This window comes from Bicyclus anynana, chromosome 10, assembly GCF_947172395.1.
Source record: "Bicyclus anynana chromosome 10, ilBicAnyn1.1, whole genome shotgun sequence".
NCBI classification, from domain to species: Eukaryota; Metazoa; Arthropoda; class Insecta; order Lepidoptera; family Nymphalidae; genus Bicyclus; species Bicyclus anynana.
This window is the reverse complement of record NC_069092.1, coordinates 12017551-12161729: the sequence shown is the minus strand read 5'-3', so window position 1 is coordinate 12161729 and position 144179 is coordinate 12017551. Positions and strand designations below refer to the sequence as shown.

At 37.6% G+C, this 144179-nt stretch overlaps 6 protein-coding genes and 1 long non-coding RNA gene across 7 annotated transcripts in view; 2 read left to right on the top strand and 5 right to left on the bottom strand.

The window, feature by feature from the left end:
• Positions 1-25901: 25901 nt before the first annotated feature.
• Positions 25902-27839, bottom strand: LOC112046658 (inducible metalloproteinase inhibitor protein-like). Its single transcript, XM_024083368.2, has 3 exons — positions 27706-27839; positions 26513-26698; positions 25902-26079 (listed from the first exon to the last, which is right to left on the bottom strand). Exons 1-3 carry the CDS (start codon positions 27818-27820, stop codon positions 26057-26059), a joined length of 324 nt encoding a protein of 107 aa, XP_023939136.1. The 5' UTR covers positions 27821-27839; the 3' UTR covers positions 25902-26056.
• Positions 27840-32769: 4930 nt separating this feature from the next.
• LOC112046655 (inducible metalloproteinase inhibitor protein) lies at positions 32770-34338 on the bottom strand. Its single transcript, XM_024083366.2, has 3 exons — positions 34189-34338; positions 33506-33688; positions 32770-33001 (listed from the first exon to the last, which is right to left on the bottom strand). The coding sequence occupies exons 1-3, from the start codon at positions 34301-34303 to the stop codon at positions 32976-32978; spliced, it is 324 nt and encodes a 107-aa protein (XP_023939134.1). The 5' UTR covers positions 34304-34338; the 3' UTR covers positions 32770-32975.
• A 2114-nt stretch (positions 34339-36452) lies between these two features.
• LOC112046657 (chymotrypsin/elastase isoinhibitor 1) lies at positions 36453-38399 on the bottom strand. The gene is made up of 3 exons (XM_024083367.2): positions 38241-38399; positions 37559-37741; positions 36453-36579 (listed from the first exon to the last, which is right to left on the bottom strand). Exons 1-3 carry the CDS (start codon positions 38320-38322, stop codon positions 36548-36550), a joined length of 297 nt encoding a protein of 98 aa, XP_023939135.1. The 5' UTR covers positions 38323-38399; the 3' UTR covers positions 36453-36547.
• Positions 38400-42260: 3861 nt separating this feature from the next.
• Positions 42261-44276, top strand: LOC112046644 (uncharacterized). The gene has a single exon (XM_024083352.2). It carries the CDS (start codon positions 42261-42263, stop codon positions 44274-44276), a length of 2016 nt encoding a protein of 671 aa, XP_023939120.2.
• Positions 44277-49838: 5562 nt separating this feature from the next.
• On the top strand, positions 49839-51247 carry LOC128198406 (uncharacterized). Its single transcript, XR_008251124.1, has 2 exons — positions 49839-49962; positions 50130-51247. It is a non-coding gene; the product is annotated as an uncharacterized LOC128198406 (long non-coding RNA).
• An 8798-nt stretch (positions 51248-60045) lies between these two features.
• LOC112046643 (zonadhesin) lies at positions 60046-134550 on the bottom strand. Its single transcript, XM_052884015.1, has 60 exons — positions 134487-134550; positions 134152-134220; positions 133547-133699; positions 132167-132226; positions 128123-128263; positions 127131-127325; positions 126223-126369; positions 125125-125307; positions 123707-123904; positions 122409-122600; positions 121970-122128; positions 121391-121513; positions 117422-117610; positions 116052-116222; positions 115408-115602; positions 114214-114408; positions 112793-112951; positions 111787-111975; positions 111130-111300; positions 110046-110240; positions 108863-109051; positions 108194-108349; positions 107357-107479; positions 106205-106393; positions 105079-105249; positions 104167-104361; positions 103346-103540; positions 102073-102234; positions 101186-101302; positions 100255-100389; positions 98885-99010; positions 97829-98017; positions 96657-96827; positions 95968-96084; positions 95015-95158; positions 83784-83912; positions 82919-83122; positions 82325-82465; positions 81118-81312; positions 79919-80059; positions 77735-77920; positions 77105-77302; positions 76360-76554; positions 75084-75242; positions 74444-74566; positions 73699-73884; positions 72753-72869; positions 71197-71367; positions 70554-70676; positions 69799-69957; positions 68796-68984; positions 67168-67338; positions 66513-66635; positions 65646-65771; positions 64422-64580; positions 63418-63606; positions 62772-62942; positions 62170-62364; positions 61404-61601; positions 60046-60238 (listed from the first exon to the last, which is right to left on the bottom strand). The coding sequence occupies exons 1-60, from the start codon at positions 134548-134550 to the stop codon at positions 60216-60218; spliced, it is 9498 nt and encodes a 3165-aa protein (XP_052739975.1). The 3' UTR covers positions 60046-60215.
• A 2227-nt stretch (positions 134551-136777) lies between these two features.
• Positions 136778-144179, bottom strand: part of LOC112046652 (zonadhesin-like) — a 13160-nt gene continuing 5758 nt past the window's right edge. Inside the window, exons 8-20 of the mRNA XM_024083362.2 lie at positions 143796-143954; positions 143254-143376; positions 142040-142237; positions 141525-141725; positions 141035-141193; positions 140556-140678; positions 140064-140261; positions 139564-139764; positions 139063-139221; positions 138531-138653; positions 138062-138259; positions 137292-137480; positions 136778-136919 (exon numbers count right to left, since the gene is read on the bottom strand). Of these exons, the coding sequence (XP_023939130.2) occupies positions 136903-136919; positions 137292-137480; positions 138062-138259; positions 138531-138653; positions 139063-139221; positions 139564-139764; positions 140064-140261; positions 140556-140678; positions 141035-141193; positions 141525-141725; positions 142040-142237; positions 143254-143376; positions 143796-143954 (2048 nt within the window). The 3' untranslated portion in view covers positions 136778-136902. The remainder of the gene's footprint in view (positions 136920-137291; positions 137481-138061; positions 138260-138530; positions 138654-139062; positions 139222-139563; positions 139765-140063; positions 140262-140555; positions 140679-141034; positions 141194-141524; positions 141726-142039; positions 142238-143253; positions 143377-143795; positions 143955-144179) is intronic.

The following is a 144179-nucleotide window of genomic DNA, read 5'->3' as shown; positions in this document are numbered from 1 at the left end:
AGCATAGGCTGCATCATCGCTTACCATCAGGCGTGATTGCAACTAAGCGCTTGCTTATAAAAAATAAAAAAATAAATAAAAAAAGCTTATACTTTCTTTCCATTCAGCTTTTTTAAAATGGGATATGTCTGGCAGTCACTAGCTCTTGGTCCATACTGTTTGATCGTGTTAGCTCTTTGTTCAGTAGAAAGCTGTATTTGAACTTGTATTTTTGGTTTTATATCGATACTCGTGGAACAATGGACGTGTATTTACGAAGTCTGGACTGGACTGGAAATAATCCGACATCGCCGATACTATTTCCCCTTTCCCGTGGCGCTTTGTTACAAACTAAAAATACATAGAAGCACATGCAAGAGGTTGAAACTAAAACTAGACAATTGAGATAAAAAAAAGTTGCGTTGCTTAGACCTGCCACATTTTATAAAAAATTCAAGTTGGTCATCAGCTATGGTAGATTGGTAGGTAGTATGTCCTGCCAATCTGTCCTCAATTGCCAATCTTATAACTTCATTGCAGCCATTCGAAATTAAAGATCAAACTTGATGAGTCTCCAGCAAAGGGTTGCAACGAAACAAGTGCCAACTGAGGAAAAAAAAAACTTTTAAGCTTTATGGGTGTGGACCCTTGAACGTGTGTATACAATCGTGTGTGAAAATGTTTTCGTATATACAATCAAAATGGATCATCCACTTTAACGCAATCTGCTATACCTTGGCAATGACTTCATCGCCTTCGGAAATATCGGACGTGTCCATAGTTGTTCAACTTGATTCTTAATAATTTGTTTAGTTGATTTTTCAGTTTAATAATTATGATTAAACTATTTATTGTGTTGCCCAGAGTTTGTCTCTCTTTTTCATTTTTCCTTTTGCTTTTTAATATCTTTACCTCAAAGTCATAGATGCGCTAAAAACATAGCTAAGCTTGTGTACTCACAAGAAACAACAAATTAATTCGTATCCCAGAGGGTTTGTGCTGAAAACTAAACAACAAAGTTATGTAATGTGCAAAATTAATCAAAAATTAATTAAAACTTCCACAAATGAACACATTATGAGTCTGTAAACTGTTTTGTGGTACGTTGTGTATCTGAATCTATTTTCTCTTACCGCATTATTGAAGTTTTTGTTTTGTTGGTACATTGTAGATCACAGTTATAATATAAGTAAGTTAGTTTTTTTTATATTCTTTACAAGTTAGCCCTTGACTACAATCTCACCTGATGGTAAGTGATGATGTAGTCTAAGATGGAAGCGGGCTAACTTGTTAGGAGGAGGATGAAAATCCACACCCCTTTCGGTTTCTACACGGCATCGTACCGGAACGCTAAATCGCTTGGCGGTACGTCTTTGCCGGTAGTGGGAACTAGCCACGGCCGAAGCCTCCCACCAGCCAGACCTGGACAAATTAAGAAAATCTCAATCTGCCCAGCTGGGGATCGAACCCAGGACCTCCGTCTTGTAAATCCAACGCGCATACCACTGCGCCACGGAGGCCGTCAAAGTTAAAATACAGTTATAATAATAATTTAACTAACAATATGCTCGATATAATTTACTAATGTATCACATTAACAACCCATATTCGGATCACTGTTAATCACAAATCTCAGAATGAGAGGGGGTTAGTCCACCACCGCAGCCAAGAAGATTTGCGACACTGGGCGGCTGTTGGTTGGAGTTCCGTCGGTGTCCGTGCACTTGAGCAACGCCCCTTGCGCTGCTTTAGATGCATAAGCATGGGGCACACGAGCCCCGTTTGCACCTCAAAAAAGGACCGGAGCAGACTGTGCTTCCGGTACGGTGGAGAAGGATACAAGGCGACGGGGTGCGTGGGCACCATGCGTTGCGAAGTCTGTGCTGATGCGGGCTTGTCGTGGGGGGACATAATGGGGAGCAACAGCTGTTGCCCTCCTTCTGTTAAAGGAGTAAACGCCCCCCAGCCGCAGATCAAGGGAAGAGTCCAGCGCAGGAGGATACTAATATGTCGTCATGAACCAGACACACCATATTAGCGTCCTCCAAACGAAACTTAATCACTGTGCGAGGGAATAGCAGTCCATCACACAGTGATTTTTGGACGGTCTCCGTGAGGAGGAAAGGGAGGTTCGATTCCCAGCTGAACTGATTGAGGTTTTTTAATTGGTTCAGGTCTGGCTGGTGGGAGGCTTCGGCCGTGGCTAGTTACCACCCTACCGGCAAAGACGTACCGCCAAGCGATTAAGCATTCCGGAACGATGCCGTGTAGAAACCGAAAGGAGTGTGGATTTTCATCCTCCTCCTAACAAGTTAGCCCGCTTCCATCTTAGATTGCTTCATCACTTACCATCAGGTGTGTTGTAGTCAAGAAATGACTTGTAAATAATAAAAAAAAGAAAAACGTGGTGGATTTATCCGGCTGTGGCATGCGAGCCATACTTTGTTCCGTCGCAGGTACATTGGATCGCGGAAAAGAAGAATGGGTGGTAGAAGGCGTCGTTATGCGCATCTCCTCTCACCCTCGTAGACACCTCCGAGTGAAGCGAAGAGCGCGTCGGGTTGTAAAAGTGCATGCACTCGTAATCCTTTTACAACCCAATATGACGCAGATGGCTGGGTCCTAGCTGACGCCGCGTAGCTTTAACCACGTGGTTCCGGTTCCCGCAGGAATACGAGGATAATATTTAGCATACAGCCTCGATAAATGGGCTGTCTAACACTGAAAGAATTTTTCAAATCGGACCAGTATTTCCTGAGATTAGCGCGTTCAATCAAACAAACAAACTCTTCAGCTTTAGTATAGTCTGGTGTTCAGTAAGTCCCACATACCCGGCCGTAGACTGCACAGCACAGCACTGTGGAGTCTCAGAGCGGGATGCGTAAACGCATTTCCCAGCCACAAAAAAAAATATAAAAGGCTAATAAAGACTACCACGCTCGACATGCACTAATTGGTACATAACATGTGAATTGGTAATTTAATAGACCCCACAAATCCAGAGTGGTATGGTACTGATGTATACTTAACGTATATTTGCAAAGTTTCATAAAGATCCCTTTAGCAAGTTTCGCGTAAAATTTTCCTCAATATGTGTACACCAACTTTTGCGTTTATAGTATCAGAGGATCTGCTAGTGGTCATAAAGCGAATTTTATTGCCGCGATGATCAATTTCCTAACACTATTTCTCCTCCCAACGTTCGAATCTAAATTTATGTCCAGCGAGAAACCGTTGTTGAAAGAGAGATTTTTATTAAAAAAGTTTCGCGTCCTTGGCATAAGGCCATAAAACAAATTACCTCAATTATACAAGTTTAGACCCCACGCCTTGGAACAATCTTTTTGAGTTTGCGATTTGTTTGAAAAATGGAAGTAAGTATGACAATTGCAAACCTTTTATGATTTTTATGGAGGGCGCACAATGGTTTTAATGTAACTTTTATTGTTTTAAAGATCAGGATAAAGATGATTTCATCTCACTATGTTTTAGTTGAGAAGTACCTACTACTTCACGGAGGACTATTTGTAATAAATAAAAAATTGAAATGAATTTATTATTTTACGCCCACGCATCAAGAATGTACTGTAGGGTAACTAGACACGACCGAAGCATATTGGGGGGATTATTTAGATAATATAAATTTATATTATCTAAATAATATTTTTATAATAATAAAAATTGGGAATTTGAACCGAAAACCTCGCTTTTGTTTAAACCAGACCATCAAAATATAACTGTGTAATTGCGACTGGGATGTAAGGTGGAAGCGGGCTAACTTGTTCGGAGGAGGATGAAAATCCACACACCTTTCGGTTTCTACACGGCATCGTACCGGAACGCTAAATCACTTGGCGGTACGTCTTTCTCAGTAAATAACTAGCCACGGCTGAAACCTCCCGCCAGCCAGACCTGGACCAATTAAGAAAACCTCAATCGGTCCAGCCGGTGATCGAACCCAGGACCTCCCTCTTGTAAATACACCGCGCATACCACTGCGCCACGGAGGCCGTCAAAATTCTTTAATGGTTCTTTAATTCATCATCGATAGTAACAATTAAAACTAATCAACCAACTGTGTTTTCTAATTATAAACAAAATTATTGCTACTGTTTAAAAATATAACAACAAACGAAAATTAAATTATTTCACCAAAAACAAAAAGGTCGAACGTTTATTAAAAACCGTTCATGAATTTTTATAGCTGGAAAATTATAATATAAATGAAAAGCAAAACAAAATATAATTAACGGAAACCTTAAATAAGAGCCTCCATTTTTTCGGCGCCAAGGGTCCGATAAATTACTAAATCCAAAGGCCTCTCCAAGATTATGGGATGACATTTTACAGCATTCCCTGAGTAATAGAATTTTTAATATCGTAATTTTTTTTGATATTGTTATAACTTTCCATATTGCGCCCGGTTTTTAGGGTTTTATTATCAAGTTAAGAATGCTTATAAAACTTGACTATTAAATTATCATCATGTCTTTCTTTTGTCTTATCATCATTATCACCATCTTATTGTTATTGTTTATTATAGGACTAAATCACTTTCCTTTTAGTATAACAAAATATGGAGCTTCGACCTACCACGCTGCTCTAAAGCTGTTTTTTTTAATTATTTTATTTATTATTCTACAAAATACATATTTAAATTAAATCTGACCATGATGCAACACAAACCACAATTGATTTTACTGTCCACTGGTTATTATTATTTAAACAATATTAAAAAAAATAACAAACAAAAAGAGAAAAAGAAAACTACAATCATTAGCGGGTAGTAAAATAAACAACATATTTTGTGTTTGTGTGTGTATGCTATACAGGCTGTCCCAAAAAGTTCGTTCGTTTTCAACCCATATTCGGCTCACTGCTGAGCTTGAGTATCATCTCAGAATGAGAGGAATTAGGCTAGTAGTCCACCACGCTGGCCCAATGCGGATTGGCAGACTTCACACACGCAGAGAATTAGGAAAATTCTCTGGTTTGCAGGTTTCCTCACGATGTTTTCATTCACCGTTTGAGACACGTGATATTTAATTTCTTAAAATGCACACCACTGAAAAGTTGGAGGTGCATGCCCCTTACCCTTACCTATGGTAGAGTTTGACGACCTCCGTGGCGCAGTGGTATGCGCGGTGGATTTACAAGACGGAGGTCCTGTGTTCGATTCCCGGCTGGGCCGATTGAGGTCGTGTAGAAACCGATAGGGGTGTGGATTTTCATCTCCTCCTAACAAGTTAGCTGGCTTCCATCTTAGATTGCATCATCACTTACCATCAGGTGAGATTGTAGTCAAGGGCTAACGTAAAGAATAAAAAAAGAAGAATACGATGACTATCTTCTAGCCTGCCTAAAATGAAGTATGTCTGGCTATCGGAAGCTCTCGGTCAAGCTCACTGTATTCTACAATATAAAATACATTGTAGGTACTATGATTTTTAGGAACAGAAACCACAGCCCGTTCTACCAGCGTAATATAAAAAAAAATATATAAAAAATTAATGTACATAAAAATTTTAATCCTCATCTGGACCAGGCGAAAGCTTAAAAAACTTTTATCGCCTTCCCGCTAAGGCAATTTTATTATTTTAGCACTTCGTTTAAAACTTTAACTCTATTATTTAACGCGCATGCAGTCTACGAGGACTTTTATAACGGGGAGTAGATTAAAATATCAGAACGAGGTGCCACGTTATCATTTATATCAATGAATCGGGATCATGGAAGGTTGCTGCCGACAGCGTGGAAACCGCTATTTCTTTCATTGTCACATACAACAAACTTGGAACAAGATAGCGATAGTTCGGTTTGCTTACAAGAAGACGAATCTAATGAAGATGACATTAATGAACCGTCGGAGAGTGTAACGGAACCTTTATTTCCCACCACTCAACCCATCTCCCAGCGCGCGATGCGAGCAGTTGCGCGTCGCGCAACCGCTTCGCAGTTTGGATCGTGTCGCGTTGCGAGAACCAGCTCATGACTAGGGACCCCGTATGGGTTCCAAACTAGTCGGGCATTCTCCGACCTAATATCACGTGAGTTTTTGCACTGTTTCATAAGCAATTAACATGAATAACACTCACGATAGTTTATTCTAAAATATATCAATGAAGTAGAGCTCTTTTTATAGAAAGTCATACAAGTGCGTCCACTGATCCGTATCGTACGATGACTATCTTCCAACCTACCTAAAATTAAGTATGTCTGGCTCTACCATAAAATTAAATATTCGTTTAATAAAATGCGTTCAATACTTACGTACCTACGGTGCGAATATGTGGACGCCTACCATATACGTACATCTACGAGTACGCTGTGGATATGTGGACGTCTATCATATACCTACGTCGATAACAAGGGAGTTTTATACATAATATGATAGGCGTCCACATATCCGCAGCGTACTCGTAGATGCACGTATTATGGTAGGCGTCCACATAAGTCCACGTATTATTTTTTATTTTTATTTGACTCAAGATGGGAATTCATAGAATGTATGGTAATCGGTCTTAAAACGGAATATGTGGGAGTACCCATAGGTATGGTTCATTCTAATGTAGGTGGGTACCTACTTTGATTTTTAATGCACGACGTAAAAATGAGAGATGTTATTGTTTTATGTTAATTTGCTTTGTGCCTCTTTACTAGCGATTAAAAGAATGGACTTATTATGATGCGGTTTTCTTCGATTGAAAGCTAACTTTGAACTTAGCAATATTAGATGAACATCCGATAAGCCAATTCGAAGATATTGCTGTTTTTCTAGATGGAAATAATGTCTTACATAAAAGTAATTTCATGATTAACTTAACTTGTGTCTATGTTTTATGTTCTCTTTTTGTATAGAAGTTAATTCAGCCACCTTGAAATTAATAGAGTAGCATATTTTACTTATAAAGTAATTTATCTTCGAAAGACTATTAAGATATTAATCAAGTTGCTCGCCAAGGGGATTTTGTTAGAGGTTTACTCTATTATTTATGGAGCAGACATCATTATTGCTTCCTAAATATAATTAAAATGAAGGCAATATTTCAAATTTAAGAAATAATACTTTTAAATTAAATTGACGATAGATAGCTTATCCACATTTAATTTCAGTTTCAGGAAATACTCAGGAGCTGACTATGGTGCTTAGTTTTTTCGATAGCTTTATATTCGTTATCTACCACTTTAACGAAATTTTGACCATTGTACCTAACCATTTAACGTATTTTCTTAACAACGCAATGTAAAAATTTAGAAACCCTAAAACAAGCCATTTTTATATTTAGCTTTTATTTTAATTTTTCTGCAATAAACCTGCTTAGATACAAAGATTCTCATCCCATTGCCTGTTCTTAAAGATACTTTTATAAAATTAGTTTTTTCAGTAATCTTTAATTTAAAACCAAATTTAATGATTATTATTTCTTGATTATTGATTATTTAATTCTCATATTTTTTAGAAACCCTGAAATGAGCCATTTTTACATTTAGCTTTTATTTTCATTTTCTGCAATCAATCAATATTTCAAATTTAAGAAATAATACTTTTAAATTAAATTGACGATAGATAGCTTATCCACATTTAATTTCAGTTTCAGGAAATACTCAGGAGCTGACTATGGTGCTTAGTTTTTTCGATAGCTTTATATTCGTTATCTACCACTTTAACGAAATTTTGACCATTGTACCTAACCATTTAACGTATTTTCTTAACAACGCAATGTAAAAATTTAGAAACCCTAAAACAAGCCATTTTTATATTTAGCTTTTATTTTAATTTTTCTGCAATAAACCTGCTTAGATACAAAGATTCTCATCCCATTGCCTGTTCTTAAAGATACTTATATAAAATTAGTTTTTTCAGTAAGCTTTAATTTAAAACCAGATTTAATGATTATTATTTGATTTGATTATTGATTATATAATTCTTATAATTTTTTATACTTACGACTAGCTTTATACAAACAGAGATTATCCCTACAACCTCACAACCTCACAAACTTTACCCCTTTGTAATATAATAATGCAGACTATTTGTAGTCCAAACTCTAAAACACATAACCATTTTGGTACTAGTATCAGAAGTTAATTAAGACTTGGTATTAACAACGTTAATCTGCTATAAACTACACTAACCTCGCAGGTTGGTCGGAAACACGAACGTACCCTTAACATCTTCGAACAATAGACAATAGGAAATCACCTTTAGTAGGACTTTGGTATGCAAATTACTAGACATTATTTAGCAGTTACTTACAATGAAAAGCCTACAAGTTTATGTTTAACTATCTATTTATATTTAAAGAGAACACGGGATCTTACGTTCCAGGTCAGAGTCGGGATATGAAAATGTTAGGTAAATAACCTAATTTTATGTAATTCGAAGGAATTCTCAGTATTAGAATAGAGTTGAAAAGCTGGCATATTAGGTACTAATGTACTTAATATGCCAATCATCTCACGGTTGATTTTTAACTGACTTCAAAAAAAGAGGCGGTTATCAATTCGTCGGAATCTTTTTTTTTATGTATGTTCACCGATTACTCGAACACGCCTGAACGGATTTGAAAAATTCTTCTTAATATGCTTTCCAGTTGGTCCCATAGTAATCATGGCAGGATCTGATAATGGGATTCTGGAGAAATCGAGGGGAATTTTCAAAGCGAGTTCGCGTTCCGGCACGATGTCGCGTAGAAACCGAAAGGGGTGTGGATTTCATCCTACTTCTAACAAGATAGCCCGCTACTATCTTAGATTGCATCATATCTTGCCATTAAGTAAGATTGTACAAGGGCTAACTAGGAAAAAAAAACCATACAATTAAAAATGAAGTATTTCGATATAAGAACAAAACTATTAAACTAATTAAAAAACCGGTCACAACTATTTAAAAAATGCTAAATAAACCTCCTTAGGTACTGTTTTATCTTCAAAGTTCCTCTAAACTTTACCAAGATACGAAATATTGACTTAAACTTCCCAGCAACAGAGGATTTACGAGTAAATAATTGAAAAGGTCATGACGTCAGCCAGCGTGCCAGCAAAAGCCAGCCAAACCCGCCGTATTAATTATTGCCGCTGCCCAAAGCCGTGCCACGATCATGGCTTAACAGGGTCAATATGCCAGCCATTTTATTTGAATGTAATTAAAAATGTATAGCGTGGTGCTACTGAGTTTATTTATCTTGCATTTCTTTTAATATATTTTTCTACTTTCTTATCAAATTATACCACTGAATAGCTGACAGACCAAAGAATTATTTACGAATTTATAATGATAGTGAGTCTTCATCCGTTTATTAGGACTGTCTCTCGATAGAACACCACGTGGCCAAGACTAGAAGTGCCGGGAATGTAAAGTAATAAATGCGGGTAAATCTACGAAAAAAACATCAGCATTGTCTACCAATTTAACAGTCTACTACAGGACCGGCCCTCTCTCCAGGGCCGTAGCTGTATCAGCCGTATTGATGATACGGGGCCCCTGCGTGGGGCCCCTTACGTATGCAAGCAATAATTAGTAAAATGTAATCCACAATCTCACTAAATCTGGTGCTTCCCGATAAAACACATAAAAAACTGCTTATAGAGTCTCAAATGACAAAAATCTTTTATTCCTGTCAAGCTTGCTTTTTAAAAAAAAATCAAAAAAGCAATTTTTTTTATTCCTGAGTTACTGCGTGCGCCCAAAAGTTGGAAACATCCTTTTTTTTTAACGTATGAAAATCCTCATGGATACCTTCTCACCACGGGGAGGCAAGAAGGTTATGTCAGACTTCAACCGACTAAAATCCCACGGTGTTCCGACTCGCCGCCTGATGACTGAGCCACGGGAACATTTCATAAACTACCGCAACCCAGCCAGCGGCACTCGTAATCAAGCTATCCTGTTGTGTTATTGAAATTGCTTCGGGAACACTAAAAACGTCAACAACTCGAGGTTTTACATTCTACATCTTACAGGTTAAGTCACTTTTTATATATTTATTTTAAGCAAGTAGTTTTGTTTTATTTGTGCGAATTTTTATCCGACTTCAAAAAGGAGGAGGTTTTTTACCATTTATTAAGGCCCCTCAACTAATTTTGATACGGGGCCCCTGCAAGGCACACTACGCCACTGCCCCTCTCCATATATGAGCGGAAATTGGAGCCTACACCCACCACGCTATTCCAATGCGCGTTACTAAACTCCTTGGCGTCCTTGGCCAACAGTGGCGTGCGCTTCATAGGTGCAAAAAGCAGTGCCTACCCGGTGCAGTCCTTACAAAACTGTATCGGAGAAGAAATTTTTCATTTTGTGTAATTACGTATAATGCTTACCCTAGTAAAAACCCTTGTGTATGCCACTGATTATTAAAAATCACTATCAGATGTTAATCTAAAGAAAATTCTAGAAAAAATCTTTTCTAGAAAAAAATTTAGAAAAAAGATCAGTATTTAATAGCCCGGCTCAAGACATCGTGACAGACAGATAGGAGGACAAAGTGATACGAAAAGTATTCCATTTTATTTTATTTTTAAGCTACGGAACCCTAATTAACATATTTATAGAGCAATGCTCAACAACTGGGTACCCAGTACGAGAAAGTGTCTCCGAGCGAAACTACGACAAACTTCGCTGCACGTCTTGCTAATGTTTATGAATGCACATATTGTTTTCTTCATAACAATGGATGAGTTCGGAAACAGTCTGCCATTGTTGTTCATTATTCAAGAAACACGATCAATATTCAATGAATAATTTGCTTCTTAATAATTAAAATATCATCAATTATTTTTTTATTCTTTACAAGTTAGCCCTGACTACAATATCACCTGATTTTATGTGATGATGCAATCTAAGATGGAAGCGGGCTAACTTGTTAGGAGGAGGATTACAATCTACACCAATTTCGGACTTCGGTTTCTACACGACATTGTACCGGAACGCTAAATCGCTTGGCGATACATCTTTGTCGATAGGGTGGTAACTAGCCACGGCCAAAGCCTCCCATCAGCCAGACCTGGACCAATTAAGAAAACCTCAATCGGTCCAGCCAGGGATCGAACCCAAGACCTTCGTCTTGTAAGTCCACTGCGCCACGGAGGCCGTCAACATTATCATCAGATGGACGTCCATTGCTGGACGTAGTTCTCTTGTAAGGACATCCACCGAGCTGCCAGCATCCACGGCGCACCACAACCGCATGTATCCATCATCGCCCCACAACCGCAAGTGGAGGGGGTCGATCAACACTGCGCTGTCCAGTGCGGGGTCGCCACTCCATCTTCCTGCATATTCGAACGTCCTATGCTTCGTCCATTTACTTTTCTTTGGATAGAATACGACAATTCCCTTCTAAAATAAATAAAAAAAAAAAATCGAGAGTTTTTTTGTTTTATTCTTTACAAGTTAGCCCTTGACTACAATCTCGCCTGATGGTAAGTGATGATGCAATATAAGATGGAAGCGGGCTAACTTGTTAGGAGGATGAAAATTCACACCCCTTTTGGCTTGTACACGACATCGTACCGGAACGCTAAATCGCTTGGCGGTACGTCTTTGTCGTCTTTGTAAAGAAAATAATTTAGATATTTCTTTTGATTAATATCTACAAGTGTTCTAAATTAAAAAGGTATGGAACAAGAAACGTGATAGCAATCCGCTTTCATACGAGGGAAGGGTGCAAAAACTTTTTTAATAAAGCCCTTTTGTTAACCCTTCCTTTCAGCACATAAATTTTGGCAGGTACATACCTCATACTTGAATTTATGTGTTGAATCCGAAGACGGAGACATTGCCAATTTCTCAACTGTGCCGTAAAGGACAAAGTGAAAAAGCTCTTTTCGGGGCCATAAATTCATTGAAGGTCACAGTTAGAAATTATAATAATGGATAGGTAATATGTAATTCTGAACTATGTCGATCGTACTTGTATAAATCATTTACGTAATTTACGGGTTGTACATAATAACATCACCGTAAGCCCACTAATTAGTGATAGCCCAGTGGATATGACCTCTGCCTCCGATTCCGGAGGGTGTGGGTTCGAATCCGGTCCGGGGCATGCACTTTCAACTTTTCAGTTGTGTGCATTTTAAGAAATTAAATATCACGTGTCTCAATCGGTGAAGGAAAACATCGTAAGGAAACCTGCATACCAGAGAATTATCTTAATTCTCTGCGTATGAAGTCCCGGTGAGCTTAAGTTTCATATCTCCCTCATCAGAGTAAACTTCCTCGTTGGTTGCCTACTTGGTTGGTGGTTAGCCTAAGTGGTTTCGGATCTTGAGGTCCTCGGTTTGTATCCTGGGTCGGGCTATATGAGATACTCGGTTTTTTTTTTCAAGAAATTTTCCGGAGTTGAGAAGTTGGTGGTGTTACCCCCGTGCCTCGGAGAGCACGTGCCGCCGTACAGTATGCAATTCAATAGAGAAGTTACAATTAAGAAAATTCTCTGGTATGTAGGTTTCCTCACGATGTTTCCTTCACCGTTTGAGACACGTGATATTTAATTTCTTAAAATGCACACAACTGAAAAGTTGGAGGTGCATGCCCCGGACCGGATTCGAACACCCACGAACATTGGGCTATCACGGCCTGCACAGTCAAGGGCTAACTCGGAAATAATAAAAAAAGGGTTATTGTAGTCGCTTTTAGGTAATTTTTACCTTGTAAAGTATTAATACGCTTTGTAAGCCACGCAAGATTGCTCCAGCATCTCATTAAAATGAAGCACATGCTAAATTGTAAAACGATTGAAGCTGCCGGAAATTCCATCTCGTCTACTTATAAGGTTCTTGAATACTTCAAAAGGCTGTCAAAACTTAACTGAACCTTCATTCTATACGAGTATATTACCCATAAACAATCAAGGGATCCACTAAGGATATGTTCCTCTTAAAGAAATTCTTTTTCTCAGAAATATTCTTAAGTTTACCTAGATAATTCAAAAAAAATCAAAATTATTTTTTTTTTAATTAGGCTTAGTTTACAAGCACTTTTGAAAAGTCAAGATTATGTCAATTTAATTTAATCTAATGGTGGTAATAATAGTCGAAAACTTAAAATTAAAGTTACGAGGGTTCCAAACACGCTTTGGTCCGAGAAGAGCCCACACCTGATTTTTGTTTACCTGATATTATACAAATCTGCGATTAAGCGAAAAAAATAGACAGAATGTCGTCCAATGGCGTTGGAGTTGTCCCAGTCTTATCTTTGTCATCCCAACGCAATGAAAGAGATAGCAGTATTTCCGGTTGCACCGCCATTGGTTGAAATTTGTCTATTTATCTTCACAAGATTATCTCGTTGGTGGCCACTGGTTACTATCTCACAAAGGTATCAAATACAATGAGATAGTGACACAAAACAATAAATCTTCAGTAGTAACTCTCATCTAAACTAATATTATAAAAGTGAGATTTGTAATTTTCGTTTGTTTATTTGTTACATATAGGCTCTAAAACTACTGGACAAGATAGGCTATATTTTATTTACATTTTTCTACTGGAAAGAAAACTATGCTTGTGAATGATCTACTAGTGCATAACATAAAATGACTGTAATGCTATAGGGTGTACTTAAACAACATAATCTCTATTACTATTATACCTACGCCTGGACGACCTTTCTGGTGCAGTTGGCAGCTGTTTAATTCTTGTCTGCTGGTAGGATTCGGCCGTGGCTAGTTACTAACCTACGGGCAAAGACGTACCGCCAAGCGTTTTAGCGTTTCAGAATGATGCAGCGTAGAAACCGCCTGATTCCGTCTACTGCATCGTCACTTAATACAATCACTTAATACAACAATCAGTTGCGATTGCAGTCAAGTGTTAATTGTTTAAAAAAGAAAAAAACCCGTACAAAAATAAATAAAAAAAAAAAAACTAAAACGAGCAGTTCTATTTCAAACTGCACACCTCAACAACGTATCTAAATCTTTAAACAATGGTATATAACTGGGTCCCACTCCTTTACACCTTTGCTATGCAAATTGGGTCGAACCGCACGTATAACAAAAGGCCTACCACGTTCCACCGTTCCGCTGTTTGATCGTATTTGGCTGCAACAAACGGCTTTTTGTTACACTGGCAAGTGATATTTGAACTTGTGCCTTTCGTTTCACGTGAAGTTTTTTAATAAAATAATAAAACCGACGCCCTGCGTTTCTGTGTGAATTATCCCTAATTTATAGCCTACGATACTCACAAATAACGCAATTTAATTAGATAAAAGAATTTTCAAAATAAAGAAGAAAAAAGACGATGCCTCAACCACCTGAGCAAGGCAAAACCAAAACTCAAGTAGCAGCAGTATCACCACACTGTCATGTTTGGCACAACCTCGAAAAACGTACCAGCTCAGCATTTTGTTGCATCATCCAAGCAATTGCTGGAGCATACAGCACTAATTTTCAGCTGATACACTCATCCAGGTTAAAAATCGGTATAGTAGATTCAAATATTACCCCTACACCTACAGTCCCACCAACTTTACCTCTTTATAATATTAGTATAGACAGAGGCAGCACTTTATCAATGTAACAGAGATATAAACCTCAATAGCTCTACGGTTAAACGGCTCAACTCTGCTTTAAAAGAACGTAAGTTCAAGCTCTGCTCATTAAAATTTGTGATAATATTGTCGTACCCACTCCTAACACAATATTTATCACGAACTGGAGGGTAAATTCATGTCATAAGTATTTCATAATTCATAAGAAATTTTTGTCATAAGTAATTAAAAAAAAAGATTCACCAAATATTATTTTTAAAATAATGAAACGAGAATGTTAAGACCACACGATTTAAATAAAATTTCTTTAGCTCTTTCAACGACCGTTCGTTTTGCCCGATTACACTTTTTGTAACGTACTCACCAGCTTATATAAGTACTCCCCAAGTCAAGTAAGTGTGAAGAAGTTTTACTTCAGAAACTATTTCATACTCCTGTATTCAATGCTCATGCATTCAAATTTAACTTTTTTCTATCACCGAGAGAGACAGACAGAGTTTTAAACGAAAGTTTTAAAATGACTATGGGAATAAGTTTCCTTGAATGCTAATTGTCGGTCCGTCTTTTAGCGCTATTATCTATTGAAAGAGTTTCCGATATTTTCGTCAACGGGTTTCGACGGCACATGCCTCCCATTTTATCACTCTAAAGAATTTAAAAATGCTTTTCCGTTGCGTTGACGCTTTTATAGTTTACACACAAAAACACTTGAAATTTCACCTTACTACATTCAAGTACACAGTTTACCTGAAATACAAGAATTGCTTTAAATATTTTATATGAACGTACACATGGTTGTGCAGTAAACAATTCTAAATAAATAATTTGTCCCCATATTTTGCCACTCAGCCCCCGGCTCACTTCTGTTCCAACTGTAGCAAAATCTCGCTTGTATTTTATTTTGTAAGTTCGTAGAAATGGCACTTTTGCCAGAATAAAATAGGTTTTTGGAAGTCTTTGCTTAACGTTTTACGCGACGAAATATGCATACGAAATAAAGGCGAGCAGGTCACAGCACCTCCCTTCTCTATTCATGAAGCAATTTAAATAGCTAGTTTGTAACACAGTGATTACGATTACTGCTTACGCACTATGAGACGGTGAAGTTAAACTTAAATTGTACGCGAATTACCGTTATACCTCCACTCGCTTGTAAATATTGCAATATCAAAAAAGGTAGTAACAGCAATGTTCTTTCTAATCTGGGGGGCTATTCTGTAACGATGTATATTGTTAGTCTCACAAGTGCGAGTTTCGAATTCACCTCTGTCTCTCTCTGTCTAACACAATACTGTACAAAAAGAAAGATAGAGTTGAATTCGAAACTCGCACTTGCGAGTTATACAAATCATCGTTACATAATAGCTCTACTGTAAACACAATCTGTTTTGATACAGTCGGACAATTTCCAAAAGATACGTTTTTAAAAATCATCATCATCATTATCAGCCGATGGACGTCCACTGCTGGACGTAGGCCTCTTGCGTGGACTTCCAAACACAACGGTCTCGAGTCGCCAAAATCCAGCGGCTACCTGCAATTCGTTTGATGTCCTCGGTCTTATATTATATACCCTCATCTGTTATTTTATAAATATGCAATATGCGGAATCGTAACCTGCATGATTTTCTGTTCAAAGTTCAAAAATGTTAACAGAATGCGGTCCTCGATCTATGTAAACTCAGTATCTCACAGCGCCTGGTCTATTTACAGAGTTTACAAATACCTAGTCTAACTTTACGTTGCATGTAAACTAACATATTATAATTATATGAAAACAGAAAGTTGTTTCCAGTATAAAAATAAATAATAACCATACAATCCACTTTAGAAAATTAGATTAACCTATTAACCAATATGTTAAATTGGACTACTTAAACTATTGTAATACTATTATGGATTATAAGAACGGTAGATATATTTTAATCCTCTTTGATACGTATTGTAAATTGGATTACCTTCGGACGCAATGAAGGCCAATGACAGTTTCGACGTAAGCATTAACTAATTCAATTGTATTTTAACTGTGAAATCCGCAAAATCGCTTACAAAACGCGACACTGCGATGGCATTTTCGACAGCTATGGACTGAAATTAAGCAGACATTTCATTTTAATCAAATAAACCGATAGATAGTGCTTTCTGTTGTTATAATGGGAGCACTTATTTAATAATGAATTAATAAATGATTCTAACTACGTGATTTTTTTTCGGAAAACTATGTACAATTTCCAGCTCAGTAGCGCTACTATGTACGATGTTTTTATAACTCGACAGTGTGAGTTTCGATTTACCTCTACCGCACTCTATCTATAGTATCTCGTTAGAAAGAGAGACATAGAGACTATTTTAAAACTCGCGCTGTCGAGTTGTAAAAACATCTTTATCAATATAATTTCACCTCTTCCAACGTCCGATACTATCTTAGATAATTGCTGCTTATATTTCAATCAAAGGCAACTAGGCTACTGCGCGAACGACACTTAAACATCTATACTGATATTATAAATGCGAAAGTAAGTCTGTCTGTCTGTTACCTTTTCACGACTAAACGGCTGAACCGATCAAGATTAATTATTGTATAATAGTAATTGGGACCTTGGAGCAAAACATAGGGTACTTTTAACCCTCAAATAAAAATAGAAAAGGGTGATATTGATATGAAAGGGGTTAAAAGTCTGTATGGAAAGTCGTCCATTTTTAAAGTTACAGTTTGAGAAATTCTTCATAAATCACAAAAAAAATACGAAATATAATGTAATTCAAGAATTTTTAAAATTAATCCCTAAAGTGGTGAAATAGGGTTTCAAAATTTACATTGATTTTCATGCGGACGACGTCGCGGGCGTCCGCTAGTAGCTATTTTATTAATCTCTTAAATTAATGAGCTTCTCCTAAACATTAAATTCCTTTACTCAATCATGACTTAAACATCAAATTTAAGCGTCTCTATAAATTAATCGCGCCCAAAAATAAGCGAATAACTTGTCTGTGAATAAATAAATCAATTAAATTTTTATATATAGTACATATTTTAATACAAAACGTGAAAATAATAATTGCCCGCCTAACCGTAACTGCAGTGTGGTGGATATTAGCTCTAAATTCCCTACAGGAGAGCTTTTGTTTCGGATTGTATACTCTATTGAAGCAATAAATAGCATCCAAGCAGAGTATGAACGAGACAATTACTGTGTTAATATTTCACATCGTAGAACATCTTCGGCATAGACGTAATAAAAAGTCCAGACACATTCTTTAAATTACCCGCACCCCAATAGTTTGGATATAATACTTACATGCCGAAACGCACAAAGATGCACATGTGATGACGTACCGCCATTATTTTCTTATATCTGGCAATACACTTCAGACTCAAATAGATACTCAACGCCATTATGGTGCTCTAGTTGTTTGAGGTACCGTCTTCCTATTTTTAAGTCTATGGTATTCGGTACGCTATTGCTTTCAATATTAATAAAACATCGTCTTCCGGCCATAAATAAACATGTAAATGCTGCAACATGCCAGTATGAAACACATTAATTTACAATATGTAATGAAATATTTGTACGAACGATATACGAATAACTTTTTACAAAGCATCTTGTATTTCAATTGTTTGTCAAGTCGAGCGTTTATGTCAAACAGTTTCATAAATTGCAGCTTTGCTAGAGCGTTTGTCAAAAATTACTTGGTGAAAAATTCAAGTTTGATAAATAAGCCAGTTTGTCAAACAAGTTCGTTCGATCGTTTTTAGTGACGTAAACGAACATCCAACAAACCAACCGTCGCTTAAATGCCACTACTAATCAATATCCAGGCTATTCTGTTACGAAATTTTTCGAATTCACCTTTACCTCTCTCGGTTTCTCTGCGTGATTGAATCAGAAATGAGGAGATCTGCAGAAGAACCAAAGTCACATAGCTCAGCGAGTCGCGAAGCTGAAGTGGCAATGGGCAGGCCAGATAGTTCGAAGAGCCGATGGACGTTGGGGTCCCAAGGTGATGGAATGGCGACCCCGCACCGGAAAGCGTAGTTAGTCGGAAAGCGGGTTGTAGGAAGCGGCTGGATGCTCGCGGTTCGAGAACATTTTGTTTGAAAGTCCATGCAAAAGGCATATGTCCAGGACGTCCATCGGCTGTTAATGATGATGATGATGGATGATGATGATTTCTCTGTTTAACACAATAATATAGAATGAGAAAGATAGCGGTGAATTCGATACGATATACAAAACATCGTTAAAGAATAGCCGTGATGTTCTTAAAATTACCTCACTTTATAAAACTAAAAAATAAACTATTTTCTACAATGAATGTCATTTAAATGTTAGTATAACTATAAACCCCTTATATAGGGACTTTTAAAGCAGATTTAAGATTTATACTAGTGACTCTCGGCAACCTGTTTAATGTTGCCAGTAGGTATCTAGCAGGACGATCGATCATCGATGTGTTTTTCGATGGGGGGTCTAACTCCTTGGAACTTGAAATTGCAGACTTTGCAACATCGTCGCAATGTAGCTTGTCTGTCGGTTTTTTACCGGATATACTTTGGTGCGTGTGCTCTGTAACTTCACCATCTAGTTCCTCCTTCCCCTTTCTACCACAGAACAGCAAGACGTCGCAAACGGTGGCATCCATATATTGTGGATGTCTAGGCAACTCGTACGAAACGATTTGCATCCACATTTCTAATTCGTACAGTAAAAATTTGGAATGCCCTTCGGGCGTTTGTGTTTCCTGCAACTTATAATTTGAACACCTTCAAAGCAAGAGTGAATAGGTATCTTCTAGGTAAGCGCACTCCAACTTAGACCGCATTAATGCTTACCATCAAGCTTAATTGTAGTCAAGTCAAAAAAACCCCGATATCTGTCGATTTTTCAAACAAAGTGCCTGTTTGCGGTCTTCCGTCGTTCGTCTTAATGTCATTAATGACAATCAATGCTTGGATGCAATTGGATTTAATCTTTACTTATAAAATCTTTGTCCGTCCTTCCACATTACAGTTACTAGACCTTACCCTGAATGGGAGCAAATCAAGGCATACAAAGCGGCAATGTACACTTTTCTTCATCTCCTACATAAACACACAACTTTATCTTACAAACTAAAACACATTGCTTTAAAATTTCAAACTAAAACACCCTTGTTGCAAAGTCAAAAATCAAATACCAATTCTAGCGTGCGCGCTATATGAGTTTTTGATTCATTATTAAATTCCAGTCTATTTTTCATGCAGTTTGGCTTCGCGCGATAAATTACGACCCTACGATGATGAATGCTTTAAGCGGATGAACAGTTTTCAAAACAAAAGAGTTAATTTATTACGATTTAAAATCACAATAGCTTTAAAAATCTCTATACAATGTTGTCGTATTTTGTTTTTGTGTTCAAAAGTGTATTGTTTGTGGCAAGTGAAGTGAGAACCAACGTTGATAAAGATGAGTACCAAAATACAAAGAGTTGAATAATTGCTATTATTATTTCAGTTGTTTGTGATGAAAAAATTTAAAAAGCAATAATTGTTCAAAATTTTAGGGAAATATAACATCAAACATATATAGATGCAATAACGCACATTTCTGCAGCCATTTTATAATAATTAAATGCAGTTTACATACTTATTAATAAAGCCGCCACAACCACAGAAAATGCTTTAACTGGCTCTTCGGTCAGTCGGTTAACTAGACAAACGCACTGTGGGTTAAGGTAGTTTGTATGGATGTTTGTATGTTTGGATGTTTGTTATCTTTAACGGCGCAACTATTGAACCGATTTGGCTGAAATTTGGAATGAAAATAAATTTTACTCTGCATTAACACATAGGCTACTTTTTATTCCAGAAAAATCCACGGTTCCCGAGGGATTTGTGAAAAACCTTTACTTACAATACAATTTCATACTGTAATCTTCGTGACCATAGGTGTAAGATTATGTATTCTAATAATCATGTATTGTAAGTAACGTTATTGATTACAAATAAATGAATAAAGGCTTATACCTCGCACAGCTCCTTATGAAGATCATATTCATACTCAGATGTTTCATCATTCCTTATTTACACTGCAAAGGTATGGAATACATTTTCAGCTTCCGTTCTCCCTAACGCCTATAATATTTACAAGTTAGGGTTCATTTACACGAGCGGCAACTCTACCGACGACCGCAGTCGACTGCAGTCGGCAAAGTCTCGGCAGCACGGGACGGGGTCGCCGACTGCTGTCGACCGCCGCCGAGACTTCGCCGACTGAAGTAGACTGCGGTCGTCTCGTCGCTGACTGCAGTCGGCTGCAGTCGTCGGTATCAGCTGCCGCTAGTGTAAATGAACACTTAGGAGTGTATATGCATCTTCTAGGCAAGCACATATAATTGAAGGTAGCAAAATCGCGTACCATCTGGCGTGATTGCAATCAAGTTTTTGCCTTAAAAATTCAATAGCTGATAGCAGTGGCCTTCACACCATAGATGCAAAAATGTCCTGCCTACCCTGAGAACTCATTACGAAGTCTTGCGATTGTAATTTTTCATTTTGTACCTTTAGTGCATACCTTAGTTCAAACCCTGTGCACGTCATTGGCTGATAGCAGTCATTATTAATGTTTTCGTAGTTTCAAGGCAGTTTTCCAAATTAGTGATGTAATAATTCAAGCAGTTTAAATAATAAAGGTTCAGGATTTTCAAACAACTCTTTCAGAAACGGCTTTAATTAACACAGTACTAACTTGGTACCGCCTTCAAACTGATCAGAAGGTAGCACATACGATGTTGTATTTCGCTTTTCAGTTTAGTAGATTATTTTTGTTATTTGAAGGCGGTTGTATTTTTTTATTAAAATTTTGTAGTCTTTTAATTTGAATATACCTGAAATTGCACAAAATTAATAATAATATTATTATGACTATAAACTTCGTCATCAACCCATATTCGGCTCACTGCTGAGCTCGAGTCTCCTCTCAGAATGAGAGGGGTTAGGCCAATAGTCCACCACGCTGGCCCAATGCGGATTGGCAGACTTCACATACGCAGAGAATGAAGATAATTCTCTGGTATGCAGGTTTCCTCACGATGTTTTCCTTCACCGATTGAGACACGTGATATTTAATTTCTTAAAATGCACACAACTGAAAAGTTGGAGGTGCATGCCCCGAACCGGATTCGAACCCACACCCTCCGGAATCGGAGTCAGAGGTCATATCCACTGGGCTATCACTGCTCTCTATATATACTATAAACTTAGCAATGAAAATTATTAAAGTAGTTTCATCGGTCTCAAACAGCAGGTAGGCAAGCCGTAAAAGAGCCATTTGACGTTTAATATCATGAATTCAGTCTGATATAGTATAAGAGATTAGGATAGCAAGATGTTCTGGTTTTATCTCCTTTACTTTATGTGCCAATAATAAAATAACGTTAGGTATAAGTAATAAAGCGGACGGAAAACGGCACAATAATGTCCGAATTGTAGGTATTACTTAGCAATTCTTGATACAAATCCATTACTGTTATGACGAGTCTTGTGATATAGTATCGATGGAAGAGTCTACAAGCATATTTTTACAAAGTCAAAGTCAAAATTCATTTATTTGAAATAGGCTTAGTTTACAAGCTCTTTCGAAACGTCAAGTAATAATATTAAACTTAAGATAATGGTGATAATAATTATTCGAAAACTTAAAATTAAAGTTACGGATTCCAAATGCGCCTTGGTCCGAGAAGAACCCACAACAAACTCAGCCAGGCTTATGCTTTTTTAGTTTATCACTGCAGCCTGTCATGCAATACATTTCATTTCCAAGCAATTTTTTTTTACAAATACCCAAACGGAAGCCTTTGTGGTAAGACTTGACCTTTCACCTAGTTGCTAATTGATTATAATTCAAAAATTTTTCAAAATAAAGAACATTAAGCTTCGGCATATTACTACAACCAACCAGGAGGACTGATGATGTTAAGGGAGTTGCAGGCGGCGACTGACCATGCCAAGGGATTCGCTGGGTGTAGGCGGCTTAGGATCGTGATGTTTGAAAGTCTCTACAAAAGTCCTATGTTCTGCAGTGGACGCCCTGATATGATGATCATTATATGATATTAATGCGAAGTATCGACTCTCAGATCAGACGGTAATAAATAACTTAAAGAATTTCAAAAATTGTTTTAAGTGCAGATTTTCCCATAAACCATTTTCAATTAAAATTTTCAAGAGTTTTGTATTTTTTAACCCATGAAGCAAAAAAGTGTTTATAAAACACATCTATTTGTTTTAAGTTGGTTGTTTGGTGGGTATACATAATCCTAATTCTGTCTATCTGAGTTACTTGAATTAACGAATGTTCACTAAAATTCAACCACAAAGGTAAAGAATTTGCTTTGAAACTCAGAATCCTTTTGTTAATCCTGACTTTAAAGAGTACGTCGTACCATTATCACGTTAAGAAACTACTTCTACTTACATATACGTAAGTAATGAAGCATCTTACAATAATTGGATGTGAGAGTAACTACAAGAGACATCCTGAGGTCTGGCAAGAAAATCCCATCCTCAATTTTAAAATCATTTACAGTTCACGATATTAATGGAACTTGAATTTACTCTGAGATAAGCAAGTCTATACGATACGATACGATCAAGACGTCTGTCTATCGGTTGATAGACGTCCGCTGATGGTTTTAAGATTTTTTTGTCTGAAGAAAAGAGAACTTGTTTATTCGTTCACTTACTCAAAATTGATCGTTGTTAGAACTCCCTCTTACAACGATCGGAAGAACGTTGGTTGCAAGCGTAACAAAAATAGAGCCAATAAAATTGACTTGACATAAAAATGTTCAAAATCATTTATTAATAATGAATTTCTTCAAAAATACACTGTAATCTTCACTAAAAGTAAGAAGCAAGTTAGAAGCTGTCAAATGGTAATGCAATGCGAGAAGCTAAGTTATTATCTAGATAAAGGGTATATGTATTTTGTATTTATTTGTGACTAGCTGATGCCGCGTGGTTTCATCCGCGTGGTTCCCGTTCCCGTAGGAATATGGGGATAATAATAGCCCATAGCCTTCCTCGATAAATGGGCTATCTAACACTGAAAGAATTTTTCAAATGCGATCAATACTTTCTGAGATTAGCGCGTCCAATCCAACAAACAAACAAACTCTTCAGCTTTGTAATATTAGTATAGATAATCGATAAAAAAATTATGAAGATTTTTTTTTTATTCTTTACAAGTTAGCCCTCGACTACAATCTCACCTGATGGTAAGTGATGATGCAATCTAAGATGGAAGCGGCCTAACTTGTTAGGAGGAGGATGAAAATCCACACCCCTTTCGGTTTCTGCACGACATCGTGACGGAACGCTAAATCGCTTGGTGGTACGTCTTTGCCGGTAGGGTGGTAACTAGCTACGGCCGAAGCCTCCCACCAGCCAGAAGAAAATTGAAGCGAACATATAGATATACATGTCACATCGACAGACGTAAATGAAATGCCTATTCCAGCATTTCCACGCCCATTCTAAGCACGCGGTGGTCACATTAAAAGGAATATCATTTCGCTAATGGACCATTTATAGGTACATGTGACTGTACCTACGGCCCGCAAAATGCGAAAAAACGTCCACCGTACCCCAGGGCGGCCCTTTGTTGTCGCCTAGAGGTGCTGACGGCGATAAATGGACGCATAAATATTATTCGCGACGGAAAAATTGCTCTGTTTAAATGAGATGCGGAATAGTTCCCACTGATATATTATACGGGAGAACGCTGAACGGCCGCGTTTGGACAGTTGTGGGGAAAATACAATTGAAATCTAAAACATTGGCATGTTATTATTAAACTGGAATTAAATTGGCATTTTATTATAAAAGTTTTTGTTGCTAACCATGGGTCTAATGAGAAGGCTCATAGTCACTTAGCGGGTGATTGAGGAGTTTTGCTGAGTATTTCTCTGTGTAATTGAATCAGACACGAAAAGATATGCAGAAGATCCAAATTCATTGACGTAGCCCGACGCAATTTTTTAAACGACAATGGGAGAGACACTCACAGTTCGAAGAGCCAATGGACGTCGGAGTTTCAAGGTGTTCTATTGGAGCCTAGGTGCCGAAAAAACGCGCTAAAAAGCTAGTCAAAACTTGATAAATGGAAGTCCCATAAAATAAAATGAAAAATATAAAAGATCTTTAGCCATATAATTATTTTATTGCAGTGCTAAAAAATTTCACAGAATCATTTCACCGCTAGTTGCCTCGACTGGTGGAAGATGGGCTGGGCCATTTTTTTGCGCAAAGGATCAGCCTGGCTGAACAGTGTCCAGCGCGGAAATGCAGCCAGTATGCTTGCCACCACGTGGCCATGATTTGTATAATAGTTAGGATAAGTTAGCTTAAGTTCCTTATTGTATTATTTCTCAATAAAAAAATTAAATAATAAAACTCCAGTATATTCATCCATCGCTATTAATCATTATACTTATGAGGTAATTGGTACATTTTCACTTTGAAATTAATATCAAAGATTGCTAATGACGCACTCACGACGAGTTTCACATAGTTGCTGAAATATTACTTGAAAACTATTGAAACTATGATTTATAGCGTAATAATTCAAATACCACAACTCGCATGTAAGACAAGAAATTCCAAATGGTATAGCATTGTAATAAGTTACACAAACTTCAATTCAGAGATGAGAACAAAAACATTATTCAAATTTACAAAACATTTACTCAAATAATGGGCGAGATTCAACAGAATTCGAGATATAGACGAAATATAATAATTATGATAATGGACCTTTTGTAACTGTTGAATTTCTCGGAGGTTATGAGATTGATTAATGTGGCGTTGGAAAGCGAATAATAAACAGGGGCCAATGGCTCATTGTAGGTATAGATAGGTACGTATTTGACGGCCTCCCTGGCGCAGTGGTGTACGCGGTGGATTAACAAGACAGAGGTCCTGGGTTCGACCCCCGGTTGGGTTGATTGAGATTTTCTTAATTGGTCCAGGTCTGGCTTGTGGGAGGCTTCGGCCGTGGCTAGTTACCACCTTACCGACGAAGACGTACCGATGTCGTGTAGAAACCGAATGGAGTGTGGATTTCACATTTTAAATTACATCATCACTTCCACACCATCAGGTGAGATTTTAGTCAAGGGCTAACTTGTAAAGAATAAAAAAGAAAAGTGTGGTGACGAAGCTCACTACTATCACTGCCCGTATAATTAAGCCCGTATAATTAAGAAAATTAAACTGATTTTAATTTAAGGAAATAACCATTGCAATGAATGATTTAATAAGATTGTACAGAGTCTGTGCTCAGTTATGACCTACAGATCGAGATTTGATCGCTAACTATGGGCCTTATTATTAGATGACTAGATCAATATAGGACTAATTTAGGTTATAATAAAAACTGACAGCATTTTAATTTTAATTATAATTGCGCCTTGGTCCTAAGTTAATAAAATATAATAATATCGATGTATACGAGTTATTCTTGGTTGATTTTAACAGAGTTGACGATACGATAATTAAACTGTTGTCCTTTATGTTACATCTCCCGTCCCATAGATTTATAATGGGATAAGCTGTTTCGCTGAAAATAAAAATACATCGTGAAATTTACTGTGATATTTGTTTAGTATTGTGTTTACCGATAGCATCTAAAAACTCTCACAACTTGAGTAAATGCTGAGGCAATATTTTACCCCTGCCTCCGAACCCGGAGGGTGTAGGTTCGAAAACGATCTGGGGCATGCACCTCCAACTTTTCAGTTGTGTGCATTTTAAGAAATTAAACATCACGTGTCTCAAACGATGAAGGAAAAATATCATGAAATAACTTGCATAACACAGATTTTTTTTAATTCTCTGCGTGTGTGAAGTCTGCCAATCCGCATTGGGCCAGCGTGTTTGACTATTAGCCTAATCCCTCTCATTCTGAGAGAAAACTTGAGCTCAGCAGTGAGCCGAATATAGATTGATAACGAGACCGATAATTATTTCTTTTAACAATTCGATTTACTTACGGCATTCATATTCAGGTATGCATTTGCCCTCTCCATCGCGTAAATAATTGTCAATACATTCACAAACGGGCTCATAGCAGTTCTCTGCTTGTTGTTGGGGACAGGGTGGAGGGTTAAGGAGGTGATCACATGTCGTCCAGCAGAAGTGCGGGCTGCATTTGTAATATTTTTCATTTTCGGGACAATCTGAAATAATATTTGGATCGGCTACGGATAATGTATTCGAATGAATCAGGCACCAGAAAGGGCGAATTTGCCGCGATTCTCTCGCGCGTATTACGCGCGACCGTTGCGTCCACAAGGCGCGTACCAACGCGCGAGCATTTGGGGAGGAATTCAGTACGAAACATGGAGTTGAACGTGCACTCGCTCTAGAGTTCGCGCGTTAACTGGACACAACAAGGCGATACGATTCGCGACGAATTTGCTTCTTCTGGACAAGGTCTAACGCAAAGTCTGAGCGTAATGCGCGCGAGAGAATCGCGGCGAATTCGCTCTTTCTGGACTGAGCCATAGAGTCACACTGCCAAAAAGATTTCTTCGAATGATATCACCTTGGCTAGTTGCTTCGACTGGTGAGAGAATGCATAGCTTATTTTTTGCGCAGAGAAATGCAGCCAGTATTCTTGCCACCATTCCACGTGGGCTTGATTTAGAGGTCATTCATCACGACATCATTTTTTGACGACCTCCGTGGCGCAGTGGTATGCGTGGTGGATTTACAAGGCGGAAGTCCTGGGTTCGATCCCCGGCTGGGCCAATTGAGGCTTTCTTAATTTGTCCAGGTCTGGCTGGTGGGAGGCTTAGCCGTGGCTAGTTACCACCCCACCGACAAAGACGTATCGTACGTGTAGAAACCAAAAGGGGTGTGGATTTTCATCTTCCTTCTAACAAGTTAGCCCGCTTCCACCTTATATTGCATCAGCACTTACAATTCGGTGAGATTGTAGTCAAGGGCTAACTTGTAAAATAAAAAATTAAAAAATAATGAAAAAAATCTTGAAAGATGCTTGACGTATAAAGACGAAATTTGGCAAGGAGGTAGCTTAAGTTGGTGTCCGCTTATTACGAATTTTGCGATAGAACCGGATTAAGGAGCGGTCAAAGAACGGACGACGTCGCGGGAGTCCACTAGTTTAGTAGAAGTTAGCTTAAGTTCCTTATTTTATTATTTCCCAAGAATAACCACTTACCAAAAGGTTTTTGCTCATCAACCGGTGGCGGTAGAGCGTAGGCAACAGACGCTAAGAATGCGAGAACACCGAGAAGAACAACCTTGGCAAACATATTTATGCAATGCTTCACCATCTAATGAAGTAAGAAGCTCGCTCATTGTTTATATATAAGAAGAAGCTTATTAAATTCAGTTTGTTTAGCAGTCATAATGGTTCCGTACTATTTTATCCTTATCGTTATCAACCCATAAACTCACTCACTGCTGAGTTCGAGTTTCCTCTTAGAATGAGATGGGTTACGCCAATAGTCCACCACGCTGGCCCAATACGGATTGGCAGACGTCACACACGCAGAGAATTAAGAAAAAACTCTGGTATGCAGGTTTCCTCACGATGTTTTCCTTCACTGTTTGATACACTTGATATTTAATTTCATAAAATACATACAACTGAAAAGTTGGAAGTGCATTCCCCGACCCGAACGTAGCGAGGAAACCTGCATACCAGATAATTTCCTTATTCTCTGCGAGTGTGCGAGTGCGAGTTTGCCAATCCGCATTGGGCCAGCGTGGTGGACTATTTAGCCTAACCCCCTCTGATTCTGAGAGGAGACTCGACTCGAGCCGAATATGGGTTGATAACAACAACAACAATGTCGTTATCGACTTTGCTTACAAATGAAATGAACACAAAATCTAAGGTGCCAAACTCTATAGACTATCTATAGAACTTAGAATACACTAAAGCTCAAGATTTGAATTGGCTAGTTTTTGCCAGGAAACCTTTAAAACAGTACGTGCATAAAAAATAAAGAATTTGAAAACGACATGAATTAATTTTTAATAAATTTACTTATAGGGAAAAATTTGCCAAGTCAAATAATGTATTAGATTTTAATAATCTATAGAATTTGGCAACTACTTAGATATCATTTCTTACTTACATTTTATACCACATCCAAAAATGCACAAGCTATAGATCAACAGTGTATTTATTTTTTATATACTTTTCTATTTATCATTTAATTTTATGATGATAATTTTATAAGATCGTACACTGAAAGTTGAAACGGAACCATGGTTTTTGTAATTACATAACAAATCGTTATCTAATTATATGATTATATGTACCGCGGTTTTCCTCAATGTTATTTTAGAACAACAAAACTATCTGTTATTTTCCATTGAACATGTGAGATGTCTTAACATAGTATAATAAATATAAATTAAATAGATTCGTTTCTTGCCGTCTGTACTTACGCTAGATAAAGCAATTCAAGAGGAACTTTTTTAATATAAGTTTAGTATTACATTTCACGCGGACGAAGTCGCGGGCGTGCGCTAGTTATTTATAAGCATACGTCAGCGCTTAATTAGGCACCTCGCGAACTAATCGGTCACGACCATGACTATAGCTTGGCAAGTTCGTTGTTGACGCTCCCATAATATGCGGGCGACGAGAGGGGGGTGAGGTCGTGCGCGCGAGTCAGAGGGAAGAACTGCGCGGGTATGAGGTCGTGCGCGCGGGACGCCGCTACCCCCTCCTGGCCCGCGCAGACCATCGGGAGTGTTGTGTTGTGTTGTGTTCGGTATCAAAGTATATGGAGATGATAATAACGATCTGGTTAAATAATTGGCTTAATAAAAGTATTTCTCTTGAAGAAAAAAAACATTTTTTGTCACTCTTCTTGCTCAATAAGTTCGCTGGTGTACCAGAGAGGCGTTAAGTTACATTTGAAGCTGTTTTTTTGTATTACAAACATTAACCTCTTATAATAAAAGAATACACAATCATGTAAAAATTTTACTTAAAAACTGGGCAATTTTGCTTTGACAGTTATAGAATTATTGGTAAAGAAAATTATACTTAAAGATCTTTAAATATAATCCAACATTCAATAAAATCCCAAATTCAGAGCAAATTCAACCTTAAGGATTGAGTTTAAGGTTGAATTTGAAAATGTGATTACTTGAATTGAGTGCCAATAAGTTGTGTTTGGCACTCATTGAGTGGGGACGTTTTTTGGTCGATGAATGTGCATCCTCTTTTTAATAGGAGATCGATGATTACAAACAAGAAAACGAACAAACAAACCAATTATGAGCCTTCTAAAAGGTCGTAAGACTCCAGGCTGTATGGTCCACAATCTATGTCTTGGGGAACAATGGAAGATGAATTTGAAATGTTGTAAAACACTTTTTTCAATAAAAGTAATGATTTAATTATTAAAGTAGAATCAGGATTTTTTTCGATATAAGTGAATTGCCGGGTGGTTAGGATACCTATGCCAGGACCGGAAATGGACATTCTCTATTGCAGCCACGACCAGGATCGTGTCACCATGGTCAACTGTTGGGCTTGCGTTGACTTACGAACTGCCCACGCGCTACTGACTGGCCAGACCCGAGTCTTAGATGAGACGCCCTTATGGAGTCATTCCACCCATCTGCCATTGGGCCCCATCCGGTGGTGCTTCTGCGCTTGCCCAAAGCCCCCGGTAACATCCTATTAAGGAGCCTACGCTACTTACACAATCAGAAAAAAAATCTGACTGGCCAGGTATTGATCTCGTCGTCAATTGGGAGTCGACTAGACTACAACTAGGCAATGCCGCGTTTACGACTCACCGCTCTGCCGAAGCGTGCGCGTAGAGCGCGTTTCCCGAACTTACATATACAATATTCTCTTCATCATCATCATCATATCAGCCGATGGACGTCGACTGCAGGACATAGACCTTTTGTAAGGACTTCCAAATATCACGATACTGAGCCACCTGCATCCAGCGAATCCCTGCGACTCGCTTGATGTCGTCAGTCCACCTGGTGGGGGGTCGGCCAACACTGCGCTTACTAGTGCGGGGTCGCCATTCCAGCAATTTTGGGCACAATATTCTCTTAATTATCTATATTATTATAGTCTATCTTAACGATTTACTACAGAGCCAGGTCTCTTTACTGATAAGAGAGCATATATGGAGCTTCCAGGCTGAAAATATGTGCGGCCTCTGGCCGTGCGCGTGACTTTCTTCCGTCTGTGACTGCTTCTGCACGGGCTAAGACCAGACTCGCTGGGCTAAAAACTGGTCGGCTGGGTGGAGGCCGCGCTTATTATGTTGTTAAAGGTAAAATACCCTGTTCAAGACACGGCCGGAAGCTCAATCACAAATCCTTGGCCGAAGGCTGGGGTACGCTAGCTACTGTAGGAGCGTAGCCTCCGGCTGCGCATTTGTACTTAAGTTAAATCCCCAGATATGCTTTTGACGGCCTCCGTGGCGCAGTGGTATGCGCGGTGGATTTACAAAACGGAGATCCTGGGTTCGATCCCCGGCTGGGCAGATTGAAATATTCCAAACCAAAAGGGGTCTGGATTTTCATCCTCCTCCTAACAAATAAGCCCGCTTCCATCTTAGACTGCATCATCACTTACCATCAGGTGAGATTGTAGTCAAGGGCTAATTTGTAAAGAATAAAAAAAAAGAAACCATGGCCGGAGGGCAGTTATGAGCGAGGCTGGAGGCGGCGCACGTAACTGCCCTCCGTAGTAGCTAATCGTAACCATGCTCGCTCTCAAGCCACGCACTTAACTGTCCTCTAGCCGTGACTTCGCCTTCCCGGGCTTTGACTGGGGATTTCAATCATGTTCCCGTATTGTACTAACTACGTATTCATGTACAACAATTCGGCCGCGTCTATGACACAGTCACAAACACTTTATTTCTAAGTTTCTTTGTAGCACTTTGTAGACGTAAACATACCCATACCAAATTGCAGCTTTCTAGTTTTAATATTCTCTGAGATATCTTACTGAAAATTTTATCAACATTTAATTAACAACGCAATTAGTATGCAATTTACGAATTCCAATTTTTATGTTTTTTAAGATGGTCGACTATTACTCTTTACACTAACGAAAAATAGCTTTTTTTTTATTCTTTACAAGTTAGCCCTTGACTACAATTTCACCTGATGGTAAGTGATGATGCAGTCTAAGATGGAAGCGGGCTAACTTGTTAGCCCGCTATGAGGATGAAAATCCAAACCCCTTTTGGTTTGGAATATCTCAATCTGCCCAGCCGGGGATCGAACCCAGGACCTCCGTTTTGTAAATCCACCGCGCATACCACTGCGCCACGGAAGCCGTCGAAAGCATAATATTTTACAAACGGATCCTGATATCGAAATAAGTTAAAGAAGACGCATCACACCTTTCAAAGACCTATCCAACATCACAGTTTGAGGTATCAAACTGTGAAATAAACGAGTAGAAAAACATTCATTCCCACTTTACGTGGTAGCACAGTGGATATGACCTCTGCGTCTAATTCCGGAGGGTGGTGGGTTCAAATCCGGTCCGGGGCATGCACCTCTAACTTTTCAGTTATGTGCATTTCAAGTAAATTAAATATCACGTGTCTCAAACGGTGAATGAAAACATCATGAGGAAACCTGCATACCAGAGAATTTTCTTAGTTCTCTGCGTGTGTGAAGTCTGCCAATCCGCATTGGGCCAGCGTGGTGGACTATTTACCTAACCCCTCATTCTCAGAAGAGACTCGAGCTCAGCGGTAAGCCGAATATGGGACATAACGACGATTTAGGGGATGTAGGTACCCTAAAAAAATATTTTTCTAGATTTTATTGTACGAGTGTGTTCACATTTTTAATAACATACTCATGATAATTTACAGCTTTATAGCAGTAATAGACGGACGGACAGACAAACGGACATGGCGAAACCATAAGGGTACGGAACCCTAAAAATTGGGTTATTAGTTTATTAATATAACTTGCATAAATTACCATTGTATTTAAAGTCTATTAATTGGAAATGGTATATAGTGGTAATATAAGTGATATAATAAAACCGACAAAGACGTACCGCCAAGCGATTTAACGTTCCGGTACGATGTCGTGTAGGAACCGAAAGAAATGTGGATTTTCATCCTCCTTGTAACAAGTTAGCCCGCTTCCATCTTAGATTACATCATCACTTACCATCAGGTGAGATTGTAGTCAAGGGCTAACTTGTAAAGAATAAAATAAAAAATAAAAACTGAGCCTTGGGTGCAATAAAAAACTATTAGCATTTCAATTTTAATTATAATTGCGCCTTGTTCCGAGGTTAATAAATTATACATCGATGATATAGCTACGAGTTATTCATGGTTGATCTCAACAGAGTTGACAATAATTAAACTATTTATAGATTGTATTTATAATTACTGTGTACTTCATATACTGTGTATATGAAGTTGTCCTTTATGTTAGATCTCCCGTCACGTAGATTTATAATGGGATAAATGGCTGTTTCGCTGAAAATAAAAAGAAATCGTTGAGTTTTGTGTTATAACTGTACAGTAATGTTATCATCTAAAAACTTACTCACAACTTGAATAAATACTACTATATTTTTTGATAAAATTTTTAACGATAAATGAATCGTTACAATATAATATTTTGTGAGCAGTGATAGCCCAGTGGATTTGACCTCTGCCTCTGGTCCCGGAGGGTGTGGGTTCGATTCCAGTCCGGAGCAAACACCTCCGACTTTTCAGTTATGTGCATTTAAGAAATTAAATATCACGTTTCTGCATACGAAACCTGCATACCAGCGATTTTTATGCGTATGTGAATTCTACCAATTGCCGCATTGGGCCAGGGTGGACTATTGGCCTAACCTCTCTCATTCTGAGATTTGAGCTCAGCAGTCAGCCGAATATGGGTTGATAATGACGTAATTTCAGCTAGTTATCAGATAAAGTACATCAAAATACATCAATAATAAAATATTTCTTCTAACAATTTGATTTACTTACGGCAATCATATTCAGGTATGCATTTTCCCTCTCCATCGCGTAAATAATTGTCAATACATTCGCAATCGGGCTGGTAACAGTTCGCTGCTAGTTGCGGACAGGGTGGCGGATTAACGAGGTGATCGCATGTCTTCCAGCACACCTGCGGGCTGCATTTGTAATATTTCTCATTTTCGGGACAATCTGAAATAACTTACTTATTATAGCATTTGGATCGTGTACAGATAAAAGGCTCGAATAAATCAGGCCAACAAAAATAAAAAAACAACCAAAAACCCTTGGGGCATTGAGTCACCACGGCTAGTTGGTTCGACTGGTGACAGAATGGCCAGCTAAGTTTCTGCGCAAAGGTTGAGCCTGGCGAAAATACAGCCAGTGTTCTTGCCACCATTCTACGTGGGCATGATTTGTATATTTACAGTTCGTGCGCTGTAACATGGCACGGGTGACAGTTCATTTCACTGTTGAAAGTTTGTCAATATTCACGATAATAGTACATATTGTGAACGTCATAGGAAACTGTCACCCGCACCATACTACGCACATAGTATGGCATAACTTAGCTTATGTTCCTTATTCTATCCTTTCTCAAAAAAAAACTAATAAAAGTGAAAGTAAAAAGAACAAAGATTCCGACCAATTAAGATCCTCCTCCTTTTTTAAGTTGGTTAAAAATTACTTACCAAAAGGTTTTTCCTCATCAACCGGTGGCGGTAGAGCGTAGGCTACAGACGCTAAGAATGCGAGAACACCGAGAAGAACAACCTTGGCAAACATATTTATGCAATGCTTCACCATCTAATGAAGTAAGAAGCTCGCTCATAGTTTATATATAAAGCAAACGCTTATTAAATTCAGTATGTGTAGCAATTTTAATGGTTCCGTAGTATTTTATCCTATCAAAACATAAATGTGAAAATAGAAGTCAAATTCAATATTAGAACTGCAATATGTCGTTATCGACTTTGCTGACAAAATAAATGATATCTAAGTGGGTGTCAAATTCTATAGACTATAAAACTTAGAATACATTAAAGCTCAAGATTTGAATTGGCTAGTTTTTTAACCCAAAAATTCACAAGCTAGCTAAAAGCACAACGGGGCATTTATTTTTTATTTACTTTTCTATTCATTATTTAATTTTATGGTGATACGAGTAATTTTAAAAGATTGTACACTGACAGTTGAAACGGAACCATGGTTTTTGTAATTAGATAACAAATCTTTATCTAATTATAGGTACGTACCGTGGTTTTCCTCAATGTCATTTTAGAACAACAAAACAATTTGTTATTTTCCATGGAACATGTGAGATGTCTTAACATAGTATATTAAATATAAATTAAATAGAATCGTTTCCCGCCGTCTGTACACCAGATAGAATAACTCAAGAGGAACATTTATAATATAAGTTTAATATTTCTTTCCACGCGGACGAAGTTGCGTGCGTGCGCTAGTTATTTATAAGCATACGTCAGCGCTTAATTAGGCACCTCGCGCACTAATCGGTCACGACCAAGACTAGTTGGCCGTGATTGAAAAAGCAACGGTGCGGGTAAAGGCGAATGCCCACCGTCCATTACAACGTCGGCCCAGATTATAAACTCGGTATAAAAGTATATGGAGATGATCTCCTCCGTGAACCGTAATCCTCATGTGTGAGGGTCGTGACCACCTCCATCTCTGATCCTTGTCCTTAGGATGTTATGCCATTTTTTCCTATCTCCGGCTACGCGAAGAGCGTCGTAAACTGTGGACTCGGACCAGCGCATCGGTCTGCCCCCCGCGATCTTTTTCCTTCCACCTTGCCAGTAATGACTAATTTTTCCAGATTATCTCCGTATTTCCTGGCAATGTGTCCGAAATACTCTAAAATACGCTTGAGGCATATGGTAGAGAGTCTTATTTTAACTTTAAGCAAGTATAGATGCGTTAGTCCGAAATGCAGTCCATGGAATTCGGAGCATTTTCCTCCAACACCACATCTCGAATGCGTCAATCCTTTTGCGGTCTGCAGATTTTAGGGTCCACGTCTCAGCCCCATAGAGAAAGATGGAAAAGACGAGTGTACGAACGAGTTTTATCTTTGTTTTCAACGAGATGTTACGGTCTTTCCAAGTTTTATGTAGCTGAGACATGGCACTCTTGGCCATCCTAATCCTTCTTCGTACGTCCAGTTTACAGGAGCCATTATTCGTGATGGAGATGATAATCATCTCCTTACCCTTATCCCATTTAAGTGGGGTCGGAAAAATATGTCAATCTTTTCCATTCGTCTCTATTACTAGTCAACTCATCATCCACTCCTTTTACACATATGTCCTCTTTCAAACAATCCAACCATCTCTTCTTTGGCCTTCCTCTCCTCTTATGTCCTTCCACTTGCACATTCAACATTTGTCTAGTAATATGACTTTCCTCTCTACGCATTACATGTCCATACCAAGATATGGAGATAATAATATAATGATAATAACGATCTGGTTTAATTGGTTGTGTTACAACATTTGAGTAACGATGATGGGACATCACTCCCCTAACAGATTTTGAAGTTTACAGAATGTTTCCTACGCCGCGTATTGTTATGCGGTACTATCAAGTCTGCTTATGCGTTGATGCGTCTGGCCTGGTAAACGCTGCGTTACCTGCGTCCTGGTTAGCGCCTGTGCAACACAATCGCGGTGTTGTGTGCAGTGTTGCTACGCTGTTCTAGATGGTGAGGTTGACTCCTTTGTAAATTTTCCCGATAATTCGTGTGTCGTACTGGTTTTAATTACCACATATTGAGTCACTTGAGTTGTGTATTCTGTATAGCAGTGACTCTCCGTGTGTGAAGTATGCCAATCCGCATTGGGCCACCGTGGTGGACTAGCCCTTTTCATTCTGAGAGAAGTCTCGTGGTCATCAGTGAGCCTAAATTGGTTGCAAATGATAATAAAGCGATAGATTACTGCTTGCAATTATAATTTTATTTAATTGCTAATGATAAATAAACATTTAAGACACACACGGTCCGGTCCCTCCGAACATTCATCTCGCATCTCACGATTGCCCGTTTAAGTTGGGAAGTTTAGCTGAAAATGAAAAATACAAGTATATCACAAGATATCCTGTGGCATGTAAATTTGATGTTCCTATCTTGTCTGTCTGTAGAAAAGGCGCTTTGAGGAATAGGCTAGTTGACACTTTTTTAAGTGGTCTTGAATTGTACATTATCGTTCTAATAGATTGATTCATTCTTTTATGTCGAGAAAATAGACTAAGCCAATGCTTTGCTACAATAAAATTGCTTGTTTTGTTAAGAATATCTAATTGTTTCTTATGATTAAAGAAACAATGAAATAAAAAACACGAAGAACAAATAACATGAATCCTTTAAAAAGTTATTTAAATTAAATTTTACAGACTCAGTTCCTCGCAGCACCTGTTCTACTGAGCATTTACTTGCACCTTGAATGAGAGTTCAGGCAATTCAAAATTCAAATTTCAACGTCAGTACTCTAAACTTTATAGAAATGATAATTCAAAATTAATAAAGTGCAATATGGTCGATCATAAATCTAAACTAAAACAAAAAATATAGATACGGTTTATTTTAAGCTCAAAACTCATCTAGCACCGCGGAAATGGACCGGCTATGTATCCACTTGCCATTTACCCGGCGACGGTAAGGCGATACGTAAAGTCATTCATCTTTTTATATAACAAGTCCCACCCCCAAGTCTCTAGTTCTGTGTTAAGAAATCAAAAGGAGAGGAACAAGACAAGCTATAAACTTGCCTAAGTAACTACTCAAACATGTACACTAGCTCTCGTATCATATGAAATGACGGTGAGGTGTTTTCTTTACATGTCCAAGGCGTTATAATAAGCTTGACCTTTATAAAGCTTAGTCATTAATATGTTAAGACCAATATCAATATACCCATTCCCCTTCAAATAGTCTTATAGAATGTGTTAGGAGTGGACTACAATAATTCATCACTTGACCTATCGATGTTTAGATCGGCCCCTTAAAAGTTTTGAAGGTATTTTTAAACTCCTTTTACTTACGGCATTCAATTGTAGGTATACATTTGCCCTGCTTATCGCGTAAATAATTGTTAATACATTCACAAGCGGGCTGATAGCAATCCGCTGTAACTAAGGGACATGCTCGTGGCTTCAGAAGGTGCTCGCATTTCTTGTAGCAGGCCAATGGGCTACATTTGTAATATATTTCATTTGGCGGACAATCTGGAATTGAATAAATATTGTTATGTTATAACATCTGCGCACTTAAAGGAGATACAATGCCATAAGGTCAAGAACCGGCAATTTATACCAAGTTCCCGTACCAAAATAACGCACCGTAGTACACATTTTTCGTATTGGTGATCACCTGTGATGGTTATTTCACGTTAATTATTGCTATATCATTAAAAAAACCTAGGTAGGTTGGTTGCTAAAACGAAAAATCTATGTCACCCGATGTGGTTGCTCATGTTTTTATCACGAAATCTCGAAAACCAGGTAAACTTTAGCAGGGAAGTTTGTTTAAAGTTAGTAGACGACCGCTAAGAATGGATTTTGCGACAGGGCCGGATTAAGGAAGTTCAAGAGCGGGACGAAATCGTGGGATTTCGTTAGTAGTTGCCCTTCTAAGTCTTATCACCTTCACTGATAAATGACGAAAATATAAATGAAATCAGCTTACTTTTGAGAGCCTAAAAGTAAACAATAAATTCCCACTCACCAAAAGGCTTTTGCTCATCGACCGGTGTTGAATTGGTAACATACGCCAGGAATGCGAGAACTACAAAGACCTTGGCGATCATATTGCTGCGAAACGTGACCACTTAATGACTTAATAAATATATTAAGAGTGTATTTATATGCAGATACTAATTATCCTTATAACAAAAACCCAGTTGGGTTGGTATTATTAATGATACCGCAGTATTTAATATTTGTTGTTACTGTCGTAAAGTTGTCTATCGGACAGAAAACGTTTGGAATTATTGAAACTATAATTGTGTTGATATGTGTTTTTTGAACATGCACATTAAAACTAGCGACTGCGATCTCACCTGATGTTAAGTGACCATTCTCTTTGCAGGGTTTTTGTGGAGATCTACAAGCGTTGCTTAAAAATTGTCTTCTACGCAAAGTCCTCAAAATTGTCTCGCTACAAAGTGGTCGCTGAATCGGACGAGAACCGCCATCCTGTTCCGCTATATGTGACTCTCGTTCAAAGAGGCATATTTGTGCCACTTACCTGGTTCAGCTTTATCTGCAGTGGCTACCGGTTTTGATTATGTCTCCCTGGTGTGATACGGCGCAAATGTGTCAACTCAAGTAGCCCACATTAGGGTCCGCCATATTTCGTAGGGAACCAGTCTCAATCTATCAGATTTCCTGGCATAATATATACTTATTAACTGAAGCCGCGCGGTTTCACCTGCGTAGTTCTCGTTCCCGTAAGAGTACGGGGATAATATGGCCTATAGCCTTCCTCGATAAATGGGCTATCTGACACTGAAAGAATTTTTCAAATCAGACCAGTTTAGTGCGTTCAATCGAACAAACATACAAACTCTTCAGCTTTATATATTAGTATAGATTTCTGACGGACGATTAGCACAGGAATGTTAATCGTGACAGGAGCCTTTTTTATTCTGTACCTAAGAGAACCTCGCCTCAATATCTTACCGGCACTCTTTTTGCCTGAAAATCAATTTCAAACGTCATGTCTAAGCATAGTGATGGTCCCAACCTGTGTCCTGAGCTACCCAAAAATATTCGTCATCAAAAACTAAAGCTAAAGTTAGAACAGGTTCGATTTTAACCGAATAATTGTTTGAAGAAAAAAGGAAATACTGATCTTGTAAGACTGCAAAGTATAGGTATATTTTTGTAGGTACACGATTGGAGGGTAGCTGGGTAAATGCCTTTTATAAAAGTAGTCCCTATCTGCCAATAATTTAGAACTACTACATTAATTATTCATATCACACCTTAGTTAAATGAAATCGACGCTACGAAGTATTTGCATAAAATTTTATGCGGGCGAACTCTATCGAAAGAACCGTTTTAATACTAGGTGCAATAACTTCTCCGCAAAAACTCGTTCACCCTTTAATCACTCTTATGCTGATTCTGATAAAGTTGAATATTCAACTATACTTGTAAAATAATGTGTTCCTGTGAGATTAATTAGAAAAGTCCAAGAATTGAAGTTCTGACTTCGAGAGTACCTGGTTACTATACAAATGTTTATATTACGTAAAAGTTTGGTACGATAATAAGACGGAGTTTATCTTTAATTAATGTTATAGACGAAATTATTTACTGGTGGTTTTCATTATGAAACTTCAACGTTAACACAACTTTTAAGGGTATAATTAAGTTACTAACATTTTGAGTACAATAGAACACTTTGTAATGCCTCAACGAGCGTTTGTTTCACCGATTTAACAGCGAGACAACACTAACCTATTTATAGTTTTTATTTTATAAACGTAAATAAAAAATAAAATTTAAATAAAAAATATAATTTACTCTAAACGTAAATAAAAAATAAATAGGTATAAAGCCGGATTTATATTTGTCTGACGTGTCGTGTCGTGACGCATCAGATCAGAATCGTACCAAATTTCAAGATTCAGAGTTTACGAGTACCCTTAGGGTACTTCCCAAGGAAATCAAAATCCTTGCGAGTTTCGAAAATTTTGAGCATAAACGGCTGTATCTTTTGATTGCGTTGGCTTATAAGTTTGATTTTTTCACAGCTCTAAGAAACAGTAGATGTTTGATATGAATTTTAGCTTGATACCTCTACGTGTTCTTGAGAAAAAGGGTCTTGACAGACTGACAGAGCGGACAACCAAGTGAGAGTCCTCTAGTTCCATTTTTTTATTTTTACGAAACCCGAAAAAAATCACTCAAGGTTGTCAAATTAAATGGTAAAAAATAGAGAAAATGCGTTTTTTTCGAAATTATGCCACATATCACAATATCTCCAGTACAGCAAGTCATCCAGGACAATACCCTGCGATGTGTGGCATAACCCAGAAAATTACCCCAGCTCAGCATAATGCTACGTGACCATTTAAATTAGGACATGTAGCGCTGATTTTTCAGATCAGGTAACGCCACGAACAGAGCCAACACAAATAAAATGTTTATTTATAACTTACTAATTTTTATTATACGTGTCCCAAAAAATATATAAAGATTGTTTAAATAAAATTCTGCTCGTTTAAAGTCACCTTTATACTGTGACATTTAACGTATACATTTTAAACCTTTTTCGCTGAAACATCTAAATTTTCAAATCCTTTCCTATTTACAGCAGAGGAGGACCGGATATTGTCAGTTGAAAATAGACTGTCGCACAGTATTCACAAAGTTCATTTTCAATTGACGTGTACGTCATCTTAGTTTGATTATTCGATCGTAAGTCAAGTTAGCAACTTAGGATAAGCGCTCGCTACCCATTCGCAGAATCCCGACAGCAATAGATTTGGCTTATCTTGCATCAACGGTGAACCACATCGACCCGCCACTTGTTTAGATTCTCTTAATCAAAACAAAACAATTCACTTAGATGCTTCCACAACTACACGGGGAACTATTGAAACGTTCGTTAAAACTTCTTACTCTCTTCTCAATTGTATTAAATAGGTAGGGTTGTGATCTAATGCAATTAACAGCCGTTGTCGATAATTTATCTATCATATAACTAACTTGTAACGTTGTTTTTTTTTTTAAATAATATTTGTGGTATATTTTTTTGATAAATATTGTGTTAAGACTTGCTGCCCTAACACAGTCGCTGGACTATTGTAGTACCTGTCTACTAGGCACTTGGGCAGCTTAGCTCTCTTCCACGTGGACAATTGTGCTGGAAACCTAGAGCCATAATTATGAAAACTTTCATGATCTAATAATGTGGCAAGATTTTTAGAGGGCTGAATGACATGAATATTTTTTTTTCCGATAAAGCTGGGTCGGCCATAACACTATTTAGATTTTAAAGAAGTCAAATAAATAGCAGCATTGCTTCTATAACATAGTCCAGGCCTGGTCTGTGTCCCGTGTGGGGTTGTTAGTCCCCCATCGGGCGCGTCCCCGGGTGGTGGATAGGGGAACGCCTCCCACACCTGGGAGGTACCGGAGAAATCCGGCGCGAACCAAAACTAGCATGGGGGGTGCGGCGCTTTGCGCTTGTAAGTTGCCGTCTGGATGCTCCTAGTACTTATCTGCGTCAGATGGCAACATAAGGAGGGAGGCTTTAGAGTCCCGAGGAAAGAAACCTCATTAAAAATTCCAGTATGGGTGGAAACGCCCTGCGCGGCGGGCTTGCGGGCCTTCAAGGTCCGTGAGCGCTGGCTTTGGCCACCGTCGGGCAACCCGTAATCTGCACTGAGCAGAACCGGGGGCCTCACGCATGGAGCGTGAGGCTGCGAGGAAGACAACCTCTTTAAAAAATTACCCCAATCTCAAGGTTGGTCGCCCGCCGATGAGATGAATGGCTGATGGGAGTTCAGTCGCTAGGGCGTCAAAAAACTTAAAAAAAAAACACAATGAAATTGCGATCAGATAAAAATTCTACCCGGGAGGGTCCCGCTTGCGGGGAATCCCTTGGTGCACCGGAAAGCCAGTGCATCGGCCCCATCGTATACGGGGGGGCCAACTGTCGCAATACAGAGGAGGAGAATAGGGGGGGGGGATTGAAACTGAAAATGCGCAGGGGGGAGAGGGAGTGGTTGATATGGATTTAGGATTAGAAGTAAGGAATATGAAAAAAGTGGAAGGAACAAAAGAAATAAGAGAGGATAAGGAAGACTCTGAGGTTATGATGGAGTCAGACTGCAGCATTATAATGATGAACAGTAGAGTCAGATCAGATTCCGACTCTTCGGTGGTTGCGTCGGGCTCTAGTCGCTTATGGCAAGGTATCAAAAGGCCTCGTATAGAAGACGATGATAAGTCTGCATCTTCCGACGAGGATAGATTGGGGACACCAATGCCCAATGGAAGAGGAAACCAGTCTAAAATATTAAATTATGACTGGGCCAAAGCAAAAGAGGCCCTCAAGAAAAAAAAAGCAGAGAAAAAAAAGAAAGCTGAAGATGAGCGCTTAAAGGCATTAGTCGTGGATGAATTTCAGCGCGAGGAGTTCAGACGAATAAGGTCTGAAGACGGATTACAGTCCAAAAATAAGACCGCAGCTCAAATCCAGAAGCGAGTTGCGGAGGATGTGGCATTGATAAATAAAATCGCCAGAAGGTCCTCCAACCTTAAGGGAACATTTGTGCGTGACCTTAGAGATGCTGCCGCCTCTATTCAGGAGGCTGTGGAAGTCCTTAGCTCGCGCACCATCGCAGAAGAGACTCGCCAGCTGCAGGCTGACAATGTTCGTCTGCAAGATGAAATGGCCGAACTCCGTAAGGAGTTAACCCAACTCAAGGTAGAAATGGATAAGGTACGTAAACAGGAGACTACGCACTCTTCTATCGATGTACCTGAAGAGCCGCAACCCGTACCTCATTCACAAAAGAAAGAAAAGGGCCGTCGTACTGCACGGACTCCTACGCAGCCCACAATGGATGAAATCTGTCACACTGTAATGGTACAGGTCGGAGATATGGTTAACGCCCGCCTGGCCTCCTTAGAAGACAGACTTCTTCCAGAGAAGCGTTTGCGTCCACCTTTGTCTGGAGATACAAAAAGACAGGGCGCGACGGAACAATCAACAAGCAGTAGCCAGAAGCTCACACAGGATATGCCACCTACTGAAGAAGGACAATCGGCTAAATCTTCTTCACGTGAAAAGGAACAGTGGGAGAAAGTAAGACAGAAAAAGAAGAAGAAGAAGCATAGTGTTTCACCAGAAAGTCCATTAATGCAGACGAACGAAGAATGCAAGCAGCCTGCTAACAAGCCTCGAAAGCTGCGCACTCCGCGTTCAGCAGCTGTTGTTATAACGCTGCAACCAGGGGCCGAGGAGAAAGGCGCTACATATGCTACAGTGTTAAAGGAAGCTAAAGAAAAAATAGCCCTGTCCGATCTCGGAATAACTGCTCTGCGATTTAGGAAAGCGGCAACTGGAGCGCGCATCCTAGAACTTCCAGGAGCCTCGAGTGAAATGTTGGCAGATTCTCTTGCACACAAACTGAGGGAAGTCATCAGCGAAGAATTCCTGCGAGTCTCTAGACCCATAAAATGCGTTGACATGCGCGTTTCGGGTCTAGACGACTCCGTATCCAGCGATGATGTGGTAAATGCCGTAGCATTACGTGGAGGCTGCCCCGTCACACAAATTCGGTTTGGCGAAATAAAAAGGAGCTTTTCGGGTTTAGGAACGCTTTGGTTGCGCTGTCCAGTGTCAGCTGCAAAAAAAGTGACAGATGGTGGCAGACTACTAGTAGGCTGGGTTTCAGCCCAAATAAAGATCCTGAATGATCAGCCCCGCCGTTGCTACAGATGCCTAGAATCAGGACATTTAAAAGCACAGTGTAAAGCCGAGATTGACCGTAGCGATACTTGTTACCGCTGCGGTCAGGCGGGCCATATAGCGAGGGGATGTTTAGCTGTGCCACACTGCATAGTATGTGAAGATGCTGGTAGATCGGCAAACCATTTGGGAGGCAGCAGTGCTTGCAACCAAAGCACCAACACTAAAAAGAAGAGCAATAGAAAGACTGACGATGGCCCCCGGGCCTCTTCGCAGCCTGCCCGTCCATCTACAAGTGTGGCCGAAGATGTTACGATGTCTGTAGAATAGTGTTAATATGGCTCTCAAATTTTTACAGGCTAATATCAACCATTGTGCCGCAGCTCAGGATCTTCTATTCCAGACTATGGCAGAGTGGTTTGTGGACGTTGCTGTGGTTTCAGAGCCATATTTTGTACCTTCTGGTGATAATTGGGTAGGTGACAGGGACGGTTTGGTTGCCATCGTCAGTCGGACCTCTGTCGGTTCCCCAGCAATTGAAAGAGTAATAAGAGGTCGAGGATATGTTTTAGCGCTAATAGGCGGTGTGTCTGTGATTGGGGTATATTTCTCTCCAAACCGCACTTTGGCCGAATTTGAGCTGTTTCTGCTTGAGATCGGAACAACGATCAATAACAGCCGTCCTAGTCGGGTGCTTGTTGCTGGAGATTTCAATGCTAAATCTGTAGCGTGGGGATCCCCGGCAACCGATGCACCTGGCGAGACTCTCGAAGACTGGGCAATTTTGACAGGCTTGAATGTGCTGAACAGAGGGTCAACTTTTACGTGCGTGCGACGAAATGGCGGCTCTATTGTAGATGTTTCGTTTGCTGATGCAGACTTGGCGCGTTGTATTAGTGGGTGGAAAGTTTTTAAAGATGTGGTGTCTCTCTCAGATCACAGATATATTAGGTATGATGTGTTTTCCCATTCGGTTTCATTAAGAACTCGAACTCAAAGCTTGCGGTGTTATGGCCCTCGCTGGTCCATTAAGCGTCTCGACCGTGATGCGTTGGTTGAGGCGGCGTTGATACAAGCGTGGTTACCTGCACCTACAAGAACTATAGCAATAGAGGAGGAAACTGAGTGGCTCGGTCAAGCTATTACGCAAGTTTGTGATGTAGCTATGCCTCGAACAGGGTTTATTCCCCCGAGAGATGCGGTATACTGGTGGTCTGAGGAGCTGACTCACTTGCGCAGATCCTGTGTGGCAACTAGACGCCAATATACTAGGAGTAGGAGACGGCGAACACGTAATCAAGCGAACGAAGATCGCCTTTATGCGGTATATCGGGAGGCGGTCGTTACTCTCCAGGTGGCTATTAAAACAGCTAAAAACCTAGCCAAAGAAGAAATGCTAGCCAGTCTCGATGCCGATCCGTGGGGTAGGCCCTATAAAATGATTAGACGTAAGCTACGCCCACGGGCACCACCACTAACAGAAACTCTCCAGCCCCAGCAGCTGGAGTTAGTAGTGGACGCGCTATTTCCTAATAGGGGTGAAGTAGAATTACCTCGCTCGACATCCTATACCAGTGAGGGAGAAACATCCTTCTCCGAATTGTCCGAGGCAGAGTTTCAAGTAGCGGTAGGAAGGCTTCGATTAAAAAACACTGCCCCGGGTCCGGATGGCATTCCTGGCAAGGCGTGGGTATTGGCCCTGGGTCCTCTCGAACCTAGAGTGAGAGCTCTCTTTAACGCATGTCTGGAGCATGGCCAGTACCCGCGTACTTGGAAGACGGAAAAACTAGTTCTAATCCGAAAGGAAGGTCGTCCTGCTAACTCACCTTCAGCGTATAGGCCGATAGTCTTGTTGAATGAGGTCAATAAACTCTTTGAGCGAATAATATCAGCTCGGCTTGTTAAGCACTTAGAGGAGGTGGGGCCTGACCTCAGTGAGCACCAGTTTGGATTCCGTCGAGGCAGATCCACTATAGATGCTATTGCTCGGGTGAGGGCTTTGACAGAAGACGCACTATCCCATGGTGAAGTCGTTTTAGCTGTATCTCTTGATATCGCTAACGCTTTTAACAGCCTCCCATGGAGTTGCATCAGGGAAGCTTTAAGGTACCACGCAATACCGAGGTATCTACAGCGGATTGTGGAGAATTACCTCTCTGAAAGAGCAGTGGTCTACCCAGCTGACGGTGGATGGGTGCGAAGGGAGATGTCATGCGGTGTTCCACAGGGTTCGGTCCTTGGTCCACTTCTGTGGAATATCGGGTATGACTGGGTGCTGCGGGACATTAACATGCAGGGTGTCGACGTTACGTGTTATGCAGATGACACGCTGGTTACTGCCCGGGGCAGCACCTTTAGGGAAGCACGCATACTGGCGACGGCTGGTGTGGCCCAGATAGTCGCCAGGATCAGACGACTGGGGTTGGAGGTAGCCCTTAACAAATCCGAGGCCCTTTGTTTTCACGGGTCAAGGATGGCACCTCCAGTGGAGTCTGACCTCGTCGTTGGAGGTGTATCAATCGCTGTTGAGTCGACGATGAAGTATCTTGGACTCGTCCTCGACAGTCGATGGAAATTTGAGGAACACTTCCGACGATTGGTCCCAAAGTTAATTAGTACCACCGGGGCTCTAAGCCGGCTTCTCCCAAATGTCGGTGGACCCAATGTTGCCTGCCGTCGCCTTTACACTGGAGTAGTGCGATCGATGGCAATGTATGGGGCGCCAATATGGGTATACTCTCTAACCGCACAAAACCGAATGCTGTTGCAGAGGCCGCAGCGGGTCATGGCGGCCAGAGTAATCAGAGCGTATCGTACCATCTCCTACGAGGCTGCCTGCGCTTTGGCTGGGACGCCTCCGTGGGATCTGGATGCGGATGTGTTGGCGTCGATACACCTGCGCAGGGTGGATGCACGATCACGAGGTGAACACGTTTCCCCGCAAACAGTTACCAATTGGAGGCGCACCGCGCACGCCAAAATTATTCAGCAGTGGCAAGAAAGGTTAATGTCGCCAAGTGCTGGTCGAACGACTATTGACGCTATTCGACCTGTACTTCAACAGTGGGTACAAAGGAGGCACGGAATAGTCACCTTCCACCTTACACAGGTTCTTTCGGGGCACGGCTGCTTCGGTAGATACCTGTGGAGGGTGGCCGGTAGAGAGCCTACCGAGGAGTGCCATGAGTGTGGCTGTGCATCTGATACCGCACAGCATACTCTAGCTGAATGCCCCAATTGGGTAGAGCCACGCGAGGCACTCGTGACTGTAATCGGTCAAGACCTTTCTCTGTCAGGCGTCATAAAAGCCATGACGAATAATGACAAATCCTGGGAAGCTGTAGTCTCCTTCTGTGAGATTGTTATGTCACAGAAGGAAGCGGCGGAAAGGTTAAGAGAGGTTGACTTGGAGTGTCATCCTATCCGCCGTAGAAGAGCAGGACGCAGGCGGCTCGCTCATGACCGCCATTTGCCTCCTTAACGAGGAGAGTATGTCCAGTGGGCGACAGATTCCCCGTATCTGTCACCCACTGGACATACTCTCGAGTTGTTGACGTTTTTGGTGTTCCCGAAGCGATTCCAATAACACAACAGGAGAGCTCGATTACGAGTGCCGCTGGCTGGGTTGCGGTAGTTTATGAAATGTTCCCGTGGCTCAGTCATCAGGCGGCGAGTCGGAACACCGTGGGGTTTTAGTCGGTTGAAGTCCGACATAACCGTCTTGCCTCCCCGTGGCGAGAAGGTATCCATGAGGATTTCCCCACGTTAAAAAAAAAAAAAAAAAAAAAAAAAAAAAAAAAAAAAAAAAAGGCCTGGTCTGTGTACAAAACCTGAAAAAAAATTTTGATTATTCAAATCTACGAATACACTTTTAATTTAACGAACTTTATCTCACAAAGAAATGCAACACATGCATGGTAATATTTAATTTCATTCTGACATTTTCTGTTAAGACATATTTTAAATGAGGGAGTATTGCTCGCTATCTTTTAAATCCTCGAAATCTCGAGGTTGTGTTCATATTTTGTTGTTATTATTTTGTTTATTATTTTGTCATTATTTTGTTTGATAATTTTGTTGAATTTCAATGCTAGACACAGACCAGCTATTCACTATTTTGGTGTTTATTATCAACCTATTAAAATAAACATCAAATTAATTGAGAAAGTCATCTATCTACCTACTGTATGTTATCCACCAATTGCAACTGGATAACATTTGTTACATAGAAACTCAATTTCGTAGTCAATTAGCATACGTCAAAAAAGACCATGATCTACAGACTATTTCAGTATTACGAAATAGCTAAACATTTTGGTTTACCACAAAAATTGGCAGCTCTCAACTGTAGCTAACGACGTTTGTTTACTCTAAAACTTAACCAAACATTCCAAATACGCATATGCGTATTCCAAGAACAAGGCCAACCAAAAATGCTTTTTATGTTATGCAATAATACAGTTAATTTTCATTCAAGCAATGCCTTTGTTTGATTATTCGATTTAGAGTCAATACAGCAAGTTAGGTTTCTTGGGACAAGCTTCCTCATAGGGTCCCGGCAATACATTTGGCTTATCTTGCATTAAAGCGAACCACACGTCCTTAGTTTGTTTAGGTTCAGCTCTTAATCAAAACAAAAGGCGACTGCCCTAGTTTCAAGTTTCGAGAGTTAAAGATAGGAATCTCAATGTGGGAGAATAGACATTAGACAAGTGCCTTTGTTTTGAGTGCTTCCTAGTACTTTCAGAGTGGTATGAATTTCCAAGTTGTATAAGTAATGGTCTATTAAAGTTTTATTCTATACTAGCAGATGCCCGCGACTTCGTCCGCGTGAAAATCGATGTACATTTTCGACCCCGTTTCATTTTTTGTGCTTGGGTAAAATGCCCAGTCGTAGTCACGGTCGAAGGGTCTATCACAAACTCCCGGCCGAAGGCCGGGTTACAACACAGTGCGCGGCCGAAGGATGCGCGTTCCGTTTTTTTGTGCATCGGTAAAATGCCCAGCCGTAGCGACGATCAGAGGTCATATTAGAAACCCCCGGCCGAAGGCCGCTTTTTTTTTTGTTTGGATAAAATACCCAGCCGTAGTCACGGTCGAAGGCTGTATCATAAACTCCCGACCGAAGGCCGGGCCGCAATACAGTGCGCGGCCGAAGGCCGCGCGTTCCGTTTTTTTTGCTTGGGTAAAATGCCCAGCCGTAGTCACGGTCGAAGGCTGTATCATAAACTCCTGGCCGAAGACAGGGCTACAATACAGTGAGCGGCTGAAGGCCGCGCGTTCCGTTTTTTGTGCATCAGTAAAATGCCCAGCCGTAGCCACGATCAGAGTCCATATTACAAACCCCCGGCTGAAGGCCGCGCTTTTTTTTTGCTTGGGTGAAATACCCAGCCGTAGTCACGGTCGAAGGCTGTATCATAAACTCCCGGCTGAAGGCCGCGCGTTCCGTTTTTTGTGTTTGGGTAAAATGCCAAGCCGTAGTACGGTCGAAGGCTGTATCACAAACTCCCGGCCGAAGGCCGCGCTTTTTTTTGTTTGCGTAAAATACCCAGCCGTAGTCACGGTCAAAGGCTGTACCATAAACTCCCGGCCAAAAGCCGCGCAATCCGATTTTTGTGCTTGGGTAGAATGCCCAGCCGTAGTCACGGTCTAAGGCCATATTACAAACCTCCGGCCGAAGGCCGCGTTTTTTTTTGCTCGGGTAAAATACCCAGCCGTAGTCATGGTCGCAAGCTGTATCACAAACTCTCGGCCGAAGGCCGGACTACATGAAAGTGCGCGGCCGAAGGCTGCGCGTTCCGTTTTTTGTGCTTGGGTAAAATGCCCAGCCGTAGTCACGGTCGAAGGCTGTATCATAAACTCCTGGCCGAAGACAGGGCTACAATACAGTGAGCGGCCGAAGGCCGCGCGTTCCGTTTTTTGTGCTCCGGTAAAATGCCCAGCCGTAGTCACGGTCGAAGGCTCTATCACAAACTCCCGGCCGAAGGCCGGGTCACAACACAGTGCGCGGCCGAAGGTCGCGCGTTCCGTTTTTTGTGCATCGGTAAAATGTCCAGCCGTAGCCACGATCAGAGGCCATATTACAAACTCCCGGCCGAAGGCCGCGCGTTCCGTTTTTTGTGTTTGGGTAAAATGCCAAGCCGTAGTACGGTCGAAGGCTGTATCACAAACTCCCGGCCGAAGGCCGCGCGTTCCGTTTTTGTGCATTGGTAAAATGCCGCGCTTTTTTTTGTTTGGGTAAAATACCCAGCCGTAGTCACGGTCAAAGGCTGTATCATAAACTCCCGGCTGAAGGCCGCGCTTTTTTTTGTTTGCGTAAAATACCCAACCGTAGTCACGGTCAAAGGCTGTACCATAAACTCCCGGCCTTAGGCCGCGCAATCCGATTTTTGTGCTTGAGTAAAATGCCCTGCCGTAGTCATGGTCAAAGGCCCTATCACGAACTCCCGGCCGAATGCCGGTCTATAATAAAGTTTAAAGCGCGTTTTTTGTGCTTGGGTAAATTGACCAGGAAAAGAGGAGGACTTTTCGCAAACTTTCAACCCCTATTTCACCCCCTTCTGATTTTATTTTCGCTATAAAAAGTAAAATATAACCTGCTCCGTATTATGTTCTCAAATCGTGCTAAGTTTCATTTAAATTCATTCAGTAGTTTCAGTGTGATGCCCGGTCAACAAAAAATAGGGACAGACAGACAAATAATCGAAAAAAAATGTTTTTGAATGCAGTATCAATTGTATAATGCCCTATGATATATTTTTTTTTTTAATTAATCAAAAAGTTCTGTAATTTGACCTGTTACCTACAGTTTTATTATAAGAATAGAGTATAGATAGTTGTATTTAATAGCTATTGCGCCAAATTCGTGCTCTTTTTATAGTAATAAATCTTGCATGATATTATACGATAAAAAAAAAAGTAGACAATGTGACTATTTAAACAAAAAAAAAAAGTTAAAAAGGATTATTCAGTTTGAACCTGAACTTTAAAGTAGTTCCTGAGATTAATTTCGCGCGTTCAACCAAATAAACAAACAAATTGGTCAGTTAAGTATAGAATATGTGCCTCAATATCGAGTTATACACAGTTATAGTGGAAAACTCGTTTCTCCAAATAACGCCTGCGAATCAATTTGAGCAATCTGGTTTTTTCAAGATTACTTTTTTTCTATCTGTCCGATTTTAATGAAACAAAGCCTATATGTTGCCCTAAACTTAGCTTAATCTATTTGTGAAATCCGCATCAAAATCCGTTCATCAGAACCAGAGAATAGCGCGAACATACAGACAGAAGGACAGACAGACAGACAGACAGACAGGCAAAAAATAAAAAAACATATTTTTGTATTCCATTGCTCATTTCTAATCGCCCTAACTTGATTTTAGTTAAATTTGGTCAAAGTATATTTATTATAGTATAGATAGATAGATATATGCTGTCGCGACATTTTTTGTAGAAAATGATGTGTTCTACAAAGTTGTTGCACATTATTTTATTCTAACATCAATAGTTTTTGCAGCGCACGCTGGTAAAGAAAAACTTGGAGAAGGTCGAAAAGGTTTATTGTAAGTAAGGTTAGGTCCGATGACAAATTGGCAAGCTACAACCGTCTCGTGCGCGTGTTGGTTGAGAGTGAGGTCATTTCACGGTCGAGTGAATGACGCTGCTGTATTTGCAACCCTTGGCCTTTTGAATAGCAATGACAATGCTTGAGGGCATTAGCAGACTTTTGGGAAGGCGCGAACACACGCCATGTACACCTTGGGTTACATTATTAAAGTTTCAGGAAGGATCCCTATTTTTAAAAAAAATAAAATATAGCCTATAGCCTTCCTCGATAAATGGGCTATCTATCACTGAAAGTATTTTTCAAATCGGACCAGTAGTTCCCGAGATTAGCGCGTTCAATCAAACAAACAAACAAACAAACAAACAAACAAACTCTTTCGCTTTATAATATTAGTATAGACTAATATTATAAAGCTGAAGAAATTATTTGTTTGTTTGCTTGAGCGCGCTAATCTCAGAAACTACTGGTCTGATTTGAAAAATCTTTCAGTGTTAGATAGCCCATTTATCGAGGAAGGCTACAGGCTATATATTATCCCCGGAACGGAAACCACGCGGGTGGAACCGGACGGTGTCAGCTAGTATTAGAATAAAAATAAACTAACAGACGAACGCACCTACGTTCCTATGAAATTCTGTATTGTCCGCACCTTAAAGTTATTTTTATTTTGAGGTACCTACGGAACCATAATTAAAGCTAATTTGTTATTTACAACCATAATTAACGGCAGAAAATTAGCCTTTATGTTTGTAGTGACTCTATTGTTGGTTCCAGAGCCATATTCTACTCACAAGACCCGACAAGAAACTTATACAAGTACATATATAATGTAATGGCATACGCCTTGCAGTTTTACTCACTTAGTTCACGTTTCCATGGGGATCATAATCATCATACCAGCCGATAGACGTCCACTGCAGGACATAGGCCTTTTGTAAGGACTTCCAAACATCACGATACTGAGCCATCTACATCCAGCGAATACCTGCGACTCGCTTGATGTCTGCAGTCCACCTGGTGGGGGGTCGACCAACACTGCGCTTTGTAGTGCGGGGTCGTGGTTTACCTCTTTCTCGAAATTGGACCTACCTAACTGGACCATATGTCCTAGGTATATGTATTCGTCTAGAATTTAACGTTCAACGTTTAAGTGCAACGTTCTCAACTATAACCGGGTGGTGCAAAACATGATTCCATGGGGATACGGGTGTAAAATACGCCTATGATACTCACAAATAACGAGGCTAAAATTTTCAAAATCGCTTTTGTAGATCCAAAGATCCACCCACGACCTCACAAACTTTTTTCTTTTTGACCGATATAAAAAAAGGAGCAGGTTCTCAATATCTTACTTTAGAGTTCACAGTGAAGCATAAAAAGCAGATTAAATCCTAAAGTTTTAGGATCTAAATACAGTTCTTTTCCGTGGTTCTTTCAGAAACAGCTTTAAGTAATACGTCACTGTTTTGGCACCGCCATCAAAAGGATCAGAAGGTACCACGTATGAGTTTATTTTTCGCTTTTTAGTTTATTTTTGTGATTTTGAAGTCAGTTGATTTTTTTGTTAAAAAGATTTTTTATAGGTAATATTCGTAGTATTGTTTTCCAAAATCACATAGAATTTCAGAATATACACAAAATTACAATACATAACACGGTTTTTACACAGAATAATAATAATATTAGTTACCAGGATAATTTTCCTGCTTGGTGGCGAGTACGCTTTCATTTTGCCGTGAAATTTCATACCGACCTTCATTACAGGGGAGTAAATAAAATGTTTATATTAGATATCGTAACCTTTCATATCCACGGCTTTTTACGAGCTAGGCATGAGCTAGCTATATAAGTAGAACATTTATTGTTGGTATGCTGTAAAAGTTTATATTACACTTTTACTAGGCATATGCGACATATTTTTTCAGTTAGGGTAACGCGGAACTAGACCAGACAGGTCCTGGTTTGATTAGAGCAAGGTTTCTCAAAGTGGGGTACGGGAACCCCTAGGGTTCGCTATTCGACGGTGGGGGGTTCGCGACAAGATTTACGTAATGGTGGCTTGATAACTGATACTAAGTCAGAATTGAGGTTAAAATTGTCCAAAGTTACTCCTAACATTGCGACAAGAAACAAGCACACCCATAACATTAATACAAACCCATAACAATAATTACAAAGACTTTTCATTTGGTATTTTATGTGCTACCTTTTATTCAAATAAAAACCCCACTTGGAAATTTTAACAGGGGTTCGTGGATCGTTCGAGTCCTGTAAATATAAAAAAGATGCACACCACGACCATATACCACGACATAATAGAGAGAGATATATATCTCCCTCTGTCTCTGTCTTTCTCTCAGTCTCTCACTCTCTCTCTCGCTCTCTCGGTGCGTTGGAAACAATTTCGTGTTCATAATATAGAAATAAAAAGTCGTAATATAACGATTAGGTAGGCTTAGACTAAACTTAGGCTAAGACTAAAAACTTTCGCATAATAAAATATAGTCTGACTCACAATTAGCGTGCTTTTCTAGTGGTAATAAGAATTTTCAAAATCGGGTCAGTAAATCGAGAGATTACAACACTACAAGGAATATAGTTTATCCATAGAATATAGTAGTTTAGATGTACGCGAGATAAACGAATTAATTAATTACGAAAAGTATTTAGAGGAATTAATTATTGCCGTAAAGGTAAGGTTGATACTTGATCCGTTTCCTAATACATATTACACGTAATTGTAATTTGATTTAATTCTGAAGGGTACCTGTGCAAATTGAACTTCTATTTTCCCATCCTCATTTCAACAATAGAAACTATTTCGGAATGGTGTTTGAACATTATCACAATTCACTACACTAACCAATTTCATTTAAATTAATAGCTTAAGGAGACTCACAAACGAAGTGTCTAAATAGCTCGTCGCTAAATATTGAGCTTTTGAGCGTCGTAGAAATGTTTTAAACCTCGTAGTAGTCCTATAGGTCCTTTCCAGTGCCAGCCCGAAGTAAATTTTAGAATGGAGCGAGATCCAATTATGGCGCCTCTCCTGTTTGCTCCTAATAATATATACCAATTGTAAGTGCAAAGTAAGTATGGAACGTGAAGATCTCGACCATACTGTGGAGTGACCAACGTACTTTACCATATAGGCCCACTAGGATTCAGCGCTTGGAGCGACTGCTCCGTTCGCCGTATGGGAGGGCCGGCCCTGGTCCTTTCGATTAATAAATCATAGTGAGTGTCTAGTCTATTTTATGTTATTTAAAGTGTCACTAAAAGCTTGTCGAGTATTTAACTCAAACCCTGAACTCCTATGACAATACTTTTCTGTATAAAAAGTATAAATTCTGGATACAGGCCGCTCGCGATAAGATTTTTTTTATAGCGATGCGTCGTTTTTACAGGCTATTTTTTCATGATCACTTGGGCCAACCACCACCTCCCATCTGCTTACCTGATGGTAAGTGTAGATGTGGCCTAAGGTGTAACTGGCTTGCTTAGAAGGTGCGCTCTAAAGATGCCCAGGCTACAAGAAACATGGGCTTTGGGAGAAAGTGCCATACCCAAGTTATAGGTACGTATGAAAATTGAAGTAGCAATACGCTTAGTACTGTTTCTTTAGGAATGTTTTATTTCAATAATAATAATTAACGGTTTTGTACCACAATGTATCCACGTGTGGATTTTGCTTTACCCTTCGTATATATAAATAGACATACAGCTATTGTCTGAATTTCTACGATGTTTATTTAATTAAGAGATTCCTCTTTGTTAGCGTGAAACGTTTTATCCCAACATTTATCTCACCACACCTAAAAGTTGTATGTAATCGCTATTACTAATAAACACGAATATGTCAGCATATTATGCTTTTTAAATAAATCTAATTTCAATTTAAAAAATTATACATAAAATTTATAAGACGTAGAAAGATTATAACAAAAGATTAACAAACCTTACAGTACAACAAACTTAAGCAATTTAAGAAAAGGTCTAAAAGCACATTGCAAGAGTTAACAATTACAAAGAACTCACGTACAATAATAATCGTAAAATTTTGTAAATGCCCCAACTTTATTCTGAAATTGAACAATTAAATTTAACGATTTAAGTCTTTGCGGCTGTAAACCATAATATTTTCGCGTACATAATGACGTTTCTTATGGAAAATATTTCAACAATTTTTACGATAGCAAAACACAAAATTGTAATAAAAGTCAGCTTTACTGAGTAATTGGAATATTATCGTATAAAATTATATTACTGTATTTAATGACTTGAAAATTATATCGCAATTACCATGTTTCATAAGATAATTATCTAATAGCGGTACAAATATTTCTTGAAACTACCTACATGATGTGCTCATGATGCATTTTTTTAGTCAAATTCATCGATCTCCTATCAAAAAGTAGATGCACAATTAGCGATTTAAAACATCCCCACTCAATGAGTGTCGAACACAACTTCTTGGCACTCAATTCAAGTAGTCGCATTTGTAAATTCAACCTTAAACTTAATCCTTATGGTTGAATTTGCTTTGATTTGATTTGAATTGTCTATATTTAACATAACTTCCTGTAAAAATTCTATACCAATAATTCTAAAACTGTCAAAGCAAAATTGGCCAGTTTTTTAAGTGAAATTTTCTATATGATTGTGCGTCCTTTTATTATAAGAGGTCAATGGTCAAATCCTTTTAATACAAGAAAATTTTTGGTAAAAAGTTATATCTGTTAAATATATTCTTGTGGAATCTCTACCGTCTTTTGTTTTAGGGCGTAATGAAAGTGGTCTAAATAGTTGTGTAACTATTTAACATTACTTGGTAAATATTTATACAACTTATTTCGTCGGAGTTTCGAACTTTATTAATTCGCGATCTACAAATACTCTTAGTTCGTAAACCAAATAATTGTCCGGGGAAGTTAATTTCTTATTGTAATTGAATCGAGTACTTCACGCTGTGCCCCCTTTGGCCTTTTATTCATTAGTTCTTAAGTATCTCCCCTTGTTTGACCTCCCTTTGTTTAGTTACTTGAAAGTTGTTGACGGCCTTCTTGCTGAGTTAAAATAGGACGCTGCCGAGTGCTTGCGGATATGAGTGTTTAGTTTTGTTCGGGAATTGTTTGTTTATGTTCCTTAATAGCTTGAATTTCGGATTCGTGTTCAATTTTGTGATGTCGCAAACTCTGTAATAGCATTGTAAGTGTTGTAAGATAGATAAGATAGCGTCCATCTGTCTGTTGTCTTATCTTTAAAAAGTACTGAACGGATTCGCTTACGGTTTTTACTAATAGATAAATTAATTCATGAGGGAAGTAAAATTATAAAATTTGCCAAGGTTTTGCGTTAATTGTTTGAAATACAGCAATACATCACAGCAACGGCACCTTCACAAAATATTTTTATGTTTTACTACTAACTGTTTTACGCCTAATGTTTTTTTTCTGTTTTTGTTTCTTGTTTTTTTTAGTTTTTCATCATCATATTAGCCGATGAACGTCCACTCCAGGACATAGGCCTTTGTAGGGACCCGCCTGCAACCAGCGAATCCCTGCGACTCGCTTGATGTCGTCAGTCCATCTGGTGGGGGGTCGACCAACACTGTGTTTTCTAGTGCGAGGTCGCCATTCCAGCACCTTGGGACCCAACGTCAATCGGCTCTTTAAACTATGTGTAACTAAAGTATTTTAGTTTCTAATACTGTATAATTATAATATTCAGTGCACAGTAAAACTAACTATGGTTTAGGCCATATGCAAGGCCTAATTAGTGTAGAATATTAAACAAAAAAATATTGGAAAAGGAATATTCATTGAAAACGCTGCCTAATCCCTTAGAGATATAATAAAATAATGCATGGTAGGACATTACGCTTTTAAAGAACTAACACCTGAGGCCAATCAAGCCTAAAGCAAGTAAGCCAAGGAATCAACAAACGAGTGATATCAACGAATCCTACTAATATTATAAATGTTTGTTTGGATGTTTGTTACTCTTTAACACCGAAACTACTGAACCGATTTGATTAAAATTTGGGAAGAAAATAGATTTTACTCTGGATTAACACATAGGCTACTTTTCATCCCCGAAAAATCCATCGAATCCCAACGGATTTGTGAAAAACTAAATTTCACGCGGACGAAGTCCCGGGCGTCCGTTGGTCAGTCATAAAATAAAAACAATCTAGAGTCCTGAGCATTCACTAATGTCAAGGACCCTTAAATGGTATTAAAAAAAAGCTTCCAAATATTTTGAACATTTTACGCTTCATGTCGAAAGTACAAGTAAATCCCTACAACTTCGGACGGAGTGTCTTTGACTGGCGCAGATTTCCTTCGGCTTCCTTTTATTTTGTCTCAGTATTCTTTCAACCTCCAACGGATTTTCTTTGAAAGCCTCTTATCCTATTTTCTTGTCTGCGTAGCACGAGTAGTTTGAGCCCCGCAGCGCTGTTTGGATTTTGTTTGTATTTTTTTTTAATTTTCTTCAATAGCTCTGGAACAGATTTGTTTCTTTTTTTTCTAACTAAACTTTATTATTTAACCGACATACGAATACTGGCCCAATGCAGATTCACACTCGCAAATAAATAAGAAAATTCTCTAGTATGCAAGTTTCCTCACGATATTTTTCCTTCACCGTATGAGACGCGCAATATTAAATTTCTTAAATATCACGTGGTGAACGATTAGCCTAACCCTTCTCATTCTGAAAGGAGACTCGAGCTCAGCAGTGAGCCGAATATGGGTTGATAATGAATACGAGTTTAACAGTTCTTCTTAATCGTTCACTCTTGGTAGAGTGGTCGTGGTTGCAGCGATGAGCGACGCTTTCTGTGCAATGTTCCTCCAATTTTAGCGATTAGCTGCGTTATGGGAGCACTTCACCATGGATGATTGTGTGAGCAGCCTGAACTCTGGATCTTTTGTCTTCGACTGGGCCCTGCAATACCGACCGCTCAATTGTATCCTGATTTATGAAGACATGGCCAAAGAAATGAAATATCTGTAAATGCACAGTCGAAGAAAGTCTTTCTTTTATCTTTAGTTCCAATACAAGTTACATATGTAATATTATAAAAAGGTAAGGTTTGTGGTACTGTAGGGGTAATCTCAGGATCTACTGTAGGGATTTTGAAAATTCGTTTATCACTAGAAAGCTACGTTATTTTTGAGTGTTATAGGCTATATTTTATCTTCGTATTCTCACGGGAACGGAAACTATGCAGGTGAAACCGCGGGGCATCGGCTAATATCTAATACGTTGGTTTCAAACATCTACCTAACAATACCAGAAAGGTGATTGCTTTTTTTTTTTTTTTTTTTTTTTTTTTTTTATTCTTTGCATTGATTGCATTTTTAAAGTAAAATTAACTCAACTTGATAATATGAGAAATGATTTTTTGATTTTCGGGTTGAATAAACAATGTAGTGCAATGCAGTGTTGCTGTTTGTCGATCTTACTTGTTTATAAAAAAAGTGTAGCTGTACTCTCTTCTAAATTCAAATTTAAAATTGTATTTAGCTTAACTTAACAATAACTTTTAAAAGGTTAAGATAAATTAAATCCTCATTCGCACGAGAGCTTTTTTAACGGACGTTTAAAACACGACGCTTTTTTCGAGCAGTGTTGCATTTTCAATTTTGGGCGTTAGAAATAGACCTCCATTTAACTTCATACTATACTTGAACGCTCTTTTAACGCCCGTAAGAAAAGCTCTTGTGCGAATGAGGGCTTAGTTTCTAGCTTTACACATAAAATTAGCATTTGTCCGTTACAATATTGACTTTTTATAAAAATAAAGTGTTTTTGTAATTTTTTTACGTAAACTATATCTATAGCGTACAGCCACATTAATTTGTGGATAAATATCAACATCTATTGATAATCATATAAATTGGAATGTTACCTAAATTTATATGTAATAGCGGATCAATCACATAAGTTTGATAAATATAAAGGCACTGCTCTACTATTCTGTTACGCAGTAGAAGTATTTATAATAAATTTTATATTCCCAAAGTACTACAAAGTTCACATTGTCATCAAGAACTGCTAAAAAGTAAAAGGCACCATTCATCCAACCTTTTTAAAAAAAAAAAAGGCTAGAATCAACTCTATTCGAACTAGAATAAAAATATATGATCAATTGAAACGTACTAATTTATATATTGTTAATCAATACAATTATACATTGTTATTTTTCCCAATTTCCTAATAAAGAATTGCTCAATAAAGGATATTTGATATTTTTGTCAAATTCCTACGTAGTAATGAAACACCTCCTTTATAATAACCATACTATCAATAAAGCCTACCTTGACAGTGATCGATATACGTTATATTACAATCTATGGGAAGAAATAGAAATAATGAATTTGAAATATAATATTTCAAATAGATTTTCTTTGTAATCATTTTTTACAGAATATTTTCTTTTGAAAAAAATATTTTTTTACGCAGGGAAAATACCTATGGGTGATAACTTGTACAGGTAATAAAAAACAAAAACACTTCTACGCTGATCATTTTATTTAATTTACTTCCAAAAATATTTTTGTCATGTTACATTACACGTACATCAATTAATATTTAAAAAACATTGAAAATTTTATTTGGACAAATTTTATCTTGAATTTATTTATATTTGTAACATGTTACCACCGAACTCTGTATCTTCAGCAGGGTGCTTAAATGTAGTCGACAACTGCAGCTGTAATAAAAGATATTTTTTAAAAATTTGAAAAATTACCGATACTTCCGTTCCCTCCAATTAGACGGAAAAGATAATAACTTTTATTGTCCAGCGGGCGGGGATCGTACCCACGTCGTCTGGGTGTTGAGTTTACCCGTTGTCGCTCAGCTATTGAGATTTTTTAAAAAATATACATTTCTAAAAAGTCTACAGCCGTATCAATGATACGGGGCCCCCAGGCTACAGGGCCCCTTACATGTGAAAACAAACATTAGTAAAATGTAGGTAATTCACAATCTCTTTTTTCCCTTTGCGCCAAAAGTTGGAAACATTCTACAAAGATCAAGTCACTGTCAATTTTTGTATCTTTTTTGAGAAATTTTTACCAGTCATTTGGGCCACCCTAACTAATTTTGATACAGGGCCCCTCCACGGCACGCTACGCCACTGCGTTTGTGTGTGAAGCTGAAAGCATATGCAAAGCAAAAACATCTGTATACATTATCTTCTATAAGTAGGTTTGTTGGTTGGGTTTCTTTGCCGCACATTTGCTCTCATATCACTCTATATTATTATTTAACAACATTTTTCTTTTTATTTAATTCACACACACACAAAAGCCTTCGTGTTACTCACTAACAAATCTAAAAAAAACACTACTTCCTGAGGTTTTTTTTTATTGTCTACAAGTTAGCCCTTGACTACAATCTCACGATAGTAAGTGATGATGCAACCTAAGAAGCGGGCTTACTTGATAGGAGTAGGATAAAATCCACACTCCTTTCGGTTTCTACACGACATGGTACCGGACCGCTAAATCGCTTGGCGGTACGTCTTTGTCGGTCGGTATAGTGCGTTTATTTTTTTTATTTAATAACAATCTGTCTGCGATTTCACTGATGTTATGTCACAATGATGTATAAGATGGGGCTAACTTAAGAAATACAAGTTTAAATTTTACCCATACTTCTGACGGTTTCTACGTAACATGGTGCCAGAATGCTCAATCGCTTGGCGCTACGTCTTTGCTGTTAAGGCGGTAACTAGCCACGACCTATGTCTACCACCAGGTAGACCTAAGTTAAATCAAACGCAGGACCTCTCTGTTAAGTCTCTCAGGACAAATTGCGCCAGAGAGGTCAAAGACAAGTTATTGTCATAGATGTGATAAAAATTAACTTACGGCAATCATCTTTAGGTATACACTCATATGAAGAGTTTCTGCGGTAGCCTTTTCTACACACACACCGCGGTTTGCACACATGCTCAACTAAAGTGAAGCAATTTTCCGGCTCCACTTCCTCAGAACCGCAGTATTCTGAGAAACATGCTGAGGGACAGCGGTTCCATATCTCATTCTTCCTGGTGCAGTTTACAGTAGCTGTGAACAAAACAAGCAGACGATTTGAAGCCCAGTTATAGAAACCGTTGGTTTGATATTATATTATTGTTGCAGATCTTCGTCTTCTTCTTTCTTCTGGGCCATTTCAGCACTTGGCTATGTGATTGGCTGTTGTACATGAGTTCTTCGGTATAGGTCCTCGCTGGATTCACTCCATCCAGCCAAGCCCGCTCAATAAGCTTAGCAGGCCGCCCAGGTCGCCGATAACCTCACGGAGTGTCGCTGAGGAACCAATGTAGGTTGCACTGTCTTGTCTATTGTTGCAGATTCAGTCCGGTTCATTTTACGGACTCCGTAGTCAACAAGGAAGTCAGTCTGACCATCTATACGCGGTTTAGCTCAAAGACTCTTAAAATTAGAAAGCAGTATGTTGCCTCGTTATCACGAGTAATGTAGCACGAGTATGATTCGTAAAATCAAGTCACCAGTGGAAATCCATCGGCTTTTAATGACAATGATGATGATGATGACGACGAAGACGGCGACGACGACGATGATGATGGTAATGATGATTACAATAATGACGAATTAACATAAAAACACTTACGGCAGTCTGTTGCTAAGATACACCGTTCTTCTTTATCATTGGTCCGTAGATATTTGGGCTGACAGACACATCCTCCAGGGCAAGGCCACGGTGGTAAGCACGCCACTTGGAATATGCTGTCGTCTCTCGGACAATAGTTTGTGGGACAACCAAACTTGCATTGGGCATAAGTTTCATTTCGACCACATGGAATAGCTGCAATATATTATTTTGGTACAATCTCTCTACTTTCAGCAGCTATGTCATTGGATGTAGCAGTAGTGTACCGAGAAACCTTTGACAGGTGCGTTAATATTTAAAATTGAACGAGCGTATACCAGCGACTTAGTCCGCGTGACATTCAGTTTATCACAAATCCCGCAGGAATCATGCATTTTTCCGGGATAAAAATTATCCTATATGTTCCTCAATAACCTTCTCTATTCACCTAACCCGTTTGACGTACAAAGTTGAAATCTGCTAGGGAGGTAGTTTGTAGTTAGTAAACGACTGACGTCTTCTAAGAAAGGATTTTGGGCTGGATTAAGAAGTTCTAAGGGCAGACTAAGTCGCAGGCGTCCGCTAATTGATGATTATATACCTACATTTATTTTTTAACTTACATGGACAATCCTGCGGCAAAATGCAAATACCATCATCATTGAGAACATAACCATCCTTACACTGGCAGCCTTTGGGTCGACATTCCTTAGTGCAAATAGCGTTCGCCTTATTGCAGGTGAAGCATCGACTGGGACAATCCGTGTACGTTGCATTGCGATCACCCTTGCAAACTGTATTTTGTGAAAAGCAAATTATAGTATATTAAAATAAATTAAGGTGGTAAAAATTTACAATAAAAAACAAAATCAAATATATGAATAAACAAACGAGTTCAGTTTTAAAATGTTTTACTTAAATAGATTTAATTCGTTCGTTATTCGTTTTTTTATTATTGACAAGTTAGCCCTGGATTGCGATCTCATCAGTCTGATGATGATGATGCAATTTAAGATGGAAGCTAGCTTACTTGGAAGAGTCAAAATCCACATATTATACCTACACTAATAATATAAAGAGAAAATATTTGTTTTTGTAATTTTTTACGTAACGAATAAACTCAAAAACTGGACTGGTTTGAAAGGCTACATTAACAGGGAGTAAGCACATGGACTAAGTAAGATTTATGTCATCCCAATATCCCCACGAGAATGCTGGGAACTGCATGGGTGAAACTGCGATGTTCTGCTAGTAATAAATTGTACATACATTGTGGGCATTTCTCTTCAGGTATACAAATTCCGTTATCGTCTCTCTTGTATCCTTTCTTACAGTTACACCCAGCCTCGCAAGGCAAGAGCTGTATGCAATCCATCCGAGTGGGATCCCAACTGCATGTGTCGGGGGGACAAAGTTGCTTGCAATGTGCTGCCTCCTCATTTTCACCACACTGTAGATCTAAATTTACACAAAGAATACTTCATTATCAACCCATATTCGACTCACTGCTGAGCTCTTTCCTTTCAGAATGGTTAGGCCAATAGTCCACCACGCTAGCCCAATGCGGATTAGGAGAATTCACACACGTAGAGAATTAAAAAAAAACCTCTGGTATGCAGGTTTGCTCAACAATGTTGCACAGAACTGATAAATTGGAGGTGCATGCTCCGGATCGGATTCGAATCCACACTTTCCGGAGTCGGAGGCAGAGGTCAGTGAGCTATCACGGCTTAAAGAATACTTAGTTACTTATAAGTAATAACTTAGACTAGTTGTAAAAAAATAGATTGGTTGCATGTCCTCATGTTTTACAAATCAACAGATAAACTGATACTAAATAATAACCCTTGAAGATTAAGAATTTATTTCTTTACATTTTTTTTACTTTACAAATTAAGTCACTTTCCGCGTTTTAGCGTAGGCGAATTTTAATGCGATTTTCAGTAATTAAAAGAGTAATTTAATTGAATCTACTTATTGACTGAATTTTTGACAGCTCTTTTTTAATTGGTCCAGGTCTGGCTGGTGTGAGGCTTCGGCCGTGGCTAGTTACCACCTTACCGGCAATGACGTACCGGCGAACCAAGCGATTTACCGTTCCGGTACGATGCATGTAGAAAAAAAAAGAATTGTTGTACAATGCAGTACCAGAATTAAGAGATTTTGGTACTAGAAAGCTGATATATTATACTTCTTATAACAATATTTACTCGTTTCATAAAGTTTTATATAAATATTGATAAATTATTTTGTTAAATGAAAAGATTACTTACTTAGAACACATTTTCCCTCTTTGTTTCTGATATAATTTTTACGACATCTGCATGGGCGACATCTTATTTTGTCAACAGACTCCTGGGCCACAACAGTGTCAGACTGTAGAATGACTCCAGTACAGTCATTGGGTTCTTCGTATTCTCCACAAGTGGTATCTAACAAGTAACGGGAATAATTCGTATTTTTTTGTATAATATACTAGTAGAAGCCGCGCGGTTTCACGTGGTTCCCGTTCCCGTCGGAATACGGGGATAAAATATAGCCTATAGCCTTCCTCGATAAATGGGCTACCTAACATTGAAAGAACTTTTGAGATCGGACCAGTAGTTCCTGAGATTAACGCGTTCAAACAAACCAACTCTTCAGCTTTATAATACTAGTATAGATGTTATATCAAAAATCGCGGAACCGACGGGAATAAAACCCATGTCTCTTTAACACCAGCAGGCTCATTCACTATCTTTGACGTATGCTAGTTGACATGTACATTTTTTTTGAGATTCTATGTAAAAAAAATCATCCGCTGCTTACTGGTAGATATCACACAGTAGGTAGGTGACATTTGTCAATTGATTTGATGATTATTTTAGTTTATTTATTAGTAGGTTGATAATCAAGGCCAAAATAGTGATTAGGCCAGCAGAGTGTCGTCCATTTCCATTTTTCCATTCCATTTCCATTTTATGATTTATCACATTCTATAACATTATCTAATCAAATTCTAATATGATTTTCTTCTATGTAAATATATATAATCTCATAGATATGTCTCTCAATAAGTTTAAAGTTTTTGCACAATCAATATCAGCATACTCATAGATATGATCACGGTACACACATAAAATGATTTTGTTTTATCCTATAATACGTTTTGTTTCTCCTTTTTCCCGAACAAATCAATATTAAAGGTTGAACCGATTTTGGAAATGGGAGTTTCTCTGGAAGATAGTGAAAATTCATGGTTCACGTGGAATTAGTGAAACACTTAATTGCACGTGGGCGACCGTATTTAGAGCTTGGCAATTTCGTTCGTAACACTCCCGATGTTGCGCGCGGGGTAGGGGGCGTGTAGCGATGAATGAAAAACCCAAGAGTGATGCACGTCACTTCCCCGCACGCACGATTTCACACCCGCGCAGTCTTTCCGCCCGTCGCCCGCATACCATGGGAGTGTTATCAACGAACTATAAGTGCTTCCACGTTGCACCAATTATAATTACCTGGAACACATTCTCCATAGCTATCATATTTATAGCCCTTGCTACATCTACACGGTGGACAATCAACTCCTACTACGGCTATACAGAAGTTTACTTCTTCATATTTTTTTCCGCATGTTACTTCAACTAAAACAGATGAAAAACGTAGGTATAAAAGCTTATCTAAAAACTTATTAGGTATTATATAAAAAAACATAACAAATTATATTAAAAAAAAAACCGCGGCGTGTCGGGCCACGCGCATTATTGGGTTCCGTAGTCATAGATTAAATTAACTATAAACTTTAATGCGAGCGAGCTATGCTTGGGGTTTCCCTGCGTGATCAAATCAGAAATGAGGAGATCCGCAGAAGAACCAAAGCCACTGATATAGCTCAGCGAGTCGCGAAGCTGAAGTGGCAATGGCAGGCCAGATAGTTCGAATAGCCGATGGACGTTGGGGTCCCAAGGTGCTGGAATGGCGACCCCGCACCGGAAAGCGCAGTGTTGGTCGACCCCCCACTAGGTGGACCAAGGACATCAAGCGGGTTGCAGGGAGCCGCTGGATGCTCGCGGCTCGAGACCGTTTTGTTTAGTAGTCCATGCAAGAGGCCTATGTCCAGCAGTGGACATCCATCGTCTGTTAATGATGATGATGATGAAACTTTAATGCACAAAATGGATACCTGAATTGAAAAATGATGTCCTCAAATCAACAATATATTAAAATATTATTATGGTACACCTTTCCAACGATACCCCACACTATGGGTTCTCAATTTACATGTAGAAGAGGAGTTCTTTAATAGAACTGTTACAGTACCATTCTGTTTGAAAATATTAAAAAAAATATATATTTTTTTTAGCATTTGACGCTTGTTGACTTACCTTTAACACATTTGCCATCTTTATCTCTTGTATAGCCTTCTATACATACACACGGTGGGCAATTACTTGGATATATTGCAAGACAAATGTTTGGTTGTTCGTTTTCACCACAGAGACCTAAAACTACGAAAATATAATAAAAATAATAAAATATTTTACAAGGTGTTGCCCAAAATTGCTAACAGTAAATGTCAAGATTCGATGAAAACTCGATATTCGAAACACCGGGGTAAAATAAATATTTTCCCTATTTTTCGCGAACACATTTCAAAACCCGCGTGGTTCCCGTTCTTGTAGGAATACGGGGATAAAATATAGCCTATAGCAGTCGGGGGTAGTCGAGGCGTGAAAGAGTAACAAACATTCATATCATCAAAATCATCAGTTTTCGCAAATCTCGGGAAACCATGGATTTTTCGAAATAAAAGCAGCCTATGTGTTAATCCAGAGTAAAATTTATTTCCATTCCAAATTTCAGCCAAATCGCTTCAGTAGTAGCGGCGTTAAAGAGTAACTAACATCCTGTATGGATGTTACTTACTCTTTAAGAACTATTATGGAACTTTCGCGTTTATAATATTATTAGGATATAGAAGGTAACATAGTTACAGTATATTCGTATAATTACGGTATCAAAAATAATTTAGAAACTCACTTGTTTGAACACATGTGCCATTAATATTGTACTCGAAACCTTTTTTACATCTGCATGGTCGACATCTGATCTTCTCGACAGGCTCAATAACCGCTACATCGGTTGTAACAGGTCGTGGATAAGGAAATACCGGGCAGATATTTGGTTCTTCATTCTTTCCACATAGAGAAACTAATAACAAATAGAAACAATATCAAAGGTGAAGATGACATCAATGAACCGTCGGAGAGTGTAACGGAACCTTCATTTTCCACCACTCAACCCCTCTTCCAGCGCGCGTTGCGAGCAGCTGCGCGTCGTGCAGCCGCTTCGCAGTATAGATCGTGCCGCGTTGCAAGAACCAGCTCATTACTAAGGGCTCCGTATGGGTTCGAAACTAGTCGGGCATACTTCGATCTAATATCACGTGAGTTTTAGCCGTGTTTCATAATCAATTAATATCAAAGGTAACATTTTCCCTTGTATTACTGATACAAACGTTAAAATCAAGTTCATAGGTATAAAACCAATGTAGTTGCAGGTGCCTCATTAAGATCATTATGGATCGAATAAATCAATCCGGAGATATCATTCAGTATTTGTAAGTCTCGGAACGGCTGGTATCTAAATTTTAGTGTATGGACCGTATGGACTAGTAACGCTTAGTTTTCCCCTCGTAATAAAAAAACCGTGAAGCCGTGATAGCCCAATGGATATGCTCCGATTCCGGAGGGTGTGGGTTCGAATCCGGTCCGGGGTATGCACCTCCAACTTTTCAATTGTGTGCATTTAAAGAAATTAAATATCACGTGTCTCAAACGGTGAAGGACAACATCGTGAGGAAATCTGCATACCAGAGAATTATCTTAATTCTCGTGGGCCAGCATGGTGGGCTATTTGCCTAACCCCTTTCCTTCTGAGAGGAGACTCGAGCTCAGCAGTGAGCCGAATATGGGTTGATGATGATGATGATGAATAAAAAAACAGCTAAGCTAATTTATTTTTCTGTCTTAGAAAGAAAACCTTGGCAACAGAATTTAAACAGTATCGCCTTTTTAAATGCTGCTGACAAGGTTTTCTTTGCACAAAATCTGGCTCCAAGGAAATGAGGCATTATCATTAAGTGTTTATTAATTATAAATTGAGAGGAAATGTATTTTCCGACAGCAACGGCCATAATCTTCCACCAAACATTACCAAAACTAATCAAGAATTGATCAGAAACTGTTAATGAAATAACAACGCTTTTAGTTTTAAAAAAGCATACACAAATGTAAAAGAACTGCGTCGTAGAAATAACCACCGTAAAAACGTATCTTCACAGCCTTTTTTGGTAATATTGACGACTCAAATAACTTCCTTAATATGGTTTAATAATGAAAATAAAACGGACCATCAAATAAGTCGATCGTTTTTGAGAAAGTCTTGAAACCTTTATAAGCAAAAATGTATTTATCATAAACAAACCACAAAACTGTAGAGGCCCCACTACAAGCAGACGAGTTCTATAGCTTGGCAAGTTCGTTGATGACACTCCCATGGTATGCGGGCAACGGGGGGAAAGGACTGCGCGGGTGTGTAGTTGTGGGCGCGGGGCAGAGGGAAGGACTGTGCGGGTATGAAGGCATCCCTGCAGATAAAATACATACTTGGTGGGCACTTTTCTTCAGGTATACAAATTCCGTTTTCGTCTCTCTTGTATCCAGCCTTGCAGTTACATCCAGCCTCGCAAGGGATGGGCTGTCTGCATTCCATCTTGTTGGAATCCCAATTGCATGTTTCAGGGGGACATAATTGCTTGCAGTCTGAAGGTACCTCATTTTCACCACATTGTAGATCTGTGTTGCAAAGGAATGTAACTTAACCATAAATGCAGTCATAACTTAAGTACAGTAGAATATTGCCGTTTTAGCAATAAACTAAAAACAAATGAAGGAAAACTCGTGATCGCCAAGAACGCTATGTGGTTGAACGCGGTAAAGAAACTGGAATGGATGGATTAATTTATTAATCGCATATCAAACGCTAACTTTAAATTCCAGGATGGCAGGATGGTTCCAGGATGATGTTTAAGCAAACTTCAAAAAAATAGGTATTTGCTTTTCAATGATTCATCAACGCAATTACGGTAAAAAACTTAATTACATTGTGATACTTCTTATAGGAAAATCTTCTGCAAGTTTAATGACATATACAAAGATGTATGAAAGAGCTCTGTTAAGGAGTATATCTGCGTGATCGAATCAGATATGAGGAGATCCGCAGAAGAACCAAATCACCGACATAGCTCAACAAGTTGCGAAGCTGAAGTGTCAATGGGCGGGGCATATAGTTCGTAGAGCCGATGGACGTTGGGGTCTCAAGGTGCTGGAATGGCGACCCCGCACTAGAAAGCGCAGTGTTGGTCAACCCCCCACCAGTGTCGACAACATCAAGCAAGTCGCAAGGATTTGCTGGATTTAGGTGGCTCAGTACCCTGATGTTTGGATGTCCCTACAAAAGGCCCATGTCCTGCAGTGGACGTCTATCGGCTGATTTTAATATTTATACTCAAAATTTCAATGAACTATGGTCGAACTTCAAGCACTCTGAGATTAGTTTTAATCATAGTAATAACATAAAATTATTTTGTTAAATGAAAAGATTACTTACTTAAAACACATTTTCCCTCTTTGTTTCTGATATAATTTTTACGACATCTGCATGGGCGACATCTTATTTTGTCAACAGACTCCTCAGCCACAACAGTGTCAGACTGTAGAATGACTCCAGTACAGTCATTGGGTTCTTCGTATTCTCCACAACTAGTATCTAACGTGAATAAAATTTAAAAAAAAACATAACGTTAATAATTCATTAATTTTAACTAATAACTGTATAATCAAAATTAAAGAAAATTAAATTGACATTGAATCATAGACACGAAGATTTTTATTGCATGGTTTTGTAAAATAATATAAACATTCAAATAAGCGGTATTTTTTTTAAAATAACATTATTGGGTACTCCCAATCATAGTCAGAAAAGGTGTGTTTTTCTGACTATGATTGGGAGAACCCAATTATGTTATTTTAAAAAAAATACCGCTTATTTGAATCATCTACATAAGATGGCTTATTTCTATACTAGAACGGGTATCCGGGGCTGCTCTGATAGGATCTTGCTAGGTTAGACTGGTTGGATGAGTGAAGAAGTTTTAACTACTTTTATAGAACGTCCTTAACCCAACATCCATCGTTTACAAGTCCGGGACTTCACTCAAGGTTATTGGTAACATTCATCGTGGGAATTATTTGACCCGATAGGCTTTCATACAATAAATAACTGTGTTTTTTCCTTTAAATCCGCTTCTGATATCAACCCGTCTCCGACAATATATTATTTAGCTTTCACCTTATTATATTTACCTGGAACACATACGCGGTTGATGTCATATACATAACCCTTGATACATCTGCACGGTGGACAATAAATTCCTGCTAAGGCTATACAATAGTTTATTTCTTCATATTTTCCGCACACTACTTCCTCTGAAACAGATGGAAAGCGTATTTTAAGTCCTATGATAATGGTTATAAAAAAAATCGTAATACACCCAACAAAATGCTTACGACGTCGTGATAGCCCAGTGGATATGACCTCTGCCTCCGATTCCGGAGGATGTGGGTTCGAATCCGGTCTGTGGCATGCACCTCCAACTTTTCAGTTGTGTGCATTTTAAGAAATTAAATATCACGTGTCTCAAACGGTGAAGGAAAACATCGTGAGGAAACCTGCATATCAGAGAATTTCTTAATTCTCGAGACTCGAGCTCAGCAGTGAGCCGTATATGGGTTGATAACGACGAATGTTTATGGCTTGTAATGATCATGATCATCTTCATCCAACATTATGCTTATGGCTTGTAACGATCACTATTAATTACCTAGAGTTTAGGTTCTCAAAGCGATCTAATGTTTATTAGTTAATTTTCTGTACGTAGTGCATCAAAAACCTTTAACTTGAAAAAGTTCATGTCTCATTTTATTCAAATAAATAATATTAACTTACCACGAATACATGTACCATTAGCGTCTCTCTTATATCCATCAGCACATCTACATGGCTGGCATCTGATCTTGTCGGCAGATTCCTCAGCCACGACGAGTATGCTCGTATCTGACCTCGGAGGAGGTATTAAAGCGCATTCATTCGGCACTTCATTTGTTCCACATTTGGGCGCTAACAAAAAAAAAATATGTCTGAACAAAAAGTAACCCACGACACATGGCATCATAGTATATACCTTTCTACTATATCGAAAAACATAAGTCAAAACAAAAAGTAACCCACGACACATGGCATCATAGTACATACCTTTCTATGATATAATGTCGTCAAAAATTTTCCGTAAAACGATTATTAATTTTTGAGTAGAAATTCAGCCTATATTTAACAGAAATTGACAAGAAGAAGAAAGAAGAAAGATTTTTATTTGGCAAAACACAAAAAAGGAAATCATGAAACATAAATACAATACAAAAATATTAAGATTACTATCAAATTTTGTGAGTGCCCCAGCTATCCGAACTAGCTAGAAACTGTATCTCAGAAAGCTGGAACTTCCCTACTATATATAGTACAATCCTATAAATATTGTCATAAAAATATGTCCTTGTACGTTGGTGTTTTTGTGTGTTTATTTGTGCGTGTGTGTGTGTGTATGTGATTGATGATTTTACATTTACATAACTATACACTACAATGATGATGCTGGCCTCTTGATATACCTATATATTATGTAGATATGACAACATTTTGATATGTTACAACTTGCTATCGAACGTACCACTAATTAATACATGATGAAAAACAAAAACAGTTTCTCATCATAACATCAATTCAAAATCAACGTTTAATGGGAGGCGCTGTACCCTAGTAAGTAGTACGCAGTACATAGTACGTACTACTACGATTCATTTAATGCAATGCGTCCGATACTTACGATTTGGATATCGTCGATACCTCTTAACTAACAATTTTTGGTAAAAATTAATTTTTTTTTTTTATTTTATTCTTTACAAGTTAGCCCTTGACTACAATCTCACCTGGTGTTAAGTGATGATGCAATCTAAGATGGAAGCGGGCTAACTTGTTAGGAGGAGGATGAAAATCCACACCCCTCGGTTTCTACGCGGCATCGTACCGGAACGCTAAATCGCTTGGCGGTACGTCTTTGCCGGTAGGGTGGTAACTAGCCACGGCCGAAGCCTCCCACCAGCCAGACCTGGACAAATTAAGAAAATCTCAATCTGCCCAGCCGGGGATCGAATCCAGGACCTCCGTTTTGTAAATCCACCGCGCATACCACTGCGCCACGGAGGCCGTAAAATTTTGATACAGAAAGCGTCAAACAGCTTTTCCGGTGGTAGCCCAAGTCTTGTAGTACGTACATTAAAAACTTTTTGGTCGCATAAAACGACTTTTAGTGATACCTAAAAGATGTTTCTTGTCTCTCCTGTAAAGTTCGTCAGTTTGCACGTATGAGCTATCACATCTAGACCGATGATATGTGGACGCATGGCGTTAGAGATACCTAAATCATGGTACTTCAAAGTTATACAAACCTAGAACACATACGCCATTTTGGTTTCGTATATAGCCACGAATGCATATGCAAGGATCACAACGAATTCCAATTGCTAAGGGACAAATATTTGGTCTTTCATTTTCGCCACATATAGCTGAAAAAACACATAAACTAAATTATTATCACAGCGAATTTCGATATTCAAGAAAGTTCACTAAATCGCCTCCCACTGTGGACAAGCTAATAGGGTAGTTGACGCATATCAAATTGAATATAAACAATATTAATTTCGTATAGTACATGGAATATGTGTCCGAAATTTATCGATATTAATTAATAATAGCTAAGGATTTCTTGTCTTCCCATCGCTGCTTTGGTCTACCGACTTTTCTTTTACCTGATGGACCCTTCCATTTGGTTGTTTCTAAGGCGGCCTATACCCAAAATGGGGTCCATATCCCAAATAATTTAGATCTAAGTTAACTAACATTAACTAACACTATATTATAAGTACATTTGTAAAAAAAAAAATAAAAAGAATAATCACTAACACAATGTATAATGTAAAAAACTGAGGATATTGGAATAAAAAGGCTTTATTATTATTATTATTATTATTATTATAAGGATTTCTTGTAAAATGAATTTCTTAATTTAAAAGTTAAGTATTTTTTTTAATTTTTCAAACGTCAAAAACGCGTCCATGTTATGACGTCATAATGTTACTGGATGCACTAAACGTCAAACTAACTATTAACTAATATTTTCGTCAAACGCTGCGTTTGTTAAAGATTTGTCACAATGACGTCATATAGATATAGACCATCATGGGCAAAATTCAATGAATTAAAAAAAAACAATTTGAATTTTGGCCATGGCCAATTTTTTGAATCACCATGATAAATTATAAAAAACAACATTAAATTACAAAAAAAAATTTAAAAAAAAAGTGTCAACTAGCCTATTAAGACGTTGATACTTACGGCAGTCGCGAATGGGTATACAGATACCACTCGTTTTATTTCTTGCATATGACTGTTGACACACGCACCGAGGTACGCAACGGTCGGAATCAGCGAAAGAGTAAGAGGATTTCTCATTACAATTGTCCGTAAAGCCAGGCCGGGTGCAATTATTCCATACTTCGAATGGCATACATTTGGGAGGCTCTGGAAAGGGAAATGTATGTGTGTCCATTTCCAAATTTCATATTACGTATGATTCCTATAATATTCCCGTATGGGTTTGAATATAGTCGGGCATACTCGGACGTTGAATCACGTGAGTTTTAGCGGTGTCTCATAATCAATTATGATCCCTATAATGTTAACAAAATGAAATTTTAGGAATTACATTCTAATGAATGTCTCTCAATAATGCGGGCTACAGAAGTGGCAAGTCTAGCAAGTTCGTTAATGACACTCCCATGATTTGCGAGCGACCGCGACGGTGGGAAAGACTGTAAAGACACGCGCGGGTGTGAAATCGTGCGTGAGGGGAAGTGAGGTGCATAAGTCGTGGGTTTTTCATTCATCGCCACGCCCCCCGGCCCGCGTGGACCATAGGGAGTGTTATGAACGAAGTTACCAAGATAATTTGAATTGTGTAGTTTTTACTGTACAGTCGAACTATTCAGTTTTTAATTATTTTGTAGTTATATAAATTGTATCATAAAAAATGTTAAATCATTAGTTTTATGAAAATACCTTGTATTTAAATTAAAATTACCTGGTATACATTCGCCATTGCTATCATATTTATATCCCTTGATACATCTACACGGTGGACAATAAATTCCAGCCAAGGCTATACAAAAGTTAATTTCTTCATTTTTTCCACAGATAGCTTCAACTAAAAATATAAAAAAACTTCAATTACAAAATATTATTTCGTAATTGCTCTATATATAATTTATCTTGACTGAAAATATATAACTGAAAGCAATATAAATTCGCCCGAGGATAAGAGGTAAATAAATTTGTAATCCACCAAATTTACCTCTTGTTTACCCACATCGACAACTGGGCCTCTAGCCATCTTACGAGGACATATCGATTCTCTTTCTACAACGCTAACGTTAACAAAAAAAGAGAGATCCGAACGAGATCGAAGTTCTTTAAAATTAAATATAAAATAGCATATTAAACGCTATATTCAAATAAAATCACGTTTAAAATAATGCGATACAAACAAGAGCCTATTATATTAACCCTAATATCTAACATACAATTGACACTTTCAAATTTGTTTAGAAATCTATAAAGAAATGAAAGAAATGTTAATATCATTCCCATGTTTTTCCTTGCTTCCTGGCTACAGGCCCTGTTCTTTATTATGGATTTGAAAAGCAGTAAAGAATTTAACTTACTTGGAACGCATACTCCTTTACTATTTCTCCTGTATCCCTCCTTACACCTGCATCCTGGCAGACATCTGATTCTTTCCACTGCAACGTCGTCAATGACAAGTGGTCGCGGAAAATTGTCACCGCAGTCAGAAAGTTCTTCGTTTTCTCCACACTCTGATGCTGGAGACATCAGATAGGTTATAGAGGTATACTTAAATGAATTTTGACCACACCAAGACCATTGATTTTTTCTTCTCTTTATCTTTGTGGAGTGGAGGGTGGGGTTGAAAAAGTTGGAGATGTGGTATGTGGTAGTTGTATGTGGTGCTTTGTAGACTCTGTGACCATTGTCGCAGAAACGCTAATCATCATCATCATCAACATATCAGCCAATTGACGTCCACTGCAGGACGTAGGCCTTTTGTAGAGACTTCCAAACATCATGATACTGAGCCACCTGCATCCAGCGAATCCCTGCGACTCGCTTGATGTCGTCAGTCCATCTGGTGGGGGGTCGACCAACACTGCGCTTACTAGTGCGGGGTCGCCATTCCAGCCACTTTGTGACCCCAACGTCCATCGGCTATGGGAAACTTGGCGACATCTTTACGTCCGAAGTTCCTCAGTGCCTGAAAACAAAAGTCTTCGAACAGTCCTAAGGTTCCGAGACTTGGTCGCTAAACGCTAATGGTAGATCAAAATTGGAGATCGCGGGGATGCCAAAACCCTGGAAAATGCCATCGTGACTTATCTCGGTTTGCTAACCGGCACATTGGAAGCCATCCCAGGATTTTACGCTAGTTGACGCGGCAACCTCTCGTAAGTGGCTATCCTACAATTGGGCCCCGTACTACCTGCGGTTGGTCAGCGACGCACTGATCCCGCTGCTCTCAAAATTGAGCCACCCGGCGCCTAGACAATTTAAGTCAGAACCTGCTACTGAATGCAGCACAACTATACAGACCCACTCAAAATTATAAGTAGGTGATAAGAGATAGACACTCTAAACGTCTCCGTCGCGCAGTCGCAGTGGTATGCGCGTTGGTATTACAAGAATTGGTCCAGGTCTGGCTGGTGGGAGGCTACGACCGTGGATTGTTGCCACACTGCCGGCAAAGACGTACCGCCAAGCGATTTAGCGTTCTAGTACGATGCCGTGTCTACTCCCAACAAGTTAGCCCGTTTCCATCTTAGATTGCATTATCACTTACGGTGAGATTGTAGTCAAGGGCTAACTTGGAATGAATAATAAGTATAAAAACAATGTAGGCAGAATTCAAAATAATGTTTGACTTACGGCATTGAGCAATAGGTACACATTTTCCGGAGTCGTCTCTGCGGTATTTGCCTTTGCAAACACATCGTGGTTTGCACTCGGACTCACTGCCTGAGTCCCAGCAAATCGTTGGCTTCACATCTCTGCACTGGTCCGAGAAGCAAGGCGCGGGGCAGGAGTTCCACACTTCGTTTTCTCTTGTGCAATTGATGGGTGCTGAAGATAAAAGCTTTTTAACTTTCAAGTAAACAGATAGTTCCTAATCTAAAATCTAAATGGGATGCAAGGCCGCGAAGCAGTTTACTGTTTAACATGTGTCTTAACGATGGAGACCATCGTTGCGAATGTGTTTGTTTATCTGTTTGCTTTTATACCTTACTCATTTACATAAACGTTAAAGTAGCATAGATAGGTTGTCTGAGTTATTTGGCGATTGTTTGATAAAATTTACAATAACACGATGTGTTGAAACGTATTCTATAGGGTGAACTAACAGTATCGGTTGACACAATATTTGGAATGTTTAGTTTTTATGTTCTTCAATGTTAATATTTGAATGTGATGTTTATACGTACGAAAACATAAGGCCATAATTTATATTTTTTTCTTATGACAGATACTGCAGTATACCTAATTACTGCTAAAATGTTAAGTACATTTCTCTCAAGTCTCAACAAAATGTCTAGACATTTTGTTTTATTTATCAGGCGTCTGAAAAAATAGATACATTAACAAAGTAATAGGTATAGTAAAAAGTATGACTTACGACATTCTGAAGCTAGGATGCATTTTTCACGTTTATCGCTGTCCCATTTGTAATTTTTCTTGCAGGCACACCCAGATGGACAATATATTGGAGGGTCACAAGCGATTTCACCTAAATTGTCATTTTCTGGGCAGTTTAAAGTCGGACAGCCAGCGTTGCAGTAGACAAATATCTGATTTTCCTTACAAGGGTTTCCACCTACAATAATTAATATTCTTACTTACTATATATTAATTTATATTGTTACAAAACCACATAAATAACAATAATTTGTCTTAACCATGCTACAGATGTGCCATATGAACTGAACAGTCAAACTGTTTAGTTAAATCGTACGTGTATAGTGTCCATCAGTTTTAACTGTACAGTTTTTTATGTGAATTTGATCAAAATTTCGATTACATAAAACTGTACAGTTAAAACTGCACAGTAAAAACTGAACGTCTGTAACGCGGATTAGGGCACTATAGACAGTTAAATCGTCAGTGTGTAGTCGAATGGTATTACAACACACTTAGTATTGAGTAGTGCAGTGTGTGGACATACAGGACAAGAAAAGACACGGGCGCAGCAGCGCGAGGAGCTGCGTGGTTGTGGAAAAACGCGAACTAAATGAATGGATTGACTTACCTGGACAGTCCTGCGGCAAAATACATTTCTTGTCGTCAGACAGAAGATATCCTGGTTTGCAACCACAGCCGTAGCCTTCCCGACATTCCGAAGAGCAAACGCCGTTTGGATTTTGGCAGGTCGAGACACACCGGTTCGGACACAGCGTGTATGTTGTGTTTCGATCAGCCTCACAAAGTTGTTCCTCTGAAAAATTTATTGAATCTTTAAACCTAGTGCACACTTACTGTTCTGATCTTCTTTTACGAATATAGTTAATGATTACAAACTTACCTGTCGTTAAAGTTATATCATATTAATGCGAAGGGTTATCCGAATCGATAACCATATAGTTTACTACTTGTAATCTATGGTAATACTGGTGATGTAATGGGACTGAATATTAGTAAAACCAAACCAATGGTTATAGCAAAAACTGAGGTTCCACTTCCCAAAATATATCTACGTGGACAGACGGTTCCAGCTTTTAATAAATTAAAAACTTGGGCCGATACTTCACATCTGACTTGGACCATCAGGAAGAAATAAAATGCAGAATTGGACAAGGAAAGGCTGCATTTTATAAAATGTCTATATGTCTGTGTCCTAAGAGTTTTCCTAGGTTGATTCTAAAAGGTAAGATACCCGGAAAACGTGCTCCAGGAAGACACCGAAGAAAGTGAATAGATGATGTCAAAGAGTGGACCGAGTTAAGATACACACAGCTTAAAAATATTGCAAAAGACCGGAAGAGTTTTCTACACATGACCGCCAAACTTCAGCTGGAAGAAGGTGCCCTAATGATGATGATGAATCTAGACGACAAAACCGTACCATAATAATTTACAATACATATTATACGTCAAAATTTGCTTTATTTTTGTGACAACATTCAATTTTATTATCAGGTATATAGCCCGTAATAAAGCAGAACAGGCCGCCTCATTCCTATATGAGAAAGAACTTTAGTGATTGGATTCGTCACGTTTCTTTAATGCTAGTTGGGTGGGTGGATATTGTTCTACTCTCTAACGATTCATATCAGAAGACTACGATAACTGTCTCTCTAGCCAAGTAGTTCGTCGATTATATGTCTACGATCAATAACGCTTCGAAGATTAAGTATTAAAAGTAGAAAGAGAATCGATGGGGCAAGGCGTATTACCACTGACTTCAAAACAGCTATTTATTACCTCATTGAAGGAAAGAAAACTATCTGAACCATCATTGTCACGCAACATCAAGTAAGATATCAGTCAAGATGAACTTGGAAACATCAACACAGACAGTTTTACGAGAAACTCTAACAATGGAGGGTCCAAAGTTTCAAGCTACCAATTTAAGTCAAGTCGTTTTCACAAACATTTCGTAGTGTGTACTCCTAATTTAACACATTGGCCTCCTTTCCCGGATAACATATAACCCTCGCGAGGCGCAATTACACCGATTGGTCGCTGGGACCGAGATTTGCGGCCGGTGCGGAGGGTTGGGTGGGGGCAAGTTGGCGTGCATCGGTCGTAAATACCGAAGTCTCACCTGGAAACGTAATTTCCTATTTGCGGAGATTTAGATGTGTAAATTAGACATTTGTTTTCGATGCTTTCGACGTTTGTTCTCTGAAAACAAATGTCTTGTCGAGCTTCCTATTCTTTACTTAGTCAATTATTCGATTTAAAAATCTGCTAATACGAGTAAACAAACATCTTAGCAAGTAACACGCACCTTTAATAATATCGAAACCATAAAACACTGTACTTCGCGTATGTCAGAGGTGCCCTTGAATACGCAATAACATCTGGTTACACATCTAAAAACTTGCCATTCAAAGAATTTAAAATACTTAATAGTTATGAGGAAACTTGCAGACATTACAAAATAACTTGGCGCTATTTTAAAAATTTTAATTCCCTCTCCAAAGTTTTTGACGAACTCAATCTTGTGTGAAGGACCGTCCAGCCGTTTGTACTGTAGGTTTTTCCTTCTGACGCAGTCAGGTAAAAAATGCTAATATACCTTCATCCTTACCCATCTATCCATCTATATTCGGTCAATACGATGTGTATATTAAAAGATTATCGAGTGAAGATTGATCAAAACCTAATAGGTTACGATAATATTGATCACTTGAACAAATTAAATATATCCTTAAGTACTTTAGACTATTTCAATACAGAATATCGTGTATATAACTGAATAGTCACTCACTTGTAACACAAACACCGTTCTTGGCTCTCACGTAACCTTCGATACATTGGCACGGACGGCATTTGACGGTCAAGGTGGCGGAGGGATCACTCAAGTCAAGATTCTTATAACAGTCCGTATATTCTTCGTTTTCAGGGCACTCTGGAAATTACATTAGACATAAAAAAATTTATAACTTAGCCTAATAAATATAGCCTATAACACTCACAAAATAACATGGCTTTCTAATGGTAAAACTTTCAAAATCGGTTTATCGGTTCCAGAGATAACCTCCTACAACACCACATATACTACTAGACGATCTACTACTCTACAGATAGAATTAAGACATAGGTTACAGAAAATGGCATAATTGCGAACTCGCTAGGGTTACTTTTTATAGCTATTTTCTTTAATATGACGACTGTTTTATACTCAATCAGCCCTAGATATTGAGTAAGAAGAAGGTAGAATAATTGACTGGTAGAGATCGAAGTCGTGACCTGTCGGTGTTGTACCTTGACTGTAGAACTATTTGAGGCTTATTGTGACCCACATATGCTGCTCTACAAACAATGTTAGACATTTAAAGTCAAACTTCTTACGCCTATGATATTAATGGCAAGAGGTAAACATACTACTGTACCACTACTGTCACACCATACCAGCTATGCTTATTATTCCTAGAGATAACAATATTATCACCTCTACTCACAAGTGAAATTGACAAAATTGGTTCAGTAAATCCAAAGATCCCTACAACACCGGAAACTGTACATCCATAAAATATTAGTAGTTATAGATATTCAGGTTCAGGTTAATCAAGACTGGAATACTGATCTAAATTAATAACTTAATAACACCTATTAGGGTTAATAGCCCACGCGCTAGGGTTTCTTTTCATAGCCATTTTTTTACTAGACGATTGTTTTATACCAAAGAAGCATAAGAAACCAAGAAGATGTCGTGTAAGAAGTAGGTAGGATAACAGTCTTACGGGTGGAGATCGAAGTCGTGACCTGGTATTGAGTGTTGTACTTAACTGTAGAACTATTTGAGGCTTAATGTGACCTACATATGCTACTATACTTCCATCAATCTTTCTTACGCCTATGATATTACTGGCAAGAGGTAACTTTTCATACCGAAAGTACCAACTATGCTGATTATTCCTATAGATAAGTAGGTATCAGCTTATAGGCTTAAACAAATAAACTTACTTATTGGACATTGTCCTTCTGGTATACAAACTCCTTTATCATTTTGCAGGTAGCCCTTGATACAATTGCACCCCGGCCGACACGGTCCAGGCCTGCAGGCCATCCTGGTGGGGTCCCAACTGCATGACAGTGGAGGGCAAACCTTCTTGCAAGCGGCTGGTTCCTCGTTTTTACCACACTCAAGGACCGGCGGAACTATAACAATAAACATATGAAAGGAATAAGTATCAAAATACTAGGACCTTTGGATGTAGAATGTTGAATCAGCCATTCTTGTTCAAATAGTTGTTTCATAGCGAAAAGCTTCGACCAACATCTGAAGAAGCTTTCACTTAACTGTTGGATCAAGAGTCGGATACAGAAGACCGTTATTCTTGAGACGGCGTGTATTGTGAGGAGGTTCCTCGCACTGGAGCCCTGACCACCGGTTGTTTGGGCACTTAAATGTCCCGCAGCGAGAGGAATATTTTTTTTTGTCGTCAAAGATACTATACATCTATACTTATAATAAATCTGTAGAGAGGTCAATGTTCGTTATTGAAACAAAAACTATTCGACGGATTTTAACGAAACTTGGTACAATTATTCTTCATACTCCTGGGGTTATAGTATACTTTTCATCACGCTACGATTAATAGGAGCAGAGCAGTGAAGGGACATGTTGGGAAAACGGGAGAAGTTACTCCATTTTTTAAGCTTCCGTCGCGTGTGCAGCCTTAATGGGAAGGGTAGAGGTAGGGGTAGGGACTAGGGTAGGGGAAGGGTAGGGTAGGGTTGGGAAGGAGTAGGGTAGGGCAGGGTAGGGGTAGGGTAGGGGTAGTTAAAAGTTTACATCTACTTTCACGCGAACGAAGTCGCGGGCGTCCGCTTGTATATAATAAGATACTAGGGTCAATATAATTTCCGGAAGTGGTCCTACAGTAACTTTCAAGATTCGAAGATGTTGATCAGGCCAATCTTTATGGTTATCAATATAATTTATCAATACCAAAATTTAATTTATCTAATTTGATTCTGCGATTTAGTTTTGAAAACGTAACAGACAGGCACAACCGAAAGGGTGGTCGATTTTCATCCTCCTCCTGACAAGTAAGCCCGCTTCTATCTTAGCATCATCACTCATCAGGTAAGATCGTAGTCAAGGGCTAACTTGTAAAGAATACAAAAAACGCGTTTTTATTATTAAGTAGGTATAGATAATACTTACTTGGCACACATTCGTCGTAACTATTTCTTACGTACTTCTCAATACAACGGCATCCCGGCACACAGACAGCAAGTTTCGGTACAGACGAGTAATTGTCTGAACAATCCGATGGCTCTTGGTTCTCGCCGCATACAATTGGAGCTAATGAAAAATTTCAATATGTTAAGGGTATCAATCATCAGTAGATCATATCATATTTATGGCCCACCACTCTCTTTTTTTTAGGGGAAGTTTTGGAGCTTAGACCACACAAAACAAAATGACAAAATTTAATTTAAATTACGTTTTATTAGTTTATAAACAATTAAGATCTTTTAACCCGGTCAATTTAAACATCCGCGGTTTCATTAATATCATAAAGCTGAAAAGTGGTAAAATCGTTCAAAACGTAATTAGAAATGAAATTTAAAGTCTTCATCGATCCGGTAGTTTGCAAAAAAAAAGGTTTTTTGCAAAAATATCAACCAACTCTCCAGCCTTAAAACCTTATTCTTAACAAGGACTAAGACTAAGACTTATTCATTTAAATACCTGTCAAAAAGAAATTTATATCAACCATAGATTTAATAGTCTCGACTCTATCTATCAACTTACCTGTCGGGCATTTATCGGTAGGAACACAAACTCCAGAGTTGTCCCTCAGGAAACCCTCTTGACAGTCGCAGCCTGGTTCGCATTTGATGTTAGGATCGCAAGGTCCGTATGTGGTATACAAAATGTTGCAGGACTGCGGGGGACATACTGTTTTGCATTTCACCCATATTTCATTTTCGGGACACAGTATTAGAGGTCTGGGCCCTTAAAGTTAAAAAAAAAAGAATAACAATTAATAGTCTTACATAATTAAGTTAGTACCTTCTCAGCTTATTTAACTTTTTTTATTCTTTCCCTTGGCTACATCTCACCTAATGGTAAGTGATGATGCAATCAAAGATGGAAGTGAGCTAACTTGTTAGGGGTTGGATGAAAAGCCATACCCCTTACGGTTTCTACACGACATCGTACCGGAACGCTAAATCGCTTGGCGGAACGTCTTTGTCGGTGGGAGGCTTCGGGCGGTAACCCCGCCCGAAGCCTCCCACCCAGTCAAATAAAATTTAACTACTTAAACTCTTCTTTTTGCAATTTAATAATGACCCCCAATTATAAGAATCTGACAAATTTAATAATTAAACACCCAATTAACCCGACCGATTTGATTATTATCCGACAAAACTCTGCTTACTTTACTTAATAGTACGTCAAAAACAATCACTAAACGCATCTAATTAAATAGACCTTGAAATCAGAGAATCAACAAATGGAGGTAGTTAAAAAAACTGGGTTTTTCCTTGAGAGTACAGCAAACAAATATCATAGTTACGTACCCATAATATATAATATTATAATGGTTTATTATTTAACACTTAATTAGTTCTAACAAAAACAAAATATAAATGAAGTGTTAATAATTACATACTGGATATTACTGTGAGTTGTTCCGTACTTATTTCGTCTTGACATAATGTCCCCGCCGCGAAGGCTAGTGTAACAAAAAACACAAGCATCGCCAGCTCCAAACCACTATCGACTATTATATTTTCTTTTCCTTGTATAATTTATATATATGTATGTATATGTTTGATCAGTCTTGGTAAATAAAAATTACTCACTTAAAATTTTATATTTTATAACTTTTGACGGCCTCCGTGGCGCAATGGTATGCGCGGTGGATTTACAAGTCGGAGGTCCTGGGTTCGATTCCCGGCTGGGCCGAATGAGGTTTTCTTAATTGATCTGGCTGGTGGGAGGCTTTGGCCGTGCCTAGTTACCATCCTACCGACAAAGACGTACTGCCAAGCGATTTAGCGTTCCGGTACGATGGCGTGTAGAAACCGAAAGGAGTGTGGATTTTATCCTACTTCTAACAAGTTAGCCCGCTTCCATCTAAGATTGCATCATCACTTACCATCAGGTGAGATTGTAGTCAAGGGCTAACTTGTAGAGAATAAAAAAAAATATACCTAGACATAAGACGATGTAAGTACGATGCGAAAAGATGATCTACGTAATTATTATGTTGATTTAATTGTTATGAGCTTTTGAAATCAGGAAGATGGGAGAATACCAAACTACGGGTTTTGGTTTAGTCCTCAAAGCTTTTTTTACGCATGACTTTATTTCACGTAATATGACGCTATCTTGTAAGGTACTTCCCAAATCCCTGGTTGACTACCATTATAGGCCTGTATACATGATAAACATTTATAGGCCTATAATAGTACTAAGTTTACTTTTTTTTTATTCTTTACAAGTTAGTGCTTGACTAAAATCTCACCTGATGGTAAGTGTTAATACAATCTAAAATGCAAGTAGACTTGTTAGGAGGAAGATGAAAGTCCACACCCCTTTCGGTTTCTACAAGACATCGTACCGGAACGATGAATCGCTTGGCGGTACGTCTTTGTTAGTCACTATTATGATTGATTTTTTTATTAAGCGAGAATTTACTTACCTAAGTGTTTTTTTAGATAGCACGGGTGACAGTTGCCTTATGACGTTCATAATACGTACTATTTTGTGAATCGCGGCAAACTTTCAAGAGTGAAAAACAGTTTACAGACCATAGATAGCTTAAGCCACGGGCTTTTTTTTCTTAAATCTGTTGTACCTACTTACAAAATATTACTGACGTATTTAAACATAAAGGAGAATTGTCCCCAAAGGTAAATTAATATTTGTCATTAATCATATAAAACCAGACACTCGACAAATAGTTAATGAACAGTTTCAATGAAATAACACAAGCTGTTTAAATAAAACGAAAAACGACACTTCCACTATTAAAAAATATTATTTGATGTTTGGTTGCTCATATACCTACATTGGGAGCGTTTAGTTATTCTCGTAGGTAATTATGTTTTTTGTTAAAGTTCTTAATCATAGTCTTGTAGTATCAAGGGCATCCAGATTCATCAATCTGAGCAGAAGTAATTGTCTGTTAAATATTATTAATATTAATAATTAACTGACAGTTAGTTCTGTATCCCATTAATGTTAAAAACGCAAAAGTTTATTTGGATGTAGTCTTTAACGCCGCAACTACTCAACCAATTTGGCTGAAATGGAAATAGACTTTACTCTAGATTAAATACATAGGCTACTTTTTATCCCGAAAAAATCCTTGGATTCACGAGTTTAGCGAAAACCTTATGATTTTGATGATATGCGTGTTTGTCTTGCACGTCTCGGCTACTGAACCGAATCGCCTGAATTTTGAAGTAAAGATAAATTATAGTCTGGATCAACACATAGGTTATCCCGAAAAGTACATGGATCCCGAGGGATTTGTGAAAAAGTGAATTCCACCCGGACGAAGTCGCGAGCGTCCGCTAGTGTACCATATTATGTCGCTATGTCCAAAACGCAACTAAATTGTACCCCACGTGTTCTAACATCGAATTTTACCTGAAATAACTGCCTACTTGCAACACTTGTTGAGTCCTACTTCAAATTTATCTAAGTTGTTTGTTACTCAATCACGCGTTAACTTACTAATATCAGTTGTTTTAATAAGTTATCTGTAATCTATCGATAGGTTGCTCTGTAACCTTTTAATTTTGTCTCATATTGTTCGTAGAAGATACTTCGTTTTATTTAACCGTCTTCAAAAAAGAAGGAGGAAGTTCTCAATTCGAGTCGATTTTTTTTGTATGTATGTTACCAATTTGATTTTTTTTTTGTCAATTGTTTTCCCCTAAATACCAACAAAATTAGCTAAGCTTCAATTATTAGACTACTTTTGCTAACAGAATATAAATAGATATAGCAAACGACTGTAAATGAGATGAAGTGCAATTTTGCTTAAATAATACATTCACATTATTAACGTCCGAAAAATGTAAAATGCAAGGCATTTCTCTATTAATTATAATTTACTTATTTTCGGAAAATAATGTGAAGTCATTATTTTTGTTAGAGAAATACTCTGTAGCACTCATGCAATAATAATAGCTATAAAAAATTAAAATAAAACATACGCGTCGAATTGAGAACCTCCTCCTTTTTTTGAAGTCGGTTAAAAATTAAATATAAATCATTATAATACTTAGACCTACTTACTCAGTTTGTATCAAGCTAATAAAATAAAACATTAATAAATGGTTCAAAATATACTTTTTAAGAAAATTTCAATAAGTTCTTTTACCTTTATCCTGTAAAATTAAAGTAAATTATAAAATAAATGCACAGTATAGGTAGAAGCAGTGGTCGTCAAACTTTAGTAGTTAAAAAATAGGTACAAACTTTACAGTGAAATAACTGATTGATTTTTGGTAAAATATTCGTGAAGTAGGTATTATAGGTATTCTTATAAGAAGGTAATAAAATAACCATGACTGAAATCTTCCATTTTTAAAGCAATCCAAATCCAAAGCAAGATTACCACAATCTGTAATATAATATGTGTTTTTTATTTACGAACGCTTATATGCACGCACAATTAAAGTATTGTTAAAATTTTTTTTTTTCACTATGTATAGAAAAACATTAAATAATCATTTTTGAGAAACAGAAAGACATTAAAGTGACTGAATTAAATACTGAACAAATATAAAATATTTTTAAGTAAGTTAAAATTTTTTTTTTTTCTGAAATGTTTAAAAAAAATTGTGATTTTTTATTTTCACGAGTAAGTTACTGATAAACTAGTGCCACATGTTTTAACAATACAATCTGACACACTGAGGCTAGCTAATATTGTCGCAACTATGCAGAAAAAATGTTTTAGTAGGAGTAATAAAGAGTAAGTAATCCATTACCGTATTATTTTAATTTGTTTTTCGTGCATTCCTTAATATATTTAGTAATAATTTGCTGATAAGACAATAACACATTTGTAATATGTAATTCAAATTGCCATTTTAGAGAAGATTTTTTTTATTCCTACTGGTCACTTATTGATAAGTAGGTATGTATATATGTGTCCGAGTATGAACTTATGACCATAACGTAACATGAAGATGACAGTTTTTTAAATTGTATATAAATTAAGAGTGTGCTAATAGTAAATCATTTATTTAATTATCAAATCATTTATTTGCTAGAATGTGGTACATGTTTTGGTCTTAAAATTATTGAGTCACCTACACATTCAACTGATTACAGTATGCAAGATTTTTACAATTAAAATATTAATTTCAATAATTTATCCTTATAACATAATTATATTTGATGTGAAAATTTACAATAAAAATTTCAACCTAAATTTAACATAATATATTCATTACAATTTTTATTATATTAAATTATAAATAAAATTTTGCTATTTACAGAACAAAAAATATAATATATACTATTTAAAGCAATTTTGTAAAAGTAACAGGGTATCTGCGATCATTACCTTTTGAGCTGCAGGAATTAAAAGGGTCAGATTTGCGGCGCTACCGCGAATCCCTGATAAACGCCCCATACGAATCAATGATGATAATGATCATTAAATTTGTATGGGTGTTCAAACAAAATTACTAATATCTTTGTTATTTGTGCCTTTATGCTTATAGTTTAAATATTAAAAAATGTCACATTTAATGTAAGGAAGCTAAAACTGTATGAATTTTTATCAAATTACGATAAAAGATTTTTAATAGATTTTTGAAATTTTACAATCCTATTTATTTTGCAAGTATCCAGACAATCTTCGCCTTTTATGTATAAACTAGTTAATATTGACCTTAATTACTCGAATGTATCATAAAAAACAATAATTCAAACCTAGTCATCACACCCATTAGAAGCGCTTCGCCTAAGTTATTCTTCATAAATAGTCCAGTAATGGAATGGAAAGCTGAATTATGGATATGATGTGGGGGAGCCTAGAAAAGCTTAGGTTCAAATTCTTGACCAAGATTTCCCAAGTGCATTTTCCATCATCTTGAAAATATAAGTTTTTATACAATGATTCCGCGAAAAATTTAACTCAATACTTATTTGTTGCTCTTTTTATGCTGTACAATTAAGATTCCTTAGTTCTAAGGTTCATCTATACTAATATTATAAAGAGGTAAAGTTTGTAAGTTTGTAAGTTTGTCACATTCTTTAAATGGGGTAATCTTCGGAACTACTGGTCCGATTTTAAAAATTCTTTCACCAGTAGAATGCTACATTATCGGGGAGTGCTATAGGCTAATATATATTTTATATTGGTATCATATATATTAGCCGAGTTATCACAGTTTTTGTCATACAGGTCGGACTGAAAATCCTCTTAAACAGACTTATTCGCATGCGCTGCCTTAACTATTGTGTAAAATTGAAATTAATGTATAGAGACTTTATGTATCTTTAAAAGTTCTACAAAAAAGTCCGCGACACCATATATCTATATTCTATATATTAGCAGATATAGTACCCTTTGTGTTTTAAAAATTATTAATTTTATATACTTAAGTTTACGTCATTATTTATACAACTAAACTTTAATCCTTATAAAAATAAATTATTTAATAATCACAAGGATATTATGGAGATAAGATTTGCCCTTTACAGTATGTTAATTAGTTAAATAGTTTCGGAGATAGCACAAAATTTCTAAAAGACGCAGAAATTTCGCTATATGACGCCCGGCGCTTTCATTTACGTAGTTCCCGTTCCCGTGTGAATATGGGGATCAAACATAGCCTATGACACTCGCAGGTGTAGATAAGGTAGGGGTAGGGTAGGGGTAGGTTTGGGGTAGGGTGAGGTAGGGTTGGGGTAGGGTAGGGTTAGGGTACGGGTAGGGTAGAGATAGGGGTTGGGTAGGGTAGGGGTAGGGTTGGGGTAGTCGTAGGGTAGGCGTAGGGTAGGGTAGGGGTAGTAGTAAACTTGACATCGAAATTTACGCGGACGAAGTCGCGGGCGACCGCTAGTCTACTATATACTAGTAAGAACATTAGGACTAATTCGTAAGTAGATAATACAGAGGAGTGTTCATAGATAGTATAGCATTTGAAAAAAATTTACTCAAAACTAATGGGAAATTTCTTGCAACAGTTATTGTTAAACGGGTTTTGATGTCACACTACCAATTAACGAGGCAGTTTATTAAGTATATCAATTAATCTATACTAATTTTATGAAGCTAAAGAGTTTGTTTGTTTGATTGAACCCTCTAATCTCAGGAACTACTGGTTCGATTTGAAAAATTCTTTCAGTGTTAGATAGCCCATTTATCGAGGAAGGCTATAGGCTATATTTTATCCCAGTATTCTTACGGGAACAGGAACCCCGCGGGTGAAACCGCGCGGCGTCTACTAGTAGTTCCTATATTGCACGAGTGTTTAATATTTCAAATAATAATGTACAACATACATTGTATCGAAGTACATTAAAACGTAAACAGGTTCGTTAAACAATGATAACATTATTTATTTAATAATTTCCAAAGAATTGCAACTGATAAAACAAGTTTTGAAAAGATAAAAAGCAATAAACTACAAATTGTTTAAAAATTTATAAAGAGTGAAGGCACGTGAAGGCGTTAATTTACATAAATACCTATTACCTACATGTACTATGTATTACAGCATGTACTCAGTTAGATTTTTTTTATATTCTTTACAAGTTAACAAGTTAACCCTTGACTACAATCTCACCTGATGGTAAGTGATAATATAAGATGGAAGCGGGCTTTCTTGTTAGGAGAAGGATGAAATCCACACTCCTTTCGGTTTTTACACGACATCGCAACGGAACGCTAAATCGCTTGGCGGTACGTCTTTGTCGGTAGAGTGGTAACTAGCCACGGCCCAAGCCTCCCACCATCAATGGAGACTTTAGATCATGCGGTTCTAAGTTCGAGTTCTTAAGAATCCTTAAGAAATTTTCTGTCCAGTGTTGGGAATGTGATTGGTTGATTGGCTTTTACGCTCCCTTGCCTCTGAAAGCACGTTCAGTGGTCAATTCCGGCATCTGATAGTGATGTTTAAAGTGTCAAACAACCCTAACCCATCAACCCTCATTGTAGTAGCATGAGCTAATCTCTATATTCCCTCTGTAATCATTAATACCGTGGTTGGCAGGTTCAGCTACAGACAATGACATCCAGGGTTCGAATCCCGGTTCACGCCAACAAGGAAAATCTTAATAGCAACCTGGAGTTGGGAAGTAGGCGGTGTTAGTAAATCCCGTGCCCCGGAGAGCACGTAAAGCCGTAAATAAATAAATAAATAAATAATATTATATATTAGTATTGGTATATAGGTAATTTAAAATAAAAACGTCTCTACGTCGGGTGTTTTAATATAGTTTACTTTTAAAAATATTATTTTCATATAACATTACACGCACATCAATTAATATTAGGAAAAGTTTATTAATTTTGATTAATTTTATCTCGAAATTATTTGTATTTTGGATGGCGTTACCACTGTTCTTCTACATCGTCTGCAGGGTAAATATTTAAATCAAGTCAATAACTGCTGCTGTAAACAAAAAGATATTTGTTAAAACCACCAACACATAATTATTTATTTATTTAAATTACTTTATTGCAACAAACTTAAGACATACGAAATCTTAGAACTAAGGATAAAATGCAGTGCAAGAGGCGATCTTATCACTAATACTGATAAGGTATTGATTAATAGTTCTTTTTCTTAAAAACGTCGTTGTCGTCGTCGTATTTTATTAACAACGTCAAAATTAAAAAAAAAACCAGCCAAGTGCGTGTCAGGCCTCGCGCAGTGTTAGGTTCCGTAGATTAAGTTAGCACTTTAATCCCTTATGTAATGCACAAAAATAACGATAAGTACACCACACATGGGATAGACAATAAAAAATTCATCCTCACATTGCATGTAGGGAAGGAACCCAGTTTTTTTTTTAAATTTTCTTTTCACCACTTTAAAGACATAATTAATATACATACGCATTAAATCTTTCTAGTTTTAACAATCTTTGACTTATCTTACTGACAATTTTTTTTTTATTAACAACGGAATTAGTATGCAATTTTCGATTTCCAATTACGACTTTTATTCGAATTCAATCAAATCAAAAATCATTTATTTCAAGTAGGCTCAGTTTACAAGCACTTTTGACACGTCAGTTGACTATTTGTAAAGATTCTACCACCGGTTCGGAAGGCAGGTTCTGTTGAGAAGATACCGGCAAGAAACTCAACAGTTGCTCTTTTGAAAAAGTCATACAGTATTATAATTTACAATTGATAACAATTACAATTTCTTATAGTTTTATTTCCTGTGTGAAGGTGGAAGCTGATCCAATGGCCTCCAAGCGCTTTTATCTTTAAGGAACTCATCAATGTTGTAGTAACCTCGACTAAGTAAATGTTTTTTAACACATTGCTTAAAGCTATGCATTGGCAGGTCCATCACAGTCTTGGGGATCTTGTTATAGAAGAGTACACCCAAACCTACAAAAGATTTTTTTACTCTTTGGAGACGATATGCAGAAATAACTAACTTATGCCCGTGTCTAGTAAGACGTGGGTTTAAATCTCCTTTTCGTTTGTACAAATTAATATTTTGTCTTACATAGACTATACTGTTATATATATATTGACAGGCTACTGTTAGTATACCTATTTCTTTAAACTTTTGACGAAGGGAAATTGAACGAATTTTCGCGTGATTTTAATTGATATATTGCTCGAATTGCTCGTTTTTGAAGTACAAATATAGATTGTATATCAGCAGCCTTGCCCCACAATAAAATACCGTAAGACATTACGCTGTGAAAGTACGCAAAATAAACTAGCCTAGCTGTATCAATATCAGTGAACTGTCTTATTTTTCTCACTGCAAATGCCGCTGAGCTGAGTTTACCAGACAGTTTTTCTATATGAGCACCCCACTGAAGTTTACAATCCAAGGTCACTCCCAGGAAAACTGTGGAATTCTCCATTTCCAGTGTTTCACCATCAATCATTATAGACTTTTCTAATTTTATTACATTTGGCAATGAAAACTCAATACATTTAGTTTTCTTGGCATTTAAAAGTAGATTATTTGCAGTGAACCAATGCGACACATGCGACATGGCACGGTTTACGTCATCAGAGTTATCTTTATTTCTGTCCGTCTTAAAAATTAAGGATGTGTCATCAGCAAACAGTACAATCTCACATATGCCGCTGACATGGAATGGTAAATCGTTTATGTACACTAAGAATAGAAAAGGACCCAGAATTGAACCCTGTGGGACGCCCATTTTGGTAGTGGAACCGTGCGACTTTATATCATTTATGCATACCTTTTGTGTTCTATCACTGAGATAAGAGGCAATGAGATCAAGCGCAACACTTTTGATGCCATAGTGGCTTAACTTGAGTAAAAGAGTGTTATGGTCAACACAATCGAACGCCTTGGACAGATCACAGAACACACCAATAGCATTCTTAGAACTTTCCCATGCTTCATAAATATGTTTTAAAAGTTTAGCCCCTGCATCAGTTGTATTGCGACCTTTTGTAAAACCATACTGTTCAGGATGAAACAAGTTATTTAAATTAAAATGACATAAAAGTTGATTTAATATGATTTTTTCAAAGACCTTGCTAAGTGTTGGCAATATTGTAATCGGTCTATAATTATTAGGATCTGATTTGTCTCCTGATTTAAAAAGTGGTATCAATTTGCCATGCTTCATTAGGTTCGGAAAAATACCTAAGTCCACACATTCATTAAAAATAATGGCTAAGTGGGGAGCAATGACATCAATTATATTAGATATTACTTTCATTGACATGCCCCACAGATCTCCAGTTCTTTTTAATTTTAACTGTCATTTTTTAATGTCAGATACAGTTATATGGTGAAATTCAAAAAGATCGTTGCACTCTTTAACATTGCCTCTTAATAATCTCTGGGCTTCCGTAGCAGACGAATCCAGTGAATCTGTTAACAAGATAGGAACATCCTGGAAAAAATCTTCAAAGGCATTAACAACCTCGTTATCAGTGTTTATCTTTTTGTCATTGACAATTAATTCAAAACTCGTATCACGCGGTTTGATTTTTCCTGATTCTCTATTAATTATATTCCAGGTGGTTTGTATCTTGTTCTCAGACTCAATTATTTTCTGTTTGATGTGTAACGATTTCGCAAGAATACAAACACGTTTGAAAATTTTTGAGTAACTTTTTACATAATCTAAATAAGTTCGCGTTTGAGTATATTGTTTTTCTTCGTACAACTCGTACAATTTATCTCTACTTTTATAGATACCTACAGTAGCCCATTCGCTAAACTTTAATTTTTGGCTAGCATTAATGCGTTTGAAGTTAAAAATTTTACTAAACTCTCTGTCTATTGTCTTGAAAAGTGTACCAAAGAGCAAGTCTGGATGACTATTTTCAAATGCAAGACTTGGAATTTTAGAAATAATTGTGTTTTTGAATCGCTCTAATTTACCTTCAGTTATTGGCCTATACTTTACCCATTGATTGTTATTGGTTTTATTATTTAAAATAGTAATTATTTGACCACTATGATCAGAGCTTAATTTATTTATTATCTTCTTTTTCTCAAGCACACAATTATAAAATATATTATCTAGACAGGTACCTAAAGTTGCGGTTATCCTAGTAGGTTCGTTAAAAGCATGTGTCAAATCAAAACATTTGAATAAGTTAAGAAATCTAACAGACTTTGAGTTTTCTGTTAGAATATCAACATTAAAATCGCCGCAAATCAGTATTTGTTTGGAAGATGTGCACAATCGCCTCATTACATCTTCCATTACCTCTTCAAATTGATCAAAGTCAGCCGGAGGGGGTCTGTACACGCATACTATAACAATTTGTTCCAACTCCACACAGGATAGTTCAACAATGCATTCTACAGAAAGGCTAACTATATCTTTTCGATCCTTACATTTTAAGTTATTATGTAAAAAAATTAAGGAGCCACCATGACCAGCCCTTCTGAAGAACACACTTGACAATGAATAATTATTAATATTAAGTACTGACAGCTGTGAGTTAGTGAGCCAATGCTCCGTAATACATAAGATGTGTATATTGAATTTTTCTACAAATAGTTCAACTTCTAATTCCTTGCCGTTGATGCTCTGTATGTTTTGGTGTACAAGGTTAATGTTACAGGGCATCTCCGTTGTCGTATTTTCTAGTTTAAAATATTTTCAATTGTAACAGTACTAGGATTGGTACTGCAGTCAGGTATAGAAATATTTGTACTATTAGTACAGGTTGTAAACATGTCAAAAGACTGTGTTACAATACTTGTAACTGGATCGGTTAAATTACAATTAACAACTGAGACAGTACTATCATTCGTACTCTGGTCAATAGAAACATAACCACTATTATTACATGTCATATTAATGTCAATAGACTGAGTTACAACACTTGTAACTGACTCATTTAAGTTGTAAGCCAACAGAGAAGCTATATGGTGCTTAAATTTTTTAGGCAGATATAAATTATCTTTAGTCAAGTAAAAAAATCAATCCCACTTTATTTGTAGGAAAGGTAACCCAAATTTTTTTTTTCTTTTTTTTAAGATTTCATTGTACATTTTTTTCATTTTGTACATACTCATGCTATTTTACAGCTTGCTAGTAGTAATAGTCTCTGCGCTAAACCGCGGTCTGACTGACGGACATGGCAAAACAATAAGGGTTCCTTGTGGACTACGGAACCCTAAAAAAGATATATAACATAAATAGCGTTGGGTTGTATTAACTTACCTCGAACACATTTTCCATAATCGTCTCTGTTATATCCCTCCGCACATCTGCATGGCTGGCATATAACCGGCTTGCTCGTATCTGACTTAGTACTAGATAATAAAGCGCATTCATTTGGTACTTCATTTATCCCACATTTAGGCGCTAATAACAAAAATAAAATACACAACTTATTTCAAAAATATCTCACCCCGAATAACATTATATAACGATTTTTATAAATATCTATATCTATCTTCTATACATTTAAAATATGTAGCTGATGCCACGCGGTTTCACTCGCGTCGTTCCCATAGGACTATGGGGATAATATATGTATAGCCTTCCTCGATTAATGGGCTATCTAACACAGAAAGAATTTTTCAAATCGGACCAGTAGTTCCTGAGACTAGCGCGTTCAATCAAACAAACAAACTCTTCAGCTTTAAAATATTAGTATAGATTACTTAACTTATAACACGATATCTCGAAACCACTTGAAGTTGAAATTAGGCAGGGAGTTACTTACAGTGGAATTCTGACGTTGTAGGGGCACCCTCAGGGGATCATTCATCCGCCGGGTGTCGAATTCTCAAACGCATAATGGTTAAATTCGACACTTAGCGGGTGAATGATCCCTTGGGGGTTATCCTACAATATCCATGAATTCCACTGTTAGTTCATAGTAAGTAGACGACAGAACGGATTTCGCGAGTGTGCCAGACGTATGTCGCGGGCGTAGCACTTACAGTGAAATTCATAGACGTTGTAGGGGCATCCCCAGGGGATCATTCAGCCGCTGTGTGTCGAAATTAAACTCTATTTGTTCAAGAATTTGACACTCAGCGGTGAATGATCTGGGGGTGCCCCTACAACGTCTATGAATTCCACTGTTAAGATGAAACTGTAATAGTATCCATTCTTAAAAAAATATATTGGTGGTCACTATCTTGCTTTTTATGCTTTTCACTTACCTTTAACACATTTGCCAGCTTTATTTCGTGTATAGCCTTTAATACATATACAAGGCGGGCAATCACTCGGATATATTGCAGGACAAACGTTTAGCTGTTCGTTTTCACCACACAGTGCTAAAAAATAAATTCATTTCAATTAGCCTCAGTTTACAAGCACTTTTCAAAGTCAAGTCATTGTAAAAGAAAATTTTTATTTTTAAAAAATAAAAGAAATAATCCAGGAGTATTTTCACAATTGATTACAATCAAGTTATTTTTCCATGAGTAGCTTTATCTTGATGAGATGCTCAACTTTTCTGTCTACGAAAATTCTTGATTCTGGTAGCTAACAGGGTTACTAGGTAATAAAAACTTCTGAGCGCAGGAACTAGATAATGTACCACCCAATTTGTAGGACAATGTGGCTATTAAGCTGTATAACTTAATTAAGCATTTGTAAAAATAGCAGCTGGTTAGTAATAATTTTTAAACTACTCCCATTCTCCCAAATACGCGGTCTTCAAAAATTGATACTAACCAACCATCTTTACAAGATAATATTTAAAATTGACTTTCGTTATAGGAATCCACAATGTGACTCGCAGGGGCCCGCCAGTATTACTATATTTTTAGTTATCATTAGTTACCTATTTTATTTTATTTATACTCCTATGTATTCACTATTTTATATTTAGTTTATAACTTACGTGGACAATCATGAGGCAAAATGCAAATACCATCATCATTGAGAACGTAACCATCATTGCACTGACAGCCTTTGGGTCGACATTCTTCAGTACAAATAGCGTTCGCCTTATTGCAGGTGTTGCATCGACTGGGACAATCCTTGTACGTTGCATTGCGATCACCGTTGCAAACTGTATTTTGTGAAAAACAAAATAAGGATCCATACGTCTATATCAATGTAATAAATGCTAAAGTAAAGCTACTGTCACGCATGCTCATTTCAAGCACGGAAGCATGCTAGTATTGAGCAGTTGCTACTTAGTAGCATTTGTATCGCAACATTGCTAATAATGAGCATGCTTATTTCGAGCTTGCTCAAGAACCAACAGCCGTGCAATTTATGAGCATCACATTCATCTCTCCCTGTCTAACACGATACTATAGACAGAGAGCGATAGATACAAATTAGCATGTGTAATTGGAATGTTTGCTTTCAGCATGCATATACAGGAGCATACTTAAAAATAGCATGCTCATTGCTAGCAAACGTAAACGGACGATAAGCATGCTCGTATGGAGCATACTTAGTAGCACGTTTTTAACATGCTATTTTAGAGCATGTGTAACAGTACCTTAAGTCTTTCTGTCAGTCTGTTACTTTGTCATGACTAAGCCGCTGAAATGGGATGCATTTATTTTTATGGATTTTGTATCGTGGTGGCGTTGAAAGCAGGTTTCAATGGTCCAGATACTCAATTGGTCAAACCTTTGCTAGTGGTGACCCTTAAAGTTTTCTCTTTAACGCTAATTTTTTAAAAGGTTTCCGCGAAGTAATGTATCATAACCACTGGGCTACACATAGTAGTACAGTGGCTGCCTCTACTCTGCCTTTAATACAGAGGGCGTCGGTTCGAATCCGGTCTGGGACATGCACAGAACAGTCAACGCTAAAAGCTAACGCTTGGGCTATGCACCTCCAACTTTTCAGTTATGTGCATTTTAAGAAATTAAATATTATCACGTGTCTCAAACGTTGAAGGAAAAATATCGTGTGAAGGCTGCTAACCCGCATTAGGCCAGCGTGGTGGACTAAAGCCTAACCCCTCTCATTCTGAGAGGAGACTCATACTTAACAGTGAGCAGAATATAGGCAGGTGTAGCAACTGGGTTTACAATATATATAAATACATACATTGTGGGCATTTCTCTTCAAGTATACAAACTCCGTTATCGTCTCTCTTGTATCCTTTTTTACAGTTACATCCAGGCTCGCATTCCGCGGGTTGTCTGCAGTCCGTCCAAGTGGGATCCGAACTGCATGTGTCGGGGGGACAAAATTGCTTGCAATGTGATGCCTCCTCATTTTCACGACACTGCAGATCTATATTTAGACAAATAATACGTAGCTAAAGTTTTATTAAATACAATATTTCTTACAGTTCTATACCTCAAAAGGAAAAAGTAGACATTTATAAGGCTTTGTTGTCCATCTGTTTGGATGTGAAGACACTATTTATTTTTAAATGCGTGGAGATATCAAGTTGAAATGTTGTGTGCTGTTGTTGTGAAAAAGTCAAATTTCTGAGTTAACGTAAAAAAATGATACTGCCGTTTATTCAGCAAAACCGCATAATGTTTCAACACTCTCAAGGGAATCAAAACTCAAAGTGTACTTCCCGTTGAGATTAACATCCCGTTGCAACTAACATTGTTATAGTATCCTACTAATATTACTGAAGCGATTTGGCTGAAATTTGGAATGGAAATAGATTTTACTCTGGATTAACACATAGGCTAATCTTTTTTCTGATGCTTTTCATTCCGGAAAAGCCCATGACTTCCGCGGGATTTCTGAAAAACTAAATATCCAGCGTAGTTTATGATAATCCTACGTAAGATGATAATCCTACATAGGGAACCCTCCTTGGGTGAGTTTGACTCGCAATTATCCAATTTTTAGGGTTCCGAACGCACGTAGTACAAAAACGGAACCTTTTTTTAATAAAAACAGCCATCACCTTGCACCAATTATAATTACCTATTTTTATATATTTTCCTTTTTTTATTGAAAGTATGCGGCAAAATGCTGAGTTGGGGCCTTTTTCTAGGTTATGCCACATATTACAGGACATTCTTTAGTGCTCCACTGTTTGAGTGGACAGTTAAGCCATAATATGTTATAATCTAGATTTAATGTGATATGTGGCATTACTTAAAAATAAATATCTTTTCTTTCTTTCTTTCTTACCTAGAACACATTCGCCATAGCTATCATATTTATAGCCCTTGATACATCTACACGGTGGACAATCAACTCCTGCTAAGGCTATACAAATGTTTACTTCTTCATATTTTTTTCTGCAAACTACTTCCACTGAAACAGATAAAAGCGTACCTTAAGTTATGTGATAGCCATAATTTATCTAAATATTTTTCTAAAATTATATCAAAACAAATTACATTTTTACTAAAAAAAACTTGTGTTTTCATTTTAACACTTTATTAATGTAGATACTATAGCTTGGCGACGTAATACTCCCGATGGTCCGCGCGGGCCGGGGGGCGTGTAGCGATGAATGAAAAACCCACAACTGATGCACCTCACTTCCCCGCACGCATGATTTCACACTCGCGCAGTCCCCCCGTCGCCCGCATATCATGGGAGAGTCATCAACGAACTTGCCAGACTATAAACGACGCTCCGTGGTTTTACTCATGTAGTAAGTATCCGTTCCCGTGTGAATACGGGGATCTACTATGGCCTAAGTTACTTGCTGTTAAATAATGTAGCTTTCCATAGATAAAAAAAATCAGTTTAGTTTAGGCATGAAAACGTTAAAAACAAACTCACAGTCGCATTTATATTAAGAGTTGTTTGTTGGTTGCTTGGGCACCAAGTCCCGCAGCGAAAGGGTTGATTTTGCTTTATTAATTTTTCTTTATTAACACTATTAAGTGTTCTGTATTATATTTTGTATTTTATTAATATTGTTAATTGTTAAAAAATAAGAAAACCTGCCAAGTGTAGGGCCACGCCAGTATAGGGTTCCGCAGATTAAGTTGGCATCTTATCCCTTATGTTATGCACAAAAATACCGACAACGATACTATGGGATAGATAGATAAAAAAAATATCCCTACTTTACATGTAGGGGAGGTACTCTAAAAAAGATTTTATTGTACGACTTTGTTCACATTTTTAATATGTATTATAGTACATACCAGTGGCGAACGATGGAATTTAGATGAAGGTAGGCCCAGAAAAGGAAATTCATACAGCGTGATATAAACTCCGGTTTCTCATATATTTAGATACAGTACAACAATGACAGGTAGATTTTTAAAGGTAACCCGACGGGAATCAGCTTGCATGAACTCTTCGCCGCTGGTACATGCTCATGCTAATTTACAGTTTTTTTAACCGACTTCAAAAAAGGAAGAGGTTTCTCAATTCGACCGTATATATTTTAATAGTAATAATACCTGTGCGCCGACAGACAGACGGACAGACAGACGGACATGGCGAAACTGTAAGGGTTCCTTGTGGACTTCGGAACCCTAAAAAAGGACAAATAAATAAATAAATTATAGAATTAGGGTTGGATTGTATTAACTTACCTCGGACGCATTTTCCATAATCGTCTCTGTTATATCCCTCCGCACATCTGCATGGCTGGCATATTACCGGCTTATTACTCGTACTAGATAACAAAGCGCATTCATTTGGTACTTCATTTATCCCACATTTAGGAGCTAATAACACAAATAAAATACACAACTTAGTTCATATAAAACATATCACCATGAATAGCATTACATAATGATTTTTATCAATATATAATATATACATAATGATTATATATTAAGCGCAAAATATATAAAATTCATTACAAGATATTTCGAAAATCATTTGACATACAAAGTTGAAATTAGGCAGGGAGGTAGTTCATAGATAGTAGACGAATAAGAACGGATTTTGCGAGATTGCCAGATAAAGTAGGCATAAAGATGAACGAAGTCACTGGCGTAAGCTAGTCTTTACCTACAATAACAGTATTAATTCTGTTAATCTATACTAATATTATAAAGAGGTAAAGTTTGTGGTATTGTGGCCTTCGATTTTAGTATGAAATTTTTGTATTGTAGGGGGGGGGCGGGTAACCTCTTGATCTACTAAACCGATTTTGAAAATTCTTTTATCAATAGAAAGTCACGTTGTTTGTGAGTGACATGCAAAGACGTAACGCCAAGCGATTTAGTGTTCCGGTACGATGTTGTGTAGAAACCGAAAGGAGTGTGGATATTCATCATCCTCCTAACAAGTTAGACCGCTTACATCTTCGATTGCATCATCACTTACCATCAGGTGAGATTGTAGTCAAGGGCTAACTTGTAAAGAATATATAGTTATAACCTATAGTTTATTGATATATTCTCACGGAAACAGGATATACGCGTGTGAGGCCGCGGGCGTTGGATACAAAGATATTTAGATTTTTTTTATTTCAAGAATTTGGGGGCTAATAGCTTTTGATGCTTTTTTACTTACTTTTAACACATTTGCCATCTTTGTTTCTTGTATAGCCTTTAATACATACACACGGCGGGCAATCACTTGGATATATTGCAGGACAAACGTTTGGCTGTTCGTTTTCACCACACAGACCTAAAAAATACCAGAGAAAAATAAAAAAACAAATACAAGGTGTCGCTCAAAATCGCATGCGATAACTTCGTTTATAATTAGGGATGCCAACCGTACTATAATATATAGTATTGTATTATTTTTCGGGTCTGCGTATTATATGCTGTTGACTAACGAAATTTTCATTTAAAACTATTATAATGAACATTAGTTTTGACAAATTCGTCTAGCCTATCCAAACTTGTTACCTTAATGAGTTCCAAACATAAAACGAACAAATTAAAAAAAAGGTATTAGTTTTCAAAAATTTAAAAATTAATTGTGAAAAAGCATGCCTATACCACTCTTATTTCATAAATAAATATTGTTTTTTTAAAAATAAATGTCGATAATTTTCTTATACCATAAAATAATAAATTTTATCTAAGCGTAGGTACTATATTTTTTTATTGCTAATTAATCTGAAAAATACTATATTTCCCTGAAAAGGTTGGCAACCCTATTCATAATTATCATCATCATCATCATAATCAACAGGCAGGTCTAGAAATGATAATTATACATATCGAGCTTTCTGATGCTCCAAAACCTCGTTGCTCCAGTGGTTAGTATACGTGGTTGATCGCGAGGTTCTGGGTTCGAATCCTAGGTCGGGTCATGGAAGTCCTGCAAAGCTTTCATCTAAGAAATTTTCAGTAAATCTCTCAGCCTGGAGTTGAGAGTTGGAGTTGCCATGCCCCATGCACGTAAAGACTTTTGAGTTTTGAAAAATTATAAAAAACTAAACTTACTCGTAGTTAAAACGCATACTCCTTTACTATTTCTCGTGTATCCCGCCATACACCTGCATCCTGGCTGACACTTTCCTTCCACTGCAATGTCGTCACCGGAAACTGGTCGTGGATTGTTGTCACCGCATTCCGAAGGTTCTTCGTTGTCCCCACACACAGGTGCTGGAGACATTTCAATAAATATTGAATGAATTGCCTATGGACATCCACAGATAAACATTGGCCTCTTGCATGAACTTCCAAACACAGATATACAATAATGTATATCTATATAATATAATACGTCAAACGAAAACTTTGCTTTCCAAGAAAAAGCGCGTACGGTGGAGTATGTTGAGATTTTTATGCAGAAGCAAAAAAATTTTTTTATGTAATATACATTAGAAATATGGTAAACTTGCCGATGCCCTGCGGTTCCATTTACGAAGCGAAAGATTACGAGCATTATATAGCATAATTATAACACACACAAAGAAAGAAATTAAATATCACGTGTCTCAAACGGTGAAGGAAAGACATCGTGAGGAAACCTGCATACCAGAGAATTTTCTTAATTCTCTGCGTCTGTGTGTAATCTGCCAATCCGCATTGGGCCAGTGTGGTGGACTATTGGCCTAACCCATCTTGGTCTGAGAGGAGACTCGAGCTCAGTAGTGAACCGAATATGGGTTTATAATGATGATGATTATGACACACAAAGAGCGTGGGTTTCTAGTGGTAAAATAATTTCCAAAATTGGTTCAATAGTTTCAGAGATTACCTGTACAAACTTCATGCTTTATAACATCAGTATAGATTAATTAAAAATTATTTTACCACACGTTCCTGCTTTGCTGACGTTCCTTTAGTTTAACTTACAAAAGAAAAGCAACAACAACAAAACAAACAAAAAATATCAAACTGACATCATGATAAATAGTGCATTTAGTCATTACTAGAAGACGCCCCTTATTCCCCTATCAAAAAGGATTTTTGATAGTGGCGCGGCAAAGAGTATGCCTTCCAACCTTCCTTCCTACCTTCCTTCCTACCTTCTACCTACCTACCTTCTTCGTAGTATGGTCCCAAATCGTGCTAAGTTCATTTGAATTCATTCAGTAGTTTCAGCGTGATCCGATCAGCAAAATCACGGACAGATAGACAAAAAAGATATAGTTTTGGCTTCAGTATCGAATAATAATGACCTGTAAACTGTAAACTTTAAAAAACAACAGTTTTTACAGTTTTATTGGTATAGATATAAATAGATTAAATTAGATAAAAATTAACTTACGGCATTTGACTTCAGGTATACACTCGTTAGTGGATACGTCTCTACGGTATTCTTTTATACACACGCACTGCGGTGTACATTGATGAATAGCAACAGTATTGCATGTTGTCGGCTCCTTACTACCGCAGTAGTCTGAGAAACATGCTGGAGGGCAGGGGTTCCATATCTCATTCTTCCTGGTGCATTTTACAGGAGCTGTAGATAAACAAGCAGGTTTGAAGAACAGACGATCAGATGATAATATTATTAAAGCAATTACTAAGGAAGGCGCACTAAAAATAGGTACATAGTGCCTCATCTATACGATTTTGATTTTTTTTTTTATTTATTTATTTGGTTAACCAACAACCTTACATTTCTTACAAGCTATATAATATTTTAATAATATAAGGTATCAAGGCAAAATATTCGGCCACTTATAGGTTAACACTACATGCTCTAAACATTAAAATTATCTAAATATTACAATACTAATTAGAGTTAAACAGCTCTACAGCTACACACAAGAATATTCATACAAAATTGTAAAGAAAAAAAATCACAATCGCTTATAAACGTCTTAGAAATATATTATATACCTACATATTTAAGAATAAATCAGAGTGTAATGGGACTAACACGCATTTGCTTTTTGAAATTAGCCAAGGACCCACAATGGATGTCTAACATATGAAACTTATTGTATAATTTCGATATTCTTGAGATTGGCGAGTTTGCACCCATGACTGTTGATCGGCGGGGGCCAAGAAGAAGAAAGTCTTTCTTTATCGAAATTCTCGAAAATTTTGATTACGATTATGATGAATGTTTATAACACTTACGGCACTCTGAAGCTAAGATACACCGTTCTTGTTTATCATTGGTTCGTAGATAATTGCGGTTGCAGACACAACCTCCAAGGCAAGGATCCGGTGCTGAGCACTCCACTCGGTTTAGGCTGTCGTCTCTCGGACAATAGTTCGTGGGACAACTGATGTGGCATTTGACGTAAGTTTCATTTCGACCACATGGAATAGCTGTAATTAATTTTTGGTATACTTAGTCTTTCTATTTTCTGATTTTTTTAGGTAAAACTAAAGGATAAAATTAGCCTATATAGGATGCTCGAGTGTATTTTCCATAACTACAAGGTGTTGACAAGTCCACTTAAAGGAGCCGAACTCTATTATATTATCTAAAAAAATCTTCTTATGTTATCATACAAAGTAATTCAAATAATTCTGACAATCCATGTAACACACGCCTTTATCCATCCTTGCATTTTAAAATACGTAATCGTAGTGGTAAGACTGTCGATATCCACGATATACCTATTGCAGCTGGCACTCCGCACTTCACTAGTAAGCTACTTCATGATATTTATCAACGAATAAGTTTGGCTAGGTGTATGTAATGTTGCGATATAAGAGACACAATTTAAGATCTATTTAATAAAAGAAATATTTTTAACTCCGAAATATTCATTCCGGAACACATGTTCCTTAGACATTTTTAATTAATTTTTCGTAAAGAATGTAACCCTAGACTTACGGGATACTCCCGAGCACCCTATATAGTTTTTTGTTAACCTCTTCTATCTTCCCATTAAAATCGGTTCAGCCGTTATAGAGACTAACTCAAATAAACAGACATACATACAGAGACAAAAAAAAAATAATAGCTTGTTTGTTTCACAGACAGCTCCTTTAATTTTATTTATTTGTATTGATATATAAGTCTTTTTGTTTACTTACGTGGACAATCCTGAGGCAAAACGCAAATACCATCATCAGTGCGATAATACCCAGTGTTACACTGACAGCCTTTGGGTCGACATTCCTTAGTACAAATAGCGTTCGCCTTATTGCAGGTGAAGCATCGACTGGGACAATCCGTGTACGTTGCATTGCGATCACCGTTGCAAACTGTATTTTTTAATAGCAAATTAAAGTGTAGTTGAAGAAAAAAATAACAATACAAATCGAATATCAACTGAACGAATCAACAAAAGAGGGAACTTATATGTCCACCTAAATATATTCGATATAATCAAGATTTTAGGAGACCTACGCCTTTGACTTTGATTGAGGTTTTCTTAAGTGGTCTAGGTCTGGCTGGTGGGAGGCTTCGGCTGTGGCTAGTTACCACCGTACCAGCAAAGACGTATAGCCAAGCGATTTAGCGTTCCGGTGCGATGTGTAGAAACCGAAAGGAGTGTGGATTTTCATCCTCCTAACAAGTCAGCCCGCTTCCATCTTAAACTGCATCATCACTTACCATAAGGTGAGATTGTAGTCAAGGGCTAACTTGTAAAGAATATAAAAAAGGGCCGGTCGGCCTCACTAATATCTCTGCTGTCACGCCTACGAAACCAATGGCCAATTTTCAGCTGTCATGAAAAACTTAAACAAACTTTCCGGCACATTGACTACAAACGAGGATCGCGAATCGCGGCAAACTTTCAATAGTAAAACGAACTGTCACCCAAGTCAGAGACGAGTAGAGTCAAGAAAGTAAATTTACATTTTAATTAAATACATCACACAAACATACGCAATTTTTCACAAACCGGACCACATTCGGCTTAATTTTGAGCACGAATCATCTCAGAATCAGAGGAATTATGCTAATAGCACATGACGCTGGCCCAATGTGGACTGGCAGACACTTAGAGGAAATTCTCAGGTATGCAGTATTCTCAGTATTTTCCTTCATCATTTGGGACACGTGATATTTAACTGAACTACACACAAATGAAAAGTTAGAACAACAGAAGAGTTGCATGCCCCGGACCGGATTTGAATACACCCTTTAACGAAGGCAGAGATCATATCCACAGGGCTATCAGGGCTCTCTAATATTATATTAAGGTGTACATACACTGTGGGCACTTCTCTTCAGGTATACAAATTCCGTTTTCGTCTCTCTTGTACCCTTTCTTACAGTTACATCCAGGCTCGCATTCCACGGGTTGTTTGCAGTCCAACCGAGTAGCATCCGAACTGCATGACTCGGAGGGACAAAATCGCTTGCAATGTAATGCCTCCTCATTTTTACCACACTGTAGATCTATATTTAGACAAAGAATATGAAAAGTTATAGCTAGAGTCAGCGTCAAAACTTAGATTAGTCTTCATTGTCGTAATATCAATGGATAGACTAATATTAGTAGTTAACTAGGTTTCACCCACTTGGTTCCTGTTCCCGTAGGTATACGGGGATAAAATATAGCCTATAGCTTTCCTAGATAAATGGGCTATCTGACACTGAAAGAATTTTTCAAATCTGACCAGTAGTTCCTGAGATTAGTGCGTTCAATCAAACAAACAAACAAACAAACAAACTCTTCAGCTTTATAACATTATTAAAAATACATCAAAAGGTTACAAGAATTTACATGGAAAATACGTAATGGAGAGGAGTGCTCGACACTGTAGTGTTGTGAACATCACAGAAATTATAAATATAATGTCTATCTATAGTAAATAATAAAAAATAAAGCAATCGCCAACAGTGAATATTTGCTGTTTCATTATTTTCATACTGGTCCGGCTTTGCAAATTCACATATCATTGATTGTCATTGCATGCCCGACCCTGTAGCCAAGTGGTACGACAATTCTCTTTCTACGATCGCAAACGCTTCGAAAACTAGAAAAATGTATGGGAATGACAGATCTTGATCACGTGACCTGTCGATAGCAAATGTCATTCCCATACATTTCTCTAGTTTTCGAAGCGTTTGCGATCGTAGAAAGAGAATCGTCGTGCCACTTGGCTACAGGGCAGTTGTCTTTGTAAACGCGCGCTGTCATTACGTTGATAAAAAAGAACGAGAAATATGCTAATTACTGCTGATTCCGCTTGTAAACATCTACAAACGAGTATATTTTTATAAGTAGAAGTACATAAAAGCCTCTAATCGTTAAATTCAATTAATCCATTATTGTCTATTAGATGGCTTTCTGTGAATGTCAATAAAAGAGAGAGATGTCAATATCAGTTTTGAATAAACACTAATTATTTTAATTACCTAGAACACATTCGCCATTGCTATCATATTTATAGCCCTTTTTACATCTGCACGATGGACAATAAATTCCTGCTAAGGCTATACAAAAGTTTGTTTCCTCATATTTTCCACACACAGCTTCCGCTAAAACAGATAAACACATATCTTAACTTCTATTACAAAATATTATGTCGAGATTTCTCGAAATATAATAATAAGATCTTGACAAAAAATGTATTATTGATTAAAATCTTTTTAACAAAAAAAATCAACTTCAAATGACTCTTCAAATTCACAAAAATAAAATTAATACAAAAGCACTTTGAAGGCAGTGCCAAGCCAGTGGCGTATTAATTAAAGCCTTTTCTGAAAGAATCACGAGGAAAAACTGTCTGAAAATCCTAAAACTTTATAATTTAAACGGCTTCAGTTCACACTAATTTAGCACCGCCTTCAAAGTAATCAGAAGGTATAACATACGATGTTTTTAATAGAGAACCTCCTGTTTTTTTTTAAGTAGCTTATAAAAATATTGATACGCCCGAGGAAAGAGGTAAATAAATGTGTTATCCACCAAATTTATATACCTCTTTTGCACATGGACATCTGGCATCTAGGCCTCTAGCCATGTTAAGCCAGCCTCTAGCAAAAACGCTTAATCACACGTGTAGAAAGAGAATCGACATGTCAAATGTAGCATACATAAGCAAACAAGCTATACGATTTCGTCCTCAACTCACCAAGCCGAAATATCTGCGAAGTAAACTTCTTACATAAATTTCAATCATTTATATACAAACGGTATCTAGTCTTAGTTATACAATTCAGATTTTAAAAGTGGTAAAGAATTAAACTTACCAAGAACGCAAACTCCTTTACTATTTCTCTTGTATCCCTTCTTACACCTGCATCCTGGCGCGCATCTAATTCCTTCCACTGCAGCGTCACCGGCACCTGGTCGCGGATAGTTGTCACTGCATTCTGAAGGTTCTTCGTTTTCCCCACAGTCAGATGCTGAAGACATTACTATAAATTAGCTGACGCAGCGAACGTTGTTTAGCCTCATAAATAATTTCTAGGGATTAAAATTTTTTGGGGTGGACCACCCCTCAAGGACTCAAGGATATAAAAAATATGTGTTAGCCGATTCTCAAACCTACCCTACACGCATACTAAAAATTTATAAAAATTGGTCAAGGCATTCCGGAGGAGTTTAGTAACAAACACCGCGCGCGACACGAGATTTTTATTATAAGCTTTTATTTAACTTGTAATGTATGTAGGTCTGTATGTATTCAATTGTATAATAAGGCTATGCAAAATATAATTCGAAAAATAGAGTGACGTCAGTCTATATCCAATATAGCGGACTTCTAAATAGATTTTTAAATTGGAACAATGTTATCCAAGGTATCAAATGTTTGCCTTTATAAGTCATTATTTTGCGTTCGCGCAAAATCATGTCATGATATTATGAGTAGTTATTAAGTTTTAAATTCAAATGAGTTAAAATAACTGTTAACTTACGGCATTGAGAAATAGCTATACATTTGCCGGAGTCATCTCTACGATAGTTGTATTTGCAAACGCATCGTGGGCTCAGCTCTCTGCCTGTGTCACTGCACACCGCTTGCTTCAGATCTCTGCACTGGTCCGAGAAGCAAGGAGCGGGACAGGAGTTCCACTCTTCGTTTTCTCTTCTGCATTTCATGGGTGCTGAAGACAAAGGCTTTTTAAAATCAAGTATAGAGACAAATATCTTAGCATTCCGTGGATTCAACGTGCAAGTGCCGAGTCCATCGCCTAGCAGAGAGAAACTACGACAGAGCCCTGGACTTGTGACTAATGGGCGTAGGGTTAAGAAATTTCTTGAAAATCGATTAACACTTCCCATCTCCGCTCGTGTTGTTCTCCCTGCCTAGCCAAATCTGGTAAGATCCTACCAGAGCAGCTTTGGATACCCGTTTTATTATAAAACTTGCTGCAGTCCTAGTGAGACTATCAAGTCTATTAGTGTTTAAGCAAGTTGTCATCATCATCATCATCATCATATCAGCCGATGGACGTCCACTGCTGGACATAGGCCTTTTATAGGGACTAGTTGTAGCAAGCAAGTTGTAGGTAGATAGATTCTGTTAGTAATCGTCTCGCACCTACTTCAACGGCAACTAAAAACATAGCCATTTTTTGGTTACTTCATTTGTTAGGTCATAATATTTATTCAATTGTATACCGTGGTCTTTCGGAATGTTAGTCTCTCACAGCACAGTAACGAAAAGTCCCTAAACAAAGACGTAAATGTGATTTAGTCTGTTTACTTCCACGCCTTAACTACTACAGCTTTCACCATTAAATTTTCCATACATAATGCTAAAAGACTCTTGTTTCCGAAATAAAGATGGCTTATATTTGGATATTTAGTCATAATATCAAAATAGTGTTGATTTAAAAATACAAATTTAAATACTTTTATAACAAGAACTAGAATCATATTTATTTTACCTAATTTTCTTAAATGTTTCATTTTTATATTCGGGTATGTCATACCCACAGTGCAAGTATTACTAGAAAGTAACTGTAATTTAGTATGAGTATGAACATTAAGCACGTCGATAAAGTTATAGAATAAAGACAGCAGTAGACGTCCATTGGCTGTTAATAATAATGGTGGATGGCTATTATGAATATGATGAATGTTTATAACACTTACGGCACTCTGAAGCTAAGATACACCGTTCTTCTTTATCATTGGTTCGTAGATAATTGCGGTTACAGACACAACCTCCAAGGCATGGATCCGGTGGTAAGCACGCCACTTTGATTAAGCTGTCATCTCTCGGACAATAGTTCGTGGGACAACTGAACTGGCATTTGGCGTAAGTTTCATTTCGACCACATGGAATAGCTGCAATAGGGTTAGTTGACTCATATCAAATTTAATATAAACAATGTTAATTTCGTGTAGTACGTGGAATGAGGGTCTGACATATATCGATATCAATTAATATAAGTTAAGGATTTCATGGAAAACTTAATTTAAAAATTATGTATTTATTAAATTTTTACAGACGTGTAAAACGCTGTCGTCCATTTTTTTTTTATTCTTTACAAGTTAGCCCTTGATTACAATCTCACCTGATGGTAAGTGATGATGCAATCTAAGATGGAAGCGGGCTAACTTGTTAGAAGGAGGATGAAAATCCACACCCCTATCGGTTTCTACACGACATCGTACAGGAACGCTAAATCGCTTGGCGCTACGTCTTTGTCGGTAGAGTGATAACTAGCCACGGCCGAAGCCTCCCACCAGCCATACTTGGACCAATTAAGAAAACCTCAATCGGCCCAGCCGGGGATCGAACCCAGGACCTCCGTCTTGTAAATCCACCGCGCATACCACTGCGCCACGGAGGCTGTCAAATGACGTCACGATGTTACTTGATGTCATTAAAGGAATAAACGCCAAACTAATTAATCACTAGACTCCGCGCCACGAATGAATCCTGCGGCTAACACCTGAACTAAAAATTACAGCGCCCTTACACAAATGACATTAAGATCGCCCTTACCAAATGACAATGAGCACCAATAAGACATTAGCACCGCGTCTACGGGACTTGTTTCGTGATACGGAGTTTAATAATTTTCAGTCAGTCCGTTCAGTGTTTACGTGACGTCATTAAACTGTTAAAATATAGACCATCATGGCCGAATAGCGTTTTGGCTCGTATTGTCAAAAAAATTTTAAAAATTAAAATATTTATGTAGTCATTAATCATTAACTGTTTACTTACGTGGACAATCCTGAGGCAAAACGCAAATACCATCATCAGTGCGATAATACCCAGTGTTGCACTGACAGCCTTTGGGTCGACATTCCTTAGTACAAATAGCGTTCGCCTTATTGCAGGTGAAGCATCGACTGGGACAATCCGTGTACGTCGCATTGCGATCACCGTTGCAGACTGTATTTTTTAAATGGCAAATTATAATAAAGTGGTAGAAAAAAATAAAATATAAACTTAACGAATCAACAAATAAGATACCTAACTTTCAAAAATGTCCACATAAATATATTTAATTCCGATTAATTTAGTAAATTACAATGTACAAACATGCGCAATTTTTACACAAAACGGGTCACAATGTGCCTAATGTCCTTTATATAATATAGTTATCAACAACAGAAATATTCGGTTCACTTTTGAGCACGGATCTCTTCTGGAAATCAGAGAGTCAATTAAGAAAATTTTCAGGTACGCCGGTTTCCTCTCGATGTATTTCTTTTATCATTTGACATACGTGATATTTAATTACTGAACTACAAACTACTGGAAAGTTGGAGTTACATGCGCCGGACCAGATTCGAACCTACGCGCTTACAATCTAAGACAGAGGTCAAATCCACTGGGCTATTAGGGCTCTATAATATTACAATTGGGTGTACATACATTGTGGGCACTTCTCTTCAAGTATACAAATTCCGTTTTCGTCTCTCTTGTATCCTTTCTTACAGTTACATCCAGGCTCGCATTCCACGGGCTGTCTGCAGTCCATCCGAGTAGCATCCGAACTGCATGAGTCGGAGGGACAAAATCGCTTGCAATGTAATGCCTCCTCATTTTCACCACACTGTAGATCTATATTTAGACAAAGAATACAAAAAGTTATAGATAAAGTCGGCACATCAACGGATAGACTAATATTATTAGTTATTACATTTAAAGATTATAAGAATTTTCATGGAAAAATAATTTTTGCTGATTTCATTATTTTCATACTGGCTTTGCAAATTCACATTTCATTGATTGTCATTATATGCCAGTTGTCTTGGTAAACGCGCGCTGTCATCTTGAGAAAAATACATTATGTGATATAATGTTGATTTGCCCGAGGAAAGAGGTAAATAAGTTTGTAATCCAACAAATTTATTTATCTCTTGAACATATCCTCACCATAAAACGCTAATGCTTTAAAAATTAAAAAATTATGGGAGCGTCATTCCCATACATTACGGCACCGAGCTGAAATCTCTGTAGTGTACACTTCTTACATAGTATAATAACTCAATCATTTATGTACAAACTGCCTATAGTCTTAACTATTCACATGGCTACAGGCCCGGTTCTATAATTCAGATTTTAAAAGTAGTGAAGAATTAAACTTACTCAAAACGCATACTCCTTTACTATTTCTCTTGTATCCTTTCTTACATCTGCATCCTGCAGCTTACTCTCACACGTGCAGAAAGAGAATCTACATGTCAAATGTAGCATACTTATACAAACAAGCTATACAATTTCGTCCTCAACTCGCTGAGCCGAAATCTTTATAGTATATACTTCTTACATAATATAATAACTCAGTCATTTATATGTATACAACCAACCTCTAGTCTAAGCTATAGCAGTCCCGGTGATAATTCAGATTTTAAAAGTGGTAAACAATTAAACTTACTTAGAACGCACACTCCTTTACTATTTCTCTTGTATCCCTTCTTACACCTGCATCCTGGCACGCATTTAATTCCTTCCACTGCACCGTGGTCACCGGCAACTGGTCGCGGATTGTTGTCACTGCATTCCGAAGGTTCTTCGTATTCCCCACACACTGATGCTGAAGACATTTCGATAAATATGTTTAACTATCTAATTGGTTGTGTATATTATATTTATGATATACATGAAACGAAAATTTTGCAACCCGTTTTACGAAAATTGCGCGAACGGAGGAGTATGAAATTTGACACAGTTAAAGTTAATATAGAGATGTGCATAACATGTAGAGAAGTGACAACGTCTTATAAATCGACGAACGACAGCTGCACGCACGACAAAGCATAACATGCAGAACGTGACAATTTACGTTCTACAGCAGAACCAGGCAGAACGTGCACGCGAGAGCAAGAAACAAGCGAAAGGGAGGCACGATCGACCTAAAGGTAGCATTCGGTTCGCGACCGCGACCTGCAACCGCGCCCTGGTTGCACGACCAACTGCTTAGTATGAATTTATATGAAACACTAAACTGGATGGATGGATTTTTCCGAGATAAAATTAGCCTATGTTCTGTTCCAGGCGACGATATTTTATACTATAGATATTATCGTGTCTACAAATTGATAGCAAAAAGTGATCCGAATTTAGCTACTCCACTGAGCATAGTTTTTACACTTCCTGAACACACAACTTGATAATGTAGACAATATTTTGATAGTATGTTTTGTTAAATAACTTTGGTTGTTTACTATGCGTTTTTAATTATACACCTTTGTTCGCCTTAGTTGTGACGCATTAGTGACATATCTAACAGTATAAAATCTTTGAATCCAAGACCCAATTTATCACTGTACAAAGTCAATTTATCACTGTTCATCCAAATCAGTTCAGATATTTTGTGGTGAAAAGGTAATATACACACAGACAGACAGACTTGCTTTCGCATTTATAATATTACTAGTACGGATATGAATCATCATCATCATCATCATCATATCAGCCGATGGACGTCCACTGCAGGACATAGGCCTTTTGTAGGGACTTCCAAACATCACGATACTGAGCCACCTGCATCCAGCGAATCCCTGCGACTCACTTGATGTCGTTAGTCCACCTGGTGGAGGGTCGGCCAACACTGCGCTTACTAGTGCGGGGTCGCCATTCCAGCACTTTGGGACCCCAACGTCCATCGGCTCTTCGAACTATGTGCCCCGCCCATTGCCACTTCAGCTTCGCAACTCGTTGAGCTATGTCGGTGACTTTGGTTCTTCTGCGGATCTCCGCATTTCTGATTCGATCACGCAGAGATACTCCTAACATAGGATATGAATAGGTACTCAAAAATATAGGCAGATGAGTTCAAAAATAGGTTTAACTTACAGCATTGAGTAATAGGTACACATTTGCCAGAGTCATCTCTGCGATAGTTGTATTTGCAAACGCATCGTGGGTTACACTTCGCCTCTCCACCTGTGTCCCTGCACACCGCTTGTTTCAGATCTCTGCACTGGTCCGAGAAGCAAGGCGCAGGACAGGATTTCCACTCTTCGTTTTCTCTTGTGCATGTCACACGTGCTGAAGACAAAGGCTTTTTTAAATCAAGTAGAGAGACGAATATCTTAGAATTCCGTGGATTCAACGTGCGAGTGCCGAGTCCATCGCCTAGCAGAGAGAAAAACTACGACAGAGCCCTGGACTTATGACTAATCGGCGTTGTGTTAAGGAGTTTCTTGAAAATCGATTAATATTCACCTTCTCCGCTCGTGGTGTTCTCCCTGCCTAGCCAAATTTGGTATGTTCCTACTAAAACAGCTTTGGATACCCCTACTAATATAAAACTTGCTGCTGTTTTAGATAGGCCAAGGTCTTTTAGCAAGTTATAGAGAGATTTTGCTGCTAATCCTCTCGCGTATGGACTAACCACATAATAATTTTTTGGTTAGTTCATTTGTTAGGTCATAATATTTATTCAATTTTATACTGTGGTCCTTCGGAATGTTAGTCTTCTACAGCACAGTAAGTAAAAGTTTATAAACTCAGATGTAAATGCGAATGTGATTTTGTCTGTTTACATCCACACCTTAACTATTCTATTCGTTCGTAATTTCATTTTGCATACATAATGTTAGAAGACTCTTGTTCCCGAAATAGAGATGGATTATCCGATTTTATACTTTAGTTAAATATCCCAATTTTTTGGATATTATCATAATATCAAGATACTCTAGATTTGTGCGTTAAAATACTGCTTTCATTTTTGTATTAATCAAAATATTTTTCATACAAGAACTGGGCTATTTTATTTATCATATTTCCTAATTTTCTTCATGTTAGTTAATACATATCAGTAAAAAGTACTATTTTAAATACATTCCAGTAATGAAAATTGTCAATTCTATATTTTGGTTCACAGTTAGTGCAACTATTACTAGAAGGTAGGTGTAATTTAGTACGAGTATGAACATTAAGCACATCGATAAAGTTGTAAAATAGAGACAGCAATAGACGTCTATTGGAAGTTAATAATAATGGTGAATGGTGATTACGATTATGATGAATGTATATAACACTTACGGCACTCTGAAGCTAAGATACACCGTTCTTGCTTATCATTGGTTCGTAGATAATTGCGGTTGCAGACACAACCTCCAAGGCAAGGCTTCGGTGGTGAGCACGCCACTTGGTTTAAGCTGTCATCTCTCGGACAATAGTTCGTGGGACAACTGAACTGGCATTTGGCGTAAGTTTCATTTCGACCACATGGAATAGCTGCAATTGATTTTGATATTATCTTTCTATTTTCTGAAGTCGGCTTTGAATTTAATAGTAAGGCGTACAAAAAAAGCACGTTGCTGGGTAAAACTAAAGAAACATCAATTATGCAAAAACATAATAATTCTTACTATGTATTCATTCGAATGCCTGTAATTTTGTTCGCATGAAATTCTTCCGTGTTTTCAATCCTGGGAATCATTAATTTATTCGGGATAAAAGTAGCCTACACAGATGTTGTTTGTTAATCTTTTCTATCTTTCAATGAAATTCGCATTCAAATCATTTCAGCCGTTTCCGAGATTAGCTCGAAAAACAGACAGACATACAAAAATTTTATAAATGCTTGTTTGTGTTTTTAAAAAACAGTTATTTAAATTACAGACAGACCCTTTAATGTTGTTTATCTGTATTCATTATTATGTATTATTTAGCTATTTACTTACGTGGACAATCCTCAGGCAAAACACAAATACCATCATCAGTGCGATAATACCCAGTGTTGCACTGACAGCCTTTGGGTCGACATTCCTTAGTACAAATAGCGTTCGCCTTATTGCAGGTGAAGCATCGACTGGGACAATCCGTGTACGTTGCATTGCGATCACCCTTGCAAACTGTATTTTTGAATAGCAAATTGAAGTGTAGTTGTAGAAAAATAAATATCAACTGAACGAATCAACGGACGAGGTAACTTTTAAAAATGTCTACCATATATTTAATACCGATTAGTTTAGTAATTTAAATTATAATTTAATACATTAAACAAACATGCGCAATTTTTCACAAACCGAGTTACATGGTCCCTAATATCCATAATAAACTAGCTGATTTCGCGCGGTTTCACCCGCCTGGTTTTCGTTCGAGTAGGAATACAGGATTAATATACTGCCTATAACCTTCCTCGATAAATGGGCTATCTAACACTGAAAGAATTTTTCAAATCGGACCAGTTCCTGAGATTAGCGCGTTCAAGCAAACAAACAAACAAACTCTTCAGCTTTATAATATTAAAATATCGTGATAGCCCAGTGGATATGACCTCTGTCTCCGATTGAGGAGGGTGTGGGTCCGAATCCGGTCCAGGGCATGCACCTCCAACTTTTCAGTTGTGTGCATTTTAAGAAATTAAATATAACGTGTCTCAAACGATGAAGGAAAAATATCGTAAAGAAATCTACATACCAAAAATTTTTCTTATTTCTCTGCAAATGTGAAGTCTGCCAATCCCCATTGGGCCAGCGTGGTGGACTAAGGCCTAACCCCTCTCATCCTGCGAGGAAACTCGAGCTCAGCAGTGAGCCCAATATGGGTTGATAATCATGACGCTGGCCCAAAGCGGATTGGCAGACAGAGAATTAAAAAAAAACATAGATATGAAGATTTCCTCATGATGTTTTACCTTCATCGTTTGAGACACGTGATATTTAATTTCTGAACTACACACAACTGAAAAGTAAGAGGTGCATGGCCCGGGCCGGATTGGAACCATAGGCGTATAAAGTAAGTAAGTATGTAATGGACCTGACCCACCCTAGGATTCTGAGCTACCGATACGGAATGTTATAATGATACTCAAAAAAATTCAAAAATTCAAAATTCAAAATACTCATAATAGACTGATGTCAGGGGCCAGGCTCATCCTACCAAATAATCCTAGATACGCCAATGATTGGAACCTACGCTCTTAGAACAGAAGGCAGAGGTCATATCCACTGGGCTGTTAGGGCTCTCTCATTCGGGTGTTACCCTGCATTGTCTTTGTTGAGAACCAAAGTACCAACTGTGCCAGAGAAGTGGTCAAAATAATACATACATTGTGGGCACTTCTCTTCAGGTATACAAATTCCGTTTTCGTCTCTCTTGTATCCGACCCTACAGTTACATCCAGCTTCGCACTCCGAGGGTTGTCTGCAGTCTAACCGAGTGGGATCCGAACTGCACGTGTCGGGGGGACAAAATTGCTTGCAATGTAATGCCTCCTCATTTTCACCACACCTCAGATCTATATTTAGACAAATAATACGAAAATTATAGCTAAAGTCTGCATCATGCCTTTGATTAGTTAATAGCTCATTGTCATAATATCAATGAATAGACTAATATTATTAGTTTACTAGCAGGTGCCCGCGACTTCGTCCGCGTGAAAATCGATGTACATTTTCGACCCCGTTTCGTTTTTTGTGCTAGGGTAAAATGCCCAGTCGTAGTCACGGTCGAAGGGTCTATCACAAACTCCCGGCCGAAGGCCGGGTTACAACACAGTGCGCGGCCGAAGGATGCGCGTTCCGTTTTTTTGTACATCGGTAAAATGCTTAGCCGTAGCGACGATCAGAGGCCATATTACAAACCCCTGGCCGAAGGCCGCGCTTTTTTTTGTTTGGATAAAATACCCAGCCGTAGTCACGGTCGAAGGCTGTATCATAAACTCCCGACCGAAGGCCGGGCCACAATAGAGTGCGCGGCCGAAGGCCGCGTGTTCCGTTTTTTGTGCTTGGGTAAAATGCCCAGCCGTAGTCACGGTCGAAGGCTGTATCATAAACTCCTGGCCGAAGACAGGGCTACAATACAGTGAGCGGCCGAAGGCCGCGCGTTCCGTTTTTTGTGTTTCGGTAAAATGCCCAGCCGTAGTCACGGTCGAAGGCTCTATCACAAACTCCCGGCCGAAGGCCGGGTCACAACACAGTGCGCGGCCGAAGGTCGCGCGTTTCGTTTTTTGGCATCAGTAAAATGCCCAGCCATAGCCACGATCAGAGTCCATATTACAAACCCCCGGCTGAAGGCCGCGCTTTTTTTGTGCTTGGGTAAAATGCCCAGCCGTAGTCACGGTCGAAGGCTGTATCATAAACTCCTGGCCGAAGACAGGGCTACAATACAGTGAGCGGCCGAAGGCCGCGCGTTCCGTTTTTTGTGCTTCGGTAAAATGCCCAGCCGTAGTCACGGTCGAAGGCTGTATCATAAACTCCTGGCCGAAGACAGGGCTACAACACAGTGCGCGGCCGAAGGTCGCGCGTTTCGTTTTTTGGCATCAGTAAAATGCCCAGCCGTAGCCACGATCAGAGTCCATATTACAAACCCCCGGCTGAAGGCCGCGCTTTTTTTTTGCTTGGGTGAAATACCCAGCCGTAGTCACGGTCGAAGGCTGTATCATAAACTCCCGGCTGAAGGCCGCGCGTTCCGTTTTTTGTGTTTGGGTAAAATGCCAAGCCGTAGTACGGTCGAAGGCTGTATCACAAACTCCCGGCCGAATGCCGGGCCACAATACGGTGCGCGGCCTAAGGCCGCACGTTCCGTTTTTTGTGCATCGGTAAAATGCCCAGCCGTAGCCACGATCAGAGGCCATATTACAAACTCCCGGCCGAAGGCCGCGCTTTTTTTTGTTTGCGTAAAATACCCAGCCGTAGTCACGGTCAAAGGCTGTACCATAAACTCCCGGCCGAAGGCCGCGCGTTCCGATTTTTGTGCTTGAGTAAAATGCCCTGCCATAGTCACGGTCAAAGGCCCTATCACAAACTCCCGGCCGAATGCCGGTCTATAATAAAGTTTAAAGCGCGTTTTTTGTGCTTGGGTAAATTGACCAGGAAAAGAGGAGGACTTTTCGTACAAACTTTCAACCCCTATTTCACCCCCTTCTGATTTTATTTTCGCTATAAAAAGTATTCTATAACCTGCTCCGTATTATGTTCTCAAACCGTGCTAAGTTTCATTTAAATTCATTCAGTAGATTCAGTGTGATGCCCGGTCAACAAAAAAAAAGGACAGACAGACAAAGAATCGAAAAAAAATGTTTTTGAATGCAGTATCGATTGTATAATGCCCAATGATATTTTTTTTTTTAAATTAATCAAAAAGTTCTGTAATTTGACCTGTTACCTACAGTTTTATTATAAGTATAGAGTATAGCTAAGTATTTAATAGCTATTGCGCCAAATTCGTGATCTTTTTATAGTCATAAATCTCGCATAACATTATACGATAAAAAAGTAGACAATGTGACTATTTAAACACAAAAAGGATTATTCAGTTTGAACCTGAACTTTTAAGTAGTTCCTGAGATTAGTTTCGCGCGTTCAACTAAATAAACAAACAAATTGGTCAGTTGAGTATAGAATATCGATATTACACAGTTTTAGTGGAAAACTCGTTTCTCCAAATAACGCCTGCGAATCAATTTGAGCAATCCGGTTTTTTCAAGATAACTTTTTTTCTATCTGTCCGATTTTAATGAAACAAAGCCTATATGTTGCCCTGAACTATGCTTAATCTATTTGTGAAATCCGCGTCAAAATCCGTTCAGCAGAACCAGAGAATAGCGCGACAGAAGGACAGCCAGACAAACAGACAGTTAGACAGACAGACAGGCAGGCAAAAATCAAAAAAAATATTTTTGTATTCCATTGCTCATTTCTAATCGCCTTTGACCAAATTTAACTAAAACTTGATTTTAGTTAAATTTGGTCAAAGTACAGACACTCGATTTCTACTCTTTTACTATAGTATAGATAGATAGATAGATAGATATATGCTGTCGCGACATCTTTTGTAGAAAACGATGTGTTCTACAAAGTTGTTGTACATTATTTTATTCTTACATCAATAGTTTTTGCAGCGCACGCTGGTAAAGAAAAACTTGGAGAAGGTTGAAAAGGTTTATTGTAAGTAAGGTTAGGTCCGATGACAAATTGGCAAGCTACAACCGTCTCGTGCGCGTGTTGGTTGAGAGTGAGGTCATTTCACGGTCGAGTGAATGACGCTGCTGTATTTGCAACCCCTTGGCCTTTTGAACAGCAATGACAATGCTTGAGGGCATTAGCAGACTTTTGGAAGGCGCGAACACACGCCATGTACACCTTGGGTTACATTATTGGAGTTTCAGGAAGGATCCCTAATTTTTTTAAAAATAAAATATAGCCTATAGCCTTCCTCGATAAATGGGCTATCTATCACTGAAAGTATTTTTCAAATCGGACCAGTAGTTCCCGAGATTAGCGCGTTCAATCAAACAAACAAACAAACAAACAAACAAACTCTTCCGCTTTATAATATTAGTATAGATATTTGTGAAGGTAATAATTTACATGGAAAATACCTAAAGAAACCCGAAATTGAACTACGAGTAGACACTAGTGTTAACATTGTAATTGAATAAACAAAATATTTTAATGTGACATTACAGAAATTATAAATAAAAAAATATTTTTAACTAGATTACTATAAGGTTATCCAGTAAAAACATAAAGCAATGGCCAACAGTGAATATTTGCTGATGTTTTATTTTCATACTTAACCGGCTTTGCAAATTCACATTTCATTGATTGTCGTTGCATGCCAGTTGTCTTTGTAAACGCGCGCTGTCATTACGTTGATAATGCAGAACGAGAATAAAATCGATTCAATTGAAATCGATATTCGAAATATGCAAATTACTGCTGATTACGATTGTAAACATCTACAATCGAGTATATTTTTATTAATGCAAGTACATTCAAAATCAAAATTGAAATCATTTATTTCAAGTAGTCTCAGTTTACAAGCACTTTTGACACGTCAGTTGACTATTTGTAAAGATTCTACCACTGGATCGGAAGGCAGCTTCTTCTGAGAAGAAACCGGCAAGAAAGTCAACAGTTGCTTTTTTTAAAAAATCATAGAGTACAATATTCAAGCAGATATTAATCGATATATTGAAATAATCAATTATAAATTATTAGATGGCTATCTGTTAACGTCAATGAATGAGAGAAATCATTATCAGTTGTAAATAAAAACAAATTAATTTAATTACCTAGAACACATTCGCCATTGCTATCATATTTATAGCCCTTTTTACATCTACACGGTGGGCAATAAATTCCTGCTAAAGCTATACAAAAGTTTGTTTCTTCGTATTTTCCACACACAGCTTCCGCTAAAACAGATAAAAAACGTATCTTAACTTCTATTACAAAATATTGTGTCGAGATTTCTTTAAATATAATTAAGAAATTGACAAATATTTTTAAAGAAATTTATTATTGAAAAAAATATTGAGAAGCCCGAGGAAAGAGGTACCTCCATAAATTTGTAATCCACGAAATTAATTTACCTCTTATGTACATGGATATCTGCCTGTCTCCAGCACAAACACTTACTCTTACACTTACACGTGCAGAAAGAGAATCTACATGTCTAATGTAGCATATATAATACTTATACAAACAAGCTATACAATTTAGTTCTCAACTCGCCGAGCCGAAATCATTATAGTATATACTTCTTTCATAATATAATAACTCAGTCATTTATGTACAACCAACCTCTAGTCTAAGCTATAGCCGTCCCGGTGATAATTGAGATTTTAAAAGTGATAAAGAATTAAACTCACTTAAAACGCACACTCCTTTACTATTTCTCTTGTATCCCTTCTTACACCTGCATCCTGGCACGCATCTAATTCCTTCCACTGCACCGTGGTCACCGGCAACTGGTCGCGGATAGTTGTCACTGCATTCCGAAGGTTCTTCGTTTTCCCCACACGTTGATGCTGGAGACGTTTTAATAAATATGTTTAGAGAAACAAGCCATCTAATTGGCTGTCTATATTAAATGTATTATATATGAAGAGAAAATTTTGCAACCCATTTATAAAAAAATGCGCGAAAGGAGGAGTACGAAATTTGACACAGTAAAAGGTAATATAGAGAAAAAGTGCATAAAGTTATATACGTGATAACGTCTAAGAAATCGACGAAAGCCGGCTGCACACACGACAAAGCATGACATGAAGAACAGACAATTCACGTTCAAAAATACGTTAAACTTACGGCATTTAGAAATAGGTACACATTTGCCAGAGTCATCTCTGCGATAGTTGTATTTGCAAACGCATCGTGGGTTACACTCTCGCTCTCCGCCTGTGTCCCTGCACACTTGTTTCAGATCTCTGCACTGGTCCGAGAAGCAAGACGCGGGACAGGAGTTCCACTCTTCGTTTTCTCTTGTGCAATTCACACGTGCTGAAGACAAAGACTTTTTTAAATCAAGTAGAGAAACGAATCTTAGCATTCCATGGATTCTCCGTGGATGACGGGTCCATCACGTTACAGCGAGAAAATCGCCGAACAGAGCCCTGGACTTGTGACCATTGGTCGTAAGGTTAAGAAATTCCTTAACCATTCGCTGCCCGCGAGTATTTTATCGAAAAACCCGTCTGCGTTGAAGAAGCCGACAGTCAGGGAATGCGGTTTAAAATCTACCGTTGTAAGCCATTTAAAAAATCTTTATATTCCCCTATCGCGCGGAGCATGATACTGTGCTCGCCTATTGCCCTTACTTTACTTTATATTTTTTACATTTCACGTAACGGATACGATGGGCGACCGGTCGTCCATTTAGGAGTCAAATGGTACAAACAATTAACGACACTCCAGTTCTCCGCTCGTGTTGTTCTCCCTGCTTAATCCAATTTCGTAAGATTCTACTAGAGCAGCTTTATAGCAATTAGGTACCAGTTTTATATAATGCGAATGTGATTTTGTCTGTTTGCTGTTTACCTTTACTACTCCAGTGTCATCATTTAATTTTGCATACGTAATGATAGAAAACTTCTGTTCCCGAAATATAGATGGATTATCGGATTTTAAATTGTCTAACGCAAGCTTAAATGTGGTCAATAATAGTCAATAGGTATATAAGGTAATATTTTTTCCAGTGTAAACATTTTAAAGTGATCATATTTCTTACTTAAAATTGCAATACGTTCCTACTTGTATGTATTGTATGGACGTCACATACGAGATTCATAACATATGAGCCTACGTTCATATTCATCTGACTTGACTGATACTGATTAGGTACTCTGTTAAAGTGTTTTTCAGATAGCATGGTGCGGTGACAGTTGCCTTATAACGTTCACAATACGTAGGTACTATTATCGTGAATCGCGGCAAACTTTCAAGAGTGAAACGAACTGTCACCGTACCCATGCTATCTGAAAAACACTATAGTCTGGCTAAATCTGTCGTACGACTTCCTCTGGATATTTTGTTTCATTTATTCGGCATTTGAAAAAATATATTTAATCATAAATAACAACTTAGATATAGTAAAAAGTATGACTTACGACATTCTGAAGCTAGGATGCATTTTTGGCGCTTATCGCTGTCCCATTTATAATTCTTCTTGCAGGCACACCCAGATGGACAATACCTTGGAGGGTCGCAAGCTATTTGTCCTAGCTTGTCATTTTGGGGGCAGTTTAGTGTCGGGCAGCCGGCGTTGCAGTAGACAAATACCTGATTTTCCTTACATGGGTTTCCACCTGCAATTAATACGTGCATAATCTCTGCCTTTTTTGTCATTATTAACAGAAGCATATTTGTAACTAACTTAAAAATAACATTTTACGATCCATAGGGCAATCAATATACATCAATATATCAATACTATATATAAATAAAACTGAAGTTTTGTCTGAGATTTAAAAAAATTACTTAAGTTCCCAAAATATGACAAGATAACAAAACACAAACAAACTTCTTTAAAAATTGTGTCTTTCTATCTGTTTGTCTGTCTGTTTGTCCGGGCTAATTTGGAATTACTACCGATTTAAGTGCGAAGATAGAGGAGGTTTTGTAGCAACATTTGTGCTATTTTTTATCCTGGAAAAATCCATGGCTCCCACGGGATTTGTGAAAAGCTGAATATAACGCGTACGAAGTAGCGGGCGTCCGGTAGCTATGTATATTTCGTAACGACATTTCGTTAAAACAACTATGTCAGATAATCACAAAAACGAAAAGTCAATGACATTATGTTATAGGCTTAAAGGTGATTACAAATATAAGAAAACTAATGTTGAACAAAGGTTATGATTCACAACACTTGTCAGGACAACTTAATTAACAAATCAAACTGTAACCAAAATAAGACCCTAGAATGGCAGAGAATGACCTTGAGTGGAGTCACGTACTTGTGAACGATGTGTGTAGGGTTAAAGGATCCTTTGACTGTATACAAACACTCCCCTTTTCCACTCAAGTCACTCTCCCCGCCTATCCCAAGTAACGCATAAAGAATTACACAACAAGAGATGTGGACGGCTCGAACGCCACGAGCACACTGAAGCCAACACGAGATCGAGCGGCGTCATATCCGTCACAGACTACTATTTCCAACACTAAACGGCGATAACAATTAGAATTATTGGCTCATTCATTACACAAAATAAAAAAATAAAATGTAACTAAATTATAAATCACTTTAGGTGTAGTGATTATTTACAAATAAACACAGCTTGAAGTTAAGAAGAAAAGTAAATGAATGATAACTTAAGTACCACAAATAAAGAACATACATACTCGTAACTTAAAAAGAAGAAAAAAATAAGAGAAAGAAAGAAAATTAAATAAGATGAGCACATTAGTCATAAGAATACCTAGTAGTAGGTACTCATGTTTTTAATCACAAGTTGTACACCAAGTTACAGTAGTTTCGGCTAGAGAAGTTTGTAATAATAATTAATTGAATGGATTGACTTACCCGGACAGTCCTGCGGCAAAATACATCTATTGTCACACTGAAGATATCCAGGTTTGCACCCACAGCCATATGCTTCCCGACATTCCGAAGAGCAAATGCCGTTCGGATTTTGGCAAGTCGACACACACCGGTTCGGACATAGAGTGTATGTTGAGTTGCGATCACGCTCGCAAAGTTGTTCCTCTGAAAAAATATATAGAATTGAACGTAGTGTTACATTTACTGTGCTAAACTTTGTCAAGAATATAATAATTTCTTTGGAGGAGGCCTTCACCCATTCTGCGGTAGGTATTTGCGTAAAATAAAAGAACTACTTTACATGTACCAACATATATTTAAGTTTTACTAACCAAATTAACTTAATATTTAATAATACCATAACGCTGTAAATTTATGCAAGAAATAAAAGGCTTTTTATTTTTAATAATTTACAATAACCGTCATAAATATCCCTATTACAATTATTTCTTCGCCAGTTCCTTGATCTAGGTAGGTAGATTAATCACCGATTTGAGGATATTTTGGGAAAAAAACCACTTAACCGACCCACCGGCAGTATTTACGTCAGTTTACTGCTTATACGATTATTCGTATACGCAGCAATTTTGATTGTTTTCGGCTTTTCTTAGTACTTTTTATATTACTCATAGTTTAAGTTAACCTTGGAGCAAATCTTGATTACCTTCGTTTTAGTTGTGAAAACATGCCCAAAGAAACAAGGACTTATCGAATTCATAGCCAACTATGCCCTATTATATTTCTGGAGTGAGAAAGCATTTCTCATAAAAAAGAAGGTAAAAAAAATAATTAAGTATATTACATGAATGTGTTAACATTACGATACTCTTAAATTTAAGTGTTAATAGTGTGTGTATATGTAATTTTTAAAGGTATGACTAACTAAAATGGTCAAAATGGTAAGAAATTTTTATTTAACATGCGTAAGCGATAAAAAGCCTAATTAACCATCATCATCCTGTATCCGTTCACTGCTGGACATATGCCTTTCCGAGAGACTATCACTTAAACAAATTAAAGAAGTCGTCATAGGTCTATTTCAATATAAAATTTCGTGTATATAACTGAATAGTCACTTACTTGTAACACAAACACCGTTCTTGTCTCTCACGTAACCTTCGATACATTGGCACGGACGGCATCTGACGGTCAAGGTGGCGGAGGGATCACTCAAGTCTAGATTCTTATAACAGTCCGTGTATTCTTCGTTTTCAGGGCATTCTGGAAATTACATTAGACGTGCATAAATATACCTACCAGTTTTTATACATAGATTACTTTCAACGTGAAGCCCGAATAACAAAAAACACGGACAGACAGACGGACAAAAAATCTAAAAAAAATATTTTTAGCTTCAGTATTGATTATATAATATACAGAATTCGTATTATAAGTATAGATTCTAGATGGCGCTAGCAGTACTCTATGCCTCGGTAACGTTTATTGTTATAAATGATTTAAGTTAAATCTTAAATTGCGAATAACTGTATAGAATTCGACCGGTTTTATTATAAGTATAGATATAGATAGATAAGTAATCGTTCTATTCGAATTCGAACCAGAAGGTTGCGTGTTCAAATCACGTCGGGGTCACCACTTTTGTACCACTTTAGTACTATTTTGATACTTATTATATTTGGGTTTGAGTAAGGTATGTCGTGTCCCGGGTAGCGGTTATGGGAGATAAATAATAGCAGGCTCCACTGATAAAACACTTATATTGACTATCAGTTACAACGGTTAGGTAACGACTGGCGACAAACCGCCCGTATAGACTTGTTCATAATTACGAAAATGTTTAAGTAGCATTTTCATTTACAATCTATGTGTGTGTGACCACCACACGCTTAATAATAAACAGTACACACTGAGTAGGGATGTAGTATAAGATTGTTTTTCCAAGTGACTTTTTGAAAGAGGTTTATTAAAATTATTATAGTTGTTATATTAGCTAAAATGCTTTCAGGTTTAAATTCAAATAAACTTACTTATTGGGCATTGTCCTTCTGGTATACAAACTCCTTTATCATTTTGCAGGTAGCCCTTGATACAATTGCAACCGGGACGACATGGTCCAGGTCTGCAGGCCATCTTAGTAGGGTCCCAACTACATGACAGTGGAGGGCAAACCTGCTTGCAAGCAGCAGCTTCCTCGTTTTTGCCACACCGAAGAACTGGTGGAACTATAAAAAAAAACATATAGATTGTCGATCGTAAAATCTTTTTATATTAAGCTGTATACACCTGGTAAGAGGCTGGACACATTGTTCACGACCATTGTGTATTTTTTTTATAACATGAACTGTGTACTAGCTGTAGGTCAAATAAAATAAATAAATATAGGTAGGCATCTACATACAATTTTGTAACCTTACAAAATTTAAATTCATAAGGAAATGTGTCTTGTAAACTAAACTCAAATAGGCTAATTTATATTTCTTTTTAACTATATTTACATATTTATATAAATATTTTTAGTAATATAAAATTAACGAGTATAGTAAATTACTTGATTTTTTTGACTGGTGGGAGGCTACAGCCGTGGCTAGTTACCACCCTACCGACAAAGACGTACCGCCAAGCGATTTAGCATTCCGGTACGTTGTCGTGTAGAAACCGAAAGGAGTGTGGATTTCATCCGCCTGCTAACAAGTTATCCCGCTTCTATCTTAGATTGCATTGTCATTTACCAAGGGCTAACTTTTAGAAATGTATAGATATTTGAAATACAATTTTTTTAATATATAATGTATAGATAAGTCTTTCATCATGATCATCTTTGTCTTTACCTAACCTACCTTCGAAACAAAGTTTCAACTTTTATAAATCAATGAGGGTCATCAATCATCATAGACTCTCACGCATTCAACTTAAATCGAATGCGTGAGAGTCTATGAGAGTCTATGAGAGTTTATGTGAGAGTGAGAGAGACAAACAATACTTACATGGCCAAAAAAAAAATAATATCATTAATACTTACTTGGCACACATTCGTCGTAACTATTTCTGGTGTACTTCGCAATACAACGGCACCCTGGCTTACAAACAGCGGCGTGGGGGAAGGGTGCGTAATTGTCAGCACAGCTCGATGCCACTTGGTTCTCACCGCATACTATTTGAGCTAATAAAGTGTTTTAATATGTTAAAATGGTCGAGTCGTGTTATATAGAAATATCTATGGCAAGTCTATAGACGTGAAGCCGGTTTAAAACAAATTAAACCATTCCATTTAAAACAAAAAAAAACCCGTTTAAAACCCAAAAAAAAACATTTTTTTCAGTTTTAAACCATATGTGTTTATGACTTAGTATTATTTTATTATAACTACATTTTCTTGATTTTATCTAGGGAGTAGGGATACTTCGTCTTCAACCCATATTCGGCTCACTGCTGAGCTCGAGTCTCCTTTCAGAATGAGAGGGGTTAGGCCAAATAGTCCACCACGCTGGCCCAATGCGGATTGGCAGACTTACACACGCAGAGAATTAAGATAATTCTCTGTTATGCAGGTTTCCTCACGATGTTTTCCTTCACCGATTGAGACACGTGATATTTAATTTCTTAAAATGCACACAACTGAAAAGTTGGAGGTGCATGCCCCGGACCGGATTCGAACCCACACCCTCCGGAATCGGAGGCAGAGGTCATATCCACTGGGCTATCACAGCTCTTAGGGATACTTACCTACCTAAAATTTGTAAACATTTTTTCATGTGTTTTATGTGATGTACCTTCCTAATTATTTCATATACTTACGTCGCTAAAATCTATTAAAAAAACTCTGTGTTGGTAAATAGTAAATAAACTTTTTTTTTGGTATAAAATGATGCTAATCAAATTTTATCGATTTAAAACCAAACTTGCACTCTCGTTTACTTTTTATTGATTTTTTACCTAATTAAAACGAAATACGATGTCAGATGACCACAATTTATCCTTTAATGTTAAAAAAACATATTTATTTTATTTTCGTAGTTGAGTTTTAAACCGTTTAAAATGGTTTAAAACTGCAGAGTTTTATTTAAAACGTTTTAAATTGGTTTATTTACATCTGTAGGCATGTCACACGATGCGCTTCGGCACCGCACCGGACCTTAAGGGTAGACCCTTAAGGGTTGAATTTAAACTTGAACAAACACGTACTCACGTACACGTACATACATTGCAAATGAAATAAAAGCTTGTAAAAAAATCATCATCATCATTATCAGCCGATAGACGTCCACAGCTGGAAATAGGCCTCTTGCATGGACTTCCAAGCACAACGGTCTCAAACCGCCAGCATCCAGCAGCTCAAAAAATACATTCCTGAAAATAAATAGATTTTAACTTACATGTACACCTATCTTTCGGAACACAAACTCCGGAGTTGTCTCTCAGGTAATCCTTACGACAGTCGCAGCCTGGCTCGCATTTGAAGTTACGATCGCAAGGTCCGTATGTGGTATACAAAATGTTGCAGGACTGCGGGGGACATACTGTTCTGCATCTCACCCATATTTCATTTTGGGGACACCGTATTATTGGAGGCCTGGGTCCTTTAATTTCAAAGAAAAGCAAAATTAATTAAACAATCAATCAAGTAATCTATTTATTTGCAGACTAGCTGTCGCGGCGTGGTTTTACCCTCATGGTTCCCGTCCCCGTAGGAGTACGGAGATAGTATATAGCTTATCGCCTTCCTCGATAAATGGGCTACCTAACACTGAAACAATTTCTCAAATCGCACTTGTAGTTCCTGAGATAAGCGCGTTCAAGCAAAAAAACAAACTCTTTAGCTTTATAATATTAGTATAGATACATGCTATACATGTTATATAGAAACTTTTCCCGTGGGATACGGGGAAAAATCATTAAAATAGATTTAGTGGCGAAGCATAAGCAACTAACAAATTCACTTTCTCGTATAATACAATTTTTTATTTTACGGTTTAATGATGACCCTAATTTTTTTAGTTATTAGAGTTATTAGAACACTATTTCATACAATCAAGAAAATTAACGCGTCTAACTAAATAGACCTTAAAATCAGACAAACAACAAATGGGGGTAGTAAAAACATTTTTCCTTGAGGGAACACAACAAACAGAATATAATAGTTAAGTATGTGAAATAGTGTTATAATGGTTAGCTAAATATTTCTAATAATAACAAAATAAAAAGAAGTATTGAAAAATTACATACTTAATAATGATATTGTGAGAGGATTCGTGCCTATATCGATTAGACATAACGCCCCTGCCGCGAAGGTTAGTGTAACAAAAAACACAAGCATCGCTACCTCTGAACTACTCGACTATGATATTTTTCTTTTCTTTATTTAATATATACCATACCTATTATATTTGATCAGTCTTGGTAAATAAACATTATTCACATAAAATAAATAAACATAAATAACTATCTCAATATTGTTTCTGTCTAAATATTATGAGTATTGTAAGTACGCGAAAAGATAATTTACGCAATTATTATGACGTCTTTTATAGTTTTAAAATCAGATTGGGAATTCCAAACTACGGTAGCGTAAGGTGGCGCCAGAACTCGTAATTTTTGTCGAAAATGAAAAATAAAGAATCAAAATTGTAGGTCTGACCACGAACACGTATGATAATAAACATTTTTTCCATATCAGAAAATAGGAAATAGATGAATAATGTAAAGAACCTCAATTATAAAGCTAACAAAGCACCAATTAAGTATTAAGTCAAAATTTTCGTACCACAATGGAACGGAGCTATTGTAAAAAAACTGAATTGAATCCTTTTTTAAATATGGCGGAAAATGTACATAGGAAATCTTGGTCAAGAATTTGAAGTTGAGCTTTACTAGGCTCCCCCGATATTATCGATATTATATCCAAAATTCTGCTATTAAGTGAGGATAATATAAAGAGGTAAATTCTGGTTTTTATTAAGCCAGAATTTACCTATCACAACACAAATAACAACACAAAAAAACTTAAGCTAACTTTTACCTCATAAACCGGTGATGGTACCTACTCGTACTTAAAAATATTATTTACATATTTAAGCATATAAAGAAATACGGTAAACACATAAATAATCGTCATTAATATAAGTCATTAGATATAATAACTGACAATGTATAAATATTTATTGAATAGGTTCAATGAAATAGCACAAGCTGGCCAAATAAAAAAAGAAATGACACTTGCAAATATGCACGAAGGCACTTTTGGTCGAAGGGTATATGAGTGTGGATGTCAATCCATGGTTGCTCATTTTATATTGCGAGCATTTAATTTTTAACCGTTCAAAGAGCCGATGGACGTTGGGGTCCTAAAGTGCTGAAATGGCGACCCCGCACTAGTAAGCGCAGTGTCAGTAGACCCCCCACCAGGCGGACTGACGACATCAAGCGAGTCGCAGGGATTCGCTGGATGCAGGTGGCTCAGTATCGTGATGTTTGGAAGTCCCTACAAAAGGCCTACGTCCTGCAGTGGACGTCCATCGGCTGATATGATGATGATGATGAATTTTTAACCAACTTAAAAAAGGAGAAATTGAAATTAAAAAAAACAGTTTGAAGACGGTGCCAAGCCAGTGATGTATAAATTCAAGCCATATAAGAATATCAAAAATATTTAGGATTTTTAGACAGTGCTCTTTCATGACGGGTTTCCTTCAGAAACGGCTTAAATTAATACGACGGCTTAGCACCGCATTCAAAGTGATCAGCAGGTAGAACATAAAATGTTATTTTTTGCGTTGTACGTTTTTAGGTTTTGAAGTCGGTTGTATTTTGTTTTATTTTTTTTTTTATAGGTATTTAACTATTTATTGACGGTGGCGTGCGCAGTGGGTAGTGACCCTATTTGCTGCACCCAACATACGGCCATTGACCCAACATACTCAACTGGAAATAATTCGCGGACACTATAGAAGCTTATCATTATAATAAAACTCTATTTAATATTTACAAAACAAAACTCAAAATTTATCAGGATTAAACTTTTTAATTGACCCTAGCGAAGAATACAAAAATCTGGTGGTATTTTTACCTGGTATTGGAATCGGTGTTCCTTTCACAGGGCCGTCTGGTTTCCCTGGTTGCCGTTTAACTAATCAAAGCAAAACAACATAATTAAGTACTATAAAAAGTTTTATGAAGTACTATTATCTAGTAAAAATGTATGTATGACGTTACTCAAATTTGTAGGTATAGATAGTTATAGATCATGTGTAAAAAGTAGAATTTACGGACCTATGTTTAATTAGATACCGCACGTAAACGATCAAAGAGTACCATATATGCAGTGAAATTGCACACAAATAATTTCGCATTATTATCATCTAAACTAAAAAATAAATCATTTAATATGGGCCTTATAGGCCTTTACGGAAGATGAATACTTACTTATGTTGGAAAATAACGTGTTTATTGAAGTTATTTTCTTAAAGGACTGTAAGCACTAACTTTTTGTAGTAAACTGAAATCATCTACCTAAGTACTTACTTATTTTGTATGAAATGTAAATTAATAAACAGTACAAAATATACTTATTCATAAAATACTATGAAGATTGTCTTACCTGTATCCTGTAAAATTTAAGTAAATTATAAATAAAATGTACAAACAAATATATTCGTAAACAGCGGTCGTCAACCTTTAGCAGTTGATAACATTTAGGTACTAACAGTTTATTAGATACTTTATACTTATCGTTTGATTTTGAACATTTACATTTATTTAATTCCCACAAACAAAAGTCACTGAAATTCAATCTAAGATCTTCCATTTTTATAGCAAACTGTGGTTAATATTAGTACAAGTAAGTACGTATTTACTGCTTCTGTATTATTGTGTCAAAAACTGGATACGTTAAAAAGTCGTTCTGTGTAGCAGTGGCGTAAGAGGAACGGGTTGTAACAGCACCAACTTCCCAAGTCCGGGTTAAGGATTTCAACTGAAAATTCCTCATATTAAGGTACATAGCCCGACCCAGGACTCAAACTCAGGACCTCGTGAACCATTGAACCAATGAGACGTAACAAAACATGATATATCACTTATAAAGTTCTGCGTCTTATGTCATTAATACAGTTTTTGTAAGAGTCCCGAAAAGAAAGGTTGAGGTCTCCTGCCAGAACCCCACAGTCGCTATCTTTTTATATACATTTACCTACATAATAGGTAACTTGTCCCATGCTTGCTCCTTAATTTTAACCGACTTCAAAAAAAGGACTTCTCAATTATAAATTGAGAAGAAAAGAAGGGCTGAATTATAAGTGACTAGTTCATTTTGATCGTTAAACATAGTTTGTCTACAAATAGTATCACTTACCGCTATTTAAAAATAGAAACAAAAAGAAGAAAAGCAAAAGAAAGCGCTTTCAATTGTTTTTCTCTAATCTAAAAAAAAATATCATAAATAACTTACTTGGAACGCACTGACCGCGTCTATTTCTAATATAATTGTCGATACATTTGCAGCCCGGCACACATTTGATTTTGTTAGAGGGGTCCAGCGGCCTTAGAATGTGGTAATCAGCACAATCCGTTGGTTCTTCGAATTTTCTACACCGAATACGGTCTAAACATAAGAAAAATGTGATTTTCATCTCATTTGCTCTGAAAAGTTACTTTTGCTGAGCAATTTAAGGCGTTAAAGGTAGTTTTAACGCTTTATTAGAGGTTATAAAAGAGTATCACGTATAATATACGTAAATTGACCATTTCAGAGCCGATTTTTTTAATTTCTCATTAGTTACTCGCTAACTATGGGCTTTATTCCAGCACCTTAGGACCCCAACGTCCATCAACTCTTTAAACTATGTGCCCCACCTATTGCCACCCCAGCTTCGCGACTCGTTGACCTATGTCGTTGACTTTGGTTCTTCTACGGATCTCGTCATTACTGATTCGATCACGCAGAGGTACTCCTAACATAGCTCGCTCCATCGCCCGCTGTGGGCTTACTTGGTACTACTTAATACTACTAAAACTACTTATAATAAATATTTAGTATCGGTGATTTTTCTGTACCTTGTGGTGGACGCTTAGGGTCCTTCGGAGGTTGACGTTGTCCTTCCATCATGCGCAGTACCGCTTCAACTAAGGAAAGAACAAGTATCAAATACATACAAATATCATTGTAATGTCTGTCTGTGATTTCAAAACTGAGGTTTTTCAAGTGAGAAACTAAAATAAAACATTTTTAAGAAAAACAATTGACTGATGACTTTAAAAAGCGAAAAATAACATCGTACGTATATTGACCGGTTCGAAGGCAGCGCTATGACAAATAGGCTCTTAAAGTTCATTTTGGTTTTTGGCACCGCCTTCAAACCAATCGATGGACATAGATACAATGTTATTACCTGTGTCGTCACACAGAATCAGTGACGTCACCGTTAGTATTGACACAGCATAAAACACGAGCATCGTGTGTACATAACCTTTGCCGACTACTACAAAATTAAATATTTGTTTTTTTTATTTGGCACTGTTATCTAAGTGTAACAATTTTATAGGTATATGTACATAAAAGTGTGTAAGTTACTTTCTAATACTATACAGAGCATCCGACAAGCAATCGGCAATTGACGCTAATCAGTCCTTTGAGTTGACGTGTCATAATAGTTACTGTTATCGCCGAAACACTTGACAGTATGTTAAATAATCAGCTTGACAAATAAACAGCCCTGCACAACGTTCTGCTGACAGACTGCTGGCCCGAGGTTTCTCAAAGTGGGGTACGCGAACCCCTAGGGGTTCGCCATTCGACGGCAGGGGGTTCGCGACAAGATTTACATAATGGTGGCTTGATAACTGATATCGAGTCAGAATTAAGGTTAAAATTGTCCAAAATTACTTCTAACATTTGCGACAAGAAACACCATTTTTTCTATATTAAGAAAAAAATTATAGAAAAGGTCTATAATTTTTTTCTTATTTCAAATAAATAACAGATGAGGGTTTATATTTCCTAAGCCGGATCTCGTCTTTTCTAATATTATAAAGCTGAAGAGTTTGTTTGTTTGAACCCGTTAATCTCAGAAGAAAATTATAGAAAAGGTCTATAATTTTTTTCTTATTTCAAATACTATCTCACCAGGTGAGATTTGTAGTCAAAGAATAAAAAAAAAAACATTTTTTGTGCTTAATTTAACTGTATTAGGTTGCCTTTGATCTAGTAGGATATTACTAATGCCAGATGTTAGACCATAACGAAAATATTTCATGAAGTATTTATAAAATTTTCAATAACTTAATAATACCTACCAATCGGAAATGGAGTCGCACGAATCTGCTGTATATTATTATCATGTGTGTTAATTATTCAATGATATTAATTAATTCAAGTAAAAAATTGGAGTAGGTAAGTAATAAACAAATATATAATTTTGGTGATTAAGTACATTACATTACTATGATAGCCCTGTGGGCAATGATATTAAATACTGTTAGATGTGTTTTAATTTAAAACGTAAACAGGTTCGTAAATAGTGATAACATTTTTTATATAATGATTTCCAAAGAATAGCGCCTGTTTCAAAAGATAAAAACCGGCCAAGTGCGTATCGGGCCCGTGTAGGGTTCCATAGATTAAGTTAGCACTTTAATCCATTATGTAATGCACGAAAATACCTATAATAATACCCCACGCCAAGGGATAGACGATAAAAAAATCATCCTCACTTTGCATGTAGGGAAGGAACCCCAAAATTCGATTTGATTAATATACATACTCCCAAATTAAATTTGTCTAGTTCTAACAGACTCTCAGTTATCTTACTGACAACTTTATCTTTTTAATTAACAACGGATATCGTATGCAATTTTAGATATCCAATTATGTTTTTTAAGTTGGTCGGCTATTAGGTATTCTTTAAATAGCCATTGCTACCTTAGCTGTTTTAGTTTTTCTTGTAATTTCATTACACTTGTATGTATATTCTACTTTCATGATTTTTTTCACGTATCCACAACCAATTGTTGAGCCGGTAGAGGGTTGTCTCTACTCAACTTGTCTCTAACAAAAAATAGCTCATAAAAGCTTAATATTTTACAAACTGATCCTTAGATCGGAAACTGTTGGTAGAATACCCCTCATTTTAAGATAACCCCACACTATAAACTAAGCTAACTAAGTAAAAAAATCCACCCCACTTCACTTGTAGGGGTACCAAAAAATATTTTTCAAAATTTTATTTTACGATTTTATTTTTAATGTTACATACTAATGCTATATTACAACTAAATTACAGCTTTCTAGTAGTAATAGTCTCAGCGCTAAACAGGACGGACAGACAGACGGATATGGCGGAACTATAAGGGTTCCTTGTGGATTTCGGTACCCTAAAAATAGAGTAAATAATTTGATTTTTTGTTTGTTTGCATTGAATATGCACTGAAACTACCGATTTGAAAATTCTTTTACTGGAAGGAAGTGGGAAGCTACTCAATCCCTGAGTGCTAAATGCTATCCCCGTATACGCACGGGTACAGGAACCACGCAGGTGAATAGCAGCGTCTGCTAGTGGGTAATAAATGTAATAATTATTTGTATTGGTCTTGAATGGGTAAAAGGTAGGTTAAATAAAAACATCTCTACAACAGTTCATTTAATTTAGTTTATTTTCAAAAGTTTTTTTCATATTACATAACACGTACACCAATTAATATCAAGAAAAAAGGAATAATTTCGACTAATTTTATCTGGAATTTGATTGTTTGAGAATGATGGTACCACTGTTCTCTATATATTCATGTTTCATGTATAATCGTCATAGATTACAAGACAACTGCAGCTGTAAACAAAAATATATTAGATAAAAAATATAATTTTGACGGCCTCCGTGGCGCAGTGGTATGGGCGGTGGATTTATAAGACGGAGGTCTTGGGTTCGGTTCCGGCTGGGCCGATTGAGGTTTTCTTAATTGGTCCAGGTCTGGCTGGTGGGAGGCTTCGGCCGTGGCTAGTTTCCACCCTACCGCCAAACGATTTAGCGTTCCGGTACGATGTCGTGTAGAAACCGAAAGGAGTGTGTGATTTCATCCTACTCTTAACAAGTTAGCCCGCTTCCATCTTAGATTGCATCATCACATACCATCAAATGGAATTGTAGTCAAGGGCTAACTTGTAGAGAATAAAAAAAAAAAAGAAAAAAGTATTAACTTACGGCACTCGTTTTTAGGTATACACTCGTTTGTGGAATAATCTCTGCGGTAGTCTTTTAGACAAACGCACTGCGGTCTGCACTTATGAGGAGTGTTGCATATTTTCGGCATTTCCGAACCGCAGAATTCTGAGAAACACGGTGGAGGACAGGGGTTCCATCTTTCATTGTTCCGAGTACATTCTACAGGAGCTGTGGAACAATCAAGCAGATGATTTGAAGCCCAGCTGTAGGATCAGTTGGGTTAATATCATTGTAGATTCTGACCAGTTAAATATTACCAAAAACTGGATGAGTCTAGCAAATAGTGAAGTACAGTACCTATAGTGCTTTTCAGATAGCATGGGCACGGTGACAGTTGCCTTATGACGTCCATAATACATAGCACGTACTATCATCACGAAACGCGGCCAACTTTTAACAGCGAAATAAACTGTAACTCGCACCATGCTATACGAAACGAATTGTAATCTACTAATATTGTAAAGGTGAAGAAATTTATTGCTCGTTTGGTTGAACGTGCCAATGTCAACTATTTGTTTGAAAAGAAAAGTATTTTTTTGTTAGGTTAGGAAATAACAGCATAGTGCTCAGAGCTATTTTCTGATATAGTAACAGCCTTCTAAGCGTTATTCACGTTGGGTCATTTCACATGTAATTTTTGTTCAAGGGCTTGTAGTCTATATGTAAGACGACGACACCGCCGCATAGCATCGTGTGCCCCCGCTTTTAATGATGATTATTTTGATGGAGAATTTATATATAACACTTACGACAGTCTGAAGCTAAGATACACCGTTCTTCCTCATCATTGGTTCGTAGATAGTTGCCCTGACAGACGCATCCTCCAGGGCAAGGCCATTGTGGTAAGCACGCCACTTGGAATATGTTGTCGTCTCTCGGACAGTAGTTTGTGGGACATTCGATCTTACATTGGGCATACGTTTCATTTCGACCGCATGGTATAATATCTGCAATATATTTATATTTCTTTATAATATACTAGAAGAACCTTCTAATTTCACTCGCGTTGTTTCCGTTCAAATATCAGAATCGCACCCCTGTTCTTTATAAAAGTGGTGCGTCATATTGCTATCAAAGGCTAACATCTAAGTATCTTTTTCTTGCCAGAGTTTAGACCTTTACCGTAGGAGGACGCGTTTTTAATTAAATACCTACATTCAAATTAAATTCATTTATTATCAGTTAATCAGTCAATCACGTTGAACTAATACCAATTACCTGGAATACATTCTCCATTGCTGTCATATTTGTATCCACTGATACATCTACACGGTGGACAATAAAACCCTGCTAAGGCTATACAAAAGTTGGTTTCTTCATTTATTCCACACACAGCGTCCACTAAAACAGATGAAAAACGTATCTTAACTTCAATTACAATAATTATACTATGTCGTAATTTATTTAAATATTACAAACAAATTAACTTTGCAATCCATTTTCTTTATCTCTTTTCCACATGTACATGATGTTATGGGCCTCTAGCCAGGCTACGAGTACATATCGATTCTCTCTCTACAAACGCTAACGAAGTTCGAAATAAAAAAATGTACGGGTATGACATTCGTTATCGATAGGTCACTTAATAATAAACTTATCATTCTACCAACCATGTCACATGTGACATGTCGTTTCTATTTCAACAAACAGTTCGCTTCGAAAGTTACAAAAGTGTACATTTCAGTACAGTACAGAAAAGGTCCTGTTCTATAATTCTGATTTGAAAAGATTTACTCGTTATTACACTTACGTGGAACGCATACTCCTTTGCTGTTTCTCAAGTATCCCTCCTGACAACTGCATCCTGGCACGCATCTGATTCTTTCCACTGCAGCTCCGTCAACGGCGAGTGGGCGCGGATAGTTGTCACTGCATTCCGAAGGTACTTCATTTTCCCCACAGACAGGTGCTGGAGACATTTCAATAAATATATCTTTAAAGATGTATGAATATGTGAAACGGAAATTCTCATTCTCTGCCATTCTAGGGTCTTATTTTGGTTACAGTTTGATTTGTTAATTAAGTTGTCCTGACAAGTGTTGTGAATATAACCTTTGTTCGACATTACTTTTCTTATATTTGTAATCACTTTTGAGTCATATAATATGTTTATTTAAATATTTAATATTTACACACACAAAAGGATTCGTTAAGTCAACTTATGAGTACTGCCACAGCAAAAACAAAACCGACTTCCTGAGGTAGAACATTGCAATTCAGTTAATGTTAGACGAGATAAAAATTAACTTACGACAATCGTTAATAGGTATACATTCGTCTGTGTCAAAGTCTCTGCGGTAGTCTTCTAGACAAACGCACTGCGGTCTGCACACATGAGGAAGTAAAGTGTTGCATGTTTTTGGCACCACTTCCAAATTACCGCAATATTCTGAGAAACATGGCGGGGGGCAGGGATCCCATCTTTCATTGATGCGGGTACATTTTACAGGAGCTGTGGACAAAACAAGCAGATGATTAAGAGGTAATTTGGGTTATAAGGAGTAGGATATTAATTATTATTATAGTCTCCGATTCCGGAGGGTGTGAGTACGAATCCAGCCCGGGGCATGCACCTCCTACTTTTCAATTGTATGCAAATTAAATATCACGTGTCTCACACGGTGAAGGAAAAACTTCGTGAGGAAACCTGCATACTTGAAAACTTTCTAATTTCTCTGCGTGTGTGAAGTCTGCCAATTCTGATGATGATGATGATGATGATGATGATAATAATTTATATAAAACACTTACGGCAGTCAGATGCTAAGATACACCTTTCTTTTCTATCATTGGTCCGTAAATAATTGCCCTTACAGACACATCCTCCAAGGCAAGGATTCGGTGGTAAGCACGCCACTTGGAATATGCTGTCGTCGCTTGGACAATAGGTTGTGGGACAATCGAACTTGCATTGGGCATACGTTTCATTTCGACCGCAAGGTATAACATCTGCAATATATATTTCTTTATAATGTACTAGCAGAACCTCGCGATTTCAAACGCGTAGTTTCCGTTACCGTAAGAATAAGGGGATAAAATATAGCTTATAGCACTCAGGGATAATGTAGCTTCCAAACAGTTAAAGAACTTTTCAAACAGTAGGAGGACGCGTGCAATTGAGATATTTACTCATCAGCTGCACTTACACGATTACTAATTTAATCTATCAATACAATTTAATTAAATACATTCTAGTTAAATTCATTTATTATCAGTCAATCACGTTGAACCAATTACAATTACCTGGAATACATTCTCCATTGCTATCATATTTATAACCCCTGATACATCTACACGGTGGACAATAAAATCCTGCTAAGGCTATACAAAAGTTGGTTTCTTCATTTATTCCACACACAGCGTCCACTAAAACAGATAAAACGTATCTTAACTTCAATTACAATAATTATACTATGTCGTAATTTATTTAAATATTACAAGTAAATTAACTTTGCAATCCATTTTTTTTATCTCTTTTCCACATGTACAGGATGTTATGGGCCTCTAGCCAGGCTACGAGTACATATCGATTCTCTCTCTACAAACGCTAACGAAGTTCGAAAATTAAAAATGTATGGGAATGACATTCGTTTCCGATAGGTCACTTAATAATAAATTTATCAGTCATGTCACATGTGACATGTCGTTTCTCTTTCTACAAACAAGACCGCTTCCTGTTCTATAATTCGGATTTGAAAACATTTACTCATAATTACACTTACGTGGAACGCATACTCCTTTGCTGTTTCTCAAGTATCCCTCCTGACAACTGCATCCTGGCACGCATCTGATTCTATTCACTGCAGCTCCGTCAACGGCGAGTGGGCGCGGATAGTTGTCACTGCATTCCGAAGGTACTTCATTTTCCCCACAGACAGGTGCTGGAGACATTTCAATAAATATATCTTTAAAGATGTATGAATATGTGAAACGGAAATTCTCATTCTCTGCCATTCTAGGGTCTTATTTTGGTTACAGTTTGATTTGTTAATTAAGTTGTCCTGACAAGTGTTACAAATCATAACCTTTGTTCGACATTAGTTTTCTTATATTTGTAATCACTTTTGAGTCCTATACTATGTTTATTTAAATATTTACACACACAAAAGGATTCGTTAAGTCAACTTATGAGTACTGCCACAGCAAAAACCGACTTCCTGAAGTAGAACATTGCAATTCAGTTAATGTTAGATGATATTAAAATTAACTTACGGCAATCGTTTATAGGTATACACTCGTTTGTGTCAAAGTTTCTGCGGTAGTCTTCTAGACAAACACACTGCGGTCTGCACACATATGGAAGTAAAGTGTTGCATATTTCTGGCACCACTTCCAAATTACCGCAGTATTCTGAGAAACATGGTGGGGGGCAGGGATCCCATCTCTCATTGATGCGGGTACATTTTACAGGAGCTGTGGACAAAACAAGCAGATAATTAAGATGTAATTTGGGTTAATATTAATTATTATTATTCTTTTTGCAGATTGAATCTATTTAATTTTAAGGTTAAGTCAATTGGGCACCCATATGGTTTCGTTATGTCAATCTGTCCATCTGTCCAAGGTCTAGCTCAGAGTACATTAATTACGCCGACAAAGTCGTAAAATAATGATGATGATGGTGATTATGGTGATGATGATGATGATGATGATGATGATGATTATGATGATGATGATGATGATGATGATAATGATGATGATGATGATGATTTATATAAAACACTTACGGCAGTCTGATGCTAAGATACACCTTTCTTTTCTATCATTGGTCCGTAAATAATTGCCCTTACAGACACATCCTCCAAGGCAAGGATTCGGTGGTAAGCACGCCACTTGGAATATGCTGTCGTCGCTTGGACAATAGGTTGTGGGACAATCGAACTTGCATTGGGCATACGTTTCATTTCGACCGCATGGTATAACATCTGCAATATATATTTCTTTATAATATACTAGCAGAACCTCGCGATTTCACCCGCGTAGTTTCCGTTACCGTAAGAATAAGGGGATAAAATATAGCTTATACCACTCAGGGATAATGTAGCTTCCAAACAGTGAAAGAACTTTTCAAACAGTTTCAGTAGTTTCGGAGCCTATTCAATGCAAACAACAAATCTTTCCTCTTAATAATATTAGTATAGATTATTTTTCTACTTTTGGAAGACGGTTTGGCGTTATAATTATATATGTACAGATCAATACATATACAAAAATTAAGGGTCTGTCTGTGATTTCAAAATAAATTGGTTTTCACATTACAATCTCCTATGATTTTGTATTGGGCTATTGCAAAGCGATAGAGGTAAATATTTTGGACAAAGCAGGGTCAACCCGTGGTATGAAGCACGAGCATAATTCTTAGAGATTGATTGCAACTATATCATTTGCTAGGGACGTTGGGCAAACAAAACTACACTAGCGTAGGTTATTATAGGTCAGATGCACGTCTGATAGTGATCTACGATCGCAGCAAATATAATGCTTTTAGGGAACGTCATGGGATAAAAATTATTTCTCTATTCTGCCCCCGTATTCTATTAAGTTACAACGCTGTGACATCGTTGTTTTCTATGAAAACTTCGTTGTTAGTGACATTTTTATTTGGCACCCCATTAATAAACTTCAAATTCGAATAAAACTTTTTATAGACGAATATTTCATCGACGAGTACAAAATAGCGGAATTGCATCCCCGTTCTTTAATAAAGTGGTGCGTCATTTTGCTAGCAAAGGCTAACATCTAAGTAAGCTCTGGCTTTTTCTTGCCAGAGCTAGACCTTTATCTTGGAGGACGCTCGCAATTGAGATATTTACCCAACAGCTGCACTTGCATGATTACTAATCTAATATATTATTTGCTATCAATAGAATTTAATTAAATACATACATTCTAATTAAATTCATTTACTATCAGTTAATCACATTGAACCAATTACAATTACCTGGAATACATTCTCCATTGCTATCATATTTATAACCACTGATACATCTACAAGGTGGACAATAAAACCCTGCTAAGGCTATACAAAAGTTGGTTTCTTCATTAATTCCACACACAGCGTCCACTAAAACAGATGAAAAACGTATCTTAACTTCAATTACAATAATTATATTATGTCGTAGTTTATTTAAATATTACAAGTAAATTAATAATTAATAAAACTTAACAATCGACTTTATTTACTAACCTCTTTTCCACATGGACATAATATTATAGGCCTCTAGCCATGTTACGAGTACATATCGATTATCTTTCTACAAACGTTAACAAAATTCTAAAATTAAAAAATGTATGGGAATGACATTCGTTATCGATAAGTCTAATAATGATAAACTTACAAATCATGTCACATGTGACATATCGTTTCTATTTCAACAAACACTATAGCTTTGTAAGTTACAAAAGTGTATCTTTCAGTACAGTATAGAACAGGTCCTCTTCTATAATTCGGATTTAAAAAGATTTACTCGTAATTACACTTACGTGGAACGCATACTCCTTTGCTGTTTCTCAAGTATCCCTCCTGACAACTGCATCCTGGCACGCATCTGATTCTATCCACTGCAGCTCCGTCAACGGCGAGTGGACGCGGATAGTTGTCACTGCATTCCGAAGGTGCTTCATTTTCCCCACAGACAGGTGCTGGAGACATTTCAATAAATATATCTTTAAAGATGTATGAATATGTGAAACGGAAATTCTCATTCTCTGCCATTCTAGGGTCTTATTTTGGTTACAGATTGATTTGTTAATTAAGTTGCCCTGACAAGTGTTGTGAATCATCACCTTTGTTCGACATTAGTTTTCTTATATTTGTAGTCACTTTTGAGTCCTATACTATGTTTATTTAAATATTTACACACACAA

Bases quoted from the DNA above. Each gene is read 5' to 3' on its own strand.
- LOC112046644 (XM_024083352.2), top strand. From the start codon at position 42,261: ATGGATTTAGGATTAGAAGTAAGGAATATGAAAAAAGTGGAAGGAACA.
- LOC112046658 (XM_024083368.2), bottom strand. From the start codon at position 27,820: ATGGTGAAGCATTGCATAAATATGTTTGCCAAGGTTGTTCTTCTCGGT. The intron at 26,699-27,705 runs GTAAGTGGTTAT...ATATTATTTCAG, and splicing joins TGATGAGCAAAAACCTTTTG to ATTGTCCCGAAAATGAAAAA. The intron at 26,080-26,512 runs GTAAGTAAATCG...TTTTATTTTCAG, and splicing joins CATACCTGAATATGAATGCC to CGAAACAGCTTATCCCATTA.
- LOC112046655 (XM_024083366.2), bottom strand. From the start codon at position 34,303: ATGGTGAAGCATTGCATAAATATGTTTGCCAAGGTTGTTCTTCTCGGT. The intron at 33,689-34,188 runs GTAAGTAATTTT...AAGTTATTTCAG, and splicing joins TGATGAGGAAAAACCTTTTG to ATTGTCCCGAAAATGAGAAA. The intron at 33,002-33,505 runs GTAAGTAAATCA...TTTTATTTTCAG, and splicing joins CATACCTGAATATGATTGCC to CGAAACAGCCATTTATCCCA.
- LOC112046643 (XM_052884015.1), bottom strand. From the start codon at position 134,550: ATGCTCGTGTTTTATGCTGTGTCAATACTAACGGTGACGTCACTGATT. The intron at 121,514-121,969 runs GTGAGTTTAATT...TATCTGTTTTAG, and splicing joins TAAAGGAGTGTGCGTTTTAA to CGGAAGCTGTGTGTGGAAAA. The intron at 66,636-67,167 runs GTGAGTTTCTAA...ATATTTTCGTAG, and splicing joins TGGCACATGTGTTCAAACAA to TTTTAGGTCTCTGTGGTGAA.
- LOC112046657 (XM_024083367.2), bottom strand. From the start codon at position 38,322: ATGATCGCCAAGGTCTTTGTAGTTCTCGCATTCCTGGCGTATGTTACC. The intron at 37,742-38,240 runs GTGAGTGGGAAT...ATTCAATTCCAG, and splicing joins CGATGAGCAAAAGCCTTTTG to ATTGTCCGCCAAATGAAATA. The intron at 36,580-37,558 runs GTAAGTAAAAGG...TTTCATTTTCAG, and splicing joins TATACCTACAATTGAATGCC to CTAAACTTCCCAACTTAAAC.